A 139,111-nucleotide genomic window follows, 5' to 3' on the forward strand; every position below is an offset into this window, starting at 1 on the left:
CCCAGCTCAGCCCAGGGCGCCACTTCAGGGCAGAGTGAACCACGTTACGGCCGAGTCAGCGGCCGAGGCTCCTAACGTGATTATTGGTACGTTCATGGTCAACTCCCATCCTACTACAGTGCTTTTCGATACAGGTGCTACTCATTCATTCATCACCAAGTCATATGTTGAGCAGCATAGTTTCTTTACCACCCCATTAAAGAAGTATCTGCTAGTCTCTTCACCGGGAGGGGAGTTGAGATCCCATATTGTTAGCCCTCGAGTCAGTATAGCCATAAGGGGGGCAACGTTCAGTGCTGATCTGAGGGTGCTAGACACCAAGGGCATTGATGTGATTCTGGGAATGGATACTCTTGCCAAGTGGGGAGTCAGAATTGATTGTGCTCAGCGGTCAGTTCACTTGTTAGCATCTAATGGCCAAGAGGTGACAGTCAATGCTACAGAGCCTTCTGGTTTTCTTCATCAGATGGAGGCTAGACCCACGGATGGTATTCGCGTGGTGTCTGAATTTCCGGAAGTCTTTCCGGAGGACTTGCCAGAAGAAGGAAGAGGAGTTGATGAAGACATATCCGGATATCTTTGCTAGCCAGCCCAGAATCTCGGGACGAGATTCCTGTAAGGGGGTAGGATTTGTAACACCCTAATTTAAATTTCAGAATTTAATAATAAATTTAATTGGCTTTAATTAAATTTCTAAGGTTTATTGTGTTTAGACTTTCATTTAATCTAATTTTGATCCTCAAGTAATTAAAATTTATCATAGGGTTAAAATGTTTGTGCATTCATGCTGGTGCATAGTTTTATTTGATTGAGTGTTGCTTGAATTCAAATTCAAATTTGAATTCAAATAAGTTCAGTTTGATTTGAATTAGAAATAGAAAAGGAAAAGAAAAGAAGAAGACCCAAATCCAGTTTCCAACCCAGTCAACCTAGCCCAGCCCAGCCCGCTCCCCTTTTTCCTCTTTCCCCGGACGGCCCAACAAGCAGCCCAGTTGGCCCAACCACGCGGGCCCAGCTCACTTCCTTTCCTCCCTCTGCGCGGCCCGTGAGCAGCCCAACCCTCCCCCTTCGGCCCACTCCCACGCGCGCCCAGCCAGCTCCCGCACGGCCTGCTCACCCGCTACCTCCGCAGCAACACGGCCGCGTCGCTTGCTCCAGCTCGGGCCCGCAAGTCAGCTGCCCTCCGCAACAAGCGCGCTCGCCCCGCGTTGCCCGCGTCCCTCCTCATCTCTCTGACCAGCCGGGCCCGCTGGCAGAACCTTCCCCTTCCTCCGCCCACGAACTTCGCCACGCTCTCCGCTCTGCTCCGCCCGCGCCCTCACTGACCCGTAGCCCCGCTCCACCCCGCGCTCGCGCCGGACCCACTGGCCAGCCACCAAGCACCCCTCCTTCTAGAAGCTCCACCCCAAGCCTAGAATCATGCAGAGCCGCGCCGAGATCTGGTTTCCCCGCGTACACGGATCACGGCCGTGATCTCTGCCGCGCTCTCCACGGGCACGCACACCGAAAATCCCCGGCCTCCCCTTTATTTGGCACCGCATCCATCCCTACGCACCTACCACGCCGATCCACCGCCACCTCTGCACTCTAGTGCCCGCTCCGCCACGCCATCGCCACACAGAGCCCCTGCGCCGCCGTGCCAGCATTGCTCCGCCGCCCCACAGCCAGCCCGAGCCGCCGCGGAAGCTTCGCCTGTGCACCAGGGACCTCCACGAGGCCGACATCCCTGACATCGGACCCTGCACGCGCCGGAATTCCACCCGGACCCGCCTCAGGTGAATCCCGTCCGCCGTGGTGATTTCTCACCGCCGGTGTACCTATGGCCATCCTGACCCCCCTGAATCCATCACAGGAGCCCCACGCCTCGACCCGCGATGCCCAGAGGCCTGGAGGACCCCTACATCTACTTCTCCATGAGCGCCGTCTGCGACCCGCCGCTCGACCTCGCCGCCGACGTCCCTCCGCTGCGACCCTGACCGCCCTCGCCCTTTGTAAGCTTCGGCCTGCCTCCCTGTAGCTTTTACGCTAGATCCTAGGGCCCGTAGGCGTTCCAGTAGCCGGAACGCACGCTCGCCGGCGAACCTCACGGCGCGGAGCCGCCGCCGCAGTTGCCCCCGTCACGCAGAGCCTCGCCATGCCCCGCTCTTGGCGCCAGTGGACTACACATGTTGCCCTCGTTCTGTTGCACCAGACCACAACCCAAATGGCCCCCTGGAGCGCCGGAATGACCATCTCCGGCGAACTCCCGCCGCCTCCGCTCGCCGCCGGCGTAAGACCCGCAGCGTAGCGCCGCCATCCGCGCCTCAGCGCGCCCCTGGCCGCCCGATCTTGCGCGGACGGATTGGATTAGAAAGGGCGTACCGGTTCGCTGGCATTTTTGCAAAAGAGCCCTCAGATTTCTGCTGAATCAACCCGCCGTCCAGGTCTGTTGAAAAATAATTCCAAAATCGTCCCTGCTTTTACGTTTTAGACCCTGGTTTTCTTTAAAATTGAACCCGCCGTCCAGACCTGTTGATTTTGCGAGTTAGACCCCAAAGTTAAGGTATAATTATGTTTAGGTCCTCAGTTTTTGCAGAAACCCCCAGAAACTTAGTTTTTCTTGCAGAAAAGCCCCTAGACCTTGTTTTTGCTCTAGTTTTCGCGTTCTAACTCCGTTTTGGGAGTTCTTTATGTCCACACGATCGTTGTAACGCGTAGAATAGCTTTAGACTAGTTTAGTGTGCTGTTTTTATGTATTGATGTACTGTTTCTTAGCTTTTGTTAGTGTTTGCTTGTATGCTTATTGTTGTGCCTTGTTTTGGCCATGTGTTCGTGAGTAGACGCTGATCCAGTTGAGGAGCCCCAGTACCAGTACCCGGAGCAGCCATCTTCCGACTAGTTTGAGCAGCAGCAGGAGCAGTACGAGGAACGCAAGTATAACATGAACACCACATATCACTTTAAATACAATTTCATACTGCATTTTAATATTGTATGCCTATAAGGATTTTCCTAGCCACTTTTTATCCTTTATATATATCCCTTGGGTTGCATTTTGGTTAGTTGTGCTAGGTGCCGCGCTATAACACATAATGGTCCTTTTTAATTAATTTGATTAATGGTATATGCAACTTAATTCTGAGAGTGACCCTCTGTGTGGATTGAGTGGCTCACGTCTCGTTAAAATTGGTTTTGTTAGAAACATGGTTTAGGGGGGCCAGCACGGTGCTTACTGCCTGGTTGGCCACTCTCCATAAGGACCGGTTCATAGAGCGACAACCTGGGACAACAACGCTACCACAAGACTGGAATGGGACGGTCTTGGCTTACTAATTAGGTCATTTTGGTTTGGGAGTAACTTACCGACGGGGCATGGGGGGTGGTGAGCTTCAATGGTGGCCAGGCTACGAGGCTTGGTCTGCGTACCCCTCGAGGTGGTTACCATCATTGCAGAGCCTGATTCCTTAGCGGTTACACCTTACCAACGTGTCCTTTGTAACGGCCTCGTAGTGAGTTTGCTAGTCATCTCACCTAAGGAAGTGTGATGAACAAGTAGCGTAGCTCACGACTTGTGGGTAAAGATGTGCAACCTCTGCAGAGTGTAAAACTGGTATACTAGCCGTGCTCACGGTCATGAGCGGCCCAGATCCTCCTTTTGATTAGTGGGGTTATCTCCTTCCGACGAGGGGGGTGCCTCTCGGGGTTACCTTGGTGGTTTGGTTTAGTTCTCAGTAGTAACATGATTAATTTTGATTAATTATTATGTAACTGGGTTTATGGTAATTCATCCACTTGTTGTAAATAGCTTTAATAAAATTTTGCCAAGACATAAAAGCTAATGCAGTCAGTCAGCCAACCTTAGAGCCCCATAGTTTGTGTTATACTTGTTGAGTACAAGTTGTGTACTCACTCTTGCCTACTCCACTCTTTTTCCTCTTGGGGATACTCTACTGCTGCTCAGTTCCTGCTGACGTGAGGGAGTTCGCTCAGCACTACCAGGACTACGAGGACTTCTAGGCATTCGTCTTACAGTCGACGTCTGTAAGGATCACCGGGGTGTCCGACCCTAGAGGGGGAGGGGGTGAATAGGGTCGCTAATCGCTTTTTAACCTAGGGCTCAAACCTTTTGCATAAGATAAACCTAACACGTCATATATATGCTAGTTAAGACTAAGGTTTATCTATGCTACTCTCTACTTACCCCTAAAAGACTTGCAACCTAGCCAAACCTAGACAAACTAACTAGGAGAGTAAAGGTACGCAAGATAGAGTAAATGCGGAAACGTAATGCAGTAAGTAAAGAGGTAAGTGCAAGAGGGATGCAAACTCCCGAGTAGACACGGTCATGTAACGTGGTTTAGCACAAACGCCTACGTCCACGGGACACCGAGGCTCTTCCGATCACCGTCTTGCACTTCGCCACCAAGGCGATGCCGGCAAGCAAAGGCAAGTGCCCCTAAGACACCGAGTCTCGTGCACCGCCACCGTCTCTCTCGGTCACCCGGCCGTAATCCACTACGGAGCTTCTCCACCAAGGAGGGGGCCTCCTCTTCCCCCGCACAAAGTGTCGTTGCCACTCCACACCAAGACAGAGGGTCACACGACGGATCACAAGTTGCTTGCCGCAGCAAGACTTCTCTCAAGGGAGCTCTCGCAAGAACTAATCCCTATTACAAGCACTAAGCACTCTCACAAGTGTGCTTAAGCCTATATGATGTACAATGAAGCTCTATGGTGGTTGGAGATGTTCTTGGGTGTGTGTGGGATGTCCAGCAACTCCAGCACGCTTCAAATGGCCGGGGTGAGGCGTATATATAGGCCACCAAGTCTTGTAGCCGTTGCTCCAACGGTCAGCTGAAATTCTACGTATCACCGGAAGAACCGATGCCTCTGGCAGGGGTAGCGTCGGTTCTTCCGGTCACTCATAAACCGAAGTAGCCGTTGAAGTCCTGACAGCTGATGCAGTGACCACCGGTTGAACCGATGCTTTGTTCCGATGTATCACCGGTTCATCCGATGCTTAAGAATCTTCTCCTGACAGCTGACGTCATTATACCGATGGTATGCACCGATGCTTCACCGGTTCAACCGGTGCTGAAGAATCTTCTCCTGGGGTCTTGACATCGTCTCTGGAACATAGGACGCCCAATGCACCGATGCCCCCTTTTTGACCCGTCGGTTCAACCGGTGGCTATAGGCTGACTTGGCTTTGATTCCCTTCTGCACCAAACTTCATAGCGCCGGTTCTTCCGACAAGCGTCGGATGCACCGATGCGGAACCCCCGTAGGGGCAGCCCTTCGGGCCTTGCTATGCCTATCTTCTCTTTCTCTTTGTCATCACTTGAACCTAAAAGCCTGAGAATGGTCATCTTAACAATCATATTAGTCCAAGTGTTGTGTTGTCATTCGATCACCAAAATCACTTGAAATGGCATAAATGGTGCCATGTTCCTTACAACGTCCTTGTGGCGCCTTGCTCAGCTTCGGAGAGTTTTATCGTATTTGTACTTCGCTTCCGCTGTATCAGACATTTATGTCATTAATGTAATAAATAACTTTTGTACTCGCTTTATTATATCTTTTTATGTGATATGTGCTGTGATATACTATTCATTCTATTGTATATACGTGTGACTTGATCCTGGCACGTATACGATTGCTCGGTTTATGTCCTTTTATAAACCGGGTGTTACAACGCTTCGACCCCGAGCACGACAGGGGTGAGTCACCGGAGCCTCCGGGCACCCGGGTGTTCAGCCGGGAAATCCGAACAGCATCTTTTCCCCCGTGCTTTCGACAACCCAACACCCTCGTCAAGTACTCGGGCGAGACCGACCCTGCAGTCTGGCTCAACGATTACCGCCTAGCGTGCCAGCTAGGCGGCGCGACGGAGGACGCGGTCATCATCCGCAACCTTCCTCTTCACCTTGCCGACGCCACACGTACGTGGCTCGAGCATCTGCCTGCGGATCAGATCAACAACTGGGCCGAATTGGTCCAGATCTTCGTGGGCAATTTCCAGGGCACATACGTGCGCCCTGGGAACTCCTGGGACCTCAAGGGGTGCCGCCAAAAGCCCAACGAGTCCCTGCGCGACTGTAACACCCTAATTTAAATTTCAGCATTTATTAATAAATTTAACTGGCTTTATTTAAATTTTTAAGGTTTATTGTGTTAGACTTGCATTTAATCTAAATTTTTGTTTCACAAGTAATTAAAACTTTATCATAGGTTTAAATTTTGGTGTTGCATTCATGCTGGTGCATGGTTTTGTTTTGTTTGTTTGTATAGGAGTTTGAATTCAAATTCATTTGAATTCAAATAATTTTGAGTTGAGAGGAAAGGAAAAGAAATAGAAAAAGATTTGAAAACCCAAAACCCAAACTCAAACCCAAAACCCAGCCCAAAAATTCCAAACCCAGCAGGCCCACCTCCCCTTTTTCCTTTCCCGCTCAGCCCAAGCCCACCAGCAGCCGGACCACCTCACCCCGCGCGGCCCAGCCCTGCTCTCGCGCTCCCTCTTCCCCACGCCGGCCCAGACCGCCCCGCTCAGCCCGAGCGCTCGCGCAGGCCCGCTTCACCCCCCTCTCCGCCGGCCCCGCTCGCCAGCCAGCGCAGCCGCGCACGCCAGGCCCAGCTCGCTTCGCCGCTCGCTCCAGACCGGCTCGCGCCCGCTCCCACCGACCGCCCCTGGCCCACCTGCCAGCCTCTATCCGCGCGGAGCGCACCCCGCACACACGCGCCCGGCCTGCCCCGCCTCAACCAGCAGCACCGCGCGCACTCTTTCTTTCCCAGACCGGGCGGGCCCACGCGTCACCCGTTCTTCCCCCGTGAACCGCTCCCTCTGCCGCTGACAGCCTGGACCCACCAATCAGGCCCGTCTTCTCTGCCGCGACGCCCGCGCTGAACGGCTCCGCCGTGATCTTCGCGACTCGATCCGCCTGGCATGCTCACCCAAGTTGACCGCAGCCGCCCTATAATTACCGCCGTGGCTCCCCTGAACCCTAAGCCGCCGCGCTACGCCCCCTCAAACCCTAACGCCGCCTCCACGATTGCTCCGCCCGGAGCAGAGCCCGCGCCGCTGCGACCACGCCGCACCGCCACGCCGGAGCCCCGGCCGAGCCGCGCGCCGGCTCCACCTCGACGCCCAGATCTTCCCCAAGCCGCTGCCCTTTTGCTCCGACCGCTGCAGCACCCACCTCCACGAGCGTCGTCCGCGACCCGCCGCTCAACCTCGCCGCCGGCATTGCTGCTCCAAGTCTCCATCCTTTTCCGTGCGCGGTGAGCACCCTCCCGAGCCCCTGATCCTTTTTCACTAGCTCGTAGGCCTTAACGCGCGCTTTAGGTCCCAGAACGTCGCACGCCGGCGAGCGCCGCCGCACAGACCCGCCGCCGCAGTCGAACCCGCCGCTCTAGCCCTCCCCGAGGCTCGCAAAGGCCTCAGGTGGACTACACACTCCGCGTAGATCACCCTAGCCACAGGCACGGGTCGATTTGACCACGGGAAAGGCGAGTTCAGCCTGCTCCGATGGTGCGCCGCCGCGGGAGCTCAAGTCCGGCGAGCCGCGCCGCCGCCCCGCGCTTCCGCTTGTCCTGGCCGTCGGATCCGTTTTCTGCGGCACAGATTAGATCGCGAAGCGTTACTTCCTCCGCCGCCGGATCGTAATCCAACGGATCAGATCCGTGCGTACCGCTTCAGCCAGGCTCTTTTGCATAAGAGTCCCTGGGTTTTCTCGGAATAAACCCGCCATCCAACTGTATGCAAAAATAATTCCTTTTCAGCCCAGAACAAATAAGCCCCTGGACTTTGTTTTTAGCCTAGAATACGCGTTTTAGCTCCGTTTTAAGCGTTCTTTATGTCCACGCGATCGTTGTAACGAGTAGAACAGTTTAGGCTTAGTTTTTCTTGCTGTTTTTATGTATTGATGCACTGTTTCTTAGTTTTTATTAGTGTTTGCTTGTATGCTTATTATTGTGCATTATTTTGGCCATGTGTTCGTGAGTAGACGTTGATCCATCTGAGGAGCCCCAGTACCAGTACCAGGAGCAGCCGTCTTCCGAGCACTTTGAGCAGCAGCAGGAGCAGTACGAGGAAGGCAAGTGTAACATGAACAACCTATCACTTTAAATACATTTTCATATTGCATTTTAATACTGTATGCCTATAAGGATTTCCTAGCCACTTTATATCCTTTATATATATCCTTTGGGTTGCATTTTTGGTTAGTTGTGCTAGGTTGCTGCGCTATAACACACTCTGGTCCTTTTTAATTAATTTGACTAATGGTTTACTTGAACTTAATTCTGAGAGTGGCCCTCTGTGTGGATGAGTGGCTCACGTCTCGTTAAAAGATGGTTTTTGTAAAAACATGGTTTAGGGGGCCAGCACGGTGCTTAGTGCTTGGTTGGCCACTCTCCATAAGGACCGGTTCATAGAGCGACAACCTGGGACAACAGCGCTACCACAAGGCTAGAATGGGATAGACTTGGCTTACTAATTAGGTCTTTTTGGTTTGGAGTAACTTACCTGCGGGACAAGAGTAGTAAGCTTCAATGGTCCCTGCTCCTCCGGCTTGGTCTGTGCTTGGATTACGCTCTTGTGCTTGTACCCCCGGAGGTGGGCCCCATCGCCGCTGACCTAACTCTCGCGGTTACGCATTACCAACGAGATTCTTTGTAACGGCCTCGTAGTGAGTCGCTAGTCATCTCACCTAAGGAAGTGTGATGAACCTCTGGCGTAGCTCACGACTTGTGGGTAAAGATGTGCAACCTCTGCAGAGTGTAAAACTGGTATACTAGCCGTGCTCATGGTTATGAGCGGCCCAGATCCTCCTTTTGATTAGTGGGGTTGTCTCCTTCCGACGAGGGAGGTGTCTCTCGGGGTTACCTTGGTGGCTTGGTTTCGGTATGGTTCTCAGTAGTATCATGATTAAATTTGACTAATTACTATGTAACTGGGTTAATGGTAATTCATCAACTCGTAGTAAATAGCTTTAATAAAATATTGCTAACACTTAAAAGCTAATGCAGTCAGTCAGCCAGCCAAGAGCCTCATAGTTTGTGTTATACTTGTTGAGTACAAGTTGTGTACTCACTCTTGCCTCTTCTCTACTATTTCCTCCTGGCTACGCTACTGCTGCTCAGTTCCTGCCGACACGAGGGAGTTCGCTCAGCGCTACCAGGACTACGAGGACTTCTAGGTGTTCGTCTCCCAGTCGACGTCCCTGTGGCGCCCTGCTCGTCTTCGGAGAGCTTTTACCGTATTTGTACTTTGCTTCCGCTGTATCAGACATTTTGTCATTAATGTAATAAATAACATTCGTATTCGCTTTATTATGTCTTTTTACGTGATATGTGCTATGATATACTGTTCATTCTGTTGTATATACGTGTGACTTGATCCTGGCACGTATATGATTGCTCGGTTTATGTTCTTTTATAAACCGAGTGTTACAGCGACTACGTGCGACGCTTCTCCAAGCGATGCACCGAGCTCCCCAGCGTCACCCACGTCGAGGTCATCAATGCCTTCCTCGAGGGCACGACGTGCAGGAACCTGGTGCATGAGCTCGCGAGAAGCCGTCCGACCAACACCAACGAGCTGTTCGACGCTGCCACCAACTACGCCGCCGGCGAAGAAGCTGTTGGTGCCATCTTTGACGACAAGCCTAGCAAGCGCAAGGACGATTCGCCCGCGGAGGGCAGCAATGTCAAGCCCAACGCCCCCGCCAAATAACAGAAGCGGGGGAGGAAGGGAAAAAAGCCGGTCCCACCGAACCAGCGCGGTGCGGGGCAGGCAGAGGACTACGAGGAGGCCTTCGCTGCTGCCCCAGACCGCAAAGGACCTCGAGGCCCCCCTCGAGGCGGTGTTGGCCAGTTCGACGACATGCTTAAGAAGCTGTGCCCTTACCACAAGGGCCCGGTCAACCATACCCTCGAGCAGTGTGAAATGCTCAAGAAGTATTACAACCGCGTCGCACATCGCGACGAAGACAAGAAGAAGGATGCGGGCGACAAAGGTGGAGATGACGAGTTTCCCCTAGTGGAGAACGCCTTCTTCATCTTTGGAGGAGCAACGACAAACATGACATATCGGCAACGCAAGCGTGAGCGCCGGGAAGTTTTCTCCGTCACCAAGGCCACGCCATCCTACCTCGACTGGTCGAAGGACACCATTTCCTTTGGCCGCGAGGACCACCCCGACTACGTCCCACATCTGGGACGGTATCCGCTCGTTGTCGATCCCATCATCGGCAACACCCGCTTCTCCAAGGTGCTCATGGACGGAGGCAGCAGCCTCAACATCATGTACGCCCACACCTTGGAGCTCATGGGGATCGGACTGGACAAGCTTCGCCCCAGCAAGTCGCCATTCAATGGCGTTGCGCCGGGGAAGCGCGTCCAACCACTCGGCCAGATCGATCTGCCTGTATGCTTCGGCACGGCAGCTAACTTCCGCAAGGAGGTACTCACTTTTGAGGTGGTGGGGTTTCGAGGATCCTATCATGCCATCCTTGGTCGTCCTTGCTACGCCAAGTTAATGGCCGTCCCCAACTACACCTACCTCAAGCTCAAGATGTCGGGTCCAAAGGGCGTCATCACCATCGGCTCTTCGTTCGAGCATGCCTACGAATGCGACGTCGAGTGCGTTGAGCGCGCGGAGGCTCAAGCAGAGGACGAGGCCCTCGCAGCCACCCTCGACAAAATGGCAAGCGAGGCCTTGGACTCCACGCACCGACACGCCGGGAGCTTCGAACCCGCCGAGGGTATCAAGAAGGTGCCCCTGGACCCGAGCCACCCCAACGACAAGGCGTTGCAGATCAGCGCCACCAACGACGACAAATAGGAAGTGGTGCTCGTCGATTTTCTCCCCGCCAACGCTGACATCTTCGCATGGAGCCCCTTGGATATGCCTGGCATACCGAGGGAGGTCGCCGAGCACTCCCTTGATGTCCGACCCAACTCCATGCCGGTGAAGCAGCGCCTGCGACGTTTCAACGAGCTCAAGCGCCGGGCGATCGGCGAGGAGTTGCAAAAACTTCTGGCGGCCGGATTCATCAAGGAGGTATTCCATCCCGAGTAGCTAGCTAATCCAGTATTAGTGAAGAAAAGAATGGAAACTGGACGATGTGTGTAGATTACACTAGTTTAAATAAGACATGTCTGAAGGTTCCCTTTCCTTTGCCATGAATTGATCAGATTGTAGATTCTACTGCGGGATGCGAACTTCTATCCTTTCTTGATGCTTACTCCGGTTACCACCAAATCAAGATGAAAGAGTCCGACCAGCTCGCGACTTCTTTAATCACACCTTTCGGCATGTACTGCTACGTTACGATGCCCTTTGGCCTCAGAAACGCTGGAGCCACATACCAGCGGTGTATGCTCCACATTTTCGGAGACCATCTCGGGCGCAGCGTAGAAGCATATGTCGACAATATCGTTGTAAAAACCAGGAAGGCGGACGACCTAGTTGCCGATCTCAGGGTCGCATTCGATTGCCTACGGGCCAAGGGGGTAACACTCAACCCCGAGAAGTGCGTGTTCGGGGTAACTCGAGGTATGCTTTTGGGTTTCATTGTCTCCCAGCGGGGCATCGAGCCCAACCCTGAAAAAGTCTCGGCCATCACTCAGATGGGACGGATCCGAGACCTAAAGGGGGTACAGAGGGTCATGGGATGCCTAGCGTCCCTTAGCCAGTTCATCTCGCGTCTCGGCGAGAAAGGCTTACCCCTGTATCGACTCTTGAGTAAAACCGAACGCTTCACGTGGACCCCCGAAGCCCAAGAAGCCCTCGAAAGGCTGAAGGCGTCGCTCACTCGCGCCCCCATTCTCACACCACCCACGGACGGCGAGCCCCTCTACTTGTACGTAGCTGCGACGACTCAAGTGGTCAGCGCGGTGATCGTGGTCGAAAGACAAGAGGAGGGCCATGCTCTGCCCGTCCAACGGCCGGTGTACTACATCAGCGAAGTGTTGTCTGAAACTAAGACACGCTACCCACAGATTCAGAAGCTGCTCTATGCAGTGGTTTTGGCTCGGCGCAAGCTGCACCACTACTTCGAGGCCCATCCCGTCACAGTGGTGTCGTCTTTTCCTTTGGGAGAGATAGCCCGCAACCGGGAAGCCGAGGGTAGAATTGCCAAGTGGTCTGTGGAGCTGATGGTAAAAACTCTTACCTACGCTCCCCGAAAAGCGATCAAGTCCCAAATTTTGGCCGACTTCGTGGCTGAATGGACGGACATTCAGCTACCCCCACCACAAATCCAGGGCGAATGCTGGACTATGTACTTCGACGGGCCGGTGATGAAAACCGGCGCCGGTGCCAGCCTCCTGTTCATCTCACTCCTCGGAGAACACATGCGGTACGTGATACGCTTGCATTTCCCTGCTTCGAACAACATGGCGGAGTACGAGGCCCTCCTTAGCGGCCTCCGCATCGCCATCGAGCTTGGCGTCAAACGCCTCGACGCGCGCGACGACTCTCAACTCGTCGTCGACCAAGTGATGAAGGAATCTAGCTGCCACGACCCAAAGATGGAGGCATACTGCAATGCAGTGCGCTGCCTCGAAGACAAGTTCGACCACCTAGAGCTCAATCATGTCCCGCGCAAGTACAACGAGGACGCCGACGAATTAGCCAAGATTGGGTCGGGGCGAACCACTGTCCCCCTGAACATCTTCGCTCGCGACATCACCAAACCCTCCGTCGAGTTCAAGGATCTGACGGAGCCAGGCCCCTCGTCCGCTGGGCCCTCCGGCGGACAAGGTCGAGCCCATGGACATTGGCTTCGGGACTACCTCCGCGGACGAGGCCGAGGCAATGGAAGTTGGCGAGGACCCCACTTCGCATGATTGGCGCGTCCAGTATCTCGAGTGGATGATTCGAGGGACCCTACCCTCGAACCGTGCTCAGGCGCGGCGCCTTGCCAGGAGGGCCAAGTCCTTCGTTCTAATCGACGACGTGCTATACAAGCGCAGTCCCTCGGGCGTCATGCAGCGATGCATCCCCGTCCCCGAGGGTAAGGAGCTGATCCGAGACATACACGCCGGCATCTGCGGCCATCACGCTGCACCGCGCACCCTCGTGGGTAACGCATTTCGGCAAGGTTTCTATTGGCCCACCGCGGTTGCCGACGCCACTGACGTTGTGCGGACCTGCGAGGGTTACCAGTTCTACGCTCAAAAGATACACCTCCCGGCCCATGCTCTGCAGACCATCCCCATCACGTGGCCGTTTGCCGTGTGGGGACTGGATGTAACACCCTAATTTAAATTTCAGCATTTATTAATAAATTTAATTGGCTTTATTTAATTTTCTGGGAATTATTGTGTTTAGCCTTACATTTAATTTAATTTTGTTTCACAAGTAATTAAAATTTGTCTAGGTTTAAAAATTTGTTGTGCATTCATGCTGGTGCATACTTTTAATTGAGTGTGGTTTGAATTCAAATTTTGCATTTGAATTCAAACTTGTTTGAATTAGGAATAGAAAGGGAGCCCAAATCCTAGAGCTAGCCCAGCAGCCCAACCCTCGACCCAGGCCCAATCCCACCTCCCCTGGAAACCCAACCCAAATCCCTGGCCCAGCTGAACCCCACGCGGGCCCAACTCCCCTCCGCTCCCCGCGTCCGGCCCAGAGCCGCGAGCCCAACCCCGCTTCTCTCCCCGCGCGGCCCACTCCCGGAGCCCAGCTCCCCACTCCCCGCTCAGCCCGTTCACCCCGCAGCCGCGTCGCCCCACTCTCCCACCGACGCCCCGGGCCCGCGCGTCAGCGCCTTCTCCCTCCTCTCGCAACCGCACCCGCGATCACCGCCGGCCTTCCATCCCGAGCCTAGGCGCCGAGATCCCCGGGCCTTCCCTTCTTAACCGCACCCGCACCCCTGGACCTCCTCATCTCAACTCCGCGGCCACCCTCAAACCCTAGCGCAGCACCACCGCCATCTCCCCGATGAGCAGAGGTGCTCCGCCGCCTCAATTCCCCCGCCGCCCGTGCCACTCCGGCCGCGCTGCCCGGTTCTCCAGCACCGCCCGAGGCCGCTGCGTCTGGCCATCGGACCCAGAAGCCCCGAGGTGCCCTTCTCCGACCCCTCCGCGTGCGCCCCCCTTCTCTGCCGCCGGTGAGAAGTTTCGGCCGCCGTGCAATTTCTCGCCGCCGGTGGCTCCCCGGCTTGCCTGACCACCTCCACATCTCCGCAGCACGTCTCCGCATCTCTTCGAGGGGATCCTAAGCTCGGAGGAGCGCCCCGCATCCGGACCACGAAGCTTCGCCCAGCGCCTCCGCACGACCTCGCCGCCGACGGCACTCCGTTGCAACTCCGACCGCCCCGCGCCCTTGGTAAACTTCGTCCTGCCTCCCTGTTGTTTTTGTGCTAGACCTGAGGACCGTAGACTGCTCCAGTGGCCAGAACCCACACGCTCCGGCGAGCACCGCCACACCGAGCCGCCTCCACCGCCGAGCCCCACGCTCCGGCCATCCCCGACCCCAGCACGAAGGCCCAGTGGATCACACGTGTTGCGGTCGTCCTTTTGCACCAGACCCCGAACCAAACGAGCCCCTGTAGCGGCCGAACGGCCAGCTCCGTCGAGCTCGCCGCCGCGGAGCTCTGCTCCGGCGGTGTTCCGCCACCGCTCCGCGCACCCTTTTCCCTGATCCGTTAGATCTCGATCGAACGACCCGAAACAAAACGGCCCGAGTCAACTGAGGGGAAAGAATGGTCAGCGCCCGTCTTTTTGCAAAAGAGACCCCACTTTTATCCGAAATCAACCCGCAGTCCTATGCCATTCAAAAGTATTTACAGTGAAGCCCTGATTTTAATGTTTTAGCCCCTGAGTTTTACCAGAATAGAACCCGCAGTCCACACTTGACATTTTTGTGAGTTAGACCCCAGAACTAACCTTTAATTACGTTTAGACCCTCGGTTTTTGCAGAAAACCCCCTGGAACTTAGTTTTTCTTACAAATAAGCCCCTGAACCTTGTTTTAGGCCTAGTTTATGCGTTTTAGCTCCGTTTTTAGCGTTCTTTTTATCCACGCGATTGTTGTAACGAGTAGAACAGTTTAGGCTTAGTTTTTCTTGCTGTTTTTATGTATTGATGTATTGTTTCCTAGTTTTTGTTAGTGTTTGCTTGTATGCTTATTATTGTGCATTGTTTTGGCCATGTGTTCGTGAGTAGACGTTGATCCATCTGAGGAGCCCCAGTACCAGTACCCGGAGCAGCCGTCTTCCGAGCACTTTGAGCAGCAGCAGGAGCAGTACGAGGAAGGCAAGTATAACATGGACCACCCATCACTTTTAAATACATTTACATACTGCATTTTAATATTGTATGCCTATAAGGACTGTCCTAGCCACTTTATATCCTTTATATGTACCTTTGGGTTGCATTTTGGTTAGTTGTGCTAGGTTGCTGCGCTATAACACACTCTGGTCCTTTTAATTAATTTGATTAATGTTTCACTTAAATTTAATTCTGAGAGTGGCCCTCTGTGCTTCGTGCTTGGGTGGCTCACGTCTCGTTAAAATATGGTTTTTGTAGAAACATGGTTTAGGGGGCCAGCACGGTGCTTAGTGCTTGGTTGGCCACTCTCCATAAGGACCGGTTCATAGAGCGACAACCTGGGACAACAGCGCTACCACAAGGCTAGAATGGGATAGACTTGGCGTAATAATTAGATCTTTTTGGTTTGGAGTAACTTACCTGCGGGGCAGGGGCGGTAAGCTTCTATGGCCCTCGTGCTGAGTGGCCTCGTCTGTGCTTCGTGTCTTGACGCCCACTAGACCTGCTCCATAGTCGCCGATCCACCCTCGCGGTTACTCCCTACCAACGAGATTCTTTGTAAAGGCCTCGTAGTGAGTCGCTAGTCATCTCACCTAAGGAAGTGTGATGAACCTCTAGCGTAGCTCACGACTTGTGGGTAAAGTTGTGCAACCTCTGCAGAGTGTAAAACTGGTATACTAGCCGTGCTCACGGTTATGAGCGGCCCAGATCCTCCTTTTGATTAGTGGGGTTGTCTCCTTCCGACGAGGGAGGTGCCTCTCGGGGTTACCTTGGTGGCTCGGTTTCGGTTTGGTTCCCAGTAGTAACATGATTAATTTTGATTAATTACTATGTAACTGGGTTAATGGTAATTCATCAACTCGTAGTAAATAGTTTTAATAAAATTTTGCCAACACTTAAAAGCTAATGCAGTTGAGTCAGCCAACCTTAGAGCCTCATAGTTTGTGTTATACTTGTTGAGTATAAGTTGTGTACTCACTCTTGCCTCTTCTCTACTTTTTCCTCTTGGCTACGCTACTGCTGCTCAGTTCCTGCCGACACGAGGGAGTTCGTTCAGCGCTACCAGGACTACGAGGACTTCTAGGCGTTCGTCTCCCAGTCGACGTCCCTGTGGCGCCCTGCTTCAGCTTCGGAGAGTTTTTTTTCGTATTTGTACTTCGCTTCCGCTGTATCAGACATTTTGTCATTAATGTAATAAATAACATTCGTATTTCGATTTATTATATCTTTTTACGTGATATGTGCTATGATATACTGTTCATTCTGTTGTATATACGTGTGACTTGATCCTGGCACGTATATGATTGCTCGGTTTATGTTCTTTTATAAACCGGGTGTTACACTGGACCTCGTCGATCCGCTGCAGAAGGCGCCCGGGGGCTTCACCCACTTGCTGGTGGCGGTCGACAAATTCTCCAAGTGGATCGAGGCTCGATCCATCAGCAAGATCAAATCTGAGCAAGCGGTTTTGTTCATCACCGACATCGTCTTCAGGTTCGGGGTCCCGAATTCGATCATCACCGACAACGGCACCCAGTTCACAGGCAAGAAGTTCTTGACGTTCTGCGACGATTTCCACATACGTGTGGACTGGTCCGCTGTGGCACACCCACAGACGAACAGGCAAGTGGAGCGTGCCAATGGCATGATCCTCCAAGGACTGAAGCCAAGGATCCTCAACAAGTTGAACAAGTTCGGCCGGAGGTGGCTCACAGAGCTACCCTCGGTCATCTGGAGCTTGAGGACGACCCCAAGCAGAGCCACGGGCTTTCCCCCGTTCTTCCTCGTCTATGGCGCCGAGGCCATACTCCGCACTGACTTGGAGTACGGATCGCCAAGGCTCAAGGCATACCAAGAGCAACAAAACCAGCGAGCTCGCGAAGACTCGCTGGACCAAGTGGACGAGGCTCGAGACGTGGCGCTCCTCCACTCTGCACGCTACCAGCAGTCCTTACGAAGGTATCAAGCGCAGAGGGTCCGGCGCCGAGACCTCAACAAAGGAGACTTGGTGCTGAGGCTTCGACAGGACAACAGGGGCCGCCACAAGCTCTCACCTCAATGGGAAGGACCGTACATAATCGCCGAGGTGTTAAAACCCGACACGTACAAGCTGGCGAACGACAAAGGCGAAGTCCTCACCAACGCTTGGAACATACAACAGCTACGTCGCTTCTATCCTTAGAATTTCGAACTTTTCGTACATTGTTTGTGTCCGCATTTTCAATTTCCCGAAATAATAAAGAAGTACGCTTTGTTTGTTTATTTTTGGGAACCTTCCGGACCATCGAGGGCTCGGATGTGCACGAACATTGAGGTACGCTTGGCTTTACCCTCGGCAAAGCCAAGCCTCCCACGAGGGCTATTACGGGGGGAACCCCCGAACGTCCCCAAAAATCGCCAATGTTTTTTTCGAAATACTTCCGTCTCGACCCTAAGCTTCTCGTATCCTTGGAAAAAATGGACGCGAGGCGTAAGCAACTACGGTACAGGGCCGGCCGAGTCGTGGGGCCGCCTACGCCTCCGGGATACGGCACCCCCTCACCACCCTATGCCTATGTTGCTTATGAACGCGAAATTCCTCGCAGACGTTTATCTAAGTCGCATACGAGAACACGGAAATAAAGTAAAGAAACATAGGCTCGAACACACAAGGCCTCGATGGGCCACACAGTCGATTCAACAAAAAACTCTTATATTCATAAGGTACGATTACAAAGTGCGACTACAATAATCACTAATCCATTACACGGGCTCCAAGGCCCAGTTTTCCTACAGGCTACCACCCCCCCTTGCGGGTCTTCACTGGCGTCGAATTCGGCGATGGAAGGAATGTCTGCCTCGAGCTTCTCGGCAAGGACGGTGGCGAACTCCTCCGCGGCTGCGTCGGCTTCGTCCATGATGGCCGACGCGGCGTCCGCATCAGCATCATCGGGAATGACGTACCCCGACGACACCCTCTGGAGATCCATGAGGTAGTGTGTCGAGGCCACAGCGAGGGCCCGCAGGACACCGAGACGAAAGGTGCTCTTGGCGTGTTCGGCAATCCGGCCGCCTAGCGTGCGCAGGCGGCTGATCACCGAACTGCCCGAGACGGCACCCTCCCCCTCGAGCTCTTGACACACGCTCACGGTGGTTTGCTCCAGCTCAGCAAACTCCATCTGTGCCACCGTGAGCGCAGTGTGGACCGCTTCCTTTGCCGTGGACTCGTCCGCCACTTTCTGCCTCAGCTCTGGACAAAGGAAATCAATGTAAGCTATGAAAAGAAACAAATCGACGAAACCTCGAAGGTACTCACCCGTGATGTTCCTCTGTGCCTCCTCCTTCTGGGTCCGGGCGGCCTCTTCGAGCGAGGACAAGGAAGCTTCCTTCTCCCTAAGAGCGGCCCCCACATTCTGGAGGGCCACCTCCTTCCCCTCGAGGGCCTCGCCCATTTCCCGCAGGGTCCCGGTGAGCACAGCTACGGCCACTTCCTTGTGGAGAAGCTTGGCATTTTGCTGCTCGAGCGATGCCACGAGGCACTGTAGCTCGGCGCTCTGCGCCTCGGCTTCCCGAGTCTTCTCCTCGAGCACCGTCCGGAGGCGTTGCAGCTCGGCAGCTTGCGCCTCGGCCTCCCGGGCCTTCTGCTCCGCTGCCGCCCTCTCGACGTCCCGCTCACCGGCAACCTGCGCCAGTTCCTCCTCCAGCGCCTGCTGGCGCGCTCCCAGATCCGTCATTCTCGTGTTGGCCTCGATGTTCTTGAGCACCAGCTCGGCGTTGTGCTGGCCGAGCTGGCCCATCTGGGAGTACATCCGGGTCATCTCGGCGCTCTTCTCGCGCGAGATGTCCCTCAGCCGCTACAAGAGGAAGGGCGTGGGTGAAGACACGTTAAAGTTAAACCGAATCCGAGCAATTTTCGAGGGAATGTTTACCTGGCTGACCTGGTAATCTGCATTCTGATGGAGCTGGAAGACGCGGTCGAGGGCTTGCAAGATCTCGCGACCAACGCTCATCTGCGCGTTCCAGGCCTCCTCCTCTTGCTCCTTGCAGAGAAACTCCGAGGGGGGCCCAGACGGGACGATCGCCCCGTGATGTGGCCCCTCGGACGTCCCCGCCTCGAGCACACCCGCGCTGGCCGATGCGAACTCGGCAATGTGCGCGGCGGCACTTGCCGCAGCAGCGGGGTCGATGTCCATCGAGTCCCCGTATTCTTCGCTGCTGTCCGGCAGCTCCACCACCGCCGCCGCGCTCCCTTGCGCCGTTGGCGCGGGCACCACCACGACGGTGCCCTCGTCCCGGGCCTCGGTGGGCTCCGAGACGGGGGCTCCTTCCACCCCTGGCGTCCCTTGCGCTGTCTCTTCCTCTGCGACGCCCTCGCCCTCGGCCCTCGGGGGCTCGAAGACGAGGGTCTCCTCCTTTGCTTGACCGGCAGGGCGCTCCTGCGCGCCCCCACCGGTCTCTCCTCCTGTGTCCGGTCGGGCGGCGCTAACCGCATCGCCCTGACCGGCCTCGACTTCAGTGACTGCCAGGGCGGCGCCGTCCACGCCGCCCCAGCCGGACTCCTTGGCGTCGGCAGCCTGAGCGGCTGTTTCGGCACCGCTTTGGCCGGCATCGCCCTCCTCCTCCTGTACTCGGGCTTGCAGGGCCGCCTGGGCCCCTCGGGCCACGGGCGCCCGCAGCTTCGCCGCCTCCGCCTCGAGGTCTACGGCAGGCAGGGGTTGCGGCGCTGTGTGCGGCGTGCTTCGTGGCCCGGTCTTTAGGGCCTTAGCCGGGGCAAGCCGCACCGCATCCTTGGCGACGGCCCCGGGGCTGAAAATCGAGGAACTCAAGTTGAGGACAACAAGATCGAGAAATCGACCAAACACACAACAAAAACGAAACCCAAGTTTACTTACCCGGATCGAGCGCTCATGCTTCGCTTCCTCGTGGCGCTTCTTCGGGCTCGCGGCACCGTGCCGCCCCTCGAAGACTGCCCGAGGGCGCCCCCCTCGTGTCGGCTTGGTGACTCGAGGCTGCCAGCATGGACGGCTCTGCGCCCGCCGCAGCCTCGCCGCCACGGATCAGCACCTGGGGCGCGGGCGTCTCCTCACCGGCTGCCAGAAGCGACGGCTCCCGCTCCGCACCCTCGAGGGATGGGCCCGCCGATGGCTCCGCCACGACCCTTGTCTCCTCTGGCGCCGCCGGCTCCCCCTCGTCATCGTTCCACAGGTAGAATGGTGGGGGACTCGCAACCGCCGCCGCCTCATCGCCCCTCAGAGCGTGGTCCTCGGCGGCCGAGGCCTCCTCCTCGTCCTCCTCCGAGGACTCGGGCGTGGCGGGCCGCGTCTTCCCCTCTGCGCGAGCAAGCTTGCACGCCTTGTCGTGCTTTGCTTTCCTTTTCCTCTATCTCTCAACCTTCGCCTATGCCGCGTCCTTCCGCCTTTTCATCTTCTCCGCGTGGAGACGGTTGATCAGGCGTTGTTCCGGGACCGGGGGCTTCGAGGTGCCGCACCTCAACCCCTGCAAAGCACGTCCGAGATGGAGTCAGGAAAAGGGGGCTACACAACACACAGTGGGCTCGAAATTAAAACTTACCAGAGAAATGTACCCCGTCTCGGGGCGCATCTTGATCCTCCAAAGATCCTCGGGATTTTGGGGGAACTCTGCCACCGCATACTTTGCCCTCCGGGCGGCGGTGGTGCGGGAGAGCAGCTTGAACGATGTCCTCGAGCCCTCCACCTGGCTCCCGGGGGTGAGCTGGAAAATCGGCAGGGCCCTCTCCACCAGAGGGATCACCCTCTGCCGGTGGAAGTTCGCGATGACGGCTGCCGCCGTCAACCCCTTCCTCGCCAGGTGCGCCAGCGCGTCGGTGAGGACTTCGAGCTTGTCCTGTTGCGCTGGGGGCGACACCCCCCAATCCCACTTCGCTGGTCGCTCCCGGAGCACCTTGTTGGTGAACGCCGGGAGCGCGCCATGGTAGTTCCGAAGCTAGAACCACCCTCGGCTCCACCCGGCGTTGTTTGTCGTCATCTTGCTGTGGATGTAGAGGTTCCTCCGGGAGTGACGCACGTGGAACGTCAGGCCGCCGGCGCACGCGAACCGCCTCGGTTGGCCCCACCCGCTCTCGACGAAGAGTTCGCCGCGGAACAGGTGGATCCAGAGATCCCAGTGCACCTCTATCCCAAGGTACCCCTCGCAGACGGCGACAAAGACCGCCACCTGCGAGATGGTGTTGGGGCTGAAGTTGTGCAGCTCCGCTCCGTAATAGTCGCACAACGCCCTCATAAATCTGCTAACGGGGACGCCGAAGCCTCGCTCGTGAAGGCGCACGAAGCTCACGACGTAGCCTTGCGGGGGATTCGGCTCGGTCTCGTCCGGATGCGGGGAAATCCACACCGGCGCCCCAGAGTCAGTGATCCGCGGCAGCAGCCGATCGGCGACCAACTGCTCCAGGACCGCCACGGTGGCGGAGGACTTGCCCCACGGCAAAGGCTCCTGGATGTCAGACATCTCTTCGAATCAAGGGGAGGGGTGGGAGTGAAGGTTTCGGGATGGCTAAGGTGCGCTCTTTCTCTCTCTCTCTCTCTCTCCTTCCTCTTCCTCCTTTCGCTCTTGGCTGCGGGCACAGGATGCAGGGGAGGCAGAGGAGGCGAAGGGAGACGAAGGCAAACAGCCAGGTGAGCCCAAACCCCCCCCCCCTTTTCTCTTCGTTTTTATTCACCATGACAGGCGCAGCCGCAGCTACAGCCCGAATCTACCGCATTGAATGCGGTAGATTTCGCTATCACTGACGGCTGGGCCCCACAACCACGGAGTCTCCCACGCGCGCATGCAGCAATAACTGCGCCAAGGTAACCGGCGGGCGCGGCGCGACTGTTGCGCTATCCCATCCGTCAGTCGCTGCCCACGCCGCTTCGTCTGCCCGAGGCTGCCGCCTGAAAAGGCGCGCCCGCACCGCACCCGCACAAATCGGGCCACGTCGCCCACTACCAGCGGAAGACCCGCGCGCGTGACTAGCGACTCTGCGTCATTTTTGAATATAGACAGAATATTCCTTCGGGGGTCCCTTAACCCTCGAAGGAATCGCATTTCGAGGCCTTACTGATCAGGGGTTCGAAGCCTGGCCCTTCGGGGGTTCGACAGGCGCCTCAGATCGCCAGAGTCAGGGACTGCAGGGATGTGCCGTACAAGCTACCCTCGAACGCGAAGTTCGAGACATCCTACGCAGTGTTCAAGGCCAGTCGAGGGTGCCTAGAAGGGGATCCCATCGAGGGAGAGCATCGAGCCCTCGGACCCTATCGAATGGGTCCGAGCCCCGCCTAGCGAACCTTCGCGAGCGCTCTATGAGATGTGTCCATGGACCACGAGCCGACCCCTATCGAACGGGGCACGGACGTCCGCTTGAACTACCCGCTAATAGCTCACCGAAGCAGCCATTACTCGCGGCCCGGGCATGGGCAGCATGGTGCGCTTCACCCCTCCTCCCTGCGGAAGGGCGACGAGGGTCGTAACCAAAGTCGAGGGTTCCCCTGAACGCCTTCACGCGGGCCTAGGCTCAGGGGCTCCTCGCACACCACGGTTCAAACTGCACAATCGAATAAGTCGATGACCGTCAATTATGAAGCTCCACGTGTATAACCAACCCCCCCCCCCCGCTATTAACGTACGCTCCCCTGATGATTAAGCTGAACGCCGGGTCGCTGTACCAGCACGGAGAATGCCGAGGGCGGCTGAAAGAGTGCCGTTGCCGGCTGATAAAAGACGCTGGATGGCCACCCCGGTGAGGCAACCCAGCGGTGCAACGTTTATAGCCCTTGGACGAGCACAAACTCTCCTCCAAGGCCTCGGGGGCTACACCCGCGGGTGCGCTGACGCGCCCCCACGAAGGAGACTTCACACATATTCGAGGGCCGTAACCCTCTGTACACCCCTATACCCTCGGTCATCCTCCCCGTAAAGGAGAAAGGGGACTTTATTGCTCAAATGCAAATAAAGATTACAAAGGGTTACCGGCGCGGAGCCGTCGCAAAATATAAACACATTGCCACCTACGTGGCAATTTTCCCTGTCTTGGGGAGGAACGAGTGACGAAGAAAGGCACCGAGCCCCTGGCTGACGCAACGGCCAGGCTGCTAGGGATGCGAGGAGCAGCCCCCAGGCCGCACGGGTCCAGCGGAACGCTCTTCTCACAAGCCTTCTTCTAGCGTCTCCTCCACCGAAGACTACGCGGGGGGTCGAGCTGGCGGACAGCACCTTCCGCACCGTCTCCCCGAGAGCAACCTTGTTGCCGGGGGGGACGATGCGAAGAACAGCCACCCAACCTGGCACTAACGCCATGGTTAGGCGTCTCCATCCCCCTTCAGGCTAGGGGACATCGCAGGAGCAGGACTCCACGGGCCCAATGCTTTTCTGCGGATCCCACTTAAGCTGAGGGATGGTGCGCACGCCCACTCCGGTCTTCCCCCACCGCTCGCAAGCATTCTTCTGGCGCCACGGCCTAAAAAGTCCAGGCCACCCCATCTGGGGCCCACCACGAATGACAAAGGAAAACATTAAGACTTGGGTAATGCTAGAAGACAGAGCTGGGAGGTTGGAGAGGAAAGGGAGTCCCACGACCCCTATTTATAGCTGTGTCGGGCTCCAAGCTTCAGGCCTGTCAAAGGGCAAGGGCTTGGACTGCCCGTGACGACGCGACCTTCCACGAAAAAAAGGATGCCCTCGGTCACCGCGCCGAGACGCAACAGAACAAAATAAAGCGAAGCTGAGCCCCTGGACGCTAGGCGGCACAGCATCGGCTCAGGCCGACCGCCCTCGAACGGCGCGCCGCAAGGCAACCAGGGAAGGCAGGGCCAAGGCCCTGAGTGTGGGACAGCGTGACGAAAGCGCCTGCTGCCGAGCAGCAGACGCCGTCGTCACCCTGGCCCCCCTCAGCACGCGGACACGTCTTGTCCTTGAAACAAACAAACAAAGAGGCGCGCGCCTCGAAGTACTCCCCCCGCGGGCGCACTACCCCGACTGGCGTATTGTCACATCCGCCGGGCTGGCGCTCAGGCGCGTCTGGTGGGTGCGCGGCATTGACTGATCACGTCAAGGGGGAAATAGCCGAATCACCCTTTGGCTGAATCCCCTGACTCGACCAAAGCCTCGGGGGCTACTGTCGGGTACCACGATTAGGGACACCCTAACCGGGGTACTAAGATCGCCTTGAAATGCAAACACATGTTAAGCGACTGAGCTCACGAAGGCCCACGGCCTGCTTCCCATCCGGAGAAAAGGAAAGGACTCAAAGAAGCCCAGCGTGCGGCCCATTCGCATCCCCCTCGAACCCGTGAGACGATCTCCGCCTCGCTCGAGGGTCCCTGTCGAGACCCCTCGACTGCGCCCCGCATCTCCGACTCGCTCGAGGGTAGCGAACCTACCCTCGAGCGGGCAAAACATCTTCGCCTCGCTCGAGGGTAGCGAACCTACCCTCGAGGGAGTAACTCATCTCCGCCTCGCTCGAGGCCACCTCTCGGCATAAAGGACAAACGGCCCTGCCGCTCACCCGCCCGTCGTACGAAGGCATTAAAGGCCAGCCACTCCACCACGGCATCCAGGACAGGCGGCGCCGGGCCGCCCTTCCCACAGTGGATGTGACCGGGGTCCCATCCGCTGACTCCGGTCACCGCTCCGCCATCCCTGATGCTGTAGCAGCACTGTGGGACTTGCGACGCGGGACAAGGCATGCTTTGCATTGCTCCCATTACTATTCTGCCTACACCGACCGTTCGGACCCACCTTCCGCTGGGGAAGGGGTCCGGCGACGTCACGTGTCCTTCAGAAAGGGGTGCTCAGCACGCACAGACGGAGTCCCCCGGACCTCCCCCCTCGAGGAGTCCGGGACCTCCGCGTGTCCCCCGGACCTCCTAGTGTGCACGCCCGCACTCCGACCAGGGGGTCCGGGGCCGCCGCGCGTCCCGCTACCGCCACCGCTGGTGCATACAGGACTCTAGTCCGCAGGGCCCACCGAACGCCACCGCGCCGTATATAGAAGACCATACATCAGCGACGACCACGCCGCCTGCAGGGGCTGGCAGGACGATCGGCGCAATTTTCGCAGGACCAAGGACGATATCCAGGACACCTGCCACGCACGATGTACTTTCTACAGTATTCGACCACTGTACCCCGCGATTCGGGGAAAACGACGACTTCCACGCCCCACTCATGTGCGCTGCCCCTCCTTGTGACTATAAAAGGAGGAGGCAGGCTACCTTTAGACGGAACGCTCAGATGCTCTCTCTCTCTCAGAGGACGCTCAGACACTCCCAGACGAGATCCACCATCACTCACGCTACGGCATCCCTATACGTCTCGTTCAACCCCTCTTTAAGCAGAGACTTGGGAGCCTTCCTCCCTCTCTCGCCTCGCTTGTATCCCCTACTACAAGCATTCCGGGTGGAAGATAATACAGTGCCCTCGCACACCCCCTTTGCTGGACATACGGCCCCGCGGCCGGAACCAGGATAAACCGTGCGTTACTGTGTTGCCTCTTGCATCATCATCTGGGACGAAAAAACACGCAGCATTTACTAGTTGGGATCCAGACCCCCGGGTCGGGACACCGACAATCTCCAAACATCTGTGTTAAATGAAATTCGAGGTGGGTCAGCTTGCCTTCTTATATTTCAGGAACCAGTTTTTCATGCACGATGAATAAAGTTAGCTGGGAAGTAGATACGGGTTGGTTGCTGCTCTTTTGCACGGCTGAGCCCACGCTTTCAAAGTCGGGGGCTGGAGTATATATTGGCACATTCAAAGCTGATACATATATGTTGGCACGGTTCAAAGCTGGCGAATTTACGAGAAATTTTTCTAAAGAAAAAACATTAACGCAACTTCCCTTAAAATGGGTTTTCATGATTTTACAGTATTTTACTTGTTTGCTTAAGATGTTTCACAATATGTTAGGAGAACTCAATGTATGCACACGTACTCTCACCATATAGATCAAAGAATCTTGTGATGTATTTTCTGCTATGTGTTTCTCATTCACTGCGTTCGGCGGGCTGGAGAGGTTGGAGCTGGAATGGTGTGAGAAAAAAACACTGTTACTTGACTGGTGGCTGAAGGCTAGTGCTGGAGCGATGTGAGAGAGAAATAATGTAGGGCTGGAGGCTACGGTGATTATATTTTTCTAGTCGCGTTCCATCCTGTCTGTCCCACTGATCAATGCAAGGGTATCACACTGTTTCCAAAAACCGTATTATTTTCATACTGCACAGAGTGTTTTTGGATGTATTTTCCTCATTTCCTGTACGCCGACTGCCGAGTATTTTGAATTTTGAAGCGATGTTTGTGTGCGCGACAGCGCGAGTCAGCCTCTGTGAGCCAAGTTTTTTTTTTTTTTTTTTGAAAGGGGCCTCTGTGAGCCAAGTGGCGATAGCATCCCACGGGCCTGGCGCTCGTGGTCCTTGGGGCAGCAGCAGCCAGCAGCCCACGGCCCTGCACGCGCGCCCGGCCGGCATCTCCGTCCCTCGGCCAGTCACCCGGAAACACACGCCTCCGGCCACCTTGCCCCACAGGTCCCCCACCGGACCAGGCCGGTTTCCCCGCTCCCCCCTCCCCCCTCCGCCGTGAGTGATCGTGAGCACGGCGAGAGCCGCCTCCACGAATCGAGCCAATTTGCCGCCCGTGCCTCCAGCCCCCCTCCGCCGCGATCGCAATGCCACCCCGGAGTCAACCCCAACGGTCGCCGTGACCCGCGCCGGAGAGATCTCTCGCGCCGAGCCCGTGGCACCGCGCAGCTGCGTGCTGCCGCGCAGGCCCGCCCACCCATCCCGGCACGCGCTCGATAAGGCCGCCGCGCGCGGCCGCCCCGCGCCGACACGCTGGAGCCGCCGCAGCAGGAGGCGGTGAAACCGTCGCCGACCAACGGCCGCATCCGCTACCGCACGCCCTCGGCGGCCGATCTGCTCCACGCCGACGATCTCGCCGCCGCCCCCTCCGCCCTGGACGCCGCGGCGGCCACGGCGGCGGCCGCGAGGATGCGGCGCTACTCGGGCGCCGGGGCACGGCAGCAGCAGCAGACGGAGGCCGTGGCCGACCGCGTGCACCGGTACCGCGGGGTGCTGCTCGCGCCGGTACTCCTCATCTCGTTCGTGCTACTTCTCATGCCACGCGCGCCGCCATCCGCCTCAGGGGGTGGGCTCCTCGCCGCCGGAGGTCGGAGGTGGGGCCCCCGGGCCGTTGAAGACGGATCGAACAAGTACGCCGTGATATTTGACGCCGGCAGCTCCGGGAGCCGCGTGCACGTGTATTGCTTCGACGAAAGCCTCGACTTGGTGCCCATTGGGAAGGAGATCGAGCTGTTCAAGCAGGTGAATTGGTTGGGCTTTTTCCTTGTCCATTCATTTTTTGGTTTAACTTGCGTACTGTGTGGCGTTGCTGGGTGGGTTTGTTCATTCTGTGGTCTGATGCAGGGGTGTTCTGGAGTGTCCTTTGAGACGAGATTGATATGATACAGCCTGTTTGGTCTGCTGATCTAAACTAAATATTGGTAGCGCCAGTGACAATATGCCTCTCTAACAGCAATGAAAATTCAGTAACACCGGAGGAATCTAACAAGATATATAATGTATGAGTATGACCAATCTAAACAATGATTATTTTCTTTTGACAAAGTGCTGGAGTTGTTTGGTTTTTCGCTATTCCAAAATTTTGGTTTGGCTACTGAGAGTTTACAAATAAATAATCCTGCACCCCTTTTTTTTGGATAGTATCCTGCACATATGTTGTGCAAAATTTGCGTAGTATTGCAGATATAATTGCTTAGGACCAGATTAAGAATTGTGAAATGTGGCGATTGATGCTGATCCTTTTATTTGTTTCCCATAAATTGTTGGAGCCATAACCTACTATCTCTAGACTTTCATGGCCAGAAGAATATTGAATGATGAAGTGATCCCACTATGTGATTTTATCTTTCATATTTGGATATGACATGTAGCACCTTTTCCCGCAATTAATAACCAGAAGTTATAGTATCTTAGGGCATGTATAACACAAGGTGCTTAGACATGAGTACTTAAAGAGAGAGAATGATGTTACATCATTAAGCATCGGCATGTAAAATGCAAAGTGCCTAGACACGATAGGCTCAATCACCTTGCTAGCACACTTTAAGCACTGGTGCAAACTTAAGCATCCTATTCACCTTATAAGCACATTACTTGCTGTGAGATCTTGCAGTCTTGCCATACTAAGCATTAAGCCAGGACCTTGTCATGATACATGAGTGTTATTTATTCAAATGTGAAATCAGCGGATTTTTACTTATCATGTCAACTTTAGGACTTTCACAACTCTCTTTGACTTTCTTGCTTTTGAACTCAGGAACATTGTTTAGTTATTTGATTGTTAAATACATGACAGCAGACAGCTGATTTTTGGGGAATAATCCCGAAAGAGAGAAGATTCAGAAAGCTATTTTCTACCTGGATTTTGTTTGAATGCTTTTGGACATTCTTTATGAATCTGTTTGAATTTTGGAATGTCTTTGCTGACAGTCATGTTGAAAATTAGCTTGAAGTATTGGCCCTTTATTAGTAGGAAATTGGATTGGGAATTCTGTCCTATCTGTTTGGCTATCCAAAACTTGATATTTCGCCCCCTCATAGAACCTATCAGGCTTTTTTTGGAAGGAAATATGTCATGTTATGGATGCTAGAACAAGAAAATTTGGACCTTTAAAACATCGGGAATCACACCAAAATCAATGTAGATGTTCTGCAAAATCGCAAAGTTGCATGTAGATGTTCCGAGATTGTATCTCCACAAAGCAATTTAGAGGCTTGAACAGCTTATCATCCTGGTTGAGCCAGTCTTCTCTTCTCAAAACAGTGTACCACGTAAAGAAAAACTCGACCAGGGGGAGAGACGTCCCCCTGATTTTCATCTTAAGAAGCTTGTGATGTGACTCGAACCTGGGCTGGCTCAGCAAACCGCTTCTCTAGCGTGTTCGGCTGACCAGTTGCACCGTGAGAGTGATTGATTATAGGTGCAAGGCACGGGTACAATTATATAGGCAAGGAACCCTAGGATATGGCTTATGGAAACAGAACCAATCGGGAATCCTTGCCTAACACAATCAGAACCTAATCATCTATCCCTGGGATCGCACAAGCATGTGCGGCAGCCCAAGGCCCAAGGGGGCCTGCTGAACCAAACCCCTCCGCTAACACTGATATCTGCAATTAACCTTTCCATATACTGTTGTCCTATTATATATTTGAATTAAAAAGAGCAATTGACCATCCAGAAAAGAGAGGGAAAATCTAACATCTCTGATTCTACATCTTCGTTTTGGTCTAGAAAAAACCAGGCCTGAGTGCTTATGCGAAGGATCCACAGGAGGCTGCTGAATCGCTTATTTCTCTTTTAGAGGAAGCTGAAAAGGTAGTTCCAGCAGAGTTGCGTCAGCAAACGCCTGTCAGGGTTGGGGTGAGTGATGGTTCTTATATTGCATTTTATGGTAGTGGAAGCTGAAACAACATCAGTTTTGGCAACAGTGTTTCTAGCAAAAATGTGATTTTGGACTGTTGTGCAGGCCACTGCAGGTCTCAGAGCATTAGGGACTGAAAGGTCTGAAGAAATTTTGCAAGCGGTAAATATTCTCCTTGTGGTGGTCTGGCAGTAGCATGTCATATCCCTCAAAATGTGATCATTCCACCTTTTCTTTTGTAGCCTATATGATGTTCTTTGTATTCTCCTTTATTTTGTATTATCTGATTTCGTTTTGTTATTGTTGAATATGAATTCTGTAGGTTAGGGAACTTCTTCGTGACAAGAGTTCTTTCAAATCCCAGAGAGATTGGGTTACTGTTCTAGATGGATCTCAGGAAGGCGCATTCCAGTGGGTACAGTGTTGTTCTAATTTTATTCAAAATTCAATATGCTTTGGAGCTTGATTTTCTTCCTTTCTCGTTCTTTTAGAATTTTCTGTAGTTGGTGTTAACCTGTTCCCGTCTAACTTTGACTTTGCAATGTCCATAATCACATTTTTGGCATTTTAAATTTGAAAGGAAAATGGCTTATCCATTTGCTGTTCTCCTGCAACCTTCACAACAGAAAGAAGCAACATGGATGTCTTTTAATTTTTTTTTGTAGGTTACTATCAATTATCTTTTGGGAAAATTGGGAAAGCCATACTCAAACACAGTTGGAGTTGTTGATTTAGGAGGTGGTTCAGTCCAAATGGCTTATGCTATATCGGAGAAGGATGCAGTAAAGGCACCTGAAGTGGCAGATGGTGAAGATTCATATGTGAAAAAACTCCTACTTAAAGGAACCACATACTATCTTTATGTACACAGGTTTGCATCAAACATGACATTACATTCTAAGATTATAATCGACTTTGCTGCTATTTTCTGCCAATTTAATATGCCAATGATGTCTAAAGCCCGTGCTTAAAGTGGCTTACTCGAAATTTATAGAACCAGTCCATATACAGTCATGGTATGGTTAGCAACTATCTCATATTCCAAGTTTGAGTTCCTTTGTCACTGTAGAAAGCTGAAACCTGCAATTATTTGGAGGTGCTACCACATGTTAGCAGCTCGGGTAGTAATAGTTTTAGAGAGCTAATCTGTGGGCAATAATAATATTTGGCAGCAATCATACTCGCCAGTGAAGCCACCTTATCTCTTTTGGTGAACCCTACCACTTCTAATGACATGGAACAGCATAATTTACCACAATTTAATTGGCTTATGTAGGAACTAGCATCATAATACTCCATCTAAACAAGCTATGTAAAGAGCATAGATATAAAATATAACGGCAAATATTGTTATCCACAGTTATTTGCATTATGGTTTGCTGGCGGCAAGAGCGGAGATCTTAAAAGCCGGCGAAGGCAATGATTACAGCGACTGTATGTTGGAGGGGCATCATGGTATGGTTGCTTCTTCCTTTTTTTTTAATCTTCAAGGCCAATATCTAAACCTGATATAGCATTAGCTCGTTGTCTTTTTGGAATTTGAAATGAACTTCCTACATTTTACAGTGAAACTATATCGGCATTGAAAGGGTGAATGATCATTTTGAAACAAAACCAAAAGTATGAAAAATACTATTTTCCTGAACTTTATTCTGTTCTATGCAGGGTCCATACCCTGTTACGAGATAAGCATAAACCAATTTTATGAATTATGATAGAGGCCTTTGATAAAATATTAGTCAAACATCGCACCGTTCTGTATAAAAAAGGCCTTTGATAAAAGGATGCTACTTTATCAGCAGATTAATCTTATGATGAATACATGTTCCAGATTCCAACAAAGATGAAATTGTCCAATCTAAGTTATTGTTTAAATTGTCAATATATGTTTTCTGTTTATTGCTCGCACTATTTTATCATATCTTGAACGTGCCATTAATTTCAGGGAAATACAGCTATGGTGATAATACGTTTGAAGCATCAGGCTCACCTTCTGGTGCTAGTTATTCCAAGTGCAGGGTTCTTGCAGTGAGAGCTCTTCAGGTTGATGAACCAGCATGCACTCACATGAAATGCACATTTGGTGGTGTGTGGAATGGTGGCGGTGGAGATGGACAAAAGAACCTCTTTGTAGCATCATTTTTCTTTGATAGGGCTGCTGAGGCAAGTCTATTTCACAATTGAGCTCTCTGATTTTCCTGAAGTGAATTGCTATTGGCTCACTAATCCTAATCACGACTTGCACCTAATTGTGTCTCATCTATGCTCAGGCTGGTTTTGTTAACCCAAATGCAGCGACTGCTAAGGTTAAACCCTCGGACTTTGAAGAAAATGCACGGCGTGTTTGTAAATTGAATGTGAAGGATGCAAAGGCAACCTACCCTGATGTCTCAGAGGAGAACATTCCCTACCTTTGCATAGACCTTGTCTACCAGTACACATTACTTGTTGATGGATTCGGTATGGCTTATTTCAGAGCAGAAATGTCACGATAACCCTAGAACTTATAGCCTTCATAGATATTTTCCTATTCTTATTGCCTTTTTTTTTGTTCTTTCAGGCGTGGATCCTTATCAAGACATTACCTTGGTAAAGAAAGTGCCTTATGGCGATTCACATGTTGAAGCAGCATGGCCCCTTGGTAGTGCCATTGAGGTTGCATCTTCATCATAGGCAGAAACAGCTCGGCAGAAGTTATTTCTCTTTCTTTTTCTCTAAAAGGTCTTTCATCATTATAGTTTTGGCTTAGTTTACTGATCAGCAGTAGTGAGTTTAGATCCTCAGTTTGATGCTAGGGTTTTGCCTCAATTCACCATTTGTTCTCCATTTCTCATTCTATTTGTTTAGCTTCGTACACAGTAACATATACAGGAGTATAGGTTGGAGTTGTTTTCTGCTAGCATTTTTCACCCTACCTCCACATTTGTTTAAAGCCTTTGTCATTCATTATTTTGCCTATTCTGATACATAAATCTATTATTCATCTCCATATATGATTGTGAGTTGCTTAGTGTGATGCCCGTGTTTCTTTTTGCCAAGTCATATTGCTCGCTGATTTCCCATTACTCTTGACAAGGAAGCAATGACGGAGGCATGAGTTATGCACCGTGGCATGAGTTCAGAGGCCTGGCTTCGATCAAGCCTGATCCGCGGGTTAGTGTAGTGACACAAGAAAGATTTTTTTTTTAGGTTCACAAGAAAGTATTTAGGGATCGAAGTGGAGGGGCGCGAGACTGGCGGCACGCCGGCACTGCCTACGCTCGGCACCTCTGATGTGCAATTCTTGTATTCAGTCGTCATGCCATCGCCCATCGATGGCTTGATATTCCCGTTCCACCCTTCTTATGTCCTCAATATCTTCTACTGCTGGATTAGCCATTACAAGATTCGCACTGCTCGAGACCAAGATGGCGCTGACCATGATCCTCCAGCGGTTCAAGTTCGAGCTCGCGACGTCCTACTCTGATGCACCGCATATCGTGATCACACTGCTTCCGATGCATGGAGCACAGATTAGGCTCGAGGCAATCTGATCACTGAAGAACATTCATTGCTGCTCCTCCATTTCAAATTATAAGTAGCGCCTAGATGTACACTGTCTAAATACGTAACAAAAACTATGCATCTAAAAATGTTAAAACAACCTATAATTTGGAGTGGAGGGGGTACTCTTGTGCACAGTAGCTGTATCAAGATGTCTTTAGCGGGCTTTTACTTGCAGATGTTGAAATGTAGAATTTCATGTTGTACTCTATTTGCATTGGGTGCAATTTCTTTTAGCTGTAGCCAGGGTTTGGTATTTTGTATTCTATCTATTGCTGTCTACTAGGTAAATTTTAATTTGTTAACTTCCAGTTATTATTGATCTGTCGCATGGAAAAGTTCAGAAATAGCTTGCGCTGCAGGCATTGCACTGAAAAGTTGCTAATAAGTTCGATAAATGGCCATGTTTGGTTGTAACAGTAAAAATTTCGCAAAAAGAGAATCTTGTATGCATGTAGTACTAAATGTAGCCTATTTGCAAACCTTTTTTAGAGATGGATGCAACTTTGCGAGCCGAATCTAATGAGCCTAATTAATACATGATTAGATACAATAATGCTACAGTGACCATGCTCTAATCATCGTCAAAATCATGCGGGCAAAAGCCCCATTAGGTACAAAATTGCTACAGTGCCATAGTTGTGGAGATGTTTTTGTAATTAGACTTAATTTAATACCTCTAATTAGTGGTCAAAATTGCAAAAAGTTTCCATCAAAACTTTTTCACCCCTAACCAAACACAGCCATTGCTCTCTTGTACGTGTATAACAAAACAAAGGTTCCGGCATCCCCGTTCTAGGAGCGAAATTCTCATCTGAATCAGTAAATCGGTGCGCATCGAATAACTGTCACCTTCTTAAAGAGATGTGAGTGAACGATCCATTCAATGCAACCTTGTGAATATGGGGGAAAAGATTGTGTACAGGACCTGTTCTAACTTCTACAGTATATGCTGTTTCTGGAAGAAAGTCTTCAGTTGCCGCAGCTGCAATCCTGCGACACCAACGCACATGGCCAGCGACACCAGGGTAAACGAATGTATTCTTGTGCCCGTGTCCTCGTTGAGTCTCTGCATCTCGCGCTCACTGGCAGAAATGGATGAAAGATCAGGGAGCACCCGAAATCCGCAGTGAGAACTCGGGTTGGCGAGAAAGAAACTTCGATTAATAGGCATCAAAAGATCACCTCTGGCGCAGAGAAATCATCTCTTCCTGTATGAGTCGAGCAGAATCCTCCAATTTCTTCAACTCTTCCGCAATGGACTGGAAAGTAACAGGGACAGACATTACAAGACTGCTCTCAGATTGATTGGTAGGGAGAATTCAGAAGACAAATACTTGTTCCTCCTTTAGCATGATAAAAAAACCATTTTCTTGAATTAATTAAATTAACTTGTAATGGAATGAACACACACTCATTTTTTGGAAGTGATCAAAACAATTTCCAATGACTGAAGAACTCTGCTGACCACCGATCTGCACAGAGTGTGCATTTGGTTGCCCCACTATACCACCAAGTGATCAACGAGATTGTAATTCACCTTGAGATAGGATGTGAACATAGCTTACAGCTTTTCTTATTAGGATGCAGAAAACATACTACTAGCTTGTAATTTAGGAATCTTATAATTATGTTATTGAAGATAATGTGCATGTTAATATCCCTGTAATGCTTGTTATAACATGCAGTAAACTTACAAGCTGATGATCAAACTAAAGCTTCCTTTATGCTAATTTTAGAAACAAGAATCTATGAGCCCGTTTAGTTCGCAAAAATTTTCACCCAAAAATTTTCACCTCCCCTTTGAACACATGTATGAAGCATTAAATGTAATTAAATAACAAAACTAATTACACAGTTTGGATGTACACGACGAGACGAATCTTTTGAGCCTAATTAGGGCATAATTAGCCATAAGTGCTACAGTAACCCACATGTGCTAATGATGCGGTCAAAGGCCTCAAAAGATTCGTCTTGCGGTTTCCAAATGAATTCTGAAATTAGTTTTTTAATTAGTGTTCGAAAAACCCTCCCGACATCTGGTCAAACACTGATGTGACACCCAAAATTTTTTGTTTTTGGAACTAAACGCCCCCTATCTACTACTACCTAAAAAGAACCAAGTGAGTCAACCTCTCCCGTGGTTCTGCCTCCCCGTGGTTCTGCCCACCGCTCGCTCCAAAACACGTGTCCCGTCCCCGTCCGCGGTCCGCCCCCACGCCTCTCGACGGTTCCTTCTCGCATGCCCGCCCTTGCTCTGCCGACCCCGGCGCCCCTCCTCCGCCGGTCCACGCGCCCCTCCATCGCCAGCTCAGTACCTCCTAGCCGCTCCGGCAGCCGCGCTCCGCCGACCCGCGCGCCCCTCCTCCTCCTCCAGCTCGGCGTCGCGGCACTCGCCCCACGCGCCTCCTCCGCCTGCTCGCGCGCTCGACGGCGCGACCCGACCCGGCCGCTGCACGCTCGCCTCGCCTCGCCTCCACCTCCTGCGGATCCACGCGCTCGGCTCGGCCGGTGCCTCCCTTACCGTCGGCGTGCTCAACGACGCGCCGCCGCTGCCGGGGTAGGACGCCTCCCTTCCCTTCGACCGGCGCCCGCACGCTCGACGGCGCGACACCGCCGCGCTGCCAGGGCAGGACGCCTCCCTGCCCTTCGCCCGGCGGCCAGCTCGAGCGCTCTCTCCCGCCGCCCTCCACGCGCCCCTGCCTCTGCTCGGCCGGATGCCTCCCTCCCCTTCGACCCTGCGCCGCCCGCCCAGCCAAAGCCACCCCCCATCATCGATGCACGGGTCCGGGGCGTCAGTTCAGGAGGATGGATCCGCGGAGGTGGTGGCCTGATGCTCTGCCATCCCCACATCCCCCCGCTCGTACTCCCGTCCCCATGGTTCCTATTCCTGCCGTCGGCTCCATTCAGCAGGATCCACGGAGGTGCTGACGGATGCGCCGTTTCCAGCCTCACGGCCTATCTACATCATCGCCGATCCAGCCGCAAGCGCCATCAAGGAGGTACCTTCAACTTAATCCTCATGGGGTCACCTTCTTCTACACCTACGATATCGACGACCCCTCACCAGCGACGTTGAGGTTCGTCCACCCCTTTGCTGATCTCACGGAGTTGTTGCAGGGCACGTGGGAGTATTGTTAACGTGTAGAAGCTATGGCTGGGTTGTCTGTGCAGGCACCCACGAAGCCATGGCTGCCAGTAAGGATGCAGAACTAGGTGGCAATCAAGTATTCAGGTTGGTCACAGCAGGGACATGGCATGAGGAAGAAAATACACATGATCTATATTGAGCCAAAACAATTTCTGTCATCTAATGGGAGCCAAAATAGGGGTAATTTTTTCCAAAGGTATTTCTGCTCATGGGGATGGCCGCAATGCAGTATTTCAAAACCATAGTTCTGATGGATTTTTGGTCAAACAGTTTTATCGTATTTTGTAGTATGCTAATACTCTAATTTGGTAGAATAGTATGCAAAGTAGTAGAGATTTTGATGTGATCTGGGGCTAAATTGACAATTATTATGCATATACCATAGTTTGTTGTAGAAACATTTTTTATTCAACTTTCGGTTAGTGCATCTCCTATATTACAAACACCGGTGACTAGGTAATTTATGTAGACATCATGGAAGCAACAAAAGCATTAATTTTAAAAGAGAAGTAATTTGGTCCTCCAATACCTTGCAATAAGGGCTCGGCGGGTTGCTCCGAATTTGTGATGGATTTAGTATCAGCGCTGTGTAATCTACTGCAACCTGAGGACAAGATGTAAGTACCAATCTAACTGAGCTTGTTTCTAAACGTACACATACTCTGCTTATATTGACTTCTAGGCAGTGCAGAATGTTGCAGCTTGCTTAATAATAATTGTGTACTCTTTCAACTATTCAATTGATCTTTTTTACTATCCTGCTAGACATTGGGTCGACATGTATCCGTGCATAAATATATTTCATTTGGAGAAGAGTTCCAGCTAAGTATAAATTTTTGGTTTTGGCTTCTACTGCATGGTAGATGCTAGCTGGACAACGGTAGGCAGCACAGACATATTTTTCGGGACAAGTTATTGAGCTTTATGTGCTCAAGACAGGAAGATAGTTGAACAACTGATCCTGCATTCCTCATCAATCAGCGAAGAAGTCTGGTTCAGAGTTCAGACTGCTCTGGATGGCAGGTCAGCATATCCGGACACCTGTGACTAAAACCTCATTCGCTCAGTGGTGGATGAAGGAGAAGTGAAGGAGCTGATTCACATTCTTCAACGGTAAGACGATCTTCTTGAAATGTGAAAGCTAATCTTTATCTTTATCAAGTCATGTTTCACATAAATTTATCATCGATCATCGTCTGAGCATTATTGTACTTACCATTCATGTGGCATTTGGCTCTTGCTCTTCCATCCAGTGTTCACACAGTCAGTGGTGGAGCTTCATGTCAAATTCAAAGGCATCCAACACTTAATTTGAGAGTAAATCACTGAACATTTCCTAAAGAGAAGGTGTCAACAAGATTTGGTCCTGAAGGATCAAAGCATACTCCTCAGTTCTCACCAATCATGGGACTTTAGTGGAAGGGACAATAGAGTACTGACCCCTGGTTTTCAGGTCATTGTGATTTGTGGCCGTTAACTTCCATGATGCATTTTTTTTCTTTCTTTGCATTTGTCGGCTAGAAGGATCTTCCTTGCAGGTGCACATGCCATATGCAAAATCTTATAGGATATTTCCCTTTCTCAAATTTGTGTGTTTTAGGAATATGAATTACGTATATGCAAAAGTTAAAGTATATTTGGATGTGCCAATCAGTTGGACCCCAGATGAAACCAACATTTCCTCCTCCAGGTGGATTACTCACTCTATTAGTCATGTTGCTTTATTCAAGCATTTGTCTGAATTATATATGATTGGAATATTATTGTCAGATTTTGAGGATCCTCATCCGTTTGTGCATGTAGGAGCAAGAGCTTTGCTCGAATGTGTTGAAGTGAGAAATATTCATTTTGTGTCATCAGGGAGGCATGAGGGGCCACGGCGACTTTGATGATGTTGCCGGTGCGAGGGCAAAATAAAATAGTAATATTTTTTCAATAAAAGAGAGATTAATAATTATGTAAATAACTAGACAAATTTATGGGTAAACAGGTCAAGTTTTGGTAGTCCCACTCCCACCCAGGGTTCCCCTTACCGGTGGGAACCGGTCCGGTTTGACCGGTTAACGGTCAAACCGGTCCGGTCCGGTTCCGGTTTGGGTCGGTACCAAACCGGCCCAAATTCAAAATTCAAATTTGAATTCAAAAAAATGAAAAATTCCCAAAAAAATTTCTAAAAATACTTCAAGGTGCGACGAATCTAATGGTATCAAATTTTCTCAAAAATTCGTTCGTTTAACATACTTTTCGGGCATTTAAAGTTAAAACAAAAAAGAAAAGGAAAAAAATGAGACGGCCCATTAAGGCCCACTTGATAAACCGGTCAAACTGGCCGGTAAACCGGTCTAACCGGCCGGTATACCGGTCCAAACCGGTTACACATGCGATTTTAAATTTGGGTTTGAATTCAAACCGGTCAAACCGGCCGATAAACCGGTCAAATCGACCGGTAAACCGGTCTAACCGGTCCGTATACCGGTACGAACCGGTTGAACTGAGTTTTTTGAATTCAAATTTGAATTTGACTGGTTTCTACCGGTCAAACCGGTTCGGTTTACCGGAACCGGAGTGCTCCGGTTTGGGGTGTCCGGTTGGAGAAAAAAAAACCCTGCTCCCACCTGGCTTTGTTATGTTTTTCATTTCTTTGTGACAAGCATGTTTAGTCAAGGTGGCTATTTATTCTTGTCTTTCAAATATTGTATGATCGCTACGGGCTATGTATGGCTCCATGCCCATTCATATTCAGAGGGAACTTGTTCCTCCCACAGCAACACACGGGCATTCAACTAGTAATACTCAGTTCCTTAAGCTCGTAAAACCAAAACAGGCAAAGAACAGCTAATTCGAAACTTCCATACGGAGCATGACGCTAAGGGATGAATGATGGGGACTAGGGAACATACAGCAATGCGGCCGTCCGCGAGGCCGGCGGGGTACCCCGGGCGCGGGCACCGGTGGTGTCCCACCGCACGTCGACGGGGACAACGGCGCCGCGCTCGTAGCGGGGCGTCCAGAAGCAGACGGTGTGCTCGCCGTCCTCCGCCGCCTGGAACCTGAGCTCCCCGCCCTCGGCGGCCTCCGCCAGGTGGAGCTCCTCGCCGCGCGGCCCCGTCACGCGCGCCGAGATCCTCGGGTCGGCCGCCGACGTGGACCCCCCGCCACGGGGTACGAGGCGCGGGAGTGCGCGCCGCGGCGGAGCTCCTCGGTCAGGCACTTGGAGCTTCCCGACGGCACGTCGAAGACCAGCGCCTCGACGGCGGCCGCGGCGGCGCAGAAGTGGAGGACGACGGCGAGGAGGGTCAGCGGCGGCGTGGCCATCCCGCGCGAGATCTAGGCATCTCGCTGCTGCTCGTCGGACGGGGCGGGAGGGAGAGGCGGTGGCTTTGTCGGGTCCCGCCGTCCGGGACGGACCAGTAGCTTCAAGCCGACAGCAAATGCGTAACCGCCGAATCTATAAACCAAAAAATTGAAATTAGCATGTACTCCTTCCGTTCCAAAATCTAGATATAACATATGTCTAAATATATAACAAAATATATAAATTTACAAAAATCAAAACGACATATATTTTAAAACGGTGGAAGTACCTAAGTAAATTATTCTTTACTCTCACAGCAACCCCACTTGCCAGACCATGGGGCCACCTGCAGCACGGCAGACCGACGAAAACTGCTGTTCCAAAATGGTTCCGCCAAGACGATTTTTTTTTTGTCACCGCGCGGCTCCCTACCCGCCCGCTGCACCCTCGACGATTTGAAGTTTAGCGTTCATCACGGAAGAGCCTTCACCACGGCGTTCATCACGGAATCCCGCACGATCCTTCCATCCCAGGTCCTCGTTCATCACGGAAGCCTGCACGATCCTTCCATCCCACGTCCTACACCCCTCCGCAAGCTAATTAGACGGTGCCCTGGTCTCCCCTCCGCAAGCTAATTAGACGGTGCCCTGGTCTTCGTGGCCGCGAACGCTGCTGGACGGCGGCGGCGGACTGCGGGACGACGAGGGTTCCGGACGCAGGCGCCGGCCGGACTGCGGTTCGATGCGGCCCGACGCCGGACCCGCCCTCCTGTGGCGCTACTGCTAGCGGCCGCTCGTCGCGCTCGGGCTGCGCGCCGGTGCCCGCACTGCGGCCACGCGGGAGCTGCCGCCTTCCGAGCCGTGGAGTGAAACCCTAACGTCAAACCTCGCCTGCAGCCAAACTTTGGGAAACGGGTAAGCAGTAAAAGGGCTGTTTAGTTCCAAACTTGAAAATTTTTTGATGTCCCGTCAATAGTTTGATCAGATGTCGGGAAGATTTTTCGGACACTAATTAAAAAAACTAATTTCAGAACTCACTTGGAAACCACGAGACAAATCTTTTGAGTCCTTTGACCGCATCATTAGCACATGTGGGTTACTGTAGCACTTATGACTAATCATGCACTAATTAGGCTTGAAAGATTCGTCTCGTCGTGTACATCCAAACTGTGTAATTAGTTTTGTTATTTAATTACATTTAGTGCTTATACATGTGTTTAAAGGGGAGGTGAAAATTTTTGGTAACTAAACGGCCCCAAAATGGAATCCCGGCAACCTCCTCTGTCTATTACCCTATAGCTCGGACCATATCATAACCTACATCACCGGCGTTGTTGGCACAGAGTGCCGCCAGCCATTATTGCTGGACAAGCCCGAGCTGATGCTTATTAGTCTCAAGCATGTTCTTATTTTTTAATAATTTTGTTCCAAAATCTCTGTATAGGTGTTGGATCGAGTTCAGTTATGCAGTAAAAATTCCCAGAAAATCATAGGTGTAAAAATGACAGGATTCAAGCGTGGCAGTTCGAGCTGATGCTTATTAGTCCCAAGCGTGTTCTTATTTTTTTAACAATTTAATTCCAAAATCTCTGTATAGGTGTTGGATCGAGTTCAGTTATGCAATAAAAATTCCCTGAAAATCACAGGTGTAAAAATGACGGGATTCAAGTAGTGGCAGTTCAATTATGTGGTCCATGAGGAACTGTCTAATCCATATGCATCTTTCCAGAAAACAATGATGCGTCTTTCCTGCTATATATTTGTTTCATCTTTTCAATCGTGTGTCTTTCATCCTCAATTTCATCTCTTCGTATGGATTTTTAGATTAGTATGGACCATCGAGAACCCCTACGTGATATCACCAATCAAGACGGCGGCCGTAGCGAACGTGGTTCTTGCTGTGTTGGAAACAAAACGTCAAAAGGCAAGAGATTGGTATGCAAAGTTAACTGATGAACAGAAAGCACAAAGGAATGCAAAGAGAAGGGAGGCTTATTCGATGAAAAAAAGTGCTAGCCGTGCGCCAGAGATGCCGACGCTCATTGCGGATGCTGGTAATAATTATGCTAAAATTTAATTTGTATACGCATAATTTCTTTACTCAATTTACAGTTCTTGCTATGCTGGAAACGAAACGTCAAAAGGCCAGAGATTGCTATGCAAAGTTAACTGATGAGCAGAAAGTATAAATAAATGCAAAGAGAAAGGAGGCTTACGCATTTTTAAAAAATGGCAAAAGTGCCCCCGTACGCTCGTTGCTAATGCTGGCAATAGTTATGCTACAACTTAATTTGAATATGCATAATCTCTTTACTAAATTTATTTACTTAATAATTTTGTCACCTTTGTTACATGTAGGTGAAGCTGACACGTTTGCATCACCGAGGTTGGACGTGCTTCCTTCCAATGAAACGGCTTCAGGTAACCACGTACTTGCATTGGTATGTTAATAAAAGTTTTTTATGATTCGATAGTTTGAAACTTTAAATTTCTTTATCGATGTGACAAGAGGGTGCCACAAAACCTAAAAGGCAAATTCTATAGGACAGTAATTCGTCCGGCGATGTTATACGGTGCTGAATGTTGGCCTAAAAAAAGCGACATGTCCAGCAACTGAGTGTAGCAGAGATGCGGATGTTGCGGTGGTTTTGCGGGCACACAAGGAGGGATAGAGCCCGGAACGAAGTTATTCGGGATAGGGTCGGGGTGGCACCAATTGAGGAGAAACTTACCCAGCATCGGCTGAGATGGTTTGGACATGTCCAACGAAGGCCTCCTGAGGTGCCGGTGCGTAATGGGGTTCTTGAGCGGGTCGATAATGTAAAGAGGGGTAGAGGTAGACCTAAACTGACGTGGGATGAGTCGGTCAAGAGAGACCTTAAGGATTGGAATATCTCTAAAGAGATAGCTTTGGATAGGAGCGCTTGGAGAATAGCTATCAATGTGCCTGAACCTTAAACTTATTTCTTTCGGGTTTCATCTCTAGTCTACTCCAACTTGCTTGGGAAAAAGACTATGTTGTTGTTGTATGTGTCAGATAGCAGAAAACTTTTTAGAATTGTATGTGTTGTGAACATTCTTAGTATTCTATTATACTATATGAGAATATTAGAAGACTAAAATACAGGAACGCATTTTTATTGTCAAACTATTCCAATTTTGATAAAAGATAGGCACCAATCACACGTGCTTCAAATTTTGATATTCAAGCAAATTTGGAAAGTTGATGGGGACGAGAACATGCAGTTGATAGGAGCACGGCATGATGTCGATAAAATTGCAGAAGTGGCGGATTCAATAAAAAAAACTTGTGACAACTAAAATTTAGTCTGATCATTTTTTCTAACACGTGCGTGTCGCACGTGCATCCTACTAGTGTTAGAGGGGAAACAAAAGAATTTCAAAGAATCGGTAGCTCAATTTGCATTCAAATCCACAAATCCTAATTCAAATTTGAGATTTGATCCTCAAGATTCGGCTGACGGCCTAATATGCAAGTTTACTGTCTACCTGTCCTGGCCGTACTAGTATAGCCCTTCCGATCATAGTTAATCTCTGTTCCATTGGCTGCAGATTTCACACGCACGCTTAAGTTCTTTTGTGGAGATTAGTGGATAGTGGGTGACAGAAAGATTAGTGGGCTTCATTAGCGTCGTAGCCTCGCAGGTAGCGCTAGCTGACAGATGATCATGACACGAGGATTAGAAAAAAAAAACAAAATGACATGATTTTTAATTGGACGAGGGCAGGCTTCTGTTGGCTGCCAATCTATAATTTTTTTCTCTCACATCAAATCAGCATCAGCCACAAGCAGTAATTTTCTTTCACAACAAACCAGCCACAGCCAGCAGAACAGAGTGAGAGTTCAAGGAATAGATAATTGTGGATAAAATATGTTGGATTTTGGTTTTATCTTAAAAATCGCTCGACTTTGACATGAATTCTCAATCACTAGATACTTGGTCATTCCTAAAATACTGAAGCTCAACTTACATCCTATAATAACATCATATCATGCCTTTTGTTTGAGGTAGAACTTAGAAGGTACCTTGTTTTTTATACACTACATCATTAGTCCCTCGACCCAAACTCATATGAAATGGAGGGGGTGACTCAAATTCAAGACTAGAAACATTTGCAATAGCAGAAGTGGCAATGCGGGTTCATCCTTCTCCTTTTTTTTAGAAAAGAAATAATAGTGTGTTCTTGTCTTACTAGAACATTCGGCGCGCGATGCGCGCCCTACAGTTTGAACAATCAAATGCAAATAACAATAGAGTAATAAGAATTGACAAACTATATGCAGAGTATTTCCTAGGACTATAGCATTGCTTGTTTCTGGGTTGCTACATTGTTTTTGTTCATTGGTTGTTGATACTTCCTGCATGCCTTCGTACTGAATTATTCTCTCTAGTGCCGAGTTTGTGTTCTCGGCCAAGCGCAGCCCCTCCAGTTGGTCATTTCCTGAAAGCAAAGAAGATTATTAGCTTCAAAGAGACCTTTTTTCTATTGTTTCAGTGTAGCTGTTCATCACCTGATAGTGCCTGAATAATACAAACAATTCCAGCAAGCCCAAGGTTGCATCTGTCCAGTGTGAGTGATCTAATACTGCATGGAAGATTCACAAGCATTGCCTGAACAGCATCACATCCCTGCATTGTACAACACAACACAGCGGATTATGGCTCCCGAAATATGGTAATACATATTACCAGAACATCTAAGTAGGAATTAAATTTCCAGTTTAATTGAATTTCCTCCAAAGTTTAAGTCAAGAGTATTGATACGAGAGAGATTTATACAGATTTGTGCAAAATCAGGTGCTGTAAGGCCACAGTTAGACAACTCCAGCCTCAGCAAATCTCGAGATATACAAAATAATGCGTCAGTAAGGCTAATTGTCCCAACATGCATAAGAGTAGCACAAATAAGATAAAATTTTTGCGCACAGCCTGCAAATATTAACCGTAAATGGCAAGCAAAGCCTTCAAAAAAATTTTAAAAAAAAGATGGGCAGAAAATTTAGCAGTCCAATGGAAGTTCCACCTAGCAGAAGTCCAGATAAGCGCAAGGATTGTGCAAGCAGGCACAACTTATCAACCGTTAACTTATTCAGTTTTATACCAGTCAGTTAGTTCTAAAAACCTGTAGGACTTAATGTTATAATTGATCTATTATTTCGCTACATGTTGGTATCTATCAATAAATATGGAGAAAACTTATGCTAACCTTGTCAGATAGGCAAGTTTGGATAGAAGGTTAGCATTGCATTGCCACATATCAGATTGATCTTTCCTGTCGAGAGTGTGGAATTTGTGAGCATTTGCACATGAACATTGCCAATAGTTTTAGTTAAACACAAATCATAAGTGTCGTGCAAAAGAAATACCTAATGAGAGATGTGAAAGGACCAACCCTTCATGCAGTGCATCTGCCATCTTCTGAACAGTTCGTGGTGTGATAGAAGTAGAACACTCCTCAACATTCAAGCTATAAAGAGGTGCGACATGGTATAAATTGGTTGTTTGCGTTTCGATAGTTGAAAATGAAATTTTTTAGCATACTAACAAGAACATGCATCTAAAATGCAGGCTTGAAGAACACTAACCCTATGGGAGCACCAGAAAAATACTATTAAGCCAGCATCCAGCAGGGGACATTTTTTTTCTAAAAAAACTGTTCACTAAAAACAAACCATATCCTAAAGAAAACTCACCTGGTGGGTAAAAGCTAAGCATTCTGTTGGCATGATACCTACACAACAAAAGGCAAATGATATCAGTATCCTTGAGTTCAGCACATTTTGCCTACCAGTTCACAAGAAATATAAGGGATTTAGGGTTTAACCAATGGCATGTGAGGAATTTTTCCCAAATATTACTTTCCTTCATGCATCTACTGATTGAAATAGACACATTATAAAGTGAGATCAAGTGAGTAACAGAAGATGCCTAAACTTTGCACAAACAACCACTGCTCATTCTACTGGATAGAGTAAAGCTTGAACATATGTGCACAGTTGTACGTGAACCAACAAGAATTTGCAACCATTATTTCATTACAGTGATATATTTCCCTCACACATGCTGCAATCAGATGCTGGCCATTGATGTGAAGTGACCAGATTATTTTCTGAATGAGGAAAAACGGAGAGAAAAGCTAGAAGGATGGCCTGGCCAGCTAATTTATAGCACCACAATGTTTCAAGGAACTTAATACACCAATCTAAATTAGCCTACAAAATCAAACGGGTAAATGAACACACATGCACTGGAAACGTATGACTTAAACCATGCACTTACAAATGAGATGCTAGTCATCTTTAGGTACCTCGATGGTAAATGAGATGCTCTACCTTGCCACTGATTCAGCAAAGGAAAATCCATAAGCAAAAAAAAATATAAATATACCTTGTAGGCAATTCGTTGAACAGATCTTGTGCATCAACCATGTCACGGAGGTGATTTGAAACGTACACGCTGGGGCAGGCTCATCTCTTCTTCAGCTTCTTGGCCCTAGCTGACCCTTCGACCTTATCTCCTTCCGGCAAGAGGCAGGTGCCTGGCTCTTGCCATCCTACCCAGTGCGGCCGGCGTTGGATCGGTCAAGCTCACCATGATAACTTGTAGTGCGTGAGGGTGCCGTCGAGATCGAAGGGCGCCAAGCGTCATGATGCCCGCCGCCGCAGCCATCACCAACCGTCTGCACCTCCGGCTACTGCCTCCTCTACAAGCAGCAACCTTTGGTGCCCTTTGGGTGCCAGGCGACGGACGAGAGCAGGAGGAGGCGGAGAGAGAGAGAGAGAGAGGGGGAGGGAGGGTCTCCACCGGGCGCCCTGGTCGGCCCGCGGCCCCTCCCTCTGAGTCACGCCCCGCGCCTGATCCGGATTCCGCGGCGGCGGTCGGCTGCGGCGGCGAGGAGGAGCACCGGCGGGGAGGGTGGCGGAGGAGGAGGGATGGAGGATCCGTGCGGAGGTGCCGATGAACTCGGAGCCAGAGGGGAGCAGCCGTGGATGGACTATGTGGCTCGTGCCCCGGCATCGTGGCGAGGGGTTGTGCCGAGCATGGGGGCCTCAACCCATGGCGGAGGAGGCCCTGTGCCGCGGCGGAGGAGGGGGTGCCGAGTGCGAGAGGCCACAACTCGCGGCAGAGGCGGTGCGGTGGAGGGGCTGCTGAGCGCGTGGTGGAGGAGGGAGAGCCGAGCGCGTGCCGGGGAGGGAGCCAGGTGGCGGCGGGGAGCCTGGGAGGAGATGGGAGGTGGGAGAGAGAGGGAGGGAGATGGCGGCGGGGAGGAGAGTGGAGCCGGGGAGAGGAGGGGTTAGGGTTCCCTGTTGCGGGAGGGGCTGAATGAAAAACGCCTGGGGGTTGTAAAGATAGCAGTACTATCGAATTTATTCTTCTTGTGAGGGTCTATGTGACAAATAAACGAACATGATCACTGTAGCACCGTGACGAGCTGGATTTAGTTGTAATTGTTATAAAATAGGAGGGGTTTTATGTAAAATTGCCAGAGCTCACAGGAAGCGCCACGCGTCCCTTTTCTCGCGTGAAACGCGGAGGGGAGAGCGGGGGCAGGTTTTAATCAACCTGACTAGAACATGATGCGCGCGTTGCGCGCTCTATCATCAGTTTCTTATTCTAAATAAAATAGATCTATATATATAGAGTAAGTACCACATAAAATTCCAAATGAAAATATAGAAATACAGCAACCAAATATAGTAGCAACCACACTAGCATACACATTGTGACCTAGCTATTCGAAAATTAGGAGTCTAGCACAGCAACGCTTTGAACGACAGGCAATACATAGCTGGTGTCTCACGCAAATAAATATGTTAACAGTGGTGACAGTACTATTGATTGAATGGCATGTGCAGCCGATAGGTTCTGTCAAGCCATATATATATTACATACAATTGAGGATCAGCATTAGTAGCTACCAAACATTTTAGTAGGTAGCTTAGAATGCTAATCCAAGCAAAAGTGAGCGCTAATAATTAAAGAGGAAATAACATAATTTGCAGCCATTAAAATATCCAAAAGAGAGTTAATTAATGCTGCGTATTAGGTTATAAAAGAGCTGAATATATTGCATGTAGTAGCAATTCAGCGGATGTAGGCCTAGGCATGGCTGCAACTGTGAGAACACAAAATGAGCTGATCTGCGTCTTCCTTCTAAGCATCGGTGCTGGAACTGTAAATGCAGTTATCGAGAACAGTCGTCAGTTACGAAATAGCTGAAGATGAGATGAAGCAACAATTGAAGTTGTTTATAGTGACAAGTAGCTACATTACACAGATGTAACGGGAATTTTTATAAGGCATGAAGAAAATAGCAAATATCATATGTGAGAAAAACAGATAGTATGATATCCAAAGACCAATGAAGAAAATAGCATGGGTGATATGTACTGTATAAGTAGGAGAACATGGAAACATGGTAAGAGCACCTAAATTAAAAAGGTTTTTGCAAGGCTAGGTGCAGAAAGATTCTTTCGTTGATAAGAAATTATAATACCGTGATGTAGCAAATGGATAAATTGGGCACAGCCGTGTGTAGGTATCTGTAGCTGATCTATTTGTTTCATTTGAGGTTTTTAGCAAGAGCATACCTAGGCTTGGGAGTGTCATGAACACAGTCATCATCTTCATCTTCATTGTCTTTATCAAGCAACAATTTTCTAGTAATTTTCTTGCTAGGTGAGGGGCGGGACCTAAAAATTGGACATGTTAGACATGCAATTATTTAACATGTTATGCAAAAACAAATCTATGTTGGTAACTCAGACCTTTTCCTTGTGTTAGTCTTTTCTATCTTAGTTGTTGAATTAGCAGCTTCATCCTTGGAGTCCTTTGGATTAACAGTAGTCTTTAAGATACAGCAGAAAGATGAAGCAAAATATGGCATAGATGGAATATGGTTGGATATGGCTAAACTCCTAGCAGCTCTATCCTAAAACTCTTGGATTAGCAGTAGGCAATATGATAGAGCAGGACCATGAAGCAAAATATTACAGTTTACCTTAGCAAAAACTGTGCCATCATTCTTCTATGGTGTATTTGTTGACGTTGCAAGTGCAGTTTGAGTAAGGATATCAAGAGCATTGACGGACCTTGTATCTTGCTCTGTTGGTACTAAAGCAATATCTGTTTCCCTGGTTGGAGTGATCTGCAATTATAGATAGTAGTTAGACAAGGTCACAAAATGTCAGAATATTAAGAAATTTGTTTAGCCTATCTATAAGATGAAGGAAATTTTTTGACCTGATCATTGTATCCATGACTCTGTGGTGTAAGTTGTGACTCAGGGATGTTGATAGTTTTTGTTGGTGTGGTGCCTGAAGCATGGCTGCCCCCCTAGATTGTGAGGTTAAAGTGAAGGCAGCGCTTTTCTGTGGGGTGCGCTGCATACTGCTGCCAGCACTTTGAGATATCAGAAGTGATGATGACTGAGACCCTGTTGTGAGAACATTTGTGTCATTTACTTCTGCAACTACTGCATTGACCTGGAAGCAAACTTTATCGGAGCTTGTTGTGTTTTCTGTGAAGCTGACATTGAATTTGAACACTTTTTCTAAGAGCCTTGTGATCTCATTTAGAATGAAACCCTGTGGATTCTCAGCGATAAGTGTATCAGCAGCTTTCTTTGTCAAGCGCTGAACCCACCTTCCAAACATGATAAATTTGTGTCACCCGTCTCATCTCCAGCAATAATGCTAAGCTTATACCTGTGGCAGTGGCAGATCATGTGAGGTAGTATAATAGTAGAGGATAATGTGGAAAGAATTAAGTTGGTAAAGGGCACGGATATGATTTTACCTCTGGACTGGTTTGCCAATATAATTGCAGGTGCTGTCGGTGCACTTGTATAAGTCACCGTAGGGTTTAGCAGTTCTCGCACATTTGTAGCAAGAGTTGTACCACCAGGAGCTATCAATCTTTCTTATTGTCACAGTAACTAAGAAGTCCATTTTCTGTAAGAGAAACAGAAAATTCCAGTAATAGAGAATATTATAGTTGGGTATGAATGATGAAATGAATCAACAGAAATATTAAGATAAGTGTTACCTTGTATTTGAAGGGGTTAAGATCTTTGATTTTAGAAACTTTTTTGTGTTCAACAGCAGGTGTAGCTTTAGCTGGTGTCATTTGTTGGTCCCACTTAATTGGCTGATTTGTTTTTGCAATGCTGAATAGCAGAAAGGATGTGTTTACAATAAATTTAGGTGACTACAGTAAATTGGGTGGACAACATATGCAGTTTGATAAATTAGAAAAATATATTACCTGGATAGAAGAGCTCTTGCCTCAGGAACATCTGGATTTATGTACCACTTGCATGGTGAATTGCCTGCTAAGGTGACAGCTCCAGATACTGATAAGATAAAAAAGCTATCCAAGTTAGATAACAAAGATGTATCTAATGTATGTCAAGTTGGTCGATATTTAAGAGAGCATCTAAGATCAGCACAAAATATACACTTGAGATTGTGAATTAAGATAATTACAAACACAATAAGGGAGAAAGAAACTATATGGACTGCTATGATAATCTTTAAGGTTGATATCTGGTATGATAAGGTAATGGAAGCATGCTTCATGTAAGCTAAGGCGTAAAGAAGTTGCAAATCTAGCAAGAATAAAGACATAGATATTTTTAATCAAAATATTAGCTAAACAAAGGCATGATACAACATTTTTTGACAGACAGCAATAAACTCTGCTGTTATTTAGGTATATGATATAAAATTCCTATTGATAACAGTAGTCGTGCAAAACTGTGGATATCTCAGGATGTATTTCTAGTAGTATTAATTTCATAGGTTTAATTAAAATGCATTGAGGTTAGAAACATGCATGAGTATTTTTTGACAAGGGTACCAACAAATATGACAACTTGTGGGTGGGCTTCTCCTTCTTTTTGCATTTGTTCAGCTGGGAAAGAAGAGGCGCGCTCACCCCATAGCACAACATCTACTGAAACATTACTGTTGTAGTATAAAAGTGATTAGCATTGCACAATATCACCTAAAGCGTTACTGGTGCATTGTAAAAGAAAATTAGCACATTACAGAAACTAACCTTTCATTGCATATGGTGACAACCCTCTTCAAACTATCATTTTGTCTTCCTCTTGCTCTTAGTGACATGATATTCGAGATTGTTGTGACTATTCCAATGACATCTGATTTGAATTTTAATAAATATATTAGTTAGTGATATAGGTCATCTAAACTGTACACAGCGAGAGTATACAACATTACCTGTGAAGTATTCTGGGTAGTCCACACGAGATGGCAGTTGCTCTATTGGAGTCAGGGAGTAGGTGAACATAGGAAAAGCATGTGGAATTTCAACAACTTCTTCAACTGTAGTCCACGTTGATAAGGTGATCATGCTTTCATTTGTTACTGGTTTGTACCTGTCATTTGATTTCCTGACCCGAAAACAAGCAAGATTGTAGACATTGCCTTCTTTTATCAAAGTTTTGAACCGCTGAAATGCATTGGGGTAGATCTGCGCATGTATGCTGTTACCCTATCATAAAAAGTTGCTCAACTACATTAGATAAGTCAAAGAACACATTGTTGGAGGAATACAAATAAAGAAAATATAATCTGCACCTCTTCATCAATTAGCACAAGATCAGCGTGCAGCAGCTTTGTCTCTTCATTCAGATCATAAAATTCCCAAAACCTAGAAGCACGTACACATATGCTATCATTGCAATCACCGGTCATGAGACTTGGAATCAGCACATCTCCCATCTGCAAGGAAAGTAAAAAGGTACAAGTTCAACTCAATTTTCAAAAGAAGTTAAGAATATACCATAGCTTATAAAGTTGATTAGGCTAAGAAGAGGGGCACCTTAGGTCAAAAGATATCATAAGCAGCAGGACTGGTCAACAGATATAGATCGCAAAAATCAAAGAAAATGAATAGCTAATAATTTTAAAACACATGAGCAGAACAAATGTATGTACATTTGAAAAGATATTGTCCATAAGCCCTAAGCTGATGCTGCATTAGCAGCATCAAGGACTTCTTTATAGACCACATTTCGAGTTTCTGAGCCGCATGAGCCATCATCATTTTCGATTAGGACTTTAAGGCCACTTCTAGATGTACATCTTGAGACAGCAACATAAAGTTGGCCATGGGTAAACACAGGTTTTTTTAGGTAAAGGCCAACCTTTGATAAGGTTTGTCCTTGACTTTTATTTATCGTCATTGCATAACATATTCGTACCGGAAATTGTCTTCTTTGCAGTGTAAAAGGCCACTTTACATCTGTTGTATTAAGCGCAATCCTTGGTACCAAAACCTCGTCTCCAATATTAGCACCAGTTAGCACTATGCACTTAAGTATTCGCTGCCCAAGTTCAAGAACAAGTAATCGTGTACCATTACAGAGGCCCATGTTTTGATTAATATTGCGTAAAAGCATTACTATAACACCCTTTTTTAGCACAATCTTATGGCAAGGAAAATTGCTTGCATCAATAGAATTTAGGAATTCTGTAGGGTAGAGTATATCAAAATCTGGTATGTGTTCAGAGGATTTTGAAATTGTGTCACAGCTTAGGTAGTCTACACTTTCTCCAGGAAGCATTGATACAATATACTCATTTATCTCATCAACAGTTTGATTATTTGGACAGACAATTGCACGTGAGGCTAAATATTCAGGGTTCTTGTAATTCACCAAGAGATTTGGATAAACTTCGGACACAAGTGCAATAATTTTATCTCCATCAGTATGAATGAGCAAATCATCAGGAATTGTAATCCATGAGGCCTCACGCTCCTCGCCTTTTCTTTGAGCAGGTACATTACCATCACCTATGTCTAAAACCCAATTGCTAAATTGTTCAAGTTCCTCACGCTCATTCCCTCTTAGAGAGGGATTAAGAAGTCGCATATTTGTTTGCAGTTTGAGAACAGAAACATGCTGCCAGAGTCTAGAGTTTGTAATGGATGCATTAATTATGGAGGATCTTGAACCTTTACGCACAACTGGCAAAATCTGTCTAAAATCACCTCCAAGAACTATATGTTTGCCACCGAATGGGAGGATTACATTCATAGGATTATGTTCAGAAAGAATGTCTCGCATAGTTGTGTCTAAAGCTTCAAAGCAACGGCGATGTGTCATTGGTGCTTCGTCCCAAATAATAAGAGAAGTCACTTGCAAGAGTTCTGCTAGCAACTTAGAGGCATGCTTAGAATTAAAGGAAGGGCTTGATGAAACCATAGGCAAAACATGCAAAATTTTCAGCCATATTGCATTATCAGTTTTCTAGGAGTCTGTACAATCTGATTGGATGATTACTCTTTCTATCAGTAACCGGAGAAATAGATTAGTTGGCCACTACTATTGTAAGCATCAAGAATTCACCTTTGCAATGCCAAGGCAGCAGCCACCCGAAGATTTAGGCAACAGCAGGCAGAACTCTTCTCCTTGCAATAGGAATAAAGACAATATGTAAGTGCAGTTCAGGCAGGTATGCTAAATTGTAGGAACAAATGTTCTATGCAGGTTAATGGGAAGCAACATTGCAAGACCGGGAAAAAATAGAAACAAGCAAAATGCAGAATAAGTATATCAAACCCTACCAAACATACATATCCCAACATAAAGAGTAGCCTAGCTGCATTTCAGAGTCTGCTCACTTTTTGTAAAAGCATGGCTATTGCCCCTTTATAATACCAGATCTGTGATGCTGAACTTCCACGGCAAATTGTAGCTACTGATTTGTTAAGGTGGGTTATCCAGGTAATTGTGCTAGAGATAGCAACATGATTTTTACTAAAGAGCAAACTTTCCAAACCTACTGACATCACAAAACATGAAGAAATAAAAGTAAGATAGCCTAATCATAAACTTCTGAACTGAGCAACTACTTTGCAGGCAGCAGCTAAAAATGACTCAAACATATGTAACCACCATAACACAACTAAGGTAAGAAGTAGAGCATCTGCAAGGGTAAAAAGCTGGAAAGGAAAAGTAGAAACTACAAATTCATTGAAGGAGAAAAAAAGGACCTGATTCATTAAGCGGCCATCTTTTCTTTGCCCTGCTCACCTGGACCTGCAAACAAAACAAAGGGAAATTCATCCTAACCACGCTCAGTAAAGGGCTGCAGCATCCCGATGGGGAGAAAAAAAGGATCGAAGAAGATGAGATGAGCCCACCCTAAAAAGGTTCAATCCGGCTGTTGCTATGTAATCCTTACCCTCCCAGGTCGGCTGACGACATCGCGGCACCTACAGCAAAGCACATCGAAACCTCGCAGATTAGGCCAAGGCGAAAACCCAGCTAGGGAAAATTAGAAAGCAGAACAACACAGAGTAGGAGAGAGGAACGGAAGCAAAAGAAAGTTGCGGAGCTCATAAATCTCTATGTTCTGACGCGGGAAGGCGGAGGAAGCAGAGGGAAGAGCAGAGCAAATCGAAGTTGCTGCTAGGGTTTGGGCTTGGGCGAGATGGGAAAGGCAGTAGAGGGAGGGGAGAGGCAGGGGAGGAAGGGGAGGTATACTTATCTCGGCGACTGGCGTATGGCTGTTTCGAGGGCAGGTCGGCGCCGACGGGATGGCACGGGCTCGGCCCACTGCTCCGATGAGACAGCCTCGGCATCAGCACGGAGAGGGAGGGAGCGCACGCCTGTACGGGAGCGGCGCGGCGCCGCGCAGCAGAGAGAGGAGGGAGGGGACGGTCGGCAGCGGACAGGGCGACGTGCTCCCCTGGGCGGACGGGGCGGAACACGCCGGTGAGGGGCCCGCAGGCGAATAGGAGATGACGATGGATGGACTGGCTACAGACGGAGCGCTCCATGACCCTATCAGCCTATCCACCGTCCTCCTTTTTTTCCATCGCAGAATAATTTTGCTTGGGTTATAGCAGCTGACGGTGGGGGCAGTAGCAATGAGGTCCACTGGCCAGTAGGTGCTTGCAGCCTCTATCAAGTGCACAAGGCATTTTCCTCTTTGCCGCTGTCATTCACAGTAATAAATGACACACTGAATTCAAACAGTGTAATGTAGGTTTTGATGGCGGCGCAAATCCTCACCACCCACCGCGCGTCCGCTGTCATTAATGATGGGGGAGTGAATCCAGCGCTGTGAGCAGGAGGCAACTTTTCCGGCGTGAATCCCTCCCGAGCGAGGAGCGCAGCGTGAATCGCTCTCGTGCGAGGAGAAGGGACCTCTCGTTAAGAAACCGGATGTTTGAGCCAAATGCTCAACAAAAAAAATGATGATGATTATGAAGGACCCACGCCACGAACGTTGCGGTTACGCACCCTAACACCGACCGGAATCCCAACCAACCGCCGTCACACGGTAACGACCGCTCCTGCTGCGCTCGTCCAGCTCCTCCACGACTTGCTCCAAGCGGCGAGCCCGGCGGAAACAAAAGGGGTCGTGCCACCAGGCAGCCAGCCCAAGCCCCCGCCCCCCCCCCCCCCCCCCCCCCCCCCGGCCAAGCAGAAGGCCTCGCCGCCGGGCGCGGTCCGCCGCCGCCTCGGCGGCGCCGGGGCATCGGCCGTCGGGTGGGCGCTGCGCGTGGCGACCAGCATCGTGGCCTGGACGCTGCTCCTCCACCTCTTCACCTTCCTCGGCATCCCCCGCCCGCCGCTGCCCATCGCGCGCCCGTCCTGCCTGGGCGGCCGCAACAACTCCGCCGCCGCAGAAGCTGTGGTTGCGGCCGGCGAGGCCGCGCGCCGGGCGCCCCCGGCTCTGCCTCCTAGGAGTGAGTGCTTCTCGTCCTCTTCATCTGGGGATTCTTGGGTCCTGGGGTTGGGTTTCGTAGAATCTGGTCCCGCTTCTTGCTCTGTTCTTGGCTGGATGAGGCTTTTCTTGCTGCCCCTGTGGCGGGAGACAGAATGTGGTAGTCCCAGAGCATTTGCAAGTTGGATCGAATTATTTCCCGGTAGCGATTCAAAGAACCCGCTCAAATTGACTTGTTCTTGACTAATCTCGCGTGCATTTGGGGTATTGGGCGATTCCGTAATTGCTGGGATACTGAGTTGGCGATTGATTGCTCCCTCTTGGTTCTTGGTGATTTGTATTCTTTATTTGTTTCGTAGTTTGTGATGCAGACATCATTAGAAGAGGAGTCAAAAATGTTCTTCGTTAGGGATGTGGTGATGTGTAGTTGGACAGCGATTGTATTTTTTCTCTTGGTATTTTCGAGTGAAACCATGTTTTGGGTTCAGTCGGTTCTCATCAACCGAATGTTTGTGTCATCTCTTCGTTTGATTCAAAGTCTTGTTAGTATGGGCATTGTCCTTAAGTTGGAAGCAGAATGAGAAACCCCAGGTTTCATTATCAATAATTAATTAGTAGTAGGCCTTGACACAATTTGATCTTTTGCAACGAAATCTGTTAAGTTTTTGTCATTTTAACATGAAGACAGACTACTTAAACTAGGAGTTGGTTCCCACTCTGAAATTTCTAATCATCATCCAGTTCTGTTTTTACCATTGGATCAAGGTGTAGTTGCAGTAAATTTGAGTGCTCAAGAATACAGATTGCTCATGTCTATCAGAGGATATTGCATAGCATGTTGTTGACATTAGTCTGTCATCTTATTCTGGCAAAATGATAATTCACTCGAAACATAACATTTCCTTTTGCATGTAGGACTTTACAAGAGTAATGGCTATCTTCTTGTTTCATGCAATGGTGGTCTGAATCAAATGCGAGCAGCGGTAAGTATACTCTATCACTCTATCTTAACACTTCCTGATCAGAGCTTCAACGACAAATGGACCTCAAACTGCGCTTTCCTTTTGCTTCACAAAATGTTATTTTGAGCAGATATGTGACATGGTGACTGTAGCACGCTACTTGAATCTGACCATGGTGATACCTGAACTTGACAAGCAATCCTTCTGGGCTGATCCTAGGTGTGCAGTTTTGTCCTATGCTTTCTTGGCTGATTACACAAAAAGGCGAGAATACTGATGCAAACTTTGTTACACTTTTCAGTGATTTTGGGGATATTTTTGATGTAAATCATTTCATTGATTCATTGAGATATGAAGTGAAGATTGTCAAAGAACTCCCTCAGAAGTTCATTGAAAAAGTTCCTCTGTCAATGCAACCAATCAGCTGGTCTAGTGAGAAATACTATTTGAGGCAGGTTAGATAGTAATCTTTCTCAAAGATATAGAATTACTTTTTTTGCTTCTTGTTTCTCACACTGAAAAGTGTTCTTGTTTTCAGATCTTGCCTCTAGTACGAAAACACAAGGTGGTACGTTTTAGCAAGACAGATTCTCGCCTTGCAAATAATGGCCTTCCTCTGAAGCTACAGAAACTTCGCTGCTATGTTAACTATAATGCATTGAGATTTACACCATCCATTGAGGCTCTAGGCAACAAGATGATCTCAATTCTTAGGAGAACTGGATCTTTTATTGTGCTTCATCTAAGATATGAGATGGATATGCTTGCTTTCTCGGGATGTACACATGGATGTTCTGATGAAGAAACAGAAGAGTTGACAAGAATGAGGTACTTTTTATGTTACTGCTTCATATTTAGTTTATTTTTTCCTCCTAGCCTTCGTTTTCAGTATTCATTGCTATCTGCTGTTTGGGCCTCAGGAATGCATATCCCTGGTGGAAAGAAAAGGAAATAGACTCTGAGAAGAAAAGGCTTGAGGGATTGTGCCCCCTCACTCCTCGAGAAACAACATTAGTACTTAAAGCTCTCGGTTTCCCCAGAGACACTCGAATATATATTGCCTCAGGTGAAATATATGGTGGTGAAAAAAGACTAGCTGTATTGAAGACAGAATTTCCTAACGTCGTAAGCTCATCTTAACTCCACGTCCATAAATGTTTGCAATGCTGGAATGATGCTTATTTGCTATTGTAAAATGTAGGTGAGGAAGGAGATGCTTTTATCTGATGATGAGTTACGACCCTTTCAGAAGCACTCGACTCAAATGGCTACACTGGACTATCTTGTTTCTGTCGCCAGTGATGTTTTTATCCCCAGTAATGATGGAAACATGGCTAAAGTCGTAGAAGGGCACCGCAGGTCAGAATACACTGTCTCTTTCCTAGCATTTAACTGCTTGTTCCTCCCTGACGTTCCATCTAGTTCATCTATCATTGCAACTTGGTTGATTTAGTAGGAAGCACATAATGTTTAGTTCACCTATCATGGCAATAAAACTAGCAACATAAATGCCTCTCGATTAGATGACAAGTGCTTATGCTGCGAATGCAGGTTTACAGGCTTCCATAAAACCATACAGTTGGACAGGAAGAAGTTAGTTGAGCTTATAGATCTTTTTGAAGACCAGGAGCTGTCCTGGGAAGAATTCTCTGTTGCTGTCAAGGAGCTCCACATGGGCCGAATGAGCCAACCCACCAGAAGGCGGGTTATCCCCGGACAACCGAAGGAAGAGGACTACTTCTATGCTAATCCTCATGAATGCCTTGGGCCTGCAAGAAAGCGAATGGAAAGGGTAAAACATATTGAGATTTGAATGCTACACGATAAGCGCCCTGGTAGGTTGGTACAGATAGAATCCAAGCTGAAAAGTTTCAATGATGTGTGTTTAGGCACCATTCAAATAACCAGAGTATAGCTGGTTGCAGCAATGGCAAAACAACCTTCAGCTTCCTCATTTAGCTGACCTCTCATGATTTTTGCGGAGCCTTGCCCTCATGAAGTGCGATTCTATGAATAAGCTGTAATCCTACTCTACCTGGCTAAGCTCATCACTATGCCACGAATTGAAGAGTGTTCTTGTCAATGATCATGGCTCGAGAGAAGCATTTGCCATCCAGAAACTTCATGACGATTATTAATTCTTGGATTCAGATTTTGTTGATTTCTATATTCATTTTCCCTGCTACTGAACTGGAACATGACCCGTATTAATCTTTAGATGTCATGGGGTCGTACATGTTCTGTTGCGATCGATTGCAGGTGGTAGCTATATGTTGTATACTTGTATTAGGTGGTTGAATTTGTTGTTAATGTGTAAAATGCAACTTCTGGAATGGAAACAATGTAAATGCAGTAAGGATTGTAGCATTGGATCCACTTGGGTGTGTGTGGAATCACATTTACTTTTGAGCACAATTTTTCTATAAAGAATCCTTGAGGCACAGGGATGCCCTTATGAAGTACCATTTTTTTAAAGAATCATACTACTTCCAGTTGCATTTATTTGGCATTCCAGAATGATATTTAATAACTTGCTGGCAGTTTTTCCTTTTTGATTCATGATCATTAGATTACATAGAATTGAGATTACAAAACATGCCAGCTACCGGGCAGTATGGTTGGTACTCCCTCCGTTTCAAATTATAAGGCATTCCAAGAATCTTAAAGAGTCAAACCATCTGAAAGTTTGATCAGAATTATAGAGAGAAATATAAAGATTTATGACATCAAATAGGTGCACTATGAAAATATAGCTAACAAAGAATCTAATGACACTTAATTGGTATCATAAATATTATTATCTTGTCATATAAATTTGATCAAACTTGAAAAATTTTGACTTTCCAAGATTCTTGAAATGACTTATAATTTGGAACGGAATGAGTACTTGGTACCATTCCCACCCAATCCCAAATTCCAATATAGACTTTGGATACATAGGATTTATTCTAGGTCAGGAATTATAGTTACAACAAAAGATTCATGCTAGGTAAAGAGATCGGAATTTATTCCGGGTCGAGAATTAATTACAACAAAATAGACTCATAATGGGTTCAAAAGACCGGAATAGATTCCACACCCCAACGACTCACTGATTGATTCCCGATATCTAGTTGTACTTATCGTGAGTCTTTTTTTGTTGCAAATAGTTCCAAACCTAGAAGAAATCCCACTCTCTTGTAGTCTTTTGTTGTACCTATGTAACCGACAAGACCTTGTTCAGTTTCGTAGGAATTGAAGAGGATCGAGGGATTAAATCACTTACAAGTCAACATCTCCCTACATCCTCTTAACCTAACAAGGCCGTAAACTGGAATGGAAAATAAGCTAGTTTTCCATGCACTCTCCCCAGGGCATGTCTATTCAGAGTTTCAGACATCATTTTACACTAGTGGATGTAAGAGAGAATAGTGACTTGTATGGGACGTGGTACATGGGACCGTTAGCACTAGACGTATGGGACGTGGCCAAGAGAGGAGATCCTGGTGGTATTTAGGTTGGTCTGGTACTCGACGGGGACGTCGAGTTCTAAGGGGGGTGATTGTAACAGAACAGGCCTGTGCCGGATGCCAGATGGGCCAGGTTACTGTAGCAACACGCTACTGTAGCACGGCGGATAGTCCATACTGAGAGTAGAAGTAAATCCAGCCCAACTTAAATATCAGGCCCTGGGTAGTTGAATAACTCCGGTTGCAACCTTTTGCGCGAAGCGAGGACGAAAGCGCAAGAGAGTTATTTAGCAGGTGTGATTTACTCAACGTGCAGAGTAGATCTTAGCCGTTACCCGGGTCGGGTCGTTACACGGCCCGCGCCCTGGAACAGAGGAGGGGTGCCCGCGCCGGAGGCCCACGCGCGCGTAGAGGAGAGAGGAGGCGGCGCCCGTGGAGGAGGCAGCGGCGGCGGCCAAGGGCTCGGCGGCGACGGCGGCGCCCTGGGACCACGCGCGTGCAGAGGAGGCAGCGGCGGCGAGCTGGGCGGCGGCGGCCTGGGCCACAGCGGCGACAGGAGGTGCCGCGCTCGTGCCCGCGCCCATGGCGGCGGCGCGGCGCTGGGCGCGGCCAGAGGAGGGGCCGCGGGATGGTGCCACGCGCACGGTGCGGCCCGCACGGCCAAGGAGGCCGGCGGCGGCGCCGGCACAGCGGCGGCCCACGCGGCCATGGATGTGGCAGGGCCAGCGGCAGCAAGAGCAGCAGCGGCAGCAGTAGGGGCCGCCTGGCCAGCACAGGCCGCAGCAGCAGGGCTCGCGCGCGCAGGGGCAGGGCGCGGGGGCGGCGCTCGCGGCCCCGGCGTCCAGCGCGGTCTCCAGGGCGCGCCAGGGGTGCCAAGGGCCGGCGGCAGGCGGGGCGACGGTCGGGGCGCGCCAGGGGCCGGTGGCCGGAGCAGATCCGGCGGCGCCCGCGGCCCCGGCGTCCGGCGCGGACTCCAGGGCGCGCCAGGGGCCGGCGGTGGGCGGGGCGCGCCAGGGGCCGACGGCCGGAGAAGATTCGGCGGCGCCCACGGCCCCGGCAGCGCCCGCGGCGGCGCCCGCGAGCAGGGGAGCAGCAGCCGCAGCGCTCTGCAGGGGACCCGCGAGCCCGGCGACGGCGCCCGCGCTGCAGGGGGGCCGCGGGCCCAGCAGCGGCGGCACCCGGCGCGGGCTCCAGTTGCGCGCCAGGGACCGTCGGGCAGGGCAGCGGCCGCAGCAGGGTAGGGAGGAGGGAAGGAAAGGAGGAAAGGGCCGGCGGCCGGCCGGCCATGGGGCGGCAACGGCAGCACAGGGTCTAGGCGGCGGCGGCCATGGAGAGGAGAGGGGTGGCTGATACCATGTAAGAGAGAATAGTGACTTGTATTCCTCCAAACCCTAGAAGAGTGGGATATATAGTTCCTATACATGAACCTCTAAATGAACCTCTATACATAAGCTCAATATACTCCAACAGTGGACAATATGCAAGACGCAAATTATCCAAATAGATAAATTCAATAATATACTGCGCACAACCAATTTGTTAGGAAGCATGCAAATTTCCAGTAGAGAAAGAGACAACAGAATCACCAAGCATTATATATATCACGCCACAAGACCAGCAAAATACAACGGGGGTCAAAATGTCCACTCGTTGCTAGTACAGCGGGCAAACTGCAACGAAAGACACGGTGACGTAGACATAACACTAAGGATTAGCCAGCTTTACACTCCAAAATCGGGACTCAGTACTACGAAACGGTACAGAACTGCAAAGACTAGTTAATTTCCAGTTCTCAGAACTATACAACCAAAGCTAATGGAAATATGGACATTTGGTGGGGATCTTGACTGAAAGAATGAACAACCATTCACATGCTACCTAATTTCCAGATTGCTACAGTACTGTCATAGCTCTGAAAGTATAGCAGGGATATAGTGAGACAGCTCAGCAGTGAGTGACTGGAATCCATTGACGAGTTGGGTGTGGAATTCCTGGTCTTCTTCGCCTATCAATCTGAAATGCACTCTGATTGCGCGCTTGCAGACAGCCATGAATTCAAGCAATGCAGCGATGAGCTGCTGCAGTTCTTGTGATCGGAGCCTGGTCGCAGGCTCACCGGATAAGAATGCAGTGCACACACTTAACACTCCACTGTTGACCTGCATGACAACACCAAAAGAATTAGCTAAATATTAAATAACAAAGAAATAGGGAAAACAGTAGAAATAGATAAATCTATCGAATACTCTGCAAAGGAGACTCAGCCTTACCTGAACAGCCACACTTCCTTGGAGTATCCTTTGCAAGCTTTGAAGCCTTGGTAGTTGATCGCCTTCAGAACTCCGTGGTTCTTCTAGTTCATTTCTCAATGCAGCTGTTCTTGTTTCGATCATTCCAATCGCATTCTCAACAGGAGAGAACTCTAGAGATTCAGATTTGGTAACTAGCAGGCGGTTCACCAAAGCAGGAAATGAACCCTCAGTCTGAAGCACTGTGCGTCTCTTCCATTGGTCTTCTAAGCCACCTTGTGTTTTTCCATTCTTTGTGAATGGTGTGTCAAAAAGAAAACGGTCAAACACACGTGCACGTACAGTACCAGTAGATAAAGAAAAGATCCTTTCCCTCCTGCTACCCAAGTCCTCATCCTCCCTCACAGGATCAACAGCAGTGATCTGTAAATAGCAGACACCAGGTTGCAATTCATCAGCATTGACTTGTCTCGAGTCTGGAATGATGTGTAAGGTGTGATTGCCATCCATTTTAGCCTCATATATATGGCTAAGCTTCTCCATAATGTCACCAAGACGTACATCCCGCAGCTCTCTAAACACATACTCCTTTTTATTGAGCTTGCCAAAACGCTCACCATAGAAACCAACTCGGTAGTATGTGGCATCAATAAATGGTATAGGACTGGCTTCCTGTTCAAGAATTGACTCATAGATGTTTGTGAGTGATGTATGGCATTTGGCCAGCTGTCCATAAGACCTTCTGCTTTTATACACAGGAATGATGAGTTCCTGGATGCTTGCACAAAAATGGTAGAGTTCAGCTTGTGCAAAGAGTTTGTTGGCAAGTTGAAGATACTTGACAGCTGAATCCACTGTTAGTTTGGATGCACCATATCCCTCAACTTCAGCTGCAGAGGCTTCTGCACAAACGTCAGCACTCACTATAGGGCAAATCTTACGCAGCGAAGAAACATGCTCCTTGCTCCACACAGCATCATTCCTTCCAACAAGTGCCTATAAGAAAGTTGCATAGGTTACAAGAGTCCATACAGGCCATTTAAATATTACTGGAGGTATTGGGGCAAAAATCACAACCTGCATGATCACACCAGCTACACCAACTGCACATTGTGCTGCTTCAGCCCATGATTGCATCTCCTGGTGTGCATCACACAGGTGCAGCAACCACATAATGTGAAGATCTGGAACAGGTGCATAGGCCATAGCTAGCTTATAGAAACCCTCAGCGGCCGCATACCTGTCCACAGTTACTACAGAACCCTACAAGAAACATTTGGATTTACAGGTCGTAAGTTGTCAGAGGAATCGAATAGGGGGTAAAAAGGGGCAGCCCAGCATATTGGCATTACTGATGTGTTGATGTCTTAAAAGAAAAACTAATTTCCTTTTTCAGATTCTCAATTGACATTTTGCCACAACAAATTATGGATAGCACAGCAGGATTCAGTTGCAAATATTGCTTACCAAGAGGGCATGCTCCAGACCAGCATCAAGGGCCTGGACTAGACATTTAGACAGATGCTTCACCTCTACCCAGGACCACCTATTATCAGATGAACCTTCAGGAGCAGCCTCCAACGCATTAACAGGGAGGCCGCAATCTTTTAACAGATCCTTGCTTCTCACATCAGCCATTTCCTCCAGTGATTTCCTAAGGCGACGAGCTTCACCACTTTCTTCAAGAGAACCATCGGATTTCATCTGAGTTACTTGCACATCAGACATCAATTCTGACAAAGTAATTGTCAACATGACCCTCAGCCTTGTAGTGTTCTTGAAATAGTTGAATGAGTTCTAGAACCACAAGAGTATCTATATCAGGATCATTCAGTTGAAGATCATATAAAGATACAATCAAGCTAAGTAGCTTACCCTAACAAGAATCTGCAGCCCAACAACAGCCCTTTTTCTAATTGAATCATTTCGGAAAACAGCAAGCCGCAAAAGATGAAAAGCAATCTGCTTCAAGAAGCGGTCATTCTCCCTTGCCATAAGTGTTGCACCATGGAGATTAAATATATTATAGACCACAGGAAGGAAAGCTTTCCAAAAGGCCAAGGGCTGGCTCCTAGATAAAAGACCCATTAAGATTGATGTTATACAATCTAGCTTAGCATAATCAGTAGTGATGCTACGAGTGCCCGCAGCAACTGAAAACTTATCAGTTATTCCCAACACTTCCAGGCTCACAGCAGTGCTGAGATTTTCTTCCCAAAGTTCCTGTAGGAATTCTCATGTTAAAGAGAGAAAGACACAACCCATAATACCAGATATGATTGTATACATAAACATACCAACTTTTGTCGTAGTACTGGATGTAGAGACTCTCTCAATGCCCTGGCCGTTGACCCAATTCTTGAAGATTGCGCTTGAGCAAGTGCTTCCCTCAATGAATACGGTTGATTTGGAGAACTTAGCTGAGGGCTAACCCTATTCCACATGTATCCATTTTCTGGTGTTCCCTGAGGCTACATCAAAAATACAGTGGTCACTATGAAATTAAATGACTAACATCAAATTGGCTGTAACTAAGGAGGTAGTGTCTTCACATCAGTTTAGGAAGTATATGCTCATGAAAAGTGGCTAAAATAATTATCTTGCTTCACACAGGCTCAATTCCACTGTTGCAGGCTCTGAGATGGAACATCCATTGTATTTATATGCTCAAATCCAATAGATATTGTATTAGTAGCCGTTATTCCATATTTTGGAGCCTCAAAGTAAACACCTTCAAGTCCCTTGGAAATGTTCCATAAAAAACCTAAGCATGTGGTATAACCAGTCCAGGGCTCTTCCTCTATAACCACACATACAGAAACTTGCAAGAAACAGTAATTTTTTAAAGGCACACTCAGGGTGATTTGAGATCATTTAGATGAGTATTGCACTACGATTAAATATGTTGATGTTATCATTTCAGGAAACTTTTTATCAGATTCTGCCATCAATTCTTTTGTCATCAATCCCATGTTCCTGGTTTCAGAAAATTCTCTGAAACATGCAATTCCTGAATTCATTCTAGGCCTTGTTGCTAATGCAGTACAGCCATTCAGCGCCATAATATCAGACAAGGAGCTACAGTGCAGTGTGACATGACATAAAATGGCTGTACACTCATCCGCCACAAATACGAGTGCACGTGCCAAGCAGCAAGCACCTGCAGCAATGTCCCAAGCAAGCTCTTTCCATTGCCACAAGATCCAAATGCTGGACCTGGCAATAAGCACAATGTTCTTAGTGCATCATGTACAGTAATGAGGGGGCAGTCTGCTTGTGAGAGTAGAGTTAAACCAAAATAAGCCCTAGAAAACTAGGAAATATGGTTTGTGGAATAGATCAACCTCTCCCTCCCTCCCTCTCTCTATGCTAGCCCCATTCAGTCATTTCAAGATAGGTTTGCGCCCAAGAAGCTTACTGTCCACATTTTCTGCAACCGCATACCCTTTTGTACCAGATTGTTTGTCAGTTGCCAACAAAAAATGCTAAGCAACAATCCTGACCAGCTCGTGGTACCCGTCCAGTACATGCCCTAGGAGGGCTTCATTAAAGAGTACTCAACCTACCCAAAACTAGGGCAATCCAAGAAGGCCGGCATGCTTGTGTGCAATTAATGCCAAATGTCTTGAATAGGGCCATATCTGATATGCAAAATGTATACCCCGAGAGTACATCATGGTTCAGGAAAAAAACTGGGGATGGAAGCCTGATAGTGTGGGAACAATTACCCTTATTTCATGCCTTGATGCCTCTGACAAATATGCATTAACTGATGGGGATAATCGCTCCGAGTACTTTGGGGACGCAGGACGCTCAACTTCAGGGCTCCGAGAACTAGCACCAAGTAGCATGCTGTCTCCGGTTTTGTTGTGCTGCAGACAGCATTTCAAGTTATTTTGCTTCAAAACTATGAGAATTAACATGGTTCAATGGAGATAAAGCAGATTCATGACCAAGAGTAGATAAAATATGCAGATCCTATTTAACCATATCTGATATCATCAATGTGAAATGTTATCATTCTTACGGATTTAAACAGGATAACTTAGTGTAATTTGATGTAATTTGAACTAGCACACAAACTTGGTTAACTTAAATATGCATGTAGGACAAGGACATTTAGTTTCATGGAATATCCATAGATGAAAAATACAAAAGGTATGAACTCAATATTTCAGTCGCTTTAAGATATACTCCAAGCAATTATCTGCAAAGGTACTGAATAGGACTGACATTAATAATTGGAGCTTACTACAAGGTCAAAGCCCACCATTAACAGAATATTAGATAGCAAGTGCCTACCCCATCTTGGGACTAAATGCCTTTGTTGCTGCTGCTGCTGCTGCTGCTGAAGAGCAGAAGCACTAGGCTATACTGAGTGATACCTTTAGCATCCTAAAAACTCAAAAGATTATAGTACTGACCTCAAAATGGGTTATACACTCTTCAAGAAGTTTGAAGAACAATCTGGTTCTAGCAATGCTCTGTTGCCATGCTTTGATAAGAGTTGCATCATCCAAGTTCCTTATGATTTGCAAAATGACAACTAGCACCTCACGCTTTTCAACAGCATTCAGATTATAGAAAACAGGCATCTCATCAAGGATCTGAGACAAAGAGTATTTCCTCATAAGCAAAGAAATATGTAATCAAAATCTTATATATACTAAATCTTGCAGTGTCAAAATCTTCTACATATATACTAAATCTTGCAATTTCTCATAGCTAGTGTTTAAGTGTAAAACAGACATACCTGCCCTATAAGAGGAAAATACAACTGAGCAATGTACAGCTTGTCTTCACTTTTTTGATAACGTGCATCAAATTCATGCTTGCATAAAAGGACTACTAAAATTCGAGCAGCCTGCAAGGGTTGCAAAACAGTATATTAGGGTATTTAAACTAAAGAGTCATTTTGCATCACAAATTTAGACAGGATCAAAAGTTGAGTGGGCATGGAGGGTTGACTTAATTGTGGTAATAGCAATGCTTTTTTTTTTCCTCAGAACTGAGATACTTACCTTTGCTCGTTGAGACAAATCATCATGGTCCAAGGTGAGAAAGATCTCTTGAATAAGAACTGACGACAGATAGTTTCTGTAAACACAAAGATATTTACTTCAAAATACTTCCCCAAAAAATGGGAAAATGGGGGGCAAGGATGTTAGCCATTATAAGGTCCACTGCATTCATATAGAATTTCAAGACACTACCTCTGGTCTTTATTTATTGTTACGACATAGACATGACCTATTATACAACCATTTATCATAATATACGACAGACTTTATGACACTTTTACGATGATTTTTGTAGTATCGTTCACATGTTAAGGATGAAAAACTTTAATGTATAATTGCAGTCACATGTTTTAAAGTTTGGATGCATGCCTTTTAGGATGGTATCTTGGACTGGGAACAAAATTAGTAATCTATACATGATTATTTTAAAATATTAAGCAAAGACCAGACACAGGTTGAAAACATAATAAAATGGTAGTATGCATTGTTGGGAGTATAATAAAGGTTCATAACCTTCTTTCCATTCGTCAGTTTACAGCTGACAATTCTTGTTCCATCGAGTTTGATTCTTCTGGCCTCACTGTAAAGGATTCGGCCTCCCGGCGTCCGCTACTCCGGTGTGACAGCACGGGGCCCCTTTACACCCTTCGCCTTCCTTCTTCCGCTGCACCACTTTCGTCTTCTTCTTCGCCCTGGCCATCTTGGTCTGCCGCTTTTGCCGCGACGCCGTCTTCCACCACTTGGCACCGTCGTCTTGGTCACCCTGGCTGCGACGTTCTGGCTCAGCTCGGTCGTAGTACCGATGTTCCTGGTACTAGGGCTCCCGCTCAGCCCCTCTGCCATGCGTGCCAGCTCGGTCGTCATGTTCGACTTCCTTTTTCCTCTTCTTCCTCGCATGCGACGCATGCATTCGACCTTGTTCACTGTGACCTATGGACCTCCCCTGTACTCAGCCTCTCTGGCTACAAGTACTATCTGGTGGTGGTCGATGACTTCTCGCACTACTCTTGGACGTTTCCTTTGCGTGCCAAGTCTGAGACCTTCCCCACCCTCCTCCCACTTCTTTGCCTGGGTGTCCACTCAGTTCGGCCTCACCGTTAAGGCCGTCCAGTGCGACAACGGGCGGGAGTTCGATAACTCTACCTCCCGATCTTTCTTCCTGTCTCGGGGTGTTCAGCTGCGTATGTCTTGTCCGTATACCTCCCCTCAGAACGGCAAGGCTGAGCGGATGATTCGCACGACGAACGACGTTGTGCGCACCCTTCTGATCCAGGCTTCTCTCGCCCCGCGCTTCTGGGCTGAGAGCCTCCACACCGCCACCTACCTACTCAACCGCCTTCCGTCCACTGCTTCTCCTGCTCCCACTCCACACCACGCTCTTTTCGGTACCCCTCCTCGCTACGACCACCTTCGGGTCTTCGGGTGTGCGTGTTACCCTAACACCTCCGCCACCGCTTCTCACAAGCTGGCGCCCCGCTCGACTCGTTGTGTGTTCCTCGGATACTCCCCTGACCACAAGGGGTACCGATGCTTTGACCTCACCTCTCGCCGCGTTCTGATCTCCCGACACGTCGTCTTCGATGAATCGGATTTCCCCTACTCCACCTCCTCCACACCTTCTTCTGATCCCGAGCTGGCGTCTCTGTTTCCGACTAACCCGGTGGTTCAGCCACCGTTACCTGTCTGTCCTTTTCCTGCAGGTTTTCCCGGCGCACCGGCACCGCTTCCGGTGATCCCTGCTGCGCCGAGCGCGGCCCCAATGCCCGCGGTCGCGCCACGCGCGGCCCCCGGACCTCTGGTCGTGCCGCGAACGGACCCGGTGTCTCCCGCTGCGCCACGCGCGGCCCCGGTGCTTTCCCCTGCACCTGAGCGGTACGCTCAGCCGGTGCAGGTGTACCGGCGTCGCTCGGCGCCGAACCCAGTGCCGCAGCGGTATGCTGAGCCGGTGCAGGTGTACCGCCGTCGTTCGACGTCGACACCGGCGCCGCCTCCTGCTCCGGAGGCTCCTGCGACGCCGACACCGGAGCCGTCGCCGCCACCGCCTCCTCCGGCTCCCTCTCGAGCCGAGCCGGAGGTGTACCACCCGCCGGTCATCCATCGGGATCCTCGGCACATCCATCACATGGTGACTCGGCGGATGGCGTCCCAGGCCGCGACTCTCCGCCACCGAGGGAGAGCCGCGGGTCTCTCCGGTACCCTCCTCTGTCCACAACGCCTTGGCGGATCCTCACTGGCGTCGCGCGATGGAAGAGGAGTACGCGGCTCTTCTTGCCAACCAGACGTGGGACCTCGTGCCGCGTCCGTCTGGTTGCAATGTGGTGACTGGCAAGTGGATCTGGACGCATAAGTGTCGGGCTGACGGTACACTGGAGCGCTACAAGGCTCGCTGGGTTCTCCGGGGGTTCACTCAGCGGCCTGGTGTGGACTATGATGAGACCTTCAGCCCGGTCGTGAAGCCCGCTACGGTGCGCACGGTCCTCTCGCTTGCGCTCTCGCGTATTTGGCCTGTGCACCAGCTGGACGTGAAGAATGCGTTTCTTCACGGCACCTTGTCAGAGACTGTCTACTGCTCTCAGCCAGCGGGATTTGTGGACTCGAGTCGTCCGGATATGGTCTGTCGGCTGAACAAGTCTCTCTATGGACTGAAGCAGGCTCCTCGGGCTTGGTACTCTCGATTCGCCACGTTCTTGATGACACTGGGGTTCACCGAGGCCAAGTCTGACACGTCTCTCTTCATCTACCGCCGTGGGGATGAGACTGTCTATCTGTTGCTATATGTCGACGACATTGTGCTCACAGCTTCCAGTCAGCAGTTGCTTCAGAGTGTCATCTCTCTGCAGCAGGAGTTCGCTATGAAGGATCTCGGTCAGCTCCACCACTTTTTGGGCGTCACTGTTGAGCCTCGCCCGTCTGGTCTTCTCCTTCATTAGCGGCAGTACGCCCTCGATATTCTGGAGCGGGCTGGGATGACTGATTGCAAGCCCTGCTCCACTCCAGTCGACACTCAGGCGAAGCTGTCTGCTGATCTGGGTGATCCGTTGGATGATCCTACTGCCTACCGGAGTCTGGCCGGCGCCTTGCAGTACCTCACCTTCACCAGGCCAGATCTCACCTATGCTGTTCAGCAGGTCTGTCTCCATATGCATGATCCCCGGGAGTCACACCTTGCTGCGCTGAAGTGTCTCCTCCGGTACGTCCGTGGCACTGTGGACCTCGGCCTGGTACTTCACCGCTCGTCCTCTGCTAAGCTGGTGGTCTACACCGACGCTGACTGGGCTGGCTGCCCGGACACTCGTCGCTCCACCTCCGGCTACGCCGTCTTCCTGGGCGACAACCTGGTCTCCTGGTCGTCCAAGCGGCAGCCTGTTGTCTCCCGCTCCAGTGCCGAGGCGGAGTACCGGGCTGTCGCTAACGGCGTGGCGGAGGCGTCCTGGCTGCGACAGCTCTTGGCGGAGCTCCACAGCCCGCTCGCCAAGAGCACGCTCGTCTACTGCGACAACGTCAGCGCCGTGTATCTCTCCACCAACCCCGTCCAGCATCAGCGGACGAAGCACGTGGAGATCGACCTACACTTCGTGCGCGACAGAGTCGCCATCGGCGATATTCGGGTACTCCATGTCCCGACTACCTCCCAGTTTGCTGACATCTTCACCAAGGGGCTACCCTCGTCGACCTTCTCGGAGTTTCGATCCAGCCTCAACGTAGCCGGTGGCTAGTTGTGGTTGCGGGTGGTATTAGCCCTTTTGTGCTCTACTTGTACTCTCATCTTGTCCAGTCTTGAACACCGCTGCGTCGGTTGTTCAGACTGCGGGGGGTGTTAGCTTTCTTGTTGTCCAGTCTTGAACACCGCTGCGCCGGTAGTTCAGACTGCGGGGGGTGTTGGAGTATATTGAGCCCATGTGTATAGAGGCCCATCTAGAGGCCCATGTGTAGGTACTATATATACCCACCCTTCTAGGGTTGGAGGAATACAAGCATTATTCTCTCCAATATGCATAAAGTGCAATGCTAAACAAAACAATTGTAGGGATCAATTAGAACGTATAGAATCCCAGTACCACTAACGAATCTGAACAGAATTACTGCTCCCAAAATAATGGGGTTTATTAAAACAAATATGGTGAAGTCTTTTAGAACTTCACTAGCACAACAGTAAATAAATTTACATCAACAAGAAAATATTGAAACCATATAAGCATTGTCAACACTCAACAATCATTACTAATAAAATATTTAAAAAAAACTACATAAGAAACAAATTATACCTATCAGAGGGGTCCCGCCCAGGCATCTCAACAAATAGATCATGGTCACATATTATCTGCAGGAATGTCAATTTGCAGTCATGGAGGACTGACTGACAAACTCCGGCAAACTTGTCCATATACAACGAAACCTGAAGAACAGATATATTTGTCTTTAGAGCCATATAAGCATCACTGTGCACAGAAACTTCTGCTGAAGATTGTGGGGACACATTATGAGAATTTGAAAACACAAAACAAATAAAGAAAAACCAGAGGGGCAGCACAAACTTTCTATGGCTTCATAGTTCCTACTTACCAGCTCAAAAACTTGGCGAGGCTCAATAATTGATAAAAGATCGTAGCAAAAGAAAGCAAGCGTGCTGTTCAAGCGCTTTGCCAAGCTTAAACCTTTTTTACAGCGCTCATGAACCTCGGTTAGAAGGCAATCAAAAAGTTGCATGATGCACCTGAAAACACCTTCTTTCAATTGTAGAGGTGGAACATCTTCACCTAGATCGTGGTAACAATCAATCATTGTAGAATTAAATATACATGTATTTAAAATTAGTTACTAAATATTAAGTCTATTCTACCTAATGGAAGGTTGTGGTAGAAGAGACGACTTTGTTCCAAGCCCATTGACTTTACAATAAGCTCCAGAAAAAACCAAGCCATTGCCAATACATCATCATATACAGGACCAACTCTATAACCTTTAGCCTAAAAGCCAAAAGAGCAAAGAGTGAAACAGAGTAGTAGAAAGTAGAAACATGTACAAAAGAAGACAACTAAATAGCAGACACGTCATGATGATTCATGGCAAATTGAAAATACACACACACACAACTAATTACTGAACAAATTTTCAATGATAACTACTGCGCGCGATTACTGGACATGATTCAGTAATACGGCAACTCCGTTCAGTAATTTTTTGTCAGTTCGGTCAGTAATTTCTTCACTGCTGGGTGTAGAATAAATGCTACACCTAAGGTGTAGAATATATATCAACGTCAACAGAGTATTAAGTTGCAAGAACAGTTGAAGAAAAAAGGTAAAAAACCGAAGTGAGCAGTACTGAGTGCAGTGCTTATTAATCAGTGTAACGGCCATACAAGATTCAAGGGAACTTCTCAAGACTTAACAAGTTGCAATCACAAAATTCAATGCAGCACTGGGCGATCAAACAATGCTAGTGCCAGCATAGCATCATTCAATAGCTGAGACACTAGCAGTAATATGACAGCTGCCGGGATCTTCTATGCAATAGATACAATTCAAATATGAAAATAATCAACAGGTCAAGTAAAACAACAAGAAAGCCTTTTAGTCCCAAGCAAGTTAGGTTAGGCTAGAGATGAAAACAAACAACAGCAAGCAACGAAGGGGATATAGAATTTAAAAGAATTCTCAGTTACAGACCAAACTCAACAAACATAATCTTACTCAAACCAGAGAATCCAGGCTAACCTTACTCCGAGCAAGACTTCCCCAAACAGTAGATAGACCAGGATACACAGGTGCTTGCCGATCACCAAAGTCATCGAAAGCAAAATCAACATAGTTAATAAGAAACCTATTTCTCTCAGCCCCGTCTGATGACTCCTGCTGCACCCTGCAAGAAGCAGCATCTACAATTCAATTTAACGTACAAGTGTGATCCTGACTCATTAGTGCTGAGCTGTTGCAAACAAAAAAATAACAGTTTTCCTACTTCCTATTTCGTCATACGTAATGGAAGACGGATGCTATAGAAAACAAATCATAATTTCCCAATAACGTCACCCCACAGATTAAGATCATCTTAAGAGGGCACTGCTATCATGTTCTTGTGCAATATACATCTAAAGACAAGCATACACCATGCTGTTTTAAAGTTTAACAACTTCTCTCATCTGAGTTGTAACTTGCAAGTGGAACAAAAAAAGAGCTTGAGGGGATATTGCTGAAGTCAAAATTAGCTTAATTAGAACCAATATTATTATCCATTCATATCCTTTTGTGTCACCAAAAAAAAAGTGAGAGGTCCTAACGCATGAGGCACACATGCAGCATTCCAAAATTTAAGATTGACAGACCATGTGGTTTACTTTGAATGCGAATGCTTCACCTCTCTTTAGTAACTACAATCCATGGGAAGATAATAAAATTGAGAGTTGGTTTCTTGGCCCTTTTTCTCTTGAACTTGGCTATTTGGCCCCAAAACGAGTCAGTGATTCATTAATAATAATATCTACTTTTCAGTAGCTCAAATGGCATGTTAGTGATTTTTACTGGATCCAGCATGCTTAGATATGACTCCAGTGAATTTTCACTGCTTTACCATGTTCCTGTGATTTTCTGTAATTTAAAAACTGAAAATAGATTTTATGCCTAGAAATTATTTTACTAGTGGAAAAAATACCAAAAATTCATGAAAATTTTCTTTATGTTATTATTTTTCTGGTTAAAAATCTAAACTGATGTATTTGGATATAATAAGACTGTAGACTTAACTGCAGATGACAGAAGGGCCAAGAAACTAAACGAAACTTGTTTTGGAGGCCAAATAGCCAAGTTCAGGAGTAAAAGGGCCAAGAAACTAAACACAACTTTTTTTAGGGCTGAGAAAATAACTCTCTCAATAAAATTCTAGGGAACAAACAAGAACCAAAGGCTTTTTTTTCCTCTTGCAAGTATTTGGCCTTCTAAAGATCAGATAATAGGATTTGAGAAGTTCGGTCCCCATGGAATACTAGCACTCAATAAGGAAACTAGCATAACAAAGAATGGTAGCAGCAGTAAAATTAAATAAAAAAGGAAACAGAAAATTACCGGGTTAAAATGTTAACCATGGCTCGAAATGCAGCAACCTGTAAAATCACAATGCAGTAGCCACACACACCCTTAGCATCGATATTAAGTGTAAAAATATATGATGAAGTTGCTCCAATTTAGATCCAGAAAATATGCCTAGAGAAGAGAAAAATAATGATGCACAAGGGAAGCACGAACCAACAACCTGAAGGGTCTCACCGCCATCACCAATAAGATGGAGCAACATATTAAGTATCGGTTGCAGAAATTGTAACAATGCCGTAGATTCGACGTTCTTCAAACTATTTATGGCCTACAGAAATTGCATCCCAAGATCAGCTGAATATAGCTCTGGTATCTAGCGCAAAGTACAAATAACATGAAAAGTCATGCAAAAGTAATACTACAAGCAATTTTTTTGAGGAAAATAAATTACAAAGCAAATTTCATAACCATCTTAAAACCACATTTCTCCTAAAATGGTAAGTAGAAAAGATAAATGCATCTGCTGACCACAAAAGCAGAATCTCTACATTCTATGTTAATCATAAAAGAAAAAAATCAACAGCTCCACCATAAGTCAGACAGATGTGCATGGAGTAGACAAGTAGTTACCTCGAGAAGCTCAGAACCCCAAGGGGGGCTTGTATGTAGAGTATGACGGTCATACTCAACAAAAAAGTCTCTTATCCTTTCATTAACTGGAAACAATGACGAGCAGAGCCTTAAACGCAACCTGAAAACAGTTTTTCCATCCTCCAGGTAGTCCATTCTCTCCTGTATAAAAATTGGAATTTCGATAAGAACCTATTACTACAAATGTACTTCCATATTGGAAATATTCTGGAATAAAGTAGGTAGAAGCAGTAAAAAAAAGTGAAGTAAAGACGCAAACCTTTCCACTTTCCTGCAGGTAATGTGGGACGAGCTCTCTCAAAATTGGCAAGGATACATCCGAAAGTAACCTATTTGTTGCAGAAAGTTGTTGCATATCAAGTTCAATTCCTTACCACTTGTCCATAACTTTCTTTTAAGTTTTAAAATACTAGAAGTATGGCATACAGAACAAAGCCATATTAGCAAATCACGGAACTGCTGCAGTGCTTTGTTTTGGTTATATAGCTGAACTACATCATGAATCAAATATATGATCGATGATACTTCCCCCTATCTTACATAGATGTCGTTTGATTGACTGTAGAAAGTTTTACCAATTACCACCAATATACAAAGCATACAAAAATCCGTCGCAAAAAATGTTACTAACAAAATTTCCACGAAAAATACTTTCAAAAGATTATATTCCTAATAATTTTCAATAAGTGTTTCGAATAATTTTATTAAAAAAATGCAAGGAGTGCATCATACAAGCTATTGTTCGTAATTTTAAGTGATGAACACTTCTTCAGCTACAAGACCAATTGCATCCTATTACACGATATAAGCTATGGATCACATAAATTGATTAAGTTAGAAAACTAAAACAGCAATGGTTGGGAATCGGATGTGATCTGGTATATGAAGCAACAAACTAGGACTAATATGATGTTATTGCTTTACAAAAAAAATGAGAAGATGATATTGTAGGAGAGAAGATAGGAGAGAATAATGGCTTGTATTCCTCCAAACCCTAGAAGGGTGGGATATATAGATCCTATACATGGGCCTCTATACATGGGCTCACATATACACCAACACCCCCCCGCAATCTGAACTACCGGCGCAACGGTGTTCAAGACTGGACAACAGGAAAGCCAACACCCCCCCGCAGTCTGAACTACCGGCGCAGCGATGTTCAAGACTGGACAAGAAGAGAGTAAAAATAGAGTACAAAGGGCAAATACCCCCCGCAGCCACAACTAGCCACCGGCTACGTTGAGGCTGGAGCGAAACTCCGAGAAGGTCGAGGAGGGCAGTCCCTTGGTGAAGATGTCAACAAACTGGGAGGTAGTCGGGACATGGAGTACCCGAACATCGCCGATGGCAACTCTGTCGCGCACGAAGTGTAGGTCGATCTCCACATGCTTCGTCCACTGATGCTGGACGGGGTTGGTGGAGAGATACACGACGCTAACGTTGTCGCAGTAGACAAGCGTGCTCTTGGCGAGCGGGCTGTGGAGCTCCGCCAAAAGCTGTCGTAGCCAGGACGCCTCCGCCACGCCGTTAGCAACAGCCCGATACTCTGCCTCAGCACTGGAGCGGGAGACAACCAGCTGCCGCTTGGACGACCAGGAGACTAGGTTGCCGCCCAGGAAGATGGCGTAGCCAGAAGTGGAGCGACGAGTATCCAGGCAACCAGACCAGTCAGCGTCGGTGTAGACCAACAGCTCAGCAGAGGACGAGCGGTGAAGCACCAGGCCGAAGTCCACAGTGCCACGGACGTAGTGGAGGAGACGCTTCAGCGTAGCAAGGTGACTCCCGGGGATCATGCATATGGAGACAGACCTGCTGAACAGCGTAGGTGAGGTCCGGCCTGGTGAAGATGAGGTACTGCAAAGCGCCAGCCAGACTCTGGTAGGCAGTAGGATCAGCCACCGGATCACCCAGATCAGCAGACAGCTTCGCCTGAGTGTCGACAGGAGTGGAGCAGGGCTTGCAACCAGTCATCTCAGCCCGCTCCAGAATATCGAGTGCGTACTGCCGCTGGTGAAGGAGAAGACCAGACGATCGAGGCTCAACAGTGACGCCCAAGAAGTGGTGGAGCTGACCCAGATCCTTCATAGCAAACTCCTGCTGCAGAGAGGAGAAGACACTCTGAAGCAACTGCTGACTGGAGGCTGTGAGCACAATGTCATCGACATAGAGCAGCAGATATGCAGTCTCATCCCCACGGCGGTAGATGAAGAGAGACGTGTCAGACTTGGCCTCGGTGAACCCCAATGTCAGCAAGAACGTGGCGAACCGAGAGTACCAAGCCCGAGGAGCCTGCTTCAGACCATAGAGAGACTTGTTGAGTCGGCAGACCATATCCGGACGACTCGAGTCCACAAATCCCGTTGGCTGAGAGCAGTAGACAGTCTCTGACAGTGCCGTGAAGAAACGCATTCTTCACGTCCAGCTGGTGCACAGGCCAGGAGCGCGAGAGCGCAATCGAGAGGACCGTGCGCACAGTAGCAGGCTTCACCACTGGGCTGAAGGTCTCATCATAGTCCACACCAGGTCGCTGAGTGAACCCCTGGAGAACCCAGCGAGTCTTGTAGCGCTCCAGTGTGCCATCAGCCCGACGCTTATGCGTCCAGATCCACTTGCCAGTCACCACATTGCAACCAAACGGACGCGGCACGAGGTCCAACGTCTGGTTGGCAAGAAGAGCCGCGTACTCCTCTTCCATCGCGCGACGCCAGTGAGGATCCGCCAAGGCGTCGCGGACAGAGGAGGGTACCGGAGAGACCCGCGGCTCTCCCTCGATGGCGGAGAGTCGCGACCTGAGACGCCATCCGCCGAGTCACCATGGGATGGATACGCCGAGGATCCCGATGGACGACGGGTGGGTGGTACACCGCCGGCTCGGCTCGAGAGGGAGCCGGTGGAGGCGGCGGCGGCGACGGCTCCGGTGGAGGCGGCGGCGGCGACGGCTCCGGTGGAGGCGTCACAGGAGCCTCCGGAGCAGGAGGCGGCGCCGGTGTCGGCACCGAACGACGCCGGTACACCTGCACCGGCTCAGCGTACCGCGGCGGCCATCGCGGGTAGAGACACCGCGGGCGCGGCCACGGACGCCGTGGGCGTGGCCACGGGCGGCGCGGGCGCGGGATGAGGCGCCGAGGGCGCGGCCACGGGCGCAGGGGACATCGCCAGTCCACGCCAAGAAGGAGGTGGACCGCGCAGCTGCTGCTGGAGCGCGCGCTGCAGCTCGGCGGCGACCGCACTCGCGGGGGTAGCTGCAGCTGGCGGCAGAGGTGCCGCGTGCGCGGCCCCGACACCCGGCGCAGCCGCGCCAACGCCCCCGGTGCCCGCACCCATGGCCATCGGGGCCTGGGCGGGCAGAGCAGGGGCTGGCGGCGGCTTGGCCTGGGCTGGAGCGGCGGCAGGCGCGGTGGTGGCGCCTTGGTGCGGCCACGCGCAGCCAGGCAGGGCCGCCGCGGCGACGGTCGATGCCGGCTGCAGCAAGGCGCCGGCGGCCACGCAAGGCACAGGCACGTGCCCAGGGGCGGCGGCAGGCAGAGCGGCCTCGGCGGCTGGGGCGGCAACGGCGGCCGGAGCAAGGCCCCATGGGCCCGCGCCCGCAGCGCCAGGGGTCGGCCCGGCAACGCCAGAGGCGCGCCAGGGCAGGGCAGCAGCGGCCGCCGGGGCGCCAGAGGCGTGCCAGGGCAGGGCGGCCTCGGCGGCTGGGGTAGCAAGGGCGGTCGGGGCGGCCGGAGCAGGGCCCTAGGGGCCCGCGCCCGCAGCGCCAGGGGCCGGCCCGGCAGCGCCAGAGGCGCGCTAGGGTAGGGCAGCGGCGGCAGCTGGTGCTCCAGAGGATGCGCCGCCAGATCCAGACGCAGGGGAGAGAGGAGGGAAGGGGGAGAGGGAAGGGAAGGCCGGCGGCGCCGGCGGACGGCCTGCCATGGAGGCGGCGGCGGCGGCGGCCACGGAGCTAGACTGATACCATGTAGGAGAGAAGATAGGAGAGAATAATGGCTTGTATTCCTCCAAACCCTAGAAGAGTGGGATATATAGATCCTATACATGGGCCTCTATATGGGCCTCTATACATGGGCTCACATATACACCAACAGATACATACTGAATATGTGTCGACAACGGAAGTACTGAATACCCAACAATCACCTGAAGGGATAACAGCATGTCAGACATCAGCAAAATAAACAACTAAGCACAATCCATATGAATAAGGAACAAGAGACATACTGGTTTTGGTGCCTCAAGTTTCATTTGGAGATCTACATGGAAAAAAGTGAACACAAGATGGTGTTGGGGTGTCAAAAGAGCAGGCAGACTGATTTTAACTTCATCATGGTAGGAAGCCATTCTTGTTCCAACGGCGATCTGTGTATGGCCCCACTTCTGTAACATTGTGTTCCGCTCCCTTGGATGAACAGCCTGGAATCCAAGATCTCCAATGCATAAGAATGTTAACAAGACAGCAACATTCAACAAGAGGAATAAAATGATTGAGAACAAACCTCCAATGGAGGCTTACGGATATCAGAATCATCCTTTCTTAGTTCCACTCTTATAAATAGGTTTCGTTTGCGGCTCAAGCTAACAGTCAATGGGTACACATAGAGGCAATGAAAAAGTTGTGAAAATGGTTCACTTCGGGTCATCGTCCGAAAGTCAAAAGCCTGAAACTGCAATAAGAAAGGGTGCATATCCTATAAGCAGAATAACATGAATGGCACAAGAATGCATCGCATATAAACAGAAAAGTATCATCCTATATCAAGTTTGCGACACAAAAGTAGGCAGACAAGGAAATCAGCCACTTACATTGTCACCGTTATCAGCACTAGAAGTTTTACCATTGTGATGAGCATATTTCTGGGCAGCAGCACTAGAATTCAAAGAAGTGCGGAGCCCATCAAAGCTACTCCTGCTGCATCTGCCATTATTGAGGTCACCATCTTTCAAATCATTGGCCATGCTTCCGCCTTCAGAAACATTATCCACATCATTGTGGCCGTCATGAAGTTTTTCCACTTCTAGTCTCAATACACCTTTCACCGGTTTATGTACTTTCCGTTTTGGATCCTACAGGTGACAAAAGAATCAAATATTCAACATGATAGAAATAACAAATACTAACCGAATGTGCAGATCTACTCCTTACATGGAGGGAGTCCTCTATATAGCTTTCCTTCACTTTGTTTAAGTTTGATATCTCTACAATAACTGAGCTTCCACTTGAGTAATGGTTGAGTTTTCCATCTAAAGTAAGCTTTGAAATAGGGTCCACAATACTATCTTGAGAACTTGATCCTGATATACTCGGTGCTAAAGGACTGCTAGGAGAAGCAGCATCACCAAGACCACCAGCATGGTTACCTTCAAACAGAGGGATCATAGCCCATGCAAATGACTCTTTATAAGGCATGATTCGAGACCAGACTTGCAGTTTTTGCTTCTCTTTGTCAGTTAAGTGCACCTGTAACAAAAAAGAGCGCAGGAATAATGAGAACACGTAATCAACCAACACTAATATTACAATGAAGAATTTTTTTTTTTACTTACAGGCTCTTTACGAGAATAAACAGAAGGTGTTACTCCCCCTTCTTCAGTAGCAGCCTTTTCTAATTGAATCAAAAGGCAGACTGATGGTGAAGGGGCATCCAATGAGAAAACACCTCGGCGATCCAAGGAAATCTGAGACTGTTAAATCCAATAGAATCAGCAGGGATGAAAATTACATCAAAGTGAAATTTCAACATAGCAACAAGCTATAATTGTCTCTCTATGTAGATATCACTAGAAGAATACTCAGAAATGGAAAGAAGAGCCAGAAGGAAGCAACTTGCACTGTGCTTACATCCAGCATATCTGTTGGAAGTAGGTGAAAATAGAAGTCTTCTGACAGTTTTTCCCTTCTATCTCTGTTGTACAAGCAAATCGTTCCACTGAAAGGCTCTGCACAAGAGAGATGGTGAAACAGAAAATTAAGATTGTCCTGTGAAGCATAAACTAGATACAGCAGTTAAGAAACAAAAAAAAAATAGTTTTGCTCACCAACTAATCCAGCTTGGAATGACAAAGATAGTACCTTCACAGTTATCTTCAAGCCACTGTAATCAGTACAGAATAATTTAAAACAGGATTACTAATAACCATTGCTTGGAGCACCAAAGAAATCGAGAAAAGTAAAGGAAGATGGATGCAATGTTTTAGTCTGCATACTGAAGAAACCTGTTGCTAATTGCAGGGAGACTTTCTGGAACCCTTTGGCCAAATATCAAAGATCTCTCATTCTCCCAATCAAATGCAGGCTCATATGCTGGCAGTGGTGACAGACTACAGTGCTGAGAAAACAAATATGATAAAATACTGTTAATGCCCAACACCAAGATGAGAATTGCTACTTGTTGCAATAACTTGGAGGGAGCACTAAAAATTAAAAAACACACTAAAATTTAAAAAATAAACTGCCTTTACCAATAATTTCCTCCACTCATATTATATCTCGATCAATGGAGATTGTTAGCAAGGGAAGCAAAAAAAAAGTGACAGGAAAGGTAGAGTCAAGCATGAAATGATTCTTATCCAATATGAAGAACCCACTGCAAAGGAACTAAGATAAACTGCAGAGGAGAGTCCAGTGCAACAGAAATCTAGCAAAGTACAGGACAAAATACACACAGCACAGAAATCCAGGTAGCATGCCCTTACCACTTTTGACGATGAAGCAGATGGTTCGGTTTCATATATTTGCCTCCCTGAGGTGCTTGGCGTATCATCTTCAGTAGCATCCTCAGGCTTGGAATGCCTATCGTTGCCAAGCTGCAACTCTGTGACATGGGGCAAGAATATAAAACTTTCCCAAGATTCATGTGAAACTAGTCCAGGCATTCAGCCACAAGGATGATGCATACCTGTTTCTATGTCAGTATCAGGTCCCTCAAAAATTTGATTCTGGAAAGATGGTGGTGCAACACTCTCGTATCGTCCATACTTGCCGTCATCCTTCACAAAATCAGCCTTGTAGCACTGTACCAGTTCATTTAGATGTGGCCACTGATCTAAGTTTTCATTGAGCTGAAATTTTTTTTAAAAAAAGGTGCTTAGCTTTTTTTTCAAGAAGAAAAGTCACTTAGCTCGTGATATCACCTGAAACTCTTAAAATCGAGCACCACTTAATTGATTTCGGAACTATAATAAAAGGGAGGAAAATGAGTTAAAAAGCAACGGTAAATGGAGTGTACACACGGGGAACAATTAATGATTTCAAAAATCGGTGCCCAAGCTGCCTAGGCATCACCTCGTACCACAACAAGTCCTGGTCCTCCTTCCTGATGCCTAGCAGCCTACCCACCCGCTCGTCAACACACATGCGCAAGCACAATGCATAACGCCTAGTAATAAGTTTGAACGGCTGCATAATTCTATCACAGAATGCCATGCACACAACAATGAAACTAATATAGCATGACCTAGCCCCCTGTCTAGCTTCCAAAAAGTCTATTCACAGAAATAATTGCCCGATTAGCGCCAAGGGAGAAAATAATATAACTTTCAAATGTCAAGTATGCAAAGTTTTACTTATCCAACACGGATAATCCACGAAACATCTAAGCAATACTAATGCAGGTTTTTCACCTAAGCGACACAGCCCCCACAGCAGTACACCACCTGGCGGCAACACCACAAGTTCAAGCTCCAACCGAAGCATGAGTACATTCAGAAACCCTTAAACCCTAATCAACAAGCGGCATGACATTGAGATCCTGAGCATCGTTTTAACACATTTCAAGCACATAAGGCTTCCACCGCACCACATTGACTGCGCACCACCGCAGCAATCCGAAAAAAACCCAAAACAAATCCCATCGCCACCAGCACTCGCACTGCCAAATCAGGCAGCCCGGGGGCGCAGGCCACGAGCGAGGAGCCAGTGAGACGTACCAGTGGATCCAGCTCCAGGTTCCCCGACCACGCCTGCCGCGGAATCCGCTTGAACCGCTGCCCTTCTCCAGCCGCAGCCGCCGCGGGCTCCATCGCCGTCACCTGAGCCGCCATTCCACCACCAAACCAATCAGGCTTCAGGCATAAATCAGCACGAGCTCAGCGCAGCCAGCACGCAACAACCGACCGGGAAAATCCCCAACCGGAGCAAAGGAAGTCTCGAACCCGGAGCTCAGGATCTCGCGCGCGCGGCCCAGATCCGGGCGAGGGAGGCGTGCCCGTGAAGCGACGGGGGCAGCGCGAGTTCCCCCACTCCCACCCGCTGCACCAACCTGAGGGCGAGAGGGCGGGGGAGAAAAGGCGAGGAGGGTGCTACCACCGCCACTCATTGGCCATTGCTTCCGCTCGCCACCTCCTGCTCCGCTGTGCTGTGCTCTGCTCTGCTCTGCTCCCCCGACGCCGAGGGTTTGGTGGAGTGGGGATGAAGGGAAGCGGAGGAAGCAGGTGGAGTAGGGGAGCGAGCGTTTTTTTAGATGAAAGGAGGGGGGGGAACGAAGTGCAGAAAAAACAAAGATTTGGTTTGGCTTCTACCGGTTCGATTTTTAATTTGTGCCGTGGGATTTTTAAAATCTTTTGAAATACCCTTCTGCCTGTGCTTGTGTACTGTGCAGCCGCTGCCCTCGCTGTCGCACGCATGAGTGCTTCGCTGTCAGCAGGCTGAGAGACAACCAGGATAATGTTGTAGTACTACGGTAAGCGTTAATGGGGAATGTGCTAGAGATATGAATCTCTCACAAGCTCGCTGTACACCAAGTAGTTTTGGTAGAGTAATCTATGACCAATTACCTCTTTGAGAAAGGTTGGAAATGTATTTTAGTAGGCTAGAGTGTAGACATATCATGTTTGGAAAAGGGCCTTGTTATTACATGTAGAATAGAGATATGTATTATTTAAAAGTATATTCATCCATCTATAATCACACATCTTCACCGCTGATAAGAATGTGGGGTCTAGTACGTTTAGCACAACAAACATGCCTTTCGCTTCTAGGGTTTGATCCCAAGAGAGGTACGCATGGGATTAGCAATAACTACAGCCCTCTGCTATATATTTTATAGCAATGCCACAGAACATATACACGAAAAGAAGAGTACGGATGGAAACAAGTGATGGGAGAACAAATATGAGAAGGAATGTACCAAAGCTCCTATATCACAAAAGCAGAGCCAACCGGTGTGATAATTAATGCTCGCCTCATGTTAATCCAAATACACTCCCTCAAAAAATGATCATTACCATCTATAAATTGATCGAGTGATCCTGTATTTCAGTTTTGCCCTAACACCAGTATATATGTGTTTTATATTGGACGATGTTCGCCTTTATTTATTCTGTGACCACCTTTGCCTTTATTCATTGTGATAGGGTCATAGGGAAACATCCCTAAATTTCCCGTGTGCATAATTTTCAAGGGGTGGGTGGGGGTAGGGGTCTCGTTCTCAGATCATTTTGATGATCTACCTGTTATATTATATATCAGATTTCCGTTGTCATGGACTCATGCGTACCTTTTTTCGAAATGACAAGTTTCGTGATAGGAAAAAAAACATCTCTTAAAATTAGCAGGTGCTGATTCACCCATAACTGCGTTCTGTGGGCGCTATGGCTACGAGAGGCGAACCAATTCAAGCAAAGAAGACCACTTTGAGCTGCTGCGCCTATGATGCTTCTGTTGTATGCGGCCACACCGCATGTCTCATCAGCAATGATAGCATAGTCATGGCAAGGCGATATATGAAGTCCACAAGATGGCATCATTCCGTAGCGCCAGCGCCACGGCCGGTGCGGAGGACTCGCCTTGCCACTCTACACCGGCGCCGCGCCCAGCCGGCACCACTAGCATCGATCGCCCCTATAGAAAAATAACGCTATAGAAAAATAACGCATACGTGAAACCAAAGGAACTCGGGTACAGCGAGGGAACGAGAGCCTTTTCTCTTTTTTTTTTTCTTCCTTTCTATATTCGATGAGATGCGCGTGGGCGTCGCCGTCGCCTCTGTACTCGGGCTCCTGCGCCGCCCCCACGCCGCTCCACTCCACTGTCCGCTCCACTCCACTCCCCGTGATCCCTTCGGAACCCCGCAAAAACCACGGTGCCGTCTCGCTGTCTGTCTGCCTGTCGAGATCTCCGGTCGCGTGTACTGGCGGTGTGTAGCGTCCAGCACCCCCACCCCCAGGCCCCATTCCCTTTTTTGTATCTGTCCTCTGCTTCTTTTCCACCTTTACAAGGAAATCCTCGCAAAGGTGGTGACTTTTTTCCCAGAGCAGAGGCGTGGCCTGCTGATCCGGCCGATTATCTCGCGGCGTGTCGAGCCCAGGGTTTACCTTTTTGTTTTTTTTCCGAATCCCGCCGTTTGCCGGAAACGAAATTTCGGCCGAAATTTCGCCGAAATTCGCTAATTCCGAACGGAAAGGGACCTCAAATTCAAAAAAACGAAATTTCGATGAATTCCGACCGAAATTTCGGTGATTTCGACCGAAATTCGGTGATTTTCGACCGGAAAATTATGTAATTTGTGTTTTTCCTACTGTTCCCGAGGTCAAATGAAAAACTTTTGAATACCAACTTTGTTCAGTTTTTCGAGATCTACAACTTTTGTTTTACGAACTTTTTCATTTGAGCAATGGTTTGAAAGTTATTTAATTATTTCAAAAACTACCAATTAAAAGTCTTTCATTTCATGTGACAACTTCCATTTTCTCTCTTAGGCCTCAACTGGACTTTTATTATTCTTGTTATTGCGGATATGCCTATAAATTATTACAACATAATACATCCAAAGTATATTAGAATTATTACAATCCAAAGATACAACAGAGGCAAAGGCATAGTCCATACTAAGTCCATGTAGCATATTCTCTGCATTTAAATACAACAGAGTACACCAATTGTTATATATATTCATCATCTGACAAGGAAGCTTAATTTGTGTAACAATGTTAGAAATTATTCTGTTGACTGCGCATATATTGTAAAATAAGAAAACGAATCTAATCTGTCTCGGTAGTTTACCATCCTTGATAGGACAAAGATACTTTATTCGTGTGTACAAGGCAAGCAACCTATATAGTACAAGCCTAGCAGTCAAATCTCCAGACAAATTTTTATTTTAAAGTGTGAGTTCGGTCATGAAAAACATATTAATAGCTGGTTAAAATTTTCAAGTTCTCAAATACTCCAATCTGTTTTACTCCTACTACTTGCCATCCTAAAATAATTACGGTCTCTCACAAATTTTGTCGCTAACTTTAAGGAAAAGCATGCATATAGATATTATTGCAGGAAAAAAACAATTCACATGCATGATACGTACGGATTCATCGTCAGAGTTAATTCTACATTACTACAACTTCTCATGGTTTCTGCGTATAGCTAGCAGAAGCGACATAATTAAAGAGTAAACGTGCGTGTGTATTGCACACCTGCCCATGTCATGTCCAAACCACAAGCAAATTCCTGACAATAAAGAAGAAGCGTTTATGTGCGTATGAAATTGAATAGGTACCTCACCAACATCATGATAAACCAAAGTCTAGTTGAAGTCGAGGGGAGAAAACAAATTTTTGCACATGAAATGACGAGTCATTCAAATTACGGTTTCAAATGTTAATTTTAGCCTAGCAAATGATCTTAGATTTGAGTGTGTTCTAGTCCTATTTGCTCAGAAGAACACCTAATTTTTTATCATATTTTTTTCGAATTTTTTATAAATATTTTTGAATTTTTAAATTTGAAAACGAAAAATAGCGAAAAATACCGAAATTTCTCTTCCCGGTAACTAGCGAAAACGAAAAAAACACCGAAATTTCGGCGAAATTCGACCGAAAAGTTGAACCCTGGTCGAGCCCAGCCTTTGCCTTGCCTCCGGAGTCCAGCCCGGCCGGCGTCGGAGCCGTCGCGTTTCGGTGCGTGTCATGTGGCCTGGTGCTGACACTTGGTTGGTATGGAGATGGCGGAGTCGCACCAAGTCAGGGCGCTCGGGCTCTGAATTTGTTTTGTCCGGCGTCCATTAGCTGGTTGCGGTGGCCTAGATTTGGTTGGTCGCCAAATTATACTCCGAGCACCAACCTTTGGACGGCCTGAATTCCCAAGCAGCAGCAACTCTTCTCTCTCTACGAGACCGCGCCGCCTCCGGCCTCCGGTAAAGAATCCTCAAGTCCAGGATCAGTTGTTCATTCACATGCTGAGCTTTTCCTCCAGCCGCACTGACAAACTAGGTAAAATCCCTTTCACATGATCTGATGATCACTTCAGGAGCTATAGTTTGACTGATTACCCTGACTGCTCCAAACAGTCTATACGTGTTCGTTTCGGTTTCGCGGCGAATTCGCAGCACCGCCGCTTTCGCATGCAATCTCGGTGCCCCGACCGTATCTTCTCGTCCGCTCGTGGCTAAGGCACGGTAAAACAGTCATCTCCCGTAACGGGACAGAGGTAGATGCAGAGGGGGACGAGAGCAAGATAACACGGTGCCGCTAGATGGCCATCGGATACCTTTTGGTCCGGCGCGGACGTCACACTCTCCCCGTACCCACTCCGCGCGGCGCCAATGAGATTTGGGGCCTCGTCCTTGGAAGGGCATGCCAAGCGATTACTGCCTGATCCTTGGGCGCGGGATCCCAACCTCCTCCGCACAGTGCAGAGCGGCTCAGCGCTCACTGTCACTGATCGGCGAGCGAGCGAGCAGTCGAGCGCAGCGCCGTACTCCTCCTCATCAACGCCGCTCAGGTGCTCCCACCCCGCTCGGTCCTGGGCTCCTGGCCACCGGCATGCATGCGAATCCCAGCAAAGCCCTCGCCAGATGAAAAGCTGCGACCTTTTCGGTCAACTTGTCAGCGTGCAATCACGGCGTGATCTGTACTAGCAGCAGATAGACCTGTCACAAAAAATAAACGCACGATGAGACTTCCGGACAGCATAGATGAGACACGCATGATTAGAGCTAAGCTAAGCTAAGGTTTCAGTTGGAGTGGTTTTCATGGTACGGTTGGCAAGATCCAGTTTGGCGACCAGGGAGGGTGAGCAGTCGAGCTCGAGCATGATAGAGATCAGGGAGCAGTAGGTCCTACGGCTATCCTCATCATTGCTCCAGCCTGATGGGGCCAGCAAAGCTGCTTGGTGAACACCCAAGTGAAGCGAGGTGCGTGCCAGGATTGCTCCCTGCTTTCCTAGTCTGCTTTACCAATTAACAACAACAAGATCTGACCAAAAGCATGGTCTGAATTCTGAAATCTAACCAGGTTGAATATCAGGTAGAGGTAGAAAGAGCTGCTATTTGGACATCCGAGCCTCCGAGCGATGGTGTCTGGGCCGGGTGAGGGCGGGGGAGCTGGAGGCTTTATGGCCCATCCAATATGCTACATCCATATGGGCCGAGATCGTTGCCACCGGGAACAGCGGGCCGGGCAGCCGGCCGAGGTTAACTGCTTAACTGGGCCGCGTGTTTTCGGGAGAAAAATCAGGAAGGCAAAGGCTTAATTTCTTTCTTCTCCCGAGTGCTTACCTCGAAGAATGTAGCTTTGCATTGCCGTTACAGTCCCTTGGCAGGCATGCTTCTGCAGCGTTCGGTTTTGCTGTCTCATGATGATTTGTCGGCGGCGACAATCGCACTGCTGCGACTAAGAAACAACGGATGTTAGTATGCTGCGCGCGACGGGAAGACGGCGGCAGAGAGCAGATTAACAGAAGCATCAATCCGCGCGTGCTTCAAACGGAGGATGGCTTCGCACTCGATCTGCACCTTCTTCCTTCCAAGGAGTAGTTACCGATCGCCGGTTTCAATCGGAATGTGCGCTTTATCCGAACGGAAGCGGCACGCGCCGTTCAAAAGGAGCACCGATCCAACCACATGGGCACCTGCACCCCGCGGGAGGGTCACAAGGTTTAGCGGCTCCCCGGGTTCCGCTCCCAATCAGTGAACCCGGCGGCATCAGATCAGTAGATCACACCAGCACCAGCAGTAGCCATAGTACACGAGTGTTCCTCGCTCAGTCACTCACGTAGTAAGCGAATACTGTTAATTAGACAACTGTATAATTAAATTCTAAAATAAATAAATCATGAAGATGACTAACATGGAGTAGTAAGGCACAGCAAGATTATGATATCTGAAAACATGATTAAAAATCGAATTAAATAACAGTGTACGTAATGAGCTTTGGTTTTGGGGAAGACGAATGGGGTTGACGGGACGAAGACGGTCCTGCAGATGGAATGCAACAGACTTGGATGAAGGACGAGCCGTGATGAAAATTATTGTGCAGCCGCGCCGGACACTTTAAAAAAAAACATTAGAGTGTGATTGGTAGCATGTATAGTACCCTAGCCAGACTTATCTAATGCACTCCAGTCATATTGATAGGGTGTATAGACCCTAAGCTTGGCCCGATAGTGCAAAATGGGCCCTCCGACTTGCGTTGCTGGAAACGCGATTCGTGAGCGTCTCCAGCAATCCAGGCTGGCTTGCGCTCCCGCTGGCCAAGCGCCTAGCTCCCGCAGGCTTGCTTGTGCCACTGACATGACTCAATGCAAGGAACCAATATTGTCTTGCAACTTCCAAGATACAGGCTTACGTTGGCCTTGTTTAGATGCTAGCCAGGTCAGCAGATATCCAGGCTACCGATCACACCCTTATTCGTCCTCTCCCATTTGCAGACGCTCAGAATGGAGCAACGTACGAAAGGCGGCACATAAACCAGAAGGGGCAAAATTCTAATTCAGATTGGATTGATTTTTTGTGAAGACCGATAGGTTGTATATATAGGAAATCGAAAAATTAGACTTTTTGTGAAGTCCACGACCTCGCGTAATCAGATTAGAACTTTCCATATCTCGTAAACTTAATAGCCACCTAATCAAAAAATAAAATAGCAAAAGGCCCCGCAACGCGCGCCCTTCACCCCGGCCCGAGCCAGGCAATGTGAGAAAGCATGTGGAGCTTTCTTTCTCTCCCACACATATAGCTTCGAGAAGTAAAAATAGCTTCACTATTTAAGTTAGCCATTCTCACCTTCACAATTGAAGTAGGACTAAAGGCTTGCATCACTGGCTCTCTAGTAACACACATATGGATCTTTGAGATTTATTTGAAAATTTTAGATTTTATAATAGACTAAACCCAAAATTCCATCAAATACCGTACGGCGTCCCCCCGCATGCTCTGCGTGCGTGCGAACCGGCCGTCCAGCGCAGGCACACTTGGCGCACAGGGAACCGCACGGCGCACGAGATATCTCATACTCGAGTCGCAGCACAATAGTGCGCGTCGGCGTCACGAAAAAATCGTGCCTGACCAGCGACAACGGGCGCACGCGCGCGCGCGACGGGCGCGGGGAGACGAAGAAAACCGAGCCATCGCCCATCGGCGCGCACGGTCAGCCGGGCGGTCACCGGCCGCCGTCGTCTTCGCCACCCCGCGGCCTGCACGTACGCAGCCGATGCTTCAACGCAACGAATTGGTAGGGGGGAGCCTTCTTTTTATCCGGGTGGGGTTACCTGGCACGCAGCTGGCGCGGGCCCCCTGCACGTCCGGGGCTGGCCCCCGCCGTGCATGATCACGTAACCCCGGCACGTCGCGTCGGCCGTCGCCGGGGTTCGCTGGATTGCATGTAGCCGGTCTCGATCTCGCGTGGGTCGAGGATAAGCACCACGTTGCTGTCGTGCGTGTATATGTTCCAGTACTACAGTATTCCTCCACTCCATCTGGCTGACACTCCTTTTCCTTTCCAATCTCTCTGATCTTTTACTTTTGTCAGTGTTAGAGGTGCTGATTATCCTTTCAACTTAGGCTACATATATTTTCACTGGCTCTGCTGCCGCGTTCGGTTCGTAAGTGTTCAAGTGGTGCTTTCTGTGCACTGCGCACGGTTCGAAACACACGCCTATGTACTATGACTTACTTATCTGGAGGAGCTTAATTATTTCATTGAAAACATCACTGGAAATTATATACTCCTTCCGTTCCAAATTATAAGACATCTCAAGAATTTTGGAGAGTCAAAGCAATCTCAAGTTTCACCAAAATTATAGAGAGAAATATAAAATTTATGATATCAAATTGATGTACTATAAAAATATAACTAATAAAGAATCTAATAGTACTTAGTTTATATAATAAATGTCATTATTCTATTATATAAATTTGGTCAAATATAAAAAACTTTGACTATCCAAGATTGTTGGAATGTCTTATAATTTGAAACGGAGGGAGTATCTATGTATGCTCATTATAAAAAATAAATAAATTTGAGAAATACTCTGGATAATGGAGAGAGAAAAAATCTAGGAATGATCCCCAGCAAAGCCATGCGTCCAGATGTTCCAGACTTCCAGTGCTGCTCTTTTCTTTTTCTTTTTATCTAAAGCCAAGAAAGCAGCTGCACACCACCCAGATGTTCCAGCTATCCAGATCACGACGACCTGAAAACTCTAGGATGGGCCGGCCGGGCCGGGGGACCGTGGTGGTGATGCTATCGCCATCTTTTTGGTGAGGGCAACAACACTTCCAGCACATGAAGCTAGTGAGATCGATGCCACCAGTCAAAAGCTAAGCTGCAGCACCGAACAAGATTACGAGACCCATGCATCCATCCTCGACGACCCGACGAGGCGACGACCCACGACGCTTCGCTGGGTGGCGGCGGAAGCGCGCATTTTTCTCTGCATTTTCCACGCTCAAGTGCCTCGCATTTTCGCGCAGAAAGCGGTCGATGATCCGGTGCAAAGCTGCAGCGCTCCACTGGAAAAGGAAAAAAAAGTGCCCGGTCTTGTTTGTTGTTTCCAACTACGGCTGTTCCAACTGAAAGCCTCTGGTCCTGCTGCCTGCTGATCGCGTGTGTGCCTAGCCTAGCTCTGTCCCTTTGAAAATTTCCCGCATCCGACATCGCTCTCCCCCGCATCATCAGTTCATCACTCCGTACCCGAGCACTCCATCGCGTACACCTCACCTGCGTTCTTTCTGACTCGATCCCCGAGAGAGAGAGAGAGAGAGAGAGAGAGAGAGAGAGAGGCGTGCCGCCGTACGCCGCACGGCCGCAGGGATTGTCCCGTCGGATACGCCGGCCGGTCATCTCAACAAGGTTTGCGCGCACGTGTGGGAATACTGGCTGGTGGTGGAGCTCCGATCCGGATGGGATAGTCCCGGGAGGACTTGCGCGCTCGCTTTACAGTTTGCACGCCTCCAGCAAACTCTCCTGCTGTTCAAAGCTAGGCCCGTCGAAGCTACAGACAGGCCGGCCACACGGCGGCTCAGGAACCACGAACCATGCGTGTGCGGCGCACGAACGTCGCCATCCCCGCCCACCACAGAGCTTTCTGCCTGTCTTGTGCTGCAGCTCGTCCTGCTCCAAAGGCCCGGCCCAAGTCCAGCCTTGACTTGGGGCGACTTCATTCTGCTGATGAACACGGGATGAAAATTCTCTGCGGTGCCGCACGCCCGCACCACGCTTGCCGTGCGACACCGCCCAGATGCCCGCCGCGTGGCACACTGGCCCCACCAGGCGCTGGCCCGTCCGCTCGAGCCGTATGCTGGTATGCCGTTCTACCGGACCATCATGGAGCCAATTCAGTCTATCGAAGCCGGCTTCAAAATTAGATCGAGCTAAAAAAAATAGATCGAGCAATCTTGTTGGGCGAACATGCAATAATCTTGTTATCAGCAGCGCAATGATGGATGCAATCGCATCGATGGTGCCAGCCTTAGCCGTGGGAGTTGATATGGTAGAAGACTGATATGGTAGAAGGCTGCCGTGTTTAGATTGAAGTAAAATTTTGAAACGGAATTTTGCTATTTCGGAATATAAAATAAAATTTATTTGTAAAATTTTTTGCACGAATGGATTGTAAATCGTGAGATGAATCTAATGAGCCTAATTAATCTATAATTAACGGATGATTATTATAACATTATTGTTGTAAATCATGAATTAAGTAGGCTTATTAGATTTATCTTGCGATTTACAACCCATCCGTGTAAAAAATTTTGTAATTAAATTTTATTTAATACCCCATGCGTGTGTCCAAATATTCGATGTAATGTTTTTGGGTGTAAATTTTATGGATCTAGACATTGCCAGATCATGCTCCCCTCCCATCATCTGCATTTGATTGCTCGCCGGTAAAATCCACCATGAAGAAGAAAGCCGCGGGCATAATATAGAAAATCATCTGATTGTGTGCGACGGGGATTAGGGGGGCTCGATTTTACGGACGGATCGAGCGGCCTCCGATCTAAGGAACTTCCGAAGAATTAGCCCCTTAATCGCAAGGCTCGGCTCGATACGTAGAAACTAATAGCCGACTCTCCTGCATGCGAGCTGCAGCTACGAGATGAGACCACGGAGACACGCGCCAAGTATCTAGGCGGTGTCGCACGGCAGGGGCGGGCGGCACCGCCGCAGAGAATTTTCATCCATGAACACGCACCAGAGAGGCCCGGAAACCACGGATCGTGTGGAATAATAATAATCTGGGGTGTGCACCTCAGCAGCTTTGAACTACTTTCAGATGTTGAATTCTTCTGAATAATATTTTTCGATGTAGAATTACTAAGAGCAGCAGTAGCTATCGCGTGACCTCGATTAAAAAAGGAAAAAAAAGGAGAAATGCAGTGGCTTCCAAGTTTCAACTCGAAGTTTTGGCTCTGTATGCTACTCCCTCCTTCCCCGTTTATAAGGCATGGTGGAACATGACACGGTCTTCTAAACAACACTTTGACCATTTATCATATATTATATCACTTTTGATTATAAACTTATAATCATTGTAAAATATTTGATTATGAATCCAATCATATGAAATTTGCATTATAAAATGGATATACAGTCCCACACATCTATGTATTTGCGGAATTATTTGGCACCGTATACTAATTTGATATGCTAAATGGAATGTCCTTTTCCGAATCTCGAAACCAATGCTCCATCAGAGGATGCAACCTGAGCCTTTTGTATACCCGCGCACCCGTACCCGGGGGCTACTTTGATTTTCCGATGCTTTGGTGCACAGTTTGTGAAACAATACTGCTCCTGGATTCTGTGAATTCAGTGTGATCAACATGAGGCAGCAATTCCTTCGCAAAAAAAAAGAGGTATCAAGCTTTGGCAAGCTAACTTGCACAAAACACGCATTAGTTGAAGTATCTTGCAGCTGGTTCAAAGAGCTGCAAAAGGCTGATGTGCAAATCTAAAATCAATTGACGATGAGAGCAAAAATTATTAAGAACATTTAAGCATGCATCATTAATACAAATGTTGCTTTTTACAGATGATTAGCTCCCAATCCACAAACTTAACACCAGAGATATTACTGCAAGCAAACCATTGGAGGTCCCCACCATGGTTCTTCCAAATTTTATGTATCCGCAAGATTAATTTTTGGTTTCTATATGCAGAAGAAAACCATTTTCATTTGAAACAATTCTATAATGAGTTCCTTACGAACCTTCATAATAAATGGAATATGCCTAATCGTGATCAATCAAATATTGCTAAGTCATGATATTTACTACCACTTCGAATTAGACCTCCGGCATCGGCGCTGCCGACCAAACAAGGGACAGGGATAGGGTCGCGCTGACCCAGGCCGCCAAGAATTTGCGTTCATTATTGCTCCAACAATCCACCCCAGAGGATTACATTTTGTTAAAAATTATCGGAATATGATCAATTAGCTGTTTTTACCACTGTTCTAGCCTCGAACAAATATCAAAAAGTCGAGTACCATTCTTAGTTCTTTAAATTCTGTTTACCTACATCTCGAAAATAGCTCAGTTCTCGGCTCCCACCAATCTCTCTAAATTTGCAAGGTTAACGTAACAAACTGCACCATTGCTTGTGCTGGTTGACGTGCTACCTATGTGACCAATTGGTGAAGAGTCACGATTCACACATATATGCCGGTGATTAGCGATTGAGGATTCCTTCTGATTGGTTGTAGTGATTTCTTCTCTTCAGGTGTGGTGGTCCATGCCCCTGTTGGGTCCAATTGGATTGTTTTCTGCGTGTCTACAGCCATTTATTAGATTAGCCTCATTATCATTGGAACCTTCATGCTTCAGTTATCCATCTGCCCAAGATCAGTTTGGGAAATTTTCTGGTTGATTCCTATTTGGCTTATGAGACTGGATGCCCTCAGAGAGTGGTAGGGATCTGAGCTCAATGTTAGTGAAGGACCAAAAACTAGAGCTACGTAGAGGTGATGAAGAGGTTAAGGTAGGTTTCTTCCTCTGAACATAAAGAGCATTGGCCCGACGGACTCATGTTACAGTGATGCAGCCGAGAGTACAAACTGAGCCTTCTTTGGTGAAGTAACAATAAAAATAACGGCTGCTCCTGCCAAGTGCCCCTAGGTTCGTTTCCTCTTTCCTCCATCTGTGTTCTAACACTCGCACCTAGGCACCTAGCTTCTTTATGTATTCCATGAGTTGGACGAAAATGAATCATGAAACTGAACTCCAACTAATCCGCTGACGCTATAGGTATAAGATCGGTTACAAATCAGGAGCACCGAACTTTTTGATAGGCTGGCTTAGCTTTGTCAGACTCGCTGATTCATAGTACGTGCTCTGATTTTAAATGTTTATCTGGTTTGATATTTCCTATATGGGTAGTAGACTGTAGAAGTTACTTTGTAAGGTCATTTGTGCTCCTCTGAATTAGTGCCTGAAGACTCAGGTCTGATGAATCAGCAACCAAACTAACAAAAGAGATGAGTGATTGTATTGACAAGACTCGTAACTGTTCTAGAGTTGACGTACAACTTTGGATCCACATAATGTAGGGCAGTGCATTGTCATTCAGAATATTAATGGCTTCATTCCATCAATAAATACTGTTGTTACTGTCCCTTCCATTGTACAAATGTCAATCAAGTAATGCTGCAGGCTGATCCACTAGTAATTTCCTACCATTCAATTGTTCAAGATAGATTTTTGCATTTTGTCCCTTGTTGCCTGGCATATACAGTATCAGTAAAAGGAAAATCGACTAACAAAAAAATATGAAATATCTCTGCTAACAAAGTCCCTTCTTATTAGGATCTATTTATGCCAGCCCACAAGAAAGTAGTAAGTTGAAGAGGAGGCTCAACTTTGCTCATTCATTTATTCACCAAACACTGGATCAGCAGTATCGCGATCCAACAAAGTACGTACAAAACTTGGGAGAGAATCAAACCAAACAATCAGCTGATCCGGCTGCATGTTATGATACTAACAAGTTGAGAGCTGACTAACCATATATTCAATTTATGGTTACTACTCTAGAAATTCAGGTGCCTTCTTAAATTGAACTTTACAAAACATGTTCTCTTCATGCCAATCATCATAAAATCTATAAAAAAAACTTTTCTATCTGTACTTTTGTTCCCATCAAATACCACAGGTACATCCACTGGCAACCCGCGGCAAATTGCCGCGGCGTTTTCTAGTATTTTCGAAATTCGAACCAATCGGATTCGCCTCGCGTTTTGACGAAGGCCTCCGTGGTGTGCGCGCGCCTGCCCCCGGCGCCGGCGCCCGCGTCGCGACATGCTTCCGGCGGCGCAGCGCGGCGCGCGCGCGCGCGACGGGCGCGGGGGAGACGAAGAAAACCGAGCCATCGCCCATCGGCGCGCACGGTCAGCCGGGCGGTCACCGGCCGCCGTCGTCTTCGCCATCCCGCGGCCTGCACGTACGCAGCCGATGCTTCAACGCAACGAATTGGTAGGGGGGAGCCTTCTTTTTTATCCGGGTGGGGTTACCTGGCACGCAGCTGGCGCGGGCCCCCTGCACGTCCGGGGCTGGCCCCCGCCGTGCATGATCACGTAACCCCGGCACGTCGCGTCGGCCGTCGCCGGGGTTCGCTGGATTGCATGTAGCCGGTCTCGATCTCGCGTGGGTCGAGGATAAGCACCACGTTGCTGTCGTGCGTGTATATGTTCCAGTACTACAGTATTCCTCCACTCCATCTGGCTGACACTCCTTTTCCTTTCCAATCTCTCTGATCTTTTACTTTTGTCAGTGTTAGAGGTGCTGATTATCCTTTCAACTTAGGCTACATATATTTTCACTGGCTCTGCTGCCGCGTTCGGTTCGTAAGTGTTCAAGTGGTGCTTTCTGTGCACTGCGCACGGTTCGAAACACACGCCTATGTACTATGACTTACTTATCTGGAGGAGCTTAATTATTTCATTGAAAACATCACTGGAAATTATATATTCCTTCCGTTCCAAATTATAAGACATCTCAAGAATTTTGGAGAGTCAAAGCAATCTCAAGTTTCACCAAAATTATAGAGAGAAATATAAAAATTTATGATATCAAATTGATGTACTATAAAAATATAACTAATAAAGAATCTAATAGTACTTAGTTTATATAATAAATGTCATTATTCTATTATATAAATTTGGTCAAATATAAAAAACTTTGACTATCCAAGATTGTTGGAATGTCTTATAATTTGAAACGGAGGGAGTATCTATGTATGCTCATTATAAAAAATAAATAAATTTGAGAAAATACTCTGGATAATGGGAGAGAGAGAAAATCTAGGAATGATCCCCAGCAAAGCCATGCGTCCAGATGTTCCAGACTTCCAGTGCTGCTCTTTTTTCTTTTTCTTTTTTATCTAAAGCCAAGAAAGCAGCTGCACACCACCCAGATGTTCCAGCTATCCAGATCACGACGACCTGAAAACTCTAGGATGGGCCGGCCGGGCCGGGGGACCGTGGTGGTGATGCTATCGCCATCTTTTTGGTGAGGGCAACAACACTTCCAGCACATGAAGCTAGTGAGATCGATGCCACCAGTCAAAAGCTAAGCTTGCAGCACCGAACAAGATTACGAGATCCATGCATCCATCCTCGACGACCCGACGAGGCGACGACCCACGACGCTTCGCTGGGTGGCGGCGGAAGCGCGCATTTTTCTCTGCATTTTCCACGCTCAAGTGCCTCGCATTTTCGCGCGCAGAAAAGCGGTCGATGATCCGGTGCAAAGCTGCAGGCGCTCCACTGGAAAAAGGAAAAAAAAGTGCCCGGTCTTGTTTGTTGTTTCCAACTACGGCTGTTCCAACTGAAAGCCTCTGGTCCTGCTGCCTGCTGATCGCGTGTGTGCCTAGCCTAGCTCTGTCCCTTTGAAAATTTCCCGCATCCGACATCGCTCTCCCCCGCATCATCAGTTCATCACTCCCGTACCCGAGCACTCCATCGCGTACACCTCACCTGCGTTCTCTTTCTGACTCGATCCCCGAGAGAGAGAGAGAGAGGCGTGCCGCCGTACGCCGCACGGCCGCAGGGATTGTCCCGTCGGATACGCCGGCCGGTCATCTCAACAAGGTTTGCGCGCACGTGTGGGAATACTGGCTGGTGGTGGAGCTCCGATCCGGATGGGATAGTCCCGGGAGGACTTGCGCGCTCGCTTTACAGTTTGCACGCCTCCAGCAAACTCTCCTGCTGTTCAAAGCTAGGCCCGTCGAAGCTACAGACAGGCCGGCCACACGGCGGCTCAGGAACCACGAACCATGCGTGTGCGGCGCACGAACGTCGCCATCCCCGCCCACCACAGAGCTTTTCTGCCTGTCTTGTGCTGCAGCTCGTCCTGCTCCAAAGGCCCGGCCCAAGTCCAGCCTTGACTTGGGGTGACTTCATTCCTGCTGATGAACACGGGATGAAAATTCTCTGCGGTGCCGCACGCCCGCACCACGCTTGCCGTGCGACACCGCCCAGATGCCCGCCGCGTGGCACACTGGCCCCACCAGGCGCTGGCCCGTCCGCTCGAGCCGTATGCTGGTATGCCGTTCTACCGGACCATCATGGAGCCAATTTCAGTCTATCGAAGCCGGCTTCAAAATTAGATCGAGCTAAAAAAAAATAGATCGAGCAATCTTGTTGGGCGAACATGCAATAATCTTGTTATCAGCAGCGCAATGATGGATGCAATCGCATCGATGGTGCCAGCCTTAGCCGTGGGAGTTGATATGGTAGAAGACTGATATGGTAGAAGGCTGCCGTGTTTAGATTGAAGTAAAAATTTTGAAACGGAATTTTGCTATTTCGGAATATAAAATAAAATTTATTTGTAAAATTTTTTGCACGAATGGATTGTAAATCGTGAGATGAATCTAATGAGCCTAATTAATCTATAATTAACGGATAATTATTATAACATTATTGTTGTAAATCATGAATTAAGTAGGCTTATTAGATTTATCTTGCGATTTACAACCCATCCGTGTAAAAAATTTTGTAATTAAATTTTATTTAATACCCCATGCGTGTGTCCAAATATTCGATGTAATGTTTTTGGGTGTAAATTTTATGGATCTAGACATTGCCAGATCATGCTCCCCTCCCATCATCTGCATTTGATTGCTCGCCGGTAAAATCCACCATGGAAGAAAGCCGCGGGCATAATATAGAAAATCATCTGATTGTGTGCGACGGGGATTAGGGGGGCTCGATTTTACGGACGGATCGAGCGGCCTCCGATCTAAGGAACTTCCGAAGAATTAGCCCCTTAATCGCAAGGCTCGGCTCGATACGTAGAAACTAATAGCCGACTCTCCTGCATGCGAGCTGCAGCTACGAGATGAGACCACGGAGACACGCGCCAAGTATCTAGGCGGTGTCGCACGGCAGGGGCGGTGCGGCACCGCCGCAGAGAATTTTCATCCATGAACACGCACCAGAGAGGCCCGGAAACCACGGATCGTGTGGAATAATAATAATCTGGGGTGTGCACCTCAGCAGCTTTGAACTACTTTCAGATGTTGAATTCTTCTGAATAATATTTTTCGATGTAGAATTACTAAGAGCAGCAGTAGCTATCGCGTTGACCTCGATTAAAAAAAGGAAAAAAAAGGAGAAATGCAGTGGCTTCCAAGTTTCAACTCGAAGTTTTGGCTCTGTATGCTAGTTTTATAGTAGGGAAAAAAAACTAGGAGAGAAAGAGCACGAGTCTAACCGGCAGAAGGGCAACATGACAGCATTAGGTTGACCATCTGAGTTCATGTTTATCTTCAGAGAAAATAGGAGCCAGAACCTCACCAGGCGAACTCGTCGCCAGTAATTAAGTAGGGAAGTCAAAGCAACGAGTAGAGCTTGAGCGAGCTTCTTGCCGTCTCAACTTGAGCTTGTTAGAAGGTCGAGGCAAGTTCGATCCAAAGCCCGTTCGAGCCTATAGCTTGGCTCTTTCGAAATTTGAGTCGATTATCTCGATGCGACTCTAAACAAGCCGCAAAGAGTAGTCTGAGCCTTTAAGCTGAGTTAACGAGACTATAAAATAATTGGGCACCAGCCTTTATCTTCTTTTTTTGCGAGGAATCTTGTTTTTTGTCCTTGAGGGACTTGGAAAATGCAGTAGGAGAAAGAAAACCGGAATAATAGCGTTTGCATGCACCTTATGGAGTCATCACAAGTGCCAGTAAGGCAGTAATGTATGAGATTACCTGAGTTATTCGTGTACGAGCTTAGAGCAACTCCAAAAGACTCTCTATATCTTTTCTTACTGCTAGGAATAGAGATTTTAATAGAAAAATATCCTCCAACAGCTTCATTAAGTGGTTGTTCAAATGTAGCCATCCTCCATTGCTCATTTCTAGCACTACTACAGAATAGGCCTTTGTTCCAGGTCATTTATCCCGGTTAACTTTGGGCCCGGGACAAAAGGTGGCTTTTATCCCGGGTCCAAAGGCTAGCCGGGCCAGCGGGGGGGGGGGGGGGGGGGGGGGACAGGGGCCTTTTGTCCCGGGTGGAGCCACCAACCCGGATAAAAGGCCCCCCTTTTGTCCCGGTTGGTGGCTCCACCCGGGACAAAAGGTCCAACCACTTTTATCCCGGTTGGTAACACCAACCCGGACAAAAGGGTGACCCTTTTATCCCGGTTGATGGTACCAACCGGGACAAAAGGACCTTTTTGTCCCGGTTGGTGTTACCAACCCGGACAAAAGGCCCCTCCACGTGATAGTTCAAAAGGGAGTTATTCTTTACTGAGTCACATGTACTACTTAGTTGAGTTGGCAAGGAAGCCATGCGCTAGGCAATAGGTCTTGGGTTCCAATCCCGCAGGGCGCAAATATTTTTTAGCGCGAGGGACATTTTGTCCCGGTTCTACCACCCGGGACAAAAGCCTCCAGCGCTTTTGTCCCGGTGGCCTTGTCCCGGTTCCAAAGCCAGGACAAATAGCCCTTTGAAACCGGGACAAATGGCCCGATCTGTAGTAGTGTAGCTAGCCCAAGATAGATAATGGAAATAGCTTTTCTAGAATGTACTCAAGATATAGAAAAACCGTTAGAGAGTGGAAACATATAGAAATCGATTTTTATGCAGAAGGCTATCTCTTGAAGATGCTCTTACCTGTATTCGTGTTCGAGCTTTGCTAGGCTCACAAGTTTTGACTCGAGCTTGAATTTGGTTCGTTTGTAATTGGAACCGATCTGAAGGCGAGCTCAACACATTAGTCAGAGCATGAATAGCTCACGAGCCTCACCGTTTTTTTAACATTCCTATACCTAGAAAGATGGGTAGTGGCGAATTTAGAATTTTTTGTTAGGGCGGTCCAATAGAAGATTTTTTCTAAATATTTTAGTGAATAAGTCAATCTAATTTTAAAAACAAAAAATTTCACCTTTCGCCTTCTCAATTCAATTATCAGTTGTTTTTGTATATCACAAAAAAATTGTAGTATTTTTTCTATTGGTAATAAATAAGGATAGATATGTGAAAATCAGAGGAAAAGAGTCTTTATTTGCACCAATTCTTAGGTGGGCCCACCCGGACCACCCCTAGATCCGCTCATGGATGGGGGAGGAGAAATTCCTAAGTAGTACTCTTTTAAACAGATTAAATAATTAATATATGATTATATCACATAATTGTGCACGTAGCACAGCAAAATTGTGAGTGGACTTGATTTTCAGACCAGACATTCACTACTGACCAATGACGAATTCTGTTATGTATATCTTGCCCGAACAATTTTTACTGTCTTTATGTATATAGATTTCTGGCATCATAAATCTATACATTTTTTTCGTATCTCCTCATTCAACGTGTTTATGTAGTTATCAACGATATTCGCATACTTGGCCCAAATATCGTAGATTCGTAGGCCCACCACTATCCAAAGAAGTAGCGATCCCACATCAATCACACTTGGACAGCATATGTATTCCACGATTCTCCCTGAGATTATTTAAGCTAAATATTCCGGGCTGACAGTCGAGATAACATTGGTCTGTCGAATCGAGTCTCGTCGCAACGGGCAATCATAAGAGTGGTCTAATCGCCGTGCTTATGGGAAAACGACCGTTTTAGCGCGCGCGGTGGCTCTTTGCCCCCCTCTATCAAGAAGAAGAAGAAAAACGATGACGATAATGGTGTGGATTGGTGGCCTTTTTGGGGAGAGGTGGCAGGAGCTAGCCAGAAGAACTCGGTAGGTACGCGTCTTTCTACGTGTACCTGCTCTCCTTCACGTTTTCACGCCACGCACCGTGTTCGTCTACTTGCACAGAGTACTAACTGCAGGAAAAAAAAAAGCATTTTCACCTCTCCCCAGACCTCCGTACTGTAAATTCTAAATTGTAACCGATGGCGCGGGGCGCGACACGTAGCCGGCCTGCCGGACCGCTCGCGACGACGGGCGCGGCCGGCGCGATCGATCTCCATCTCTCCTGCTCCGCGGTGCATGCGCCGGGCGAGGGCGGCATGCCGTCAGCGCCCGCGCCAGCGTGATGGGCGCCCCCGCGCGCGCGGGGGCGCCCGGCGGTCGACACGCGCCTCGACAGCGACGACGCGAACCGCGCGACGACGACCGCAAAGTTACTCGATATGGAATTCCTTTCTATTTCGCCCGACGGCGACGTCCGCCCGCCCCGCCCGCGCCGCCGTCGATCCGCTCGATCGGAACCCGCGGCGCGCGACGTCGCTGTTAACGCCCGCGACGCGTGACCCCGGCGCGGGGTGGCGCCCTGCCATTTTTAGGCGAGACCCTCGCCCCTCCCTCGCTCACTGGCCACTGGTGCTGAGCGCATGATTGGGCCTGCTGGGCGTCCTTGCATCTGAATGTCTGATCGTGCCATCGGACTGAATAGCCGCTAATAGCAGTAGCACTAGCATGCAGTATAGCACCGGCAGCGACACGGGCTGACAGATAGACAGATGCGACCCGGCCCCCGCCGCGTTCGCTCAGATTAGTAGATTACCATCAGGATAACCACGCCCCCTAACTAAGCCAGCCACGCGAATATCCAGCTGTTAATTCCGTCCGCGGATCGGCGGAAAGCTACCGGTCCTCGCTCGTCGCCGGCGAGATAACCACGCCGTCTGGCCACGCTCGTCGCCTGAAGCGTGCGGGCGGTGGGGCCCCGGTGCTTCTCCACCGCGAGAGGGCAGGGGCAGGCAGATGGATCGATCGACCGGGGTCTCCATCGCGCGTGTTCGGGATAAAGATTAGTCTTTGTAATCACTTCGCTTATTAGCAGCAGCAGACTTGTAATTCTCACGCACCTCCTACCTTTGTGCAGGTGTGTTTGGTATTGCGGTACGGTGTGGTGAGCAAGCTACCACACGTGTCTGCTTGATTTTTTGTTTAAACTCTGAGGGCCCGCACTGTTGTGGCGATCTGGCAGTGCTTTTGGCGTGAGAAAACCACTCCATATGGTGTTAGGTTCCCTACACCAGGGAGTATTAGAAAATTTTGACCACTAATTATGATGTTAAATAAAGCCAGTTTACAAAATCAACTCCAGAACCCCTGCGTTAGTAACCCTGAAGAATCCAATGAGACCTTTGGCCGCGTGATTAGAGAGAGGATGGTTACTGTAGCATCACTATAGTCAATCATCGATTAATTATCATCATCAGATTCATCGCAAAAAGTTATACTCATCCCTAAAAAAGTTTTGCAAATAAACTTTATTTAGCACTCCATGCATGCGATATTCTTTTTTCGGCTTATGTGCACTAGGAATCGTAGTGTGAACCAAACAAGACCTATATACAAGGGAAATAAATAGCCATCACGGTTATAAAATATATATAAGTCGTTTAAGATACTATATGGTTCTCAAATGCGACACTGTGATTGCGGATTTATACGTGGATATGCGATTGCAAATAAAAATTATTGTATCACAGGAATAATTGTTGCCAATATTGTCATACATATTTTTTTATCATGGATTGTACAACATCAGTTTTTCTACCAATCTAGGTAACTTCTTTTTTGACACTAAAAATAATCAAATATCTAGCACTACTTGGTACCGTGGTTTACGCACCTCCTACCTTTACCACCATATATGGTTCTATCAGAAAAAAATTACAATTTGCCCCGCAAAATTCTGCAATGGAGTAATTGTACTAGCAGTTTAGAACGAAAATTAAGGGCCCCTTTGGCACCGCTCCTTCGGAGGCAGCTTCAGCTTCGCGCTACAGTACCGCAACACTGTACGGCGCTGTGCTGTACTATAGCACGAGGCTAAACGTCTTCCGAGGAGCTGCAGCCAACTGAGTGGAAGGAGAAGCCGGCAAAGCTGGAGCCTCATCAAGTATTTTTCTCTCACGCCAAATCAGCCCAGCTACCAGCCACCAGCCAGCCGAACGAGGCGAGAGCTTCTCCAGGGCAAAGTATAGCTACAGTGTTCTACAGTAGATGAAATTGTTTCCAACGAAGCTATCCCAAACGAGGCCAAAGTGTATGTGCAGCCAAGGTATTCAAACGTGCCCCCCCCCCCTCTCACCCACCCACCCAAAACCTAGCAATCGTACATGCGTATACCTAGTACATTCATACTGTACAGCCTAATTTGAAATTTAGTGGCGACAAATCTAACTCTACAGTCCACACGGCTATGACAGAATACGCCTCACTTGAATTTTAGTGGGGAAATACTCTGTGATATCCCTTGAATTCTTTCTTAACACGTGGAGGACTGAGGTGTCCACATGTGGCCGCCACATGAGTAATTGCTCTTCTCTGAGCAAGTATTATGGAGCCACGTTAGTCGGCGAAATGGAGATCCACATCAGCTCGATCTGATGCGGAGGAGAGAGATCAAGAGAGAGAATGAAGTCAGCGATTCACTCGACGCCAGCTGAAGCGGGCGATTTGCACTGTGCGCTTGCCGACCACCTCTCCCGTTGCTCCACGTTGCCGGCAGACTCTGCAGAGGATTGAATGGTACGTGAGGTCCACCACCACCGCACCCTTCGTGAGCTGATCTGGCGTTTGAGACGCCGACGAGCGGGCGTAACTATAAGCCCTGCTCTCACCGGGGATAATCGGGCGCTGCACCTGGCCACCTGGGATTTTGGCCTTTCGATGGACAAAGACCCTGCATGTCAGGTCACTGAAACCAATCAATTCAGTCAAGAATCAAGAGTCAATAAAATGGTATTGGATATGTCCGGTGGTTATTCGACGAACAAGATGACAAGCAATCGAGTTCATACATAGAGTACTAGCCTTTTGATGTTGTGTCCCAGTTTCGAAAATGATAAACATTTATGGCGCAAAATATAATACCATTTTTCTTTTGCCGAAATGAAAACTGTGGGCATCAAAGCTCAAAAGCTGACTCATCATCATAGATTAAAAATGAAAAAAACATCGAGACCGTTGGTTGAATCCTCACCAGCGAAGAAGAAGAAAAAAAAGCTGGACCATCTACCATACGCGGCCACACAATGCAAGGTACTAGTAGCACGAAGCATGATGATCGCAGCAGGTGATAAAGCTGAAGGCATGCTACGATTGCAAATGGTGGTGCCGCTGTTTCTGTGTCCTGCCAGATTAATCGGCACCTTCAATTTCGTCCCAGCTGTGCCCTTGTTACCCGAAAAGGGTCCAACAAAGAAACCTTGCTGCAGTATCCTTGCTTGCGCGCTGCATCCCCCCAAGCCAAGCAAAGTTTATGACCTGGGCCTCACGACTAGACCTGCGTATCTGTCAACAGGCACGTTCCATGCGTGTTCGTACTTTGGTCCCCCTTTTTTAATATTATTATACTACATCGTCCTTTGGTCTTATATTTGTCAATCTATATTACTGATGATGAACTGGATACACGAAAATGAATTTTGAAACCATCAAGTTGCCACCACATTATTTGTTTCAATAAATCGAGTAATTTAATTTGGTGCGTCTTTTCCCGCCGCCGCAGGTCACAAGGATGCACGGTGGGGTGGGATTCCGCCCGCCCGATGGGATCTTGCCAAGAAACCCCCGGGCCCCGGCCCCAGTCGCTGGCCGGACTGGAAGCGTCGGCCCCGAAAGGCACCACGTGCCGGCGCCGCCGAGTTCCAGCGGCTCCCGTCACGGGCCCCCCTTGGCCACCAATCCCCGGCGCCATCACGCCGGACGTGCGCGCTCGGGGATAGCCACGCGACGCCGCCGCACGACCCGGACGCGGCCATTGCTTTGCTTCTTCCCCCGCCCCGCTCGTCTCTGCCTCTCGGGTCTCGGCGGCTCACGGATCCGCCCCCCGGGGGGACCCGGCGCCAGGCGGCGTCTCGCAAGCAAGCGGACAAGAACCCGCGTGCTTATAAGCAGGCCCTCCCCTCCCGTCCCCAAAAATTCCAGCCCTCCATTTCTCCTAGCTCTAGCTAAGCTTCTCCCTCGCTTCCTCCCAAGAGGGCGCGAGCTTTAGTTTAGCGATCACTCTCCCATCAGCTCGTAGTTAATTAGCGGAAGCTTAACTTGGGGAGGTTGATCAGCAGTCGAGGCTGGCAGCTAGGGTTTTGTAGGGCGTGATCGCCTCGCTCGCACGCCCGCTCGATCGTCGGAGCAGGCCAATGATCATGGCGAACCCCGCGATGCTGCCGCCCGGCTTCCGGTTCCACCCGACGGACGAGGAGCTGATCCTCCACTACCTCCGCAACCGCGCCGCCAACGCGGGGTGCCCCGTCGACATCATCGCCGACGTCGACATCTACAAGTTCGATCCATGGGACCTGCCATGTTCGTACCCGCCTCTCCGATCCCCCTTCTGCGGCACTCACATCATGTCATGATCGATCGATCCATGCACGCACCTGCTGGCTGCTGCTGATCGAGATCCGCGCGCACCTGCGCACTGCACGCTACCTGATCCGTACGATGGCCAGTAGTAATTTACTAATGGATCGAGAACTAATAATTTTGCTGTCCGTGGTTGCAGCCCGGGCGGCGTACGGGGACAAGGAGTGGTACTTCTTCAGCCCGCGCGACCGCAAGTACCCGAACGGGATCCGGCCGAACCGCGCGGCGGGCTCCGGCTACTGGAAGGCCACCGGCACGGACAAGCCCATCCACAGCGGCGCCGCCGGCGAGAGCGTCGGCGTCAAGAAGGCGCTCGTCTTCTACAAGGGGCGCCCGCCCAAGGGCACCAAGACCAACTGGATCATGCACGAGTACCGCCTCGCCGCCGACGCCCACGCCGCCCACGCCTACCGCCCCATGAAGTTCCGCAACGCCTCCATGAGGGTACGCAGCTAACAATAATCGCCATTCACCCGCACTTCCTAGCTAAGCTTTTGATTGGCATATGCATGGAAAAATAGGTGAAATTCAAACCACAAATGATGAGACCCTAGCTAGCTAGCTTGCTTGCTTTTGCCATGTGTAGTACATCTCCACATGACGTCAGTATATATCATGGTGGCTACTTGCATACCTTGCCCTGCTTGCGCATGCACGGATGCACTACTTGCACCCTTGATCTTTTTTGTGACGATGTTTCTGATGCGGGTTCGCGGCACATCAATACTTTTTTTTATCGCATCGGTTTGTGGCTTGCAAATGGACGCAAGAGCTGCTTTTAATATGTGTGGCGTTCTTAAAGAATTGTTCTTTAGGCATACTTGGCATGGTTGCGCCAAGTCAATTGATCCGACAATGATAGCCGCGATGCGTACGTGTTGATGATTGATTCATCTGCCCCCGCTCTGTGTAGCATTAGCTATTTTAATCTCTCGATCCTTTTTTCTCTCTCCTAATGATCGTCTGCGCGTGGTGCAGCTGGATGACTGGGTGCTGTGCCGGATCTACAAGAAGACCAGCCACGCGTCGCCGATGGCGGTGCCGCCGCTCTCCGACCACGAGCAGGACGAGCCCTGCGGCTTCGACGAGAACCGCCCCTACTCCGCGTCGAGCGCCGGCATGCTCGTGCAGCAGCAGGTGGCGTACCCGGTGCTGCACGCCGCGTCGTCCTCCGGCGCGCCGTCGAGGATGCCCAGGATCCCGTCCCTCACCGAGCTCTTCAACGATCCCTCGCTGGCGCACTTCTTCGAGGACGGCGGCGTCCCGGACATGGCGCGGCTCGACCAGCACCAGCACCACCAGCCCGGCGGCGGCGCCACTCTCCTCGGCCACCCCGTCACGAGCCAACTACTGATCAACAATAATGGCAACAACCTGCTGTCCGCCGGGCAGATGGATTCGTCTGCCTCGACGTCGGCCGCCGCGGGCCACGGCGCCGCCTCTGGCAATCGCAAGAGGTCATCAGAGACGAGTACGAGTGCCGGCACGGCATCCGCGGCCAAGAAACCGAACGGCTCCTGCTTCGGCGCAACGTTCCAAATAGGCAACGGGCTGCAGGGGTCCCTGGGCCACCACATGCTGCTCCATTCTAACATGGGGATGAACTGACAGATTGGTCTCCCCTGAAAGCTACTATACTTGAGCACTAAATTGTGATTTGAACGTTGGGCTCTATGGACCCAAATATAGGGCGAAGATATATATATATATATATATATATATATATATATATATATATATATATATATATATATATATATATATATATATATATATTTGAAAATTAGGGCAGGAGCACTGCCGAATCAGGGCGAAGATATATAAAGCAATGGTTAATAATATATAGGTAAAGGGATTGTACTTGTAGGGTCCAGTAGTAGTGTCGACTAGGGACACCATAGTTGATTGGGTTTGTGGTGTGTAAACATTTTGTTCTTTTTCTTCGTTCTGTATACGTAGTATACTGGTACTATGTACTCAAGCTTAGTACTAGCTACTAGAAAGCTAACTAGCTAGGGCTTGATAAGGCACCAACTGGAAGTCAAGAACAGGAGAAAGATGTTGATATCCAACTGGCTTTATTTGCTCATATACCTACATGTAAATCATTGATCATATGCAAATATATATTCTTCAATGGAGTCATACATCATTTAATTCTGCCATATGCCAAGCTTATCCCTTAGGAAAAAAAATTATGTCGTGCTTATAAAAAACGGAGTTTTCATGATTACATCAGGGATAACTAAAGCAAGCACACAGGTGACAGGAGTCACTCAAATAGAAAGTGAAAATGAATTACCACATGGCTAGCTAGTATAACACATGGTCTGAGAAGATAATAGTCCATTCAGAATGAGGGTAAGAAAAGGATCGAAGCAAGGGGAGGAGGAAAAGAGAGAAATGATGGAGGCCGGGTACTTAATAATTGCCAAAGTAGGCAAGTTGCGGATGGCAAGTAGTTTTCGGTTCAGGTGGCGGATGAGAGCCTCTTTTCCCGGCTCAAAAGCCTTTCTTCAGATGGGCGAAAGGGGCCAGACTGAGCATGCAGAATCTCGCCCGGTCACTGTAAGCATCGGAATATTTCTTGCACATCAACAAGTCCCCCCGGGACGTCCGCGTCGCCGAACAAGAACAAAACTGGGACTCCGTTTGGCGGCTCTGGGTGGGGTCTATCGTCTCTGCAGGGGTGCTGGGGATGGGAGCCAGGAAGAGTAGGAAAGCTGAATGAAATTACTGGAGTAGATTCTCTCTCTGTCAGCTAGGGATCAAGATAATGATAGGCGCATTCATGGTTCGTCTAAACAATCGTTTAGCTCGTTTAAACACTGTTTAAACACTACACAGTGACACACCGTTTCCGTTTAATTGGTTGTTTTCACTATTTAAACAGCCGTTTTTCCCGTTTAAACACTCGTTTTGCCCGAATAATGAACTAAACGGTAGGTGACCGATTCGTTTTGCCCGAATAATGAACTAAACGGTAGGTGACCGACTGTTTACCGTTTAGTGTTTAGAATAACACTGGGCGCATCTCGATTTGAAGAGTCAAATCATTGGACTCCATATGCAGGTGGTAAAAAGCTCGATTGGCTGGATTTGAGCTGGGCGTGTCAAAGTTTTTTACGGCTCTCTGTTAATTCCTACTATTTACAATTCTGCATCTAAATGCTAAAACTTGAGTGTTTCACTGAAACTTGTGACCACGAAAAATAAAAAATGGTAGTATACCAGTAGTACCAACCGCTGACGGAGTCGATGGAGGAAAAAATTCAACACGTACGCGATGAACCCGGAAGCATTCCTCAACCGTTTGGGTTTGGCCTGGTGGTAGGTACTTTTTAACTGCCATAGTTTAATGGTGTAAGCAGCCACACGAAGGAAGATGCTTATCCACAAGTAAATCCTTCCCTGCCGCGCACGCAAGTGAGGTAGTAATAGTAGTAAATTAACCTCTCATTCGACGTCCTAATTAACCGGAATTAACAAATAGCCATTCTAGCTCGTGCTTTTTTTAAAGGAAAAATCCGGTTTACACCCTTCAACTATCACAAAAGTTAGATTTTCAACTTTTAACTACGAAACCGGACAATATAGGCCATCCAACTGTCAAAACCGGACAAATTTGGCCCCTGGGGTGATTTTGAAGGTAGTTTTTATTTTGTGAGAATTAAAAATATTCAATTTTACATTAAAAAATTATAAGTAATTCATTTTAAGTCAAAAAATTATGAAATGAGTATCAAAAGTTTTCTAAAAATGTAATCTATCTATTGTCACATGACTTATGAGCTATTTAGATCTAATTTTTTATGTTCATAATATTTTGTTGCTTGCAGTTATGCCTATTATTTTTAATAACTAAGATTCAAATAGATTAATAGTAGATAAGTTACATTTTTAGAAAAAAATTGGTACTAGTTTCATATTTTTCTAATTTAAAGTGAATTAATTTTGATTTTTTAGATCTAATTAGATTTATTTAATTTTTTTAGAAAATGCAAAACCACCTTCAAAACCATACCAAGAGCCAAATTTGTCCGATTTTGACAGTTGGATGGCCTATCTTGTCCAGTTTTGTAGTTTAATGTTGAAAATCAGACTTTTGCGATAGTTCGAGGGTGAAAATTAGACTTTTTTTTTATCTCCCATGCAGATAAGCTTTGAAAAGTGGAGGGGAGTGGTGGTAAGAATCCTGAAACCCCTGGAACCTCCCGAAAAGAACAACGAGAAAATACCAAGTAGTTGGCAGCGTAGTTTAACCATTCGTGGCTTCCTGCGCCGTAGATTCAGAGAATATCCCTTGCTCCAACACCTCGCTGCTTTCCCGTTTCGGCAGGCAGGCCGCTCGCACAGGCACATCCGAGACGACTACCTGTCTCTCACGCATCTCCAATGCACTGGCCAGTGCGGCTGTCGTCACCATATCCTGTGCACCATGCTAGCTACTTAAAAGATTCAGAAACGGGGCTCACCTGATGTCCACCTGTAACCTGCCGTTCGCCCCCCTATCAGGACTCACAGGAGCCAAGCATTTTCCATGGAGACCAGGTGCTGGCCGCTCTGTATTTTACAGTTGGAGAGCTGTCAGGCTGACGAGGCGTGGACACCACTGCCGTGAGCCTCTTCTTCCACGGGCTGCTAGAATTGGTCCAAGCGCAACGCGATCCAGGCCCAGGCCCCGGAATGGGGGGGGGGGGGGGGGGGGGGGGGGGGGGGGTTGGGTTCAAACGGAAGTAGCCGAGCGAGGAAACAGCGGGTCGAAAGGGGTGCTGCTTTGACGCTGGCTTCAGGCTCTGCCGCTCTGGTCACTGGCTTTGCGCATTTGTTATGTTATCCCGTGGTGCTGAAGTTATCTGCTTCATGATTGTTCTTGTTGCCTTTTTTTCAGTTGGGGTGTTGTCTGGGTGGAGAGCCTGGGCAGAGGCACGCGGGCATTGGTTCACACTTCACAGTGTATCTCGAGAATGGTTAGTGGCCGAGTGCCTTTTGTGATGGTGAATTTATAGGTTGTTTTAGAGGATAGGGTGTTCCGAACTTGGCTTCTAGTAGCTGGGAAAAGAGAGCGGGGATACGGTTGGCAGGGGATAAAATAGGGTGAAAGCAAAGCACGTGACTGTAACGAGCAAGGGGGAAGGATATGGTCCTGGTGTCGTATGATTTGGAGAATGTTGTTGGCAATCTATTGGGTTGTATGAATTGATGACTTTTTTTAAGCGTGGAAAAGTGTAACATCTGTTGATCTCTCAGTGGACTGCGCCCCGCAGCACTTGGAAGAGGGAGAGAGGCGGCGCGAACAAAACGGGCTTTGTTGGGCCCTTTTTTCTTTGACAACCAAATGTCAGGACGTGTGTACATGGACAGACCCTTGTGAACCCCACGAGACTTGTTACCCACTACAGAATTTATGTTGTTGGGCCTAAACTGGTCCAACAAACTGGGTCATAATCAAATTTATTTTAGAACAAATTTGTTTTGTTTCGGTATAATTTTTTAATTGTTCTAACAATATAAAAAATTGTTAAAAAAATTATTTCGAAATAAAAAATAATTATTAGATCTTATGCGATGGTTTGACTGTCAGTAACCCGACTCCTAACATTTGCTCACATTTTCGGCTAAATGGGCAGGCTCACTTTGTCTTTTGCCCTCCTGGGCATCGCAAGCGATGGTATTGGGCCTCGTACCTATAAATTGGCTTCGTGGGCTGTCAAAGTCCCAAAGGCGCAAAGCCCAGCTCTGAATAGTCATTATGTCCATACATTGTTCATTTAGTCAGGTGGACATAGTGGTTGCAACAAGTTTTGGATCTTGCTAACTCTTCCCTGCAGGTGCATGCATGATTTAGGTAAACGGTCTCCGTGCTTGATTAGAAAAAGGAGATTTAGCGCAGTTCCATAATTTTCGGATATGCATGCATGCATGCAAGACAATTAAGCACAAATATTTTTTTTATTTTTAAGATGGATTTAATCCTTGAAAATTGAATGACTCAGATTCATTTGAACTCTTACCTCTTAAGAGGTAAATGGAGTACCGTAGCATTGATCCGGCAGATTGAAGTTTCTTTAGTTTGCACAGAGAGATTAGCATTGATCCGGCAGATTGAAGTTTCTTTAGTTTGCACAGAGAGATTGGTTTGTATTTGATATGTTCCTAAATAAAAATGAAAGGCTTGCTAAAAAAATAATGAAAGGCGCTTCTCTCTCTCACCCTCTTGCATCGTCTTCCTCCCGCAGCACTGCAGCAGGCACGACACGAACTACCCTCCTCATTTCTCCTCCACGAAACATTTCTCATCCACAGCTGGTTATGGCTGGGCATTCTGGTTATCCGAAAATTTCGGGTCGGGTATTTCGGATTTTAGAAATTTCGGGTTTCCAAAAATACTATCTCCCAAGATCGAAGCCCCTTAGAAGCCTTGCATCTAAGGGAAATTTTTGATCAATAGAAACCAGCTTAATCATGATAGGAATGGTGTTATAAATTGCTCAATTGTCGTTTGCATCCGAAGTTCTTGCTATCTCATATGTATTCATTAGTGCAATATTATTTATCGTAAACACCACATTTGTTATTCATCCTTCGTTGATCTGTCTTTTATCTAATTTGCATTCCTCACGTATCATCTCTATTTAACCACATGCGATTCTTTCTTAGAGGGTTTTCTTCATGCTATGCCCAATTTGTTCATTACCCCCTTTATCAACCCTCGCCCCTGTCTCTTTCCAAAAACAAAAAAACTCGTTGTCGTTGTTGTCGTCCATTCCTCTTACACTCTAACATTAATTCATGCCCGCATGGTATTACTATCACTCGTTTCAATCATTTTGCTCCATCTTGAACTATATATTCCATCAAAGATTAGCAATACGTACCCGCAAAAAAAAAAAGATTAGCAACACGTCGCGCGAGAAACACAAGTGCATGCTCGTGTATAGAAAATTTGAATCCAAATCGTTAGGACTATTTTAAATCTATAAACTGCAATTTAGGTGATTTATGTATTTTGCGGAAATTAGGGAGGTTCGTGGCTTCGTGCAGTCTTCAGTTGTACGCCTGCCCTTCCTCTGCCTCTGCTAGTCCGCTGCATCGCGGACTTGCAGGCTTGCGGTCCATCCAACGCTCTCAGCGGCATTTCGTCGAGCACCCACCATGCACTCCCTTCGGCGCGCCTTCCGCCTCCCCGCCCCCTCCACCTACGCCGACGCCGCCTCGTCATCCTGCCGACGCCGCCGCCGCCCCGTTCCGCTGCCACCGGCGACGACGAGTGGAACGACGCGTGGGAGACCGCATGGCTTCCGGGCGACTCCCCCGCCTCCTCCCCAGCGCCCGCCGCGCCGTGGGAGTCACCCGCCACTGCGTCGGCGTCCGCCGTCCCGGCCATCTCCGCCGAGGTGGACCCGGACATGAAGGTCTTCGTGGCGGACATGGACGAGCGCTGGGCCGAACGCCGCGCCGCGTCGAGGCGGGGCCAGCCGCAGCGCGCCTCTCGCGCGGCGGAAGGCGCGGAGGGTGTCGCCGCGGCGAAGAAGAAGGCGCAGGCGGACGAGTATAGGACCAGGAAGCAGCGCGTGCACGCCGCGCTGTGGGTGAAGGAGATCGAGAAGATGGAGGAGGCGCGCCTCGGCGGCGGAGGCGGCGGTGCTGACGACATCGACCGGCTCCTCGACTCGTGTTCTGAGTGAGTTGCTACTCCAGTACCGTTCTTCATTGTTCTCGGAGCGAATTGCGATCCATAGCTGTGCTTGATTCATGCCATCGCATTGCTTGCTTAAATTTGATTGCTAGCGAGTTGTCACATACCAATAGTCCCATGGATCTGTGGAAGGTTTTGCCTTATCCTCCCTGTCCCTAAGACCCTGTTGATGAAGACTCTAGAAAGTACGAGATCAGTTATTTTCGTGATTTTCGTGATAACATGGATCAGTTAGTTACTTAACTGGAATCACATGTCGTGAATTTCTTTGTGCGGATTTTCTTTTCAGGTTCTTGGCAAAGCTTTGACATTGTACTGTTTGCCTATGATAAATGTGTATTTGTTATTTAATTCGGTGGACATTCAGTAATCAGTAGAACACCAGAAATTTTGGTAAAGCAGATTGTGGTGCTGTATAATATGGACCTGAAAGCATATGTTGCATGTCAAATTAAAACCGTTGAGTGTTAGATAATTGCGGTAGTTGGACTGAAATTTTGATGAAAGCAGTTTCACTGATGGCAACTTATACACAATAAGCCAGTTCACTACCAAAATCCTGAGCACAAGTTGCACATGAAACTAGTTCACTACCAAAATCCTGGTGGTCCGCTGCCTAAATACTAATTCCTGATCAACTCATTAAATTGGTTTACTGCCTTAATCTTGATGGCAAACTACATCTTTAGCCAGTTCAATGCCTGAACCCTGATGGACAAATTATATGCTGTGTTATTTTTTGACATGCTTGTCCAAACAATCCAAATTAGAATCAAAGGTCATACGACCCATACCATTTTCCATCTAGCATAATGACTGCACAAATCACTTTGACTTCTCCCCTGTCCCAGAATATAGCTAGTTTTAGGTTTGCCCTAAGTCAGACTTTTTTAACGATTGACAGCGTAAAATAATGTTGGTAGATTCATCATGAAGCCAACTATCATAACATGTAATTTTTTCTATTTGAAATAAATTATTTCAGAGATACTGCTGGTCAAAGCTAAAAGTATGACTTAGGACAAACCTAAAACAAGCTATATTCTGGGATGGAGTATGGGGGTTTTCCTTGGGGTCCAGTGCACACCACATTTCTTTGTGGGATTTGAGGTGAGTTTTTGTTTAGGTGTAACAGTAAGCACCGTGGTTGAGTTGCCAACTTTTTCAGATATTGCTGCTCATCACCTAGTGTGACATCCCAGCCTAAATGGGGACCAATGGGCTAAAAACGGGACGGCCAAATTTCGAGTACTGTAACTCGGTTACTGTAGCAACGCGCTGCTGTAGCGATGCGGCACAGTATTCCCAGAACCGTTAGTCCCGCCCTTGAAACAACCTGACCAGCTTAAATAACGAGCTCGAGGAAGGCTAGTAACTCCGAGTTAACTCTTTTTGTGCGAAGCGAGGACGAAAGCACAAGAGAGTTATTTAGCAGGTGTGGTTTACTCAATGTGTAGAGTAGATCTTAGCCGTTTTTCTGGGCCGGGTCGTTACTCTGGTATCAGAGCAGACTCTCGCGGTTTCACGGGTAGGTGTGGGTCACGGGCCCAGCATGTACACAGGCGCGTGACGGGTCAGTGCGCGGTCATCTAGGATGTGCCGTTGGCACTGAAGCCACGGACGTGTACATGTGTTGATTGGTACTAGGACATACAGTCGTGGCCAAGAGAGGAGATTCTGGTCCTGTCCCATATGGGTAAGCTGGTTCGATGATTCGACGAGGACGCCGAATCCTAAAGGGTGGGTGTATGTGACATCCCAGCCCAAATGGGGACCAATGGGCTAAAAAGGGGATGGGCCAAATTTCGAGTACTGAAACTTGGTTAATGTAGCAGCGTGCTACTGTAGCAGCGCGGCACAGGATTCCAGAACCGTTAGTCCCACCCTGGAAACCAAATGGGAACCTGACCAGCTTAAATACCGAGCTCGAGGAAGGCTAGTAACTCCGAGTTAACCCTTTTTGCGCGAAGCGAGGACGAAAGCACAAGATAGTTATTTAGCAGGTGTGGTTTACTTAACGTGTAGAGTAGATCTTAGCCGTTTTTCTGGGCCGGGTCGTTACACCTAGTTGGCAGGAATAAGGCTGCCCGCAGTGGTGTCTGTAAAACGCGCGCTACATCTTTTACAGTAACTTTTTACCGCGAAAACCTCAGCAGCGGGGTGCGGTAAACCGATCTGTATCGTTCCGCACCACCGCTCAAACTGAAAATGCAGCGCGGTACGGCGCGACGCGGTATCCTGACGGAGGCGGGCCCCTTCGTCCTTCCCGCGCCGTCTCCAACCGCCACAGCTGCGTGCCTCCGCCCCGCCTTGCGCTGCAGCTCGAGGAGGCCACCGCCATGGACACGCGCTCGAGGCCACCGCCAAGGAGACCTCGAGCTCCGCTCCATGGACGCCGTCTGGCGCCGCTGCTTCGGGCCCCCGCGGCCCCGCGCGCTCGCCGGCGCAGCAGGGCAGGGAGGCGCGGCTGGGAAGGAAGGAGCAGGGGAGCGGGGCCGGCGAGCTGCACGGCGGAGCTCGAGAAGGCTTGCCGGCGGCGAGGCCGATGGAGTGCCGGAGATGGAGGGGCCTCCACCGTGCCGTCCCCCGCGCGCGCCGCCGCACCGCGGGCCCGCCGTACGCCGCTCCGTCCACCACGCGCGCTTGCCGCCATCGTGGCCGCGCCCAGGCCTTCCCCCGCGCGCATCGCCTGCTGGCGCCGTGGCCACGCGCGAGCCCGCCCGGGCGCACACGCGCCGCGAGTCGCCTCCGCACCTGCTCGCCGCTCCGGCAGTAGCTTGAGGAAGCTCGCCCCCGCCGCGGCGGCCCGGCCTCGCGGGGATGGCCGGAGGAGAGGGGCGGAGGTGGCCGGCGGGGGGAGAAAGAGAGTCATGGGGGAGGGGAGGGGGGCCGGCCTGCGCTGCTCGCCCGCCCGCGGCGGCGGAGCACGTCCGCCCGCGGAGAGGACCAGCCGCCGCGGAGCTGGAGTCGAGGGGCGGAGGGTGCATGCTGGCCGGTGGCGTCCTGGGTGGGGATGGGGGAGACGGGAGTGGTGGGTGGGGAAGGGCGTGGCCAGCGGAGCTCCGCAGTCCTCTCCGAGTGGCATGGAGGTGGTGGCGGCGGGCCGGATCTGGCCACGGCCGCTGGAGTTGGTATAGAGTGGAGATATAGAGAATGAATGGGTGCAGCGAAACTTAATATAGAGAAGAGAATCTTGATGACCAAACAAGAATATTCCGTTTAGAGAGTGGATTTGGAGTACCACGAGTGCGGATAGGCTGAGCATTGGCATCATAAAGTAACATGCCAGATTGACTGACCAAATTCATGCTTCACATTTTAGTTATGCACTTCGGATGCAAGTGGGTACCCGATAATATTTTCTATTTTCTAGGTCAACTGATTAATTACGATAGCATGCCACCCTAGTTTATTGCTCCCTCTAAATTAATTCCGTAGTATGCCATTCTAGTTCATTTTGTTAACTTATTGGATTGACCCAATGACCCAAATTATGTATGACCTGCATCCCTAAGTATTCCCATTTCTTTGGCTTGTCAACTATTGCTTAAACCGATCAATCTTGCGGCAATTGAATAAAAATTGAAACAATTGAATACAATTGTCACCAAGACTAACCTACCCATACCCCTCACAAAACATCTCTCCTACTCCAAACTCCAACCCAAACAGAAGGAGGCCGCAGGGGAGGGGAAGCGAGAGGCGCACCAGAGGCGTCCGGATTTCGGGGGTCCTGCGGGGAGCGCTGGTTATGGGTTTCCTCGCTAACTAACCATGAAGATCGAAGCCCCTTAAGGAAGCCTTGGCACTATCTCCCCATTCTCCCCACTTCAATTAAGCGCTCTGTGTTCTCGTCGCCGTTGCGGCGCGTGGGTGGCCGCGATGGACCCGGGCCGCCCGCTGCCGGGACGAGGGTCCTTCCTCTCCTCCTCCGTGCACGCCGCCGCGGCGCTCCTCCTCCTGCTCGTCCTCCTCGTCACGCTTCTCGGCCTCCCCACCTCCATCTCCCCGCGCGCCGCCCCCGCCCTCACCGACCAGAGGCCTCAGGAGCCGACCTGCGACCCCGCCTCCCCGCTCGACTGCGCCGACCCGCGCCTCTTCCACCTCATGATGCGCAGCGCCATCGAGGCCTTCCCGGCCGTCCACTTCGCCCGCTTCGGCCGCCCCGTCCCCGGCGACCCCCCGTCCGCCTCCTGCGACATGGCCTGGCGCGCCCGCTCCGACTCCGACTCCCCCTCCAAGGCCACCACCAAGGACTACCGCCGCTTCGCCATTGCCCGCGACCCCCGCACGTGCGCCTACTCCGTCCTCTCCATCGGCGAGTACCACTCCGGCCCCAACGCCCGCAAGCCTCGCCGCGCCGCCACCAACGCCACCATCGCCCCTCCGCCCCCGCCCGCGCTCTCCCGCTCCCAGTTCGCCCGGGGCTCCTACCTCGCCTACGTCGGGGGCGGCGACCGCTGCAAGCCCATGCCGCACTACCTGCGCAGCCTCCTCTGCGCCCTCGCCGAGGCGCGCTACCTCAATCGCACCCTCGTCCTTGATCTCACCCTCTGCCTCGCTGCCTCCTACGCCGCAGCGGGCACCGGAGGAATGCCTGAGGAGGGCAAGCGCCTTGCCTTCTACATCGACGTCGACCACCTCCACTCCCAGGTCCCCATCATTGAGGATGGCCAGTTCTGGGCGGACTGGGATAGGTGGGGAGTGCAGGGCCAGCTCCCGGCGCGCCTTGTTGAGGACACCAGGCATGCACATATCAAGTTCTCCAAGGTCAGGGACACCCTCATCGTCAGGAAATTCGGGGATGTGGAGCCAGGGAACTACTGGTACAATGTTTGCGAGGGTGAGGCCAAGGGTGTGCTCAGCCCAATGCGCCGGGTGATACGCTGGGCACCGAGCTTGATGCACATTGTCGATGATATTGTCTCAAGGATGCAACCAGACTTCGATTCGGTCCATATTGATGCCAATGGTGAGGACCTTAGACGGAAGGTCGAGGAAGGTCTTGATGCAGGGCGGCAAGTGTATGTCGCAGGGGAGGGGGTCAGCAGTGCACTGGTGGAGGCACTCAAGGCAAAGCTCACTGTGCATCACCTGGATGAGTTTGAGGACCTGTGGGGGACAGACAGCAAGTGGTTTTTGGAGATGAGGAGGCTTAATGGCGGGGTTCCTGTGGAGTTTGATGGGTACATGCGCGAGGTTGTTGATAGGGAGGTCTTCCTCAGAGGGAAGAAGAAGGCAGAGGTGCTCCGGTGATCTGTTTTCTTCTCCCTAATAGATGTTATTTGTTGATACGTCCTGGATAAGTGGTTGAACATTATATGGCATGCTTTTGTCAAGCAAGTCTTCTAAGCACCATCATGTCTCAATTCAATTCTCAGTCTTGTCCGTAGATGTTTTATTTAGCTAGCCATTGTTATTTTGTGGAAATTTCATTAGCCATAAATGTGTATAAAGTTTTAAGCTTCTGGCAGCACTGGTTCTATTCAACTGATCAGTTAACTCTGATTTTGTAACAAGGATTTGTAATACTTTATTTTTTGATATTAGTTCGTTTCATAACATCCTATGTTCTATTCCACAGTACACTTAAACAATGATTACCATGATTGATTCATTTGCATCTGTGTTTTGGCTTTGTGGGTATCTTTTCTTTTGAGTTTGAGTGATGGACAGGCACAAGTACAGCTTTGAATCCTCTTTCTGAAAACATACATCTTGCTACATATATGGAATATGGATATCTTTTGGAGCATTTGCTTGCTAGATATAGTTATATTTATATATGCTTCCTTTCTTCATATACTTTCTTTAAAAGCAGGCGTGGACTGTTTTCTAAAAGCTATATGCTCCCTTATAATCCGAAAGTGCTGTGGAAATTGAAATGTTTCATCGGGACAATCTGGATTTGATCTGCTTGTGGAGTAGTATCTTAGTTCAAGAGGGGATTTTGCTGTTTTTCTTTCGTACAGTTCATATTTAGACCCGTGTAGTTGCAAATCTGCATACTATGGTACCCCTTGCAATCAATGACAATTTACATAGACTGTGTAAAGAGTGGTGCTCTCTATACATCCTTAAACTTTGATTGCTTAATGATTTTACTAATATTATAATGCTCTGATCCATTATCTGTTTCAGCATTGCAGCACTCGATCATGGAAAACGATACTCAGATAGTGTACCATGATGCTTTCTTAGGAGAAATACTGCAGCATCAGCAAACTCTTGATATTATTCGGTTTCCTTTGATTGTCACGTATTCTGGCCAGAACACTAATATCCCTGCCAAACCTGTCAAGAAGATATTAGAGACTCAATTGTCATAAGGGTAGGATCACAATTGTGTCCCACGGCGACAATAAGATGATGACAAATGATGCAGCGGCTTGGATTGGGTTTTAGCAGTTAAACTTACAGGCTGTGAATGGTCTCTCGGGAGCATAGCTTGAATTTAAGGTATGGACTCCATTGTTGATCTTGGAATGATGTAGCTGATCACTCGATTAAGATCTCAATCAAGTGTCTTCCATTTCATATGTGGAAAAATGATGTTGAGGAAATGTATCCTTATTGTGCTGTTAGTTTTATTGCACTCGGAGAATCACAAAGACAGATCTGTCAACTTATAGGTGCTTTGGATGGAGTCAGCTGAGGACTGCAGTGCCAACAACCACGTCTCTTAAATAAATCTTAAAGAAAGCAATAAAAAGATGTCTCTGTTCCTGCCCAAAATTTCAGAGTATATTATGTCTATACATTGTTCATTTAGTCAGGAGGACATACCAGTGGTTGCAACAAGTTTAGCGGATAGTCATGAATGTAATGCAGGAGAGATAAGGGATCTTGCAAACTCATATGAGTTGCATTCTATGAACCTAAGGCTGTTCATTTTCTAGTTTCCAACAAAACTGATGCTACAATGATTTATCAATTTATCAAATATTAGTGATAATGGCATCTCTCAGCATGATCTCCATGGCATTTAATCTGCATGACTGGAGTATTGAAATATGTCAGCAGCACGGGGTCCAACGATCCAAGTATAAGGAACATACCAAGCAAGATAATGGCAGCTCTTTTTTCCTTCAGGGATTGAAAATGTCAATGTAGAAACCAGCCTTTATTCAGTAGAGCTACGAATAAAGCAAATATTTTAAGCTCTGCTGCCATCCCAGATTCAGAACGGACGGTATGTACAATATTGTGTGTTCTAAAAATTCAAACATGATGTTAACTAAAATTATAAAAAAAACAGTTGTCTTAAGTGAATTTTGATTTTCATGTAGACAAGAACAGTTGGAAATGAACACCACATCTCTATGATCTTTGACGTCGACTTCCTGCTAGGACGCAGACCTAGTGTCAGGTAAAACTCTAGAAAACACCACCAACCAAAATGCTTTGGTTAACGTATAAAAAAATAGTGTACTGCTATATTTCACTTTCAGTTACATATCTCAAATGTGAAAACTGATGCATCTATAGCATGTGAGGTCACTAGCTGATTTTTTGTGGCCAGGCACTTATGTGAAAACTGATGCATCTATAGCATGTGAGGTCACTAGCTGAATTTTTGTGGCCATCCACTTGCAGTTTATCCATGAATGACGAATCAATCAGAAATCAGTGATGGAGAATGTTGTTGGTAATCTATTGGGTTGTATGAATTGATGACTTTTTTTAAGCCTGGAAAAGTGTTGTAGAGCTAACATGTTGCTGAGGGAGGACTTCATAATCTCAAACTTACTTTGTTCTAGTAAATTTTGTTTGTATTACAAGTAATCAAGATAATTTCTAACTCGAAGAGATTAATATATGCAATACTCTTCAATCAATGGTCATTACTCTTTGTGTTGTCCATCACATTGTATAGAAAACTCAATTCTGGAACGTGCAAAGGATATGCGCAACAATTTGGAAAATGCATCTGGAGATATTACTGTACTTTTGAATAAACTAGGTAAAAATTTACTGTAACTTAATTTACTCCATTTTGTTGATTCTTTGTACTGATTGTTCTTGTCTTTCACAATCATCTATAGTAACTTAATCCGTTTTGCTGTTTCTTTGTACTGATTGTTCTTATCTTTCACAATCATTTATAGAAAGGCAAGCAAAAACTGAAGCTGCAAACGAAGGCTTGCTATCTAGTTTTCGGGATGAATTGGATCACAGTCTTCGAATTCTGCATAACAGAGTAGTTGGATCAGTTCGTGAACACCATAAACTTTTAGAGTCTACGAATGAACAAATGAAGTCATACTTTTTAGCTAAAAAAACTGAGGTGCCACTCTTGAAATGCTTTACTTTTCAATGAATACCATCCCTCTCCTAGTACACTAAAATAGCTGCAACGTACAATTGCTTACAATCAGCAAATCAATTGGAGAGAAGAATTGAAAAGGCCAAAGATATGTATGTCTCTGGGGTCCAATGCATGAAGGAGCTTGCTGATACCCTGAGACAGCGATCTATCATAGACGCTGAGCAGATGAGGCTTAGCATATCTACTCATGCAACTACTGTCGACAATGTATGAAATAACAGAAGCTTTCATATCAGTATCTAAAGCAAAAAACGAGTTCGAAAACTGAGCTTGGATCGATTTCTGACTCGATTCGTAACCGAAGAATTAGGTCACTCATTAGCTGGTTAATTCCCAGGTTTAACACTCGGGTGTTACAATCTTTCCCCCTAAAAGAAATCTCGTCCCGAGATTTATGACGTAGGTGCAAGGTTGAAAAGAGAGTGAGATGTGATGTACCTTGATGCATGTTCATAAAATCCGGATACTTATAATTTATAAAATCCTCTTGCTCCCATGTAGCTTCATTTTCGGAGTGATTACTCCATTGCACTTTATAAAACCTTCTAGTTTGACGTCGGGTAACTCGGTCCTTGCGGTCAAGAATTTTGATAAGATGTTCAGGATACGAGAGATCGGGTTCCACTTGTAGCTTCTCTATGTCAATCACTTTGCTTGGGACACGGAGGCATTTCCTGAGCTGAGAGACATGAAATATATTATGAACCGCAGATAATTGGGCAGAAAGTTCTAGGCGATATGCTACCGGCCCACATCGCTCAATAATAGGAAAATGCCCAACATAGCGAGGCGCGAGCTTTCCCTTCACCCCGAATCGTTGGACCCCTTTCATTGGAGACACCCGCAAATAGACATGCTCTCCAACTCGGAACGATACCGATTGACGTTTCTTATCCGCGTAGCTCTTTTGTCGGGATTTTGCAATCTTTAAATTTTCCTGAATAACCCGAACTTGTTCTTCAGCCTCACCAACCATATCAGGGCCAAAAACGCTCCTTTCACCGGCTTCTGACTAGTTCAATGGGGTTCTACACCTCCGCCCATATAAAACTTCAAAAGGAGTCATTTTGATGCTTTCTTGATAACTGTTGTTATAAGCAAATTCGGCCAACGGTAGGCACCCATCCCATTTCTGATTATAAGTGAGCACACATGCTCTAAGCATATCCTCCAATATTTGATTGATTCTCTCTGTCTGACCATCGGTTTGGGGATGATAAGTCGAACTGCGGATAAGCTGGGTGCCAAGTGCGGCATGGAAGTGTTCCCAGAATCGGGCAATGAATTGAGTACCCCGATCCGAAATGATGGTTTTAGGAATGCCATGCAAGCTTACAATACGATCCATATAGAGTTGAGCATATTGTTTTGCTGTAAAAATTATCTTCACTGGAAGGAAATGCGCGGACTTGGTGAGACGGTCTACAATAACCCAGATGGAATCATACCCTTTTGAAGTTTTTAGGAGTCCCACTATGAAGTCCATACTAATATCCTCCCACTTCCAAGACGGAATACTCAGTGGCTGGAGAGGACCGGCGGATTTCAAGTGACTTGCCTTGACCCGTTTACAGGTGTCACACTCAGACACGTACTTGGCAACCTCCCGTTTCATCCTCGTCCACCAAAATCGTTGCTTCAGGTCTTGATACATTTTGTTACTGCCCGGGTGAATGAAATATCTTGAGAGGTGAGCCTCATCAAGAATTTGTTTTCGAAGTTCCAAGTCCTTAGGTACCACCAGGCGACTATTGAACCATAACACACCCTCACCATCCCGGTGAAAACATGCAGCTTTAGGATCATTCTCCATAAGCCTCTGTCTAATCTTCTCCATGCCAGCATTATTTTTCTGAGCATCCACAATTTGATCCCAAAGTGTAGGTGTGAGGATAATATTAGCAAGTGTGCCCTCAGGTACAATAACTAGATTTAATTTCTCCATCTCCTGACATAAGGTGGCATGCACCGCTGTGGCTGAGATGCAACTGCAACTGGCTTTGCGGCTCAATACATCGGCCACAACATTAGCCTTGCCCGGGTGATAATGAATCTCCAGGTCATAATCCTTGATTAGTTCCAACCACCGTCTCTGGCACAAATTCAACTCACTCTGGGTAAAAATATACTTGAGACTCTTGTGGTCTGAGTATATATGCACAGGATTGCCCAGAAGGTAATGGTGCCAGATTTTCAGTGCGTGTACCACTGCTGCCGGCTCCAGGTCATGAGTAGCATAATTCGCTTCATGCCGTCTGAGGGCTCTAGAGGCATAGGCAATCACCCGCTGGTCTTGCATGAGGACACAGCCGAGACCCGTACTTGATGCATCACAATACACATCAAAGGGACGGGTAATATCTGGCTGAGCCAAGACAGGGGCCGACGTTAGGAGCTTTCTCAAAGTCTAAAAAGCCTGCTCACATTTGTCGTCCCAAATAAATTTGACCCCTTTCTTATGTAATTCAGTCATGGGCCTAGCAATTTTAGAAAAATCCTGAACAAACCGCCGGTAATAGCCTGCCAGCCCAAGGAAACTCCGAATCTCAGAAACAGACTCAGGAGTCTTCCAATTCAACACATCTTGAATTTTGCTAGGGTCCATCGAAATACCGTCCTTAGAGATAACATGGCCAAGGAATTGAACCCTTTTGAGCCAGAATTCACATTTGCTAAATTTGGCATATAACTTGTGCTCTCTAAGACGCTGGAGAACAATACGAAGATGCTCAGCATGTTCTTCTTTATTTTTGGAATAGATAAGAATGTCGTCAACGAAAACCACGACAAACTTATCCAACTCAGGCATGAATACCGAGTTTATGAGATACATGAAATGAGCAGGGGCATTTGTTAGCCCGAAAGACATTACCAGATATTCATAGAGCCCATATCTGGTGGAGAAAGCCGTCTTGGGAATATCCTCAGCTCGGATTTTGATCTGATGGTAACCCGAGCGGAGATCAATTTTTGAAAATACCTTGGCCCCGAATAGCTGGTCAAATAGGATGTCAATCCGGGGAAGTGGGTATTTATTCTTGATTGTGATGACATTTAAAAATTTATAGTCCACACACAACCTGAGGCTTTGATCTTTCTTTTTAACAAAGAGCGCTGGACAGCCTTAGGGCGAAGTGCTAGGACGAATATAGTCTTTGTTGAGCAGTTCTTGCAACTGCTTCTTTAATTCTGCCAACTTATTGGGTGGCATTCGATAAGGTCTTCGGGAAATTTGTGCCGTTCCCGGTTGTAATTCAATGGCAAACTCCACATCACGATCAGGTGGAATTCCAGGTAAATCATCTAGAAAGACGTCCCGATATTCGCATACCACTGGTATATCTGCTAGCTTCTTGCCCTCGGCGTGGTTCACCGTATGGACCAACGGGGTGGAGCTCATAAGACCCAAGGTCATCGAACCATGAATAGGAGAATTGATGTGCACAGATTGAGAAACAGTGTCAAGAACAACTCCGTGAACTCCCATCCAATTCATGCTGAGAATAATATCCATCTTCTGGGATGGCAACACTATAAGCTGGGTGGCAAAAATCCTCCCCTGTAACTGCAAGGGTACTTGTCTAACAAGTTGATTAGTAAACAAGTGCCCCCCGGGCGAGTGAATATTATATGGCCTGGATATGCTCTCCACTTCTAATCCCAGTTTACTTACACATTCTTTGCTAATAAATGTGTGAGATGTCCCAGAATCAAATATCACAGTAATGGGGTGCCCGTTAATAGAGAACGTACCCGACATCACTGGTGCTCCCTCAGGGATGGCCTCGAAGGTGGTATAGTGCACCTGTCCTGGCTTGAAATGAGCCACTTTCTGCTTCTGGCTCTGCTGATTTGATTGCTGGCCCTGCTTGGGTGGCATCGGGCAGTTACGTGCAAAGTGTCCAGGCTGCCCACAGTTGTAACAAGGAAACACAGTGGGGCGCACCCCCGGCTGCTGCACCCAGACCTTCTGCTCATTCTGCTGAGGAGCAGGAGGCCTGACGGTCCCTTGTGACTGTGTGTACTGAGGTGGCCGATAGCTCCACTACTGCTGTGACTGGTGCTGAAAAGGGGCTCTCTGTGGGCCCGACTGTACCAGGCAAAACCTCTGGGGAGCGCTGCTCGAAGATCCCGCTGCTGGCGCCTTTCTCTTTTTCTCCGCCTTGTGAGCCAAGTGGGCATCCTCCTGTATGATAGCCCCATTGACTAGCTCACTGAAACTATCGAACTTGACCATTGCCAAGCGATCCTGGAGCTTGCTACTGAGCCCCTGCCCGAAACAGGCCTGCTTCTTCTCATCGATGTCCACATGGTACCCGGCATACTGTGATATGGTGTTGAAAGCCTGGGAATACTGTAGCACATTGTTATTGCCCTGCTTCAGGGCCAAGAACTCTGCAAGCTTCCTTCTGATCACCCCCGCGAGAATATGGTGTGCCCTGAAAGCTTCCTTGAACTGTGCCCAAGTGAACCGAGTGTCTGCCGGGAACATGGCCATGTGATTCTCCCACCATGTGCGCGCGGGGCCCCTCAACTGTTGGGCTGCCAATCCTGCTTTATCCCCATCGTTGTATGGGTGCAGGGTAAACTTGGACTCGATAGTCCAAAGCCAGCTGTCCGCCTCCAGTGGTTCATCCGTCTTATGGAAGAGCGGTGGTTGAGTAGCCAGAAACTCCGGATATCCAGGAGCAGGTGGCTGGTGGTGATGTCCGTGCCGCTGCGCTCTGCCCTGCTCCACAATCTCCCGGAGGAGTGCCGTCTGCTCATCGCATCCGGTGAGCATGGCCGCAATGGCCTGAACCAAGTCTGGGGGCGGTGGTGGTGCCCCGCCAGCCCCGTCTGCCATTCTGCATTCAATCATGGTTGGATTAGTCACATGATTCTTGATTACAAAATAATCAACCATGGAAGAATGCAGAAAGCATGAATTAAACCAAAAGACCGGAAGTTTTGCAGAGCCAAATCCGGAATGTCCGGATTTTTATCCGAAATGTCCGGACACAAGTCCCGGACTATCCGGAACTATATCCGGATTATCTGGATATTCATGTCGTGTTCACAACGCCCCCACCCTTAAGATGCAGATTTTTTTAAATCAATGAATGGCATGATGCACAACGCATGATCGTCCTACGGTAACCTCTAATCTCCAAAATCAACAATCTAGTCACGACCCTAACATTAACTATATATAGGGCTATTACAAATAATCCCGCCCACACTACAAATTAACCTTTTATCTTAAGTTGAAATTCGATTTTAAGTCGTAAAAACCTCAAAATTAGTCATGCTCGTACCACCCCCAGTGCGTTTCGGCTCTGATACCAGCTGTGACGGAACCGCCAAATTAAAACTCTAATTTAAGCGTAATAGCCGTCATTTAAACACATCAGGCGCATTAGCTTAATGGCTTAATTTGGCGATCCTTTCTCAACCCACTCCCGATCGAAACAACACCGGTAGTCCCACGCGAAGGTGGGCGCAGATGGTACGGCATGACAATACTTGAAAATATACGCGAGTGACATACGATAACAACAAAGAGTTTTACAAACCAAGTTCGAAATACATAATATTATACAAGTGTATCTGCCTTTTATACAAAATTTGACAAACATGGAATCTGTCCACTACAATATATAAGAACGGAAATGAATTACACACTCAGCCCACGAGTGTGCAATTCCAACACTCCAAAGCTACGCGCCTGGGTCCTCGACGTTCCACCCATCCGCATCCAGTCGAACGAACTTGGCGCTACACGGACAGAAGTCTACGTGTGCGGTCCTGAAATCATTTTTCCAACAAAATCCTGAGTATACAATACTCAGCAAGACTTAACCATCTAATGGGTATACTTAGCTCACATATCTAGACATGCAAGACTTTCTGGCTGGTAGTTTGTTTTGCAGAAAAACATATAAAAGTAGATCCTTGATTTCAAGATTTTAGCTCCAAATTAAAGCAATAGATTTGCTAAATATCTATGTTTTGCATGTCTATGAAAACCAACGTGAAAACACAATTGATTAAGAAATATCAACATTTATCATATCATTCCGTTTCACTTTCTTACTACGATGTGACTCGAAGATCAAAGTGCTCATGTCCGAGAGCGACTGACGGCGAATCAATCTGATTTAACCTTGCAAGGTGGACCTAACCAACACGGCACACATTTGCCTCGTCGGGCTATACATGCCAACCATTCCCCTCCCCGCCTTGAACTACAGAACTGCCCCACCTGCATATAGTCAGTCGAGCCCTACGAGAGACCACCAAAAGTAAACTTATGCATCCCAATTCTCCGCGGCCACTCGACTCGCCCTAAAGTGTGGGTAGAAGTTCTGTACTTTCGAAGCAATGCAGTACTCGGCTTACCGGTTTCGACTACCTCCTACTCTCGGCATGCGGTTAGTACAATTCAAACATGATCAGCAGGGCCTACAACGGTACGGTCCTTAACCGACACAGACGGGACTAAGACACCCAGGAACCCTGTCCTGCTGCCATACCTATATATCATCATCACTTCCCGTTTGGTCTCAAGCTTCCTTTTATATCAAATTCAGTAACTCGGAACTGGATTATAAAATATTATATATCTCGCGAGTAACCGGAAATTACTCGACTTCTAATCATCCTATTTCTCGCGAGTGACTAGAGACCACTCGTCTTCTACCGGGAACCATTAAGCCTAGCACTTCTATCATCCTATACATACTAGTATAACTCAAGGGAACCTAGGGATCATGCAACTAGGGTTCCAAACCATTCCTAAACCTAATGCACAAGTAATAGAGACATATAAAGGTGTCATAATTTAAAATAATAGGATGTGCACCGGAGCTTGCCTTCGGGCTGCTGCTCAATACTGGGCTCAACTGGGACTTGGGCCGGGTGCTCATGAACCTCCTGTTGGGCTTGCTCCGGGTGCTCCTTCGGCTCTGCGATCACCTCGGATACGACTCCTTCAGCGGCGGTGTCTACACGTATGCACATGACATGAGAATGCATGCAGTATGATTTGTAACTTTGAAACAAGCCTAAACCGTATACACGCACCACTACCCACGACAACCCGACGTCCACAATTCTGCAAAACCCGGAATATTCGGACTTCAATCCGGAATATCCGGAATTACCGGAGTATCCGGATTAATACCCGGAGTTTCCGGGTTTCACACAGTTTTCGCCCCAAAACTGAAATTTTGATTGAGACAAAACCAACCCACAAAAATCAAAACCCTCCTAGACCCTAGTAGAGTGATTCATAAGAAGATGATTGACCCAAAAGAAATCGCTTAAAACATCCTAGAACGATCAATCCATTTAGCCCTAGCTTGGGTACCTTCTCAAGTTGAAACTGAAGCCACCCCGTTAAAACTGAAGCCACCCCAGGGAGGAATGATTGGAAGGGATGATCCTCCACGCCGATTTGCAGCTTTCGAGGTCTTGAGATGGATTTGGGATGGTGGATTTGGTGTTTAGGGCTTGGGAAGAGAGAGAGCAAGGGGAGGGTGAGAAAGGAGAGTGAATAACAATTTATAACATTTGGGAACAACAAAAAGATCAAAACGTGTGATATAAACTTCCAAGTCCGGAGTATCCGAGTGAAATACCGGAGTATCCGGATGTTTTTGGAAGTTCCGGGTCCAAATCCGGAGGTTCCGGTTTCCCCCGACTCCCGAGTTCGAAAACTGAGCTTGGATCGATTTCTGACTCGATTCGTAACCGAAGAATTAGGTCACTCATTAGCTGGTTAATTCCCAGGTTTAACACTCGGGTGTTACAATAGGTTAGTTCATGTTGGAAAAATGTTCTCTGCATTTCTTCATGCCGATAAGGGTACTATGACATTTTCTTCAAATGTGCTCCAGTGGCTTTGGGGTAGAAGAACCCATGAGTCCCACGAAACTGCAGATCCCCTACTGCACTATACTAGATACCAGTAGACTCATCAAAATCCAACTACTGCTAACAGCTTCCACCAATTAGAAATCTTGCTTGTGATCAGCAGTGGTCTTTGCTCCTCAGATCATATCAATAACAAATTTGTGCTTCTGATGTGTAGAGTATTTTCAGGTTAGCAAGTGAAGGAATAAAAGAGTTTCGTTGCCTTTTCCTTCCCTTCGGATGTATGAGTGGTTGGTTCTTAGACCTGCACCATGTTTCAGCTGATCTCTTGGAGCAATGGCAATTCTTCTACCTTGTTTTCTCGAGCATAGCTTAGTTGTTATTCTAAATGAACCTTTTTTTAAGTACAGATAAAGTTAACATTTGCTCAGTACTGTATTTAATAACTTGAAATTACAAAACTTTTACTTTCCTGAAGTCTAAAACGTTGCTCCAATATCTGTTCTCTTTATAGTTCTGCTTTTCTTCACTTAGCAACAACTGGAATCATATGAGGAAGCAAAAATACAATTTTTTAATATCTTTACAAATTCTTTGATTTCTTGGCACTAATTTCCATTTAAAACACAACAGTAGGCTCAACAAACATCCCAATTTACCATGACCATTTCTGAAAATGGGTAGTCTGAGGTTACACTAATGTTTCTGTCTCTGTTATCCTATATTTTCTAATTCTAACATCCTGTATGTACCGTGCTCTCCTAGAAGTGATGATGTGGAATGTATCGTCGTTATCTGCACATAGTTGAATCACAGCTTGAAAGCTACTATTCTCTACCAAAGAATATGTCATGGATGTCATTTAATTCCTGAAATTATTGTCTACTTTCTGCAGGTTATTGATCTTGAGATGGCTGCCTCAGCTGAGATTGTGCCCTTTAATGACTTTGAGTATGTCCATCTACACAAGACTGCAGGGTTGCTTGAAGCCTCTGTTATCATTGGGAGCAATCATCGGAGGTGCCATGGATGAGCAAATTAAGTGACTGAAAGTATTCAAGGTCACAATAACGTTGTTGTTCCAAGTGGTTTGTAGCATGCTTGATGTGAAAATAGCAGGGAAAGACTACGCAAGTGACAAAATCACATACCCCAAATTACTGAAGTTAGAGATATCTCATGACTTTGCACAAGAGATACAATGAAGCAGCTTAGTGGTTTCACCAGACAGGACCTCTGTTGCATTAAACGAATTAGATCGCCTTTATACACAGAACTAAGGTGATGTTTACCTGTGTTTGTAATTATCTCAATCATATTCTATAGCTTTCTATCTTGGTGTGTAACGGGGATATTTATCAGTGACACCTAATCATTAGTCGTATGAATGATCGTTGAAATGCTCCAAACAATCTTATCTAGAAAATATTCAGTTGCAAAGCATTTGTATAATCTGTTTTTTTCTATGCAGCATCAGCTATTGGCCGCCTATAAAGGAAATATATCTCGGTACATGATATCAAATGTTATGGAATGTTGTTAACTAAACAGAATGGACTGATTGTATCCAATTGGCGATAATGTTAATAGGAAACGGCCGTCTAAGACCCTATACAGGTTATCTGTTAACCATAGAGAGAGTTCATAGACCTATAGAAAATTGGTCTATTGCATTGTGAATCATGGATTTTGTCAATTCAAACCTTATTATTGTCACGTTTTGCATGAACTATACTTAATTGGAGCTATAATTTTGGATCTTGCTATGAGCTCAAAATTGTTTAATCAAAAATTGAATCTTATTAGTATCAAATGAACAGTAAATAATGCAATTCTAAAGAATAATTGAATAGTAAATAACTCATTCACTGAAAGAATATGACAAAACCATCACCTGCAGAGAGGATAGTACATATCCTAACTGAAATGTACTATGAAAAACAACGCATAACTCAAACGGCCACTTCATTGGCCCCACGCGGCAACGCCTCGACCATTTCTAGTTATTTTCTATATATATGAACAATAACAATTTCTAGCAATGATGTTTTCGGAAGCTGAATAAATTCTGGATGATGTTCTGAAATCTACTTCAGAGCTCAAGGAACTTTTAGCCCTTTCTGCAGAGCTACAACAGGCTGTATGTCTCCTTGATCTTGTTAGTTCATGTGCCTGTATGGAACATATTTAGTTGATGCAGCAACCCATCGGATGTTTATTTTCAGGGATTGAAAAGAAGTCTTACTTCTGCACAAGCCATGTCAAAGACATCAATTGATCTCTTCAAAAATATCAGGATACATGTGGCTCGGCTCATCAAACTTATGAAGCAGAATCAAATAGAAAGGTCCTCAAAGCTTCTTGAATTTGAGAATGAGTTTAAGGTAGTTAATTTTGGTATATGTGGTGCTATACATTTCATTTATGAACAAACTCTCCGATGACGCACTTCCTTTTGACAGGAAATTTGTGTTAAAGTTGAGCAAGTTGCTAGAACAAGATTGCTGCGATTTTATCAGGGTTGACTGCCAAGAAAACTACAATGGTCAGATAGTTTATTGCATGAGCAAATAAAATGGCCTTAATATGACTTCAGGTTTAACTAATGTATCTGTTAACAGGTTTCAGCATATGTGGAGCAGCTGAATGAGAGATACAGTGAAGAGCAGAAACACCTAAATTTGGAGCTTTGCAACCTACAGCAGAGTTCAGATAATGGCAAAGATGAGTTGGAGGCTTATGTTGGAGTAGTAGAGAGACAGTTCCAGGAGGATATGTCATCGCATGCTAAATTAAATGATCAAATGGAAGGCATCTTGCACCAATAGTAGCCATCTCACCTGCCAGCCTCAAACATAGAGCAATTGAATCAGCTATTCACTCTTGAAGTGCTTTTATTTCCATTAATTGTTATGATGAAGAGGCACTGTCCATTGCAGCTTGAAGAAAGGTGCCCACTCTGCATCTTACTGGTCACATACACAATCATCTTTGCATGATCTTTGTAAGAGATCAATCATGGAGGCTGATGATTTTATCGAGTAAGTTGTAATCATGTTCAGTAAAACTTATCTTTCATTGGTATTATGAGCATTTGTTTAGGGCTTTTGCAGATCTCATACTTGTTTCTGGTTTGCAGAGAAAGAAGAAACAAAAATGAAAATATTTTCCAAGAAAAGCTGATGTCTTCTGCACAGAATGATGCAGAGTTTAATGCCATTACATCTGATGTGTTGACTTCTTCAAAGAGTAACACGACTAACCTTTATAATAAATTTGTTGCCCAAAAGATGTCACTTTCCTTATGTTGGCCGTACTCATTTCCAGATTCCCTCTTATTGGATCATGAAATTAGAAAGATGATAGAAAGTGTCTCCACAACTTCCTCGGATCATCTGAAATTGCTGAATGAAAAACACAGTGAAGGTACAGAGTCTATAAGAAACATTTCAAGTAACTGTCTTGAGAAGGATTACATGCTAAGCTCTGCGCATTTGTTTAGAGCAAGTTGCAATAAGGACATATAAGATAGCACAACAAGTATCTTTTGATGAAGTTTAGCCAAACGAAACTGTACTACTGTTGTCTGGCTGAAAGTGGCAAATCCCTCATTGCAACAGAACCGTATCTTTGTATGAGCATGTTTAAAATTTCAATTGATGAATTTAATATTGCTCAATGCAAACAACCTTTTATATCACTGACACTTGATTATTTATAGCCATTGACTTAACTGCTGTTCACCCATCAGGCTAATAGTCCGATTCGGCACCGTCCACGGGAACTACTGACCAATGCAAACAGCTTGGAAGCAATTGAAGACCTAACATCTGTTGATTTCTCAGATGGACTACGCTCCCGCAGCACTTGGAAGAGGGAGAGAGGTCGGTGTGAACAAAACGGGCTTTGTTGGGCCCTTTTTTCTTTGACAAACAAATGTCAGGACGTGTGTACATGGCGTTTTTTCTATTTTTATATTTTTTAAAAAATATTTTTTATAGAAATATATTTTTGGTTTCACAATTTACAGTTTTATACCCCTACCGCCTGGCAGGGGGCCTACCGCCCGTCTGCGAGGCGGCCGGCCCCCTGCCGCCCCCTGCCGGGCGGTAGGGATCTATATGTAATTAAAATTTGAGTGCTATCACATGGAGACCCCTAGTTCCGGATTCATACGTAACTTACCTGCAGATCACAAGTGCGGAATCCGGCAGGGCTTCACTGTTGCAACTACCTCCCTCACCCCCACGTCTCTCCTTTTTCCCTCTATGGATGTTATTTGCTGCAAATGCAGGTGTGTGGGGGGACCTCAGCTTTTATGTCGGGGGGAGCCTGCCGCCCCCTGCGGGGCAGTTGGCCTGCCTGCCGCCCCACCATCGCGCAGTAGGGGCCTCCATGCGATAGCACTCAAATTTTAATTACATATAGGTCCCTACCACCCGGCAGGGGGGCGGCAGGGGGCCGCCCGCCCCGCAGACGGGGGGCGGTAGGGGTATAAAACTGTAAATTGTGAAACCAAAAATATATTTCTGTAAAAACATTTTTAAAAAAATATAAAAATAAAAAAAAGTCGTGTACATGGACAGACCCTTTTTTTCGGCTAAACGGGCAGGCCCACTTTGTCTTTTGCCCTCCTGGGCATCGCAAGCGATGAGTATTGGGCCTCGTAGGTATAAATTGGCTTCGTGGGCAGTCAATGCCCACAGTCAGTTTCAGTAGTCCCAAAGGCGCAAAGCCCAGCTCTGAATCCATCAGGGAACTCAAACCCCAGAAGGCCGAAATCATGAGATGAGCGTACTTATCTGGGCATTCATCTTCCTTCCACCCCTCAAAAAAAAATCATCTTCCTTCCACCGCTCAAAAAGAAAAAAATCATCTTCCTTCCGTGTTTTCTCAGAGTGGGCGGACAACGACGCTGGTTATCCGGACATGAACTTGAACTTTCCAGTAATAAATCATGCAACCGAAAGCAGAAAAGGTTAGGCTACGAGTGGTGAAAGAATCGTGAATAGTACAACCACGATCGAGCTAAACGCTTTGTTCGGCTGGGAGATTCAGCCAGCCACAACAGTATTTTTCTCTCACGCCAAATCAGTCAGCCAGCCAGCCAACCAGCAATATTTTCCTCTCACGCCAAATCAACCCGGCAGCCAGCCAGCCGAACTCTTTTCGGGTTTTCCCTTCGTCCGGATTTGGCGCAAGACTCCAGGAACACAGATTTTCACACTGTGCATACGGCAACTGCGAAGCGGCCAGTTCATTCATGTCTCATTTACATGTTACGGGACAAAAGCCACCTACCCACCAATTCCACTAAAGCATGATGTACGGGGGCAGTGACCTTGATTTCAGTAATTGAAACTGCAGCGGGATTTGGCCAGTCTTGATGAGAGTTTTAAAGATACATATATCTATACTGAAAATTAGATAACCGTACCAGATGAGTTTTATGGTGATGAAACTCTCATCACATTTTATGAAACTTTATCATTCTTTCTCCTTGTCATGTCAGCAAAATTGATGATATTTAATGTCATAAAATCCTTTATAAAACTCTCATTGACGCTGGTCTTATTCGTAATACAAGACCAAAGAAGCATTTGGACTCCTCATCGAAAGAAGGGAAAAAAATTGGACTGGTTCCTTTTCTATCCTTTGAGGATTGATGATTAAGCTATTGGACTTGGACATTTGGACCTGTGGGCCCAGAATAGGCCCCGATTTCTTCGTTGACGACCTCCACTGACCTCTTCTGGTGCCGGATGCATGACACATCCCGCTGCTGCATGCGCTCCCATGCTCTGTTCGCACTGACAGACTGGCACGGCGATGCCTGGTGCGTCCCGTCTGGAACAGCGGCCGGACACGTACCACAGCTTTGAAGGTTGAAGGCTACGTACATTAATCGCATTTCCACAGCACGCTCTTTCTCAAGGAAACAAACAATTCTTTAATCGCTTCAAAAAATGTTGGATGATCATTGCTAGTTGGAGGTCGGGGTAGAGACGATCATGGTGTTTGCTGGGCTGTCTTCGCGAACGGCAGCAGGTGGACTTTAAGGTGCGCTGTGTGCCAAACAAGAGCGAGCGATCAGCCATCATCATCCATCACGCTCCGATCAGAAAAGGAAGGAGAAAAGGCGATACCGCATGGGCGCGTCGTACGAACTGAGCTCGACGACGGACACAACCGCGTGGGTGAGAATCTTTACTGGGCACTGCGGTCTTATCCATTCACCACCCTTCCTCCTTTTTTTTTCTTTACCACCGGCAGCGGCACGGCGCCATTCGGTTGCGGAACTCTGGCTGCTGGCCTGGCTGCGGAATCAAACCTTTTCTTGAGAAAAAGGTATTAAATAAAGTCTAATTATAAAATTACCTCCACAACTATGGTATTGTAGCAGTTGCTCTAGTTAATAAGACCTTTGACCGCATGATTAGAGGATGATTGAGCACAGTTACTATAGCATCACTGTAGCCAATAATGATGAAACTTGGCTCATTAGATTCGTCTCGAAAATTTACACTCATTTCTAAAAAAGTTTTACAAATAAAACTCATTTAGTACTCCATGCGGTTCATCTTTTTGTGCAATCTTGATTTGATGGTCAAACATGGCCATGGAGCCGAGAGTGAAAATGGGAAAGTTGGGGCAGCCAAACACGCAGGGCTTGGGCCGTGCACTGTGCACTGTGTACCGTGGCTGAGGAAGAGAGCAAAACGCTTGTCGGACAGAACGGGCCCCTTGAGGGCTGTGTTTAGTTCCCCTGAAATGCAATGTGCTATTTTCGTTTGTATGTGGTAGATATTGTTCTATCATGACCTAACTAGGCTCAAAAGATTTGTCTCGCAACGTACATCAAAACTATGCAATTAGTTTTTTTATTTACTTATATTTAGTACTCCATGCATGGGTCATTTGCTACATTTAATGTTTCGATGTGATGGAGATGTAATATTTTTGTGTGAGTTTTTGTGGGAACTAAACACAGCCGAGATCACGAGTGATCGTGTGCGAATCAGAATCGCGCGGCGTCGGGCGCCCGCACCAGACAGAGATCAGTGACCAGCATGCAGGCATCATTGTCGTCCTAGAAAGGGATTTGTTTAGCTTTTCAAAAAATGGATTTGTTTAGGTGAGGATCGGAGAGAGAGACCAAACCAAATCCACCTTCCTCTCTCCTCATAATTCCCCCGCGCGCTTTGTTTTGGTTTGCCGCTAACACATGTGTGGGGGCATGTGGCGAAGAGCCCGCGACACCACGTTGGCGACCTGCCATGGCCTGATGGCCACTGCAGAAACGGTCGCTCGCCCACTCGACTACTCGAGGATGACACGGCCGCTGCCCGCTCACCGCGCGGGACTCTGGGACGCGCCCCGGCCCGGCGGGCGGCTCCGTTTCCATACACGCGTCGGGGGCTGGGGCCACCGATCAGTGACACAACGTGACCGTGCGCGCGCGGCACGGTCTCCAAGAGGGGCCCGTGACAAGCGAGCGACGTGTTGGGCTACTGGTGCAACAACAGTTTCCGTGTTCGCCTGGTGCACCAGCTTCCAGCACTACAGTATTTTTCTCCCATATCACTCCAGTACTAGTCTCCAGGCACCAGCTAAGTAACAGTGTTTTTCTCTCATACCACTTCAGCTCCAGCCTCCAGCTCCAACCTGCCGAACACATGTATTTGCGGTAGCTCATCCCTTTATTATTACTACGAGTATTTGCGCGCTCCTTGGCGCGCAATTGGTCACTTTAATAATTTTACGATGATATCATTAGCTCTACTAAGTCATATCTCTAGGCATGAGGGGTGAAACAATTTCTTAAAAAATATAGGTAGTAAATACTAATCAATTATTAGTGTCGGTACCTCTGGACTATGATACCCCTTTTGCTGTGCCAAGACTCGCGTAATTATCCGTAACTACGCCCTAAGGAACTGAGCAGCCGGACCCCTGGGGTCCGACTCCATCTCACCGGACCAACGGTCCCGGACCCGCTTCCCGCTCGGGGACGGGTACGGTGTCACCATGTGTCCCAGAGGTGTTGCTGTGTCTAGGCGAGAGCCTCGTAGTTATCCTTGAACTACGTGCTGACGGGCTGAGCAGCCCCCCCCCCCACGCGGTCCGAAGCCCTTCTCACCCTGTTAGTGGCCCCAGACCCATTCCTTGCTAGGGAAGGGTCCGGTAACACCGCGTGTCCCGGAGAAGGAAGCGCTCAGACAAAACAGTCGGGGACCCGGGACCTCCCACGGGGGCCCGAACTCCCATATGCTATCCGGACCCCTCAGCGGGGAGGGAACAGACACCCCGCCTGGGGGGGAGTCCGGAGCCACCACGTGTCCACAGGTACGGACACGCGCGCGGTCACGAGGCTTCACTGGAAGACTCGCCCTGCTACCGCATTCAATGCGGGAGACGTAAGTGCGCTCTGCCACAGCAGAGCCCGAGGCGACTTTTGCCAGGCTGTACTGTTGA

The 139,111-nt window shown here is 48.1% G+C and overlaps 9 protein-coding genes, 4 long non-coding RNA genes and 2 pseudogenes across 28 annotated transcripts; 7 read left to right on the top strand and 8 right to left on the bottom strand.

The window, feature by feature from the left end:
* Nucleotides 1-26,724: 26,724 nt before the first annotated feature.
* Nucleotides 26,725-32,707, top strand: LOC120652492 (probable apyrase 1). Its single transcript, XM_039930340.1, has 9 exons — nt 26,725-27,574; nt 29,568-29,696; nt 29,803-29,859; nt 30,020-30,112; nt 30,363-30,568; nt 31,058-31,152; nt 31,643-31,860; nt 31,968-32,157; nt 32,258-32,707. Exons 1-9 carry the CDS (start codon nt 27,242-27,244, stop codon nt 32,368-32,370), a joined length of 1,434 nt encoding a protein of 477 aa, XP_039786274.1. The 5' UTR covers nt 26,725-27,241; the 3' UTR covers nt 32,371-32,707.
* A 1,477-nt stretch (nt 32,708-34,184) lies between these two features.
* Nucleotides 34,185-39,821, bottom strand: LOC120652496 (annotated as a pseudogene).
* Nucleotides 35,468-58,839, top strand: LOC120652493 (rhamnogalacturonan I rhamnosyltransferase 4-like). 3 transcript variants are annotated; one of them, XM_039930341.1, is made up of 10 exons: nt 35,468-36,320; nt 36,415-37,504; nt 37,645-38,081; nt 56,331-56,398; nt 56,508-56,596; nt 56,679-56,832; nt 56,916-57,205; nt 57,298-57,502; nt 57,579-57,736; nt 57,929-58,839. In XM_039930341.1, exons 3-10 carry the CDS (start codon nt 38,009-38,011, stop codon nt 58,188-58,190), a joined length of 1,299 nt encoding a protein of 432 aa, XP_039786275.1. In that variant the 5' UTR covers nt 35,468-36,320; nt 36,415-37,504; nt 37,645-38,008; the 3' UTR covers nt 58,191-58,839. The 3 variants fall into 3 exon arrangements, with proteins under 3 accessions (XP_039786275.1, XP_039786277.1, XP_039786276.1); XM_039930343.1 differs by lacking the exon at nt 37,645-38,081 and having other exon boundaries at nt 35,470-36,320; XM_039930342.1 differs by lacking the exons at nt 35,468-36,320; nt 36,415-37,504; nt 37,645-38,081 and adding an exon at nt 38,294-38,312.
* LOC120652495 lies at nt 43,761-47,103 on the bottom strand. Of its 4 annotated transcripts, none has more exons than XR_005666581.1 (6): nt 46,096-47,095; nt 45,402-45,439; nt 45,075-45,175; nt 44,915-44,975; nt 44,220-44,337; nt 43,827-44,149 (listed from the first exon to the last, which is right to left on the bottom strand). XR_005666581.1 is itself a non-coding variant. In XM_039930349.1 (4 exons), the coding sequence occupies exons 1-4, from the start codon at nt 46,127-46,129 to the stop codon at nt 43,776-43,778; spliced, it is 564 nt and encodes a 187-aa protein (XP_039786283.1). In that variant the 5' UTR covers nt 46,130-47,103; the 3' UTR covers nt 43,761-43,775. The 4 variants fall into 4 exon arrangements, 1 of the variants encoding a protein (XP_039786283.1); XR_005666580.1 differs by having other exon boundaries at nt 44,915-44,980; nt 46,096-47,060; XR_005666582.1 differs by lacking the exon at nt 44,915-44,975.
* LOC120652499 lies at nt 47,521-49,038 on the bottom strand. Its single transcript, XR_005666583.1, has 5 exons — nt 48,952-49,038; nt 48,710-48,856; nt 48,477-48,556; nt 48,300-48,401; nt 47,521-47,881 (listed from the first exon to the last, which is right to left on the bottom strand). It is a non-coding gene; the product is annotated as an uncharacterized LOC120652499 (long non-coding RNA).
* On the bottom strand, nt 49,257-49,873 carry LOC120652497. The gene is made up of 3 exons (XM_039930350.1): nt 49,756-49,873; nt 49,507-49,661; nt 49,257-49,415 (listed from the first exon to the last, which is right to left on the bottom strand). Exons 1-3 carry the CDS (start codon nt 49,834-49,836, stop codon nt 49,337-49,339), a joined length of 315 nt encoding a protein of 104 aa, XP_039786284.1. The 5' UTR covers nt 49,837-49,873; the 3' UTR covers nt 49,257-49,336.
* On the bottom strand, nt 50,622-52,733 carry LOC120652494 (ATP-dependent DNA helicase PIF1-like). Of its 4 annotated transcripts, none has more exons than XM_039930348.1 (5): nt 51,312-52,733; nt 51,110-51,217; nt 50,952-50,993; nt 50,770-50,872; nt 50,622-50,675 (listed from the first exon to the last, which is right to left on the bottom strand). In XM_039930348.1, exon 1 carries the CDS (start codon nt 52,607-52,609, stop codon nt 51,698-51,700), a length of 912 nt encoding a protein of 303 aa, XP_039786282.1. In that variant the 5' UTR covers nt 52,610-52,733; the 3' UTR covers nt 50,622-50,675; nt 50,770-50,872; nt 50,952-50,993; nt 51,110-51,217; nt 51,312-51,697. The 4 variants fall into 4 exon arrangements, with proteins under 4 accessions (XP_039786282.1, XP_039786280.1, XP_039786281.1 ...); XM_039930346.1 differs by having other exon boundaries at nt 51,110-51,225; XM_039930347.1 differs by having other exon boundaries at nt 50,952-51,217.
* On the bottom strand, nt 53,080-53,979 carry LOC120652500. The gene is made up of 3 exons (XR_005666584.1): nt 53,884-53,979; nt 53,734-53,779; nt 53,080-53,142 (listed from the first exon to the last, which is right to left on the bottom strand). It is a non-coding gene; the product is annotated as an uncharacterized LOC120652500 (long non-coding RNA).
* Nucleotides 58,840-60,408: 1,569 nt separating the features above from the next.
* Nucleotides 60,409-61,176, top strand: LOC120648151 (circumsporozoite protein-like). The gene is made up of 2 exons (XM_039924899.1): nt 60,409-60,471; nt 60,631-61,176. The coding sequence occupies exons 1-2, from the start codon at nt 60,409-60,411 to the stop codon at nt 61,174-61,176; spliced, it is 609 nt and encodes a 202-aa protein (XP_039780833.1).
* A 217-nt stretch (nt 61,177-61,393) lies between these two features.
* Nucleotides 61,394-83,315, bottom strand: LOC120652501 (guanine nucleotide exchange factor SPIKE 1-like). Of its 6 annotated transcripts, none has more exons than XM_039930352.1 (31): nt 82,896-83,204; nt 82,693-82,794; nt 81,663-81,825; nt 81,460-81,578; nt 80,971-81,092; nt 80,803-80,858; nt 80,606-80,703; nt 80,311-80,448; nt 79,910-80,224; nt 79,570-79,830; nt 79,263-79,430; nt 78,988-79,179; nt 78,863-78,906; nt 75,035-75,104; nt 74,755-74,916; nt 74,345-74,452; nt 74,158-74,195; nt 72,814-72,958; nt 71,937-72,063; nt 71,660-71,853; nt 71,362-71,492; nt 67,097-67,172; nt 66,829-66,939; nt 66,500-66,682; nt 65,804-65,947; nt 64,373-64,540; nt 63,951-64,298; nt 63,543-63,872; nt 63,153-63,338; nt 62,097-63,071; nt 61,394-61,985 (listed from the first exon to the last, which is right to left on the bottom strand). In XM_039930352.1, the coding sequence occupies exons 1-31, from the start codon at nt 83,079-83,081 to the stop codon at nt 61,731-61,733; spliced, it is 5,715 nt and encodes a 1,904-aa protein (XP_039786286.1). In that variant the 5' UTR covers nt 83,082-83,204; the 3' UTR covers nt 61,394-61,730. The 6 variants fall into 6 exon arrangements, with proteins under 6 accessions (XP_039786286.1, XP_039786291.1, XP_039786288.1 ...); XM_039930357.1 differs by having other exon boundaries at nt 61,395-61,985; nt 64,373-64,546; nt 80,980-81,092; nt 82,918-83,315; XM_039930354.1 differs by having other exon boundaries at nt 61,395-61,985; nt 64,373-64,546; nt 80,980-81,092; nt 82,896-83,203.
* A 22,883-nt stretch (nt 83,316-106,198) lies between these two features.
* LOC120652503 (NAC domain-containing protein 2-like) lies at nt 106,199-108,903 on the top strand. Its single transcript, XM_039930358.1, has 4 exons — nt 106,199-106,691; nt 106,891-107,195; nt 107,730-108,382; nt 108,551-108,903. The coding sequence occupies exons 1-3, from the start codon at nt 106,526-106,528 to the stop codon at nt 108,357-108,359; spliced, it is 1,101 nt and encodes a 366-aa protein (XP_039786292.1). The 5' UTR covers nt 106,199-106,525; the 3' UTR covers nt 108,360-108,382; nt 108,551-108,903.
* Nucleotides 108,904-113,795: 4,892 nt separating this feature from the next.
* LOC120652505 lies at nt 113,796-114,801 on the top strand (annotated as a pseudogene).
* A 2,765-nt stretch (nt 114,802-117,566) lies between these two features.
* On the top strand, nt 117,567-122,689 carry LOC120652504. 3 transcript variants are annotated; one of them, XR_005666585.1, is made up of 6 exons: nt 117,567-119,694; nt 120,600-120,909; nt 121,083-121,642; nt 121,740-121,819; nt 121,973-122,413; nt 122,559-122,689. XR_005666585.1 is itself a non-coding variant. In XM_039930359.1 (2 exons), exons 1-2 carry the CDS (start codon nt 118,333-118,335, stop codon nt 120,777-120,779), a joined length of 1,542 nt encoding a protein of 513 aa, XP_039786293.1. In that variant the 5' UTR covers nt 117,567-118,332; the 3' UTR covers nt 120,780-121,045. The 3 variants fall into 3 exon arrangements, 2 of the variants coding, with proteins under 2 accessions (XP_039786293.1, XP_039786294.1); XM_039930359.1 differs by lacking the exons at nt 121,083-121,642; nt 121,740-121,819; nt 121,973-122,413; nt 122,559-122,689 and having other exon boundaries at nt 120,600-121,045; XM_039930360.1 differs by lacking the exons at nt 121,083-121,642; nt 121,740-121,819; nt 121,973-122,413; nt 122,559-122,689 and having other exon boundaries at nt 117,569-119,694; nt 120,592-121,045.
* A 9,798-nt stretch (nt 122,690-132,487) lies between these two features.
* LOC120648813 lies at nt 132,488-134,036 on the bottom strand. Its single transcript, XR_005665094.1, has 3 exons — nt 133,900-134,036; nt 133,477-133,764; nt 132,488-132,883 (listed from the first exon to the last, which is right to left on the bottom strand). It is a non-coding gene; the product is annotated as an uncharacterized LOC120648813 (long non-coding RNA).
* Nucleotides 133,064-134,077, top strand: LOC120648812. The gene is made up of 4 exons (XR_005665093.1): nt 133,064-133,181; nt 133,258-133,677; nt 133,776-133,885; nt 133,964-134,077. It is a non-coding gene; the product is annotated as an uncharacterized LOC120648812 (long non-coding RNA).
* The last annotated feature ends 5,034 nt before the right edge of the window (nt 134,078-139,111 follow it).

The sequence above is a fragment of the Panicum virgatum genome, chromosome 9K, assembly GCF_016808335.1.
Source record: "Panicum virgatum strain AP13 chromosome 9K, P.virgatum_v5, whole genome shotgun sequence".
NCBI classification, from domain to species: Eukaryota; Viridiplantae; Streptophyta; class Magnoliopsida; order Poales; family Poaceae; genus Panicum; species Panicum virgatum.

Coding starts and splice junctions, on each gene's coding strand:
- LOC120652492 (XM_039930340.1), top strand. CDS start 27,242: ATGCGGCGCTACTCGGGCGCCGGGGCACGGCAGCAGCAGCAGACGGAG. Junction 29,860..30,019: donor CTGAAGAAATTTTGCAAGCG/GTAAATATTCTC, acceptor TGAATTCTGTAG/GTTAGGGAACTTCTTCGTGA. Junction 31,861..31,967: donor TCTTTGATAGGGCTGCTGAG/GCAAGTCTATTT, acceptor ATCTATGCTCAG/GCTGGTTTTGTTAACCCAAA.
- LOC120652493 (XM_039930341.1), top strand. CDS start 38,009: ATGCAAAAGTTAAAGTATATTTGGATGTGCCAATCAGTTGGACCCCAG. Junction 57,206..57,297: donor GAAGAGTTGACAAGAATGAG/GTACTTTTTATG, acceptor TTTGGGCCTCAG/GAATGCATATCCCTGGTGGA. Junction 57,737..57,928: donor GTCGTAGAAGGGCACCGCAG/GTCAGAATACAC, acceptor CTGCGAATGCAG/GTTTACAGGCTTCCATAAAA.
- LOC120652495 (XM_039930349.1), bottom strand. CDS start 46,129: ATGCACAAGATCTGTTCAACGAATTGCCTACAAG. Junction 44,338..45,401: donor GCTTAGCTTTTACCCACCAG/GTGAGTTTTCTT, acceptor TGTACAATGCAG/GGATGTGATGCTGTTCAGGC. Junction 44,150..44,219: donor TATTATTCAGGCACTATCAG/GTGATGAACAGC, acceptor CTTTGCTTTCAG/GAAATGACCAACTGGAGGGG.
- LOC120652497 (XM_039930350.1), bottom strand. CDS start 49,836: ATGACACCAGCTAAAGCTACACCTGCTGTTGAACACAAAAAAGTTTCT. Junction 49,662..49,755: donor TTAACCCCTTCAAATACAAG/GTAACACTTATC, acceptor TTTCTCTTACAG/AAAATGGACTTCTTAGTTAC. Junction 49,416..49,506: donor ATTGGCAAACCAGTCCAGAG/GTAAAATCATAT, acceptor CCACTGCCACAG/GTATAAGCTTAGCATTATTG.
- LOC120652494 (XM_039930348.1), bottom strand. CDS start 52,609: ATGCGACTTCTTAATCCCTCTCTAAGAGGGAATGAGCGTGAGGAACTT.
- LOC120648151 (XM_039924899.1), top strand. CDS start 60,409: ATGGCGGCGGCGCGGCGCTGGGCGCGGCCAGAGGAGGGGCCGCGGGAT. Junction 60,472..60,630: donor GGGATGGTGCCACGCGCACG/GTGCGGCCCGCA, acceptor TCGCGCGCGCAG/GGGCAGGGCGCGGGGGCGGC.
- LOC120652501 (XM_039930351.1), bottom strand. CDS start 83,081: ATGAGTGGCGGTGGTAGCACCCTCCTCGCCTTTTCTCCCCCGCCCTCT. Junction 63,873..63,950: donor GGCTGCAGATTCTTGTTAGG/GTAAGCTACTTA, acceptor TTGTGGTTCTAG/AACTCATTCAACTATTTCAA. Junction 63,339..63,542: donor GTCTGGAGCATGCCCTCTTG/GTAAGCAATATT, acceptor TGTTTCTTGTAG/GGTTCTGTAGTAACTGTGGA.
- LOC120652503 (XM_039930358.1), top strand. CDS start 106,526: ATGATCATGGCGAACCCCGCGATGCTGCCGCCCGGCTTCCGGTTCCAC. Junction 106,692..106,890: donor CGATCCATGGGACCTGCCAT/GTTCGTACCCGC, acceptor CCGTGGTTGCAG/CCCGGGCGGCGTACGGGGAC. Junction 107,196..107,729: donor TCCGCAACGCCTCCATGAGG/GTACGCAGCTAA, acceptor CGCGTGGTGCAG/CTGGATGACTGGGTGCTGTG.
- LOC120652504 (XM_039930359.1), top strand. CDS start 118,333: ATGGACCCGGGCCGCCCGCTGCCGGGACGAGGGTCCTTCCTCTCCTCC. Junction 119,695..120,599: donor GAGGGAAGAAGAAGGCAGAG/GTGCTCCGGTGA, acceptor TCAGCATTGCAG/CACTCGATCATGGAAAACGA.